The sequence below is a fragment of the Microtus pennsylvanicus genome, chromosome 7, assembly GCF_037038515.1.
Source record: "Microtus pennsylvanicus isolate mMicPen1 chromosome 7, mMicPen1.hap1, whole genome shotgun sequence".
NCBI classification, from domain to species: Eukaryota; Metazoa; Chordata; class Mammalia; order Rodentia; family Cricetidae; genus Microtus; species Microtus pennsylvanicus.
In genome coordinates this window covers 59,845,485-59,989,663 of record NC_134585.1, presented here as the reverse complement: position 1 = coordinate 59,989,663, position 144,179 = coordinate 59,845,485, and the positions used below count along the sequence as shown (strand labels likewise).

The 144,179-nt window shown below is 42.2% G+C and overlaps 1 protein-coding gene across 8 annotated transcripts; it reads left to right on the top strand.

The window, feature by feature from the left end:
- Positions 1-42,341: 42,341 nt before the first annotated feature.
- On the top strand, positions 42,342-136,125 carry Satb1 (SATB homeobox 1). 8 transcript variants are annotated; one of them, XM_075980971.1, is made up of 12 exons: positions 42,342-42,423; positions 65,195-65,439; positions 68,954-69,130; positions 69,874-70,000; positions 70,758-70,881; positions 87,791-87,902; positions 90,468-90,922; positions 98,002-98,214; positions 105,574-105,729; positions 129,697-129,900; positions 130,371-130,466; positions 132,071-136,125. In XM_075980971.1, exons 2-12 carry the CDS (start codon positions 65,229-65,231, stop codon positions 132,569-132,571), a joined length of 2,376 nt encoding a protein of 791 aa, XP_075837086.1. In that variant the 5' UTR covers positions 42,342-42,423; positions 65,195-65,228; the 3' UTR covers positions 132,572-136,125. The 8 variants fall into 8 exon arrangements, with proteins under 8 accessions (XP_075837086.1, XP_075837089.1, XP_075837085.1 ...); XM_075980970.1 differs by lacking the exon at positions 42,342-42,423 and adding an exon at positions 42,935-43,116; XM_075980972.1 differs by lacking the exon at positions 42,342-42,423 and adding an exon at positions 48,961-49,042.
- Positions 136,126-144,179: the final 8,054 nt, after the last annotated feature.

The following is a 144,179-nucleotide window of genomic DNA, read 5'->3' as shown; positions in this document are numbered from 1 at the left end:
ATTGAACTCATAGGACAGCCAGTAAGAACCCTTGATGTGCTGTCCGGCTAAAAGATGCCTCTCTGTTTTGTTTTCAGAATGATACTGGAAAGGACCTACAAAACACTAGGACTTTGCAGGTTTTTACTTTGAACTCACCTATGGGAGGAGGTTGGGTTCTAGACACTGTCTTATCCCTGTAAGAATCACCCAGAAGCCTCTAACACGGGTGTTCTTTCTGCCACAGCACTGAACCATAAGACCATGAAATAGTCCAAAAGCTTACAAACACTGTTCCTTTGATAAGAAGTATGCTGGCTGCTGCTATAGCGATGCTCTCTCTACCTGCGAATGAAATAATCCACTGAGAAACAGATGAGGATGATGGTCACCAACAGTTTTCTTGTGTAAACATAGCCACACTCTTCAAATTCATTATGATGACAGTGTTAACTATTGTTGTTCATATTCATGTAAAAATTTCAAAAATGCTACAATGCTAAAGAAAAAAGTAGCTGTGGAGATCAAAGAAGATCAAACAATGGGAACCTCTGGTGTCTTAACAGGTATCAAAGGGAATCACACAGTTCTCGAGACATTCTATACTTATTATTTCATTAAAAACATGCAGCTGAAAGGAGGGAGGGAGAAAATGACAGAGAGACAAAGAACAATAAAATGCTATTTCTCCCCATATTTAACCCAGGAAATTTTCAAACATGTAACGACCTGCTTATTTTGGGGATGGAGGGGAAGATCACATACCTATTTCCGTACATTCCCAGAATGTACTTTTGTGATAAAATCAGATCTATCAAAACACTACATCGGTAGTTCAGGTGACTTACCACATTAGAGTCTTTTGTGGGACAAAAGAGGTGCTAGGCCGTACGGAAATTTGCAAAAGTCCTTGGTGAAAGTTGATGACAAATTTCCTGGAAGCCCTGGGCCACCTGAAGTATATAGGGGTATCAAGATTGAAGTTAAAAGAGGGCTGTGTGGGGAACTACACTTGCACCCACTTCCCAAGGCTGTTAAGAGATCCTGTCACCGAGTCTACAAGGAGGAGCTAAAGGTCAGGCCTCTGCTGAGTCTATGACCAAGCAGTTGAGCATGTGTGTGGCTGGACTGCCTCACCTCAGGCTGGTCTAGATGATAACCCATTCCCTTTGACAGCAGGGTTTGAGGGGTAGGGAGCAGGATGGAGCATATGGGGAAGAAGAACTGAGTCAGATAGGAGCAGGGAAATATTCTTCCCAAGAGAGCCTGGGTAAGTGTAGGGTAGATAGATCAGCAGTGACTCCGACAGAGGGAGGCTGGGTAGGAGGCAGCTACTCTGGAGATGGCAGATGCTACCACATCAAAAGAGGCTCTTGAGAGACCCAGCAGAGGAAATGCTCAACACCCATCCACAGTGTCAGCAGAGAAAGTGTCAGCTTGACAAGTCTGCTTTGTACACCACCATCTTCCTCCAGAACCTGTCAAGAAAGCGTCAAGCCTCCTTCTGACTCCTTCTCCTTCCTCTGGGGTTCACAAACAGCCATTGGCACGACTGGAGGAAGGAGAGAAAGTTTGAAGGGTCTGGAGCTCTGTGGCCTCCTGCGTGGAGACCTGGGACCTTTCTGCTCCCTAATAGAAGACAGGAAGAGCTCATGAAGTTGCCTGAGTGTTTAACCAGAACCAAGAAAGCTACAGCAGATCTGAGGAGCACGTAGAGAGAAGCATGAATTTAAGACTATGCGTAGAAGGTACATATTAGTTACCCTGGGTAGCTGTAGCCATGTTATTAAAATTTTTCAGTGACCTTTAAAAGGCAGGCAAAGTAATTTAAAAGCCATGGTGAGGTGATGGGCGGATAGCATGAAGTCTGATACTGAACTCTGAGCAGCCTTGACTAAATCCTGAACTTCCAAAGCTTTGCCCCAGTGCATTAAAAGCTTACGATGGATAATATCTCAGGTCTGTTCATGTTCTCTGTGTGGTTGGTCAAGGACAAACCACAGGGCAAAGGTGGTGGCAAATGCCTATAATCCTATATCACTTGGGAGGCAATTGTGTTTCTAGGTTCACTTGGATTTTAAGGTGAACTTGAGCTACACAGTGAGTTCTAGGGCAGCCCTGGATACATGGGAGACCTCGTCTCATCACACAAAACAAAAATACAAACAACAAAATTCAGGCTGAGAAAGGTGTCTTCTCAAGAAAGCTAGCATCCAGAGAGTTGAGGCTAGAAAGGGAAGCTGAGAAGCCAGGATCACCCTGACTGTTCGTCCTGGAGAGAAGTAGGGCCCTGTAGAAAAGAGCTGTCCAATAGGAAGGCTTTGCAAAGCACATTGGTAGCTTTAAACTTTACAGCAGTCATATAAGAAAGAAAGAAGAAAGAAAGAAAGAAAGAAAGAAAGAAAGAAAGAAAGAAAGAAAGAAAGAAAGAAAAAAGAAGGAAGGAAGGAAGGAAGGAAGGAAGGAAGGAAGGAAGGAAGGAAGGAAGGAAGGAAGGAAGGAAGAAGAATAATCCAGGTGTGGTGGATTATACCTTTGGTCCTAGCTCTCTGCGGGCCGAGGAATGCAGATCCAGTGACTTCATGGCCAGGCTTGTCCACATAGTGAGTCCCAGGGCATCGAGGCCATATACTGAAACTACTAAAAATAAAACGTAGCAAAGCAAGTTAAATTAATTAATTTTATGACTGTGTTTCCCTTAGCCCATTAAATCTAGCATACTATATTTCAATGATTATTTGATATATTAATTTTTTGACAGCCTTTGGAGTATGAATTTTATACGTACATATAACTCAATTAGGATACCCCATTCCATCCTGATGTACATTTCCTAAAACTTATTTACTCTAGCCAAGGATTTTATGATCATGCGCAAAAGGTTTTCAGAAGCTGGAATAAGGTGCTTTGTTCTGTTTGCTTCTGAGACAGGGTAGCATTGCCTAATTGAAAACTCAGAGATCCACCTGCCTTGACTCCCAGTGCTTGGATTGAAGGCATGCACCACCATGGCTAGCAGTATTATTTTAAAATGTTAGGGCCGGGCGATGGTGGCGCACGCCTTTAATCCCAGCACTCGCGAGGCAGAGGCAGGCGGATCTCTGTGAGTTCGAGACCAGCCTGGTCTACAGAGTTAGTTCCAGGACAGGCTTCAAAGCCACAGAGAAACCCTGTCTCAAAAAAACCAAGAAAAAAAAAACAAAATAAAATGTTAGATTAATTGAAATCAAGTAGGATTCAAACTGCCATCTCTCAGTCACTCCTGTCTTGTCTTATGTGCCCACTATGCCAGTAACTACTGTCCCAAGGGCATAGCTGTACAATACCCTCTGAGTTATTCGACCTGGGCAGTGGGGAAGCTGGGATAATACCCACCATGTGGACCAACTGTGGACAAGAATAGCTGAGCACACACTGAGTTTGACTACCACTAGAACAAAGCTCATGCGGATGGGCATGTAGGGCAGGGGTGCACGGTGAGAGAAGCATTTTTCCTGTGGACATGAACTCCAGGGAATGTGGGCAGAGGAGGTGGTGCTGGCCGCAGTGTTTGACATCTCTTTTATTATCTGGGTGGCTTTGCCAAGTCTCTTCTACTTAAACAACTAGCACTAACCTTTAGCTTTCATGGCGCTGATGACTTGGGGAGAAGGAGGTGCCCCCAGCTCCTCTCATCAGGCCTTCAATAATCCCTTTGCAATTTATGACCAGTGATTCAGGCACAGCTTGCTTTTGGAGGTCTGTAGCATTGACTATGAACCATCCCCACTGTAATCTCAATCTTTGGTAGAAGGAGCTAGGTAACAATGCGGTCCTGCAGGACATGGCATGCAAGGGTCTCTCTGCTTGCCTGAGCTCAGAGCCCAACACCTAGCTCTGGTACTCACAACAGTTCACCCTTTGCTACTTTCTGAATTCGTCCCTGAGCCCAGATTCACTAAATTCTGTCTCTTAATTGCAGGCAGCTGACTTCTCTGGTCACTATGCGCTAACTGCTTGCCCTGTGGGCTTTCAGGCGCCTGGTTGATCTGCCCACCCCCATTGTGTCCCTAGGGGCTCATTGGACTCGGTTATCTGCTGCTTTCTGGCTATGTGAGGCTGAGTCCTCTGGATTCAATGTTTCACCTGCCAGATTAAATCTCCTATCATCTCCTTTCTGTCTTGAATCCTCTTACCAGACCCTTTTCCAGGTTCCTGGCTTTACCACCCTGCCTCAACTGCACGTAGTCAGGTCTTAAAACAACACATCCCCCATATACTGTAGCATCTTCCTTCGAGCCTAAATTGATGCACATAGGCTGACATTGTACTCGTTTCTAATTCATTCTGCACTATGAAGTCAGCTTCATTTCTTAAAATCCAGTACTTGACATGTCAAAATCTGCTAAAGAAATAATTCATAACTGTCCTACATGAAGTCAGGTGCCAGCGAGACAAAAGAAGCCTATGACAGTGTGCCTGGCTTCAAGTCGATTTCAAGTGAATCTGAGAGGCAGGATTCATATGCATGATAAAATCCGCAGAAAGAGCAGAACAGAGACTCAGATTGGCAAGTTTCAACTGTGCAGGGCCAGATAGTACATATTTTAGTTACTGTGAGCCATATATTCTGTGTGGTAACTATCAACTCTGTTCTAACACCACAGCTACAGGCAGTTCATAAATGCATGGTGTGGTTGGGCTTCAATTAAACTTTATTGGACAATGAGGGAGTCACTAAAATTAGAATTTTATATTATTGAAGCATGCCGTAAATATTACCCTTCTTCTGATTTTTTCCAATCATTTAAAAATGTAAGCATTATTCTTAGCTTGCAGGCCATACAAAAACAGGCAGTGGGCCAGGATTTGTTTGGCTTTCATTGTTTCCAAACTCTTGGCGTAGAATATAATTTAGTATTTAGTAGTGTTATACAGGCTGGTTATACCATGGCATGGGACAGCATGAGATGGCATTAAGGTCCCTTCATAAGAGAATCAGAATGTACACGCAGTATAAAAGATAGAAAAGATTTTGGAGAATGGAAGAAAGAACGTGTCAGGTCAGCAAGAGCACAGTCCAAGAGGTGAGCCCTGTGCCCGTGTTGACCAGGGGTGAGAGGAACATGAGCAGAGAAAAAATAGCCATATTATTTGTGTGTAAGCTACTAGAGAGATGTATGGCCATGAAGGCACACAGACAAAATGCCTCTTTGCTCCTCTCTCCTGCAGAACTGCTTCTAGGAAGGAAATACTGAGTCTTTTTTTTTTTGAGATTTTATAACTATATTGTTTTGTTTTGAATGAAAATCTTACTGAATATCCCAGGCAGGAACTCAAGATTCTCTTGCCTCTGCAACAGTACGCTGAGCTTAAACTCCATGACGTGTGTGTGTGTGTGTGTGTGTGTGTTCATTTATGGACGCCAAGCCAGAGGTCAACTTCTAATGTTATTCCTCAGATGCCATGCACCTTGTTTTTTAAGACAGGGTCTCTCAGCAGCCAAGATCTCACCAAGTAAGTGAAGCTGGTGGGCCAGCAGGACCCTGCGCTCACCTGTCTGCTCCTGCCCAGCCCAGCCCTGGGATTCCAGGCACTGACAGCTTTCTTGTGCGGATCCCGGGGATTCGATACGGGTCTGCATGCTTTCATAGCAGGCACTAGCAGGTCATAGCTTCTTAGCTATGATTCTTAAAATGCTTTTCAAAAATGTTTCTCTGAGTCTCTTGAACCTTCTTCCTCGCTTTCTCCTGAGTGATTTCCTCATATGTTTCCTTGTATTGAATACTTGCTCTCAGTAGTGTCTCATGATTCTGCTGAAGTTTTAATACCAGTGACTACATGCTGTTTTGAACTGATGGCTCAGCAGTAAAGGTGTGTGCTGTTGAAAGAAAATGCCCCCCAAAGGGAGAGGCACAATTAGGAGGTGTGGTCTTGTTGGAGGAATTGTGTCACCTTGGGGGCAGGCTTTGAAGTCTCTTTTCTTAAGATTCACTCAGTGTGACAGTCAGTCAACGTTTTGCTGCTTTCTGGACAAGATGTAGCCAGCACCACATCTGCAAGCCACCATGCTCCCTGCCATCATGACAATGAACCAAACCTTTGAAACTGTAAGCCACCACCTCGATTAAATGTTTTCTTTGTAAGAGTTGCTGTGGTCATGGTGTCTCTTCACAGCAATAAAAAACCCTAAGACAGAAGCTGTTACCAGGAGTGAGGTATTGCTGTGATACGCCTAACTATGCTTTTGTTTGGAGTAATATGGACTTTGGTACTATGGGTTAGGGAAGCAATGAAATGTTTTAACACTGCTTCATGGGCCATGCCAGTAGGGACATGGAAGACGGTGGTGCTGATAAACACCTGACATGTCAGGAACTGGCTCAAGAAGTTTCAGAGAAGAATTTTAGTATATTGCCTAGAAATCATTTTTGTGATATTTTGGTGAAGGAAGTGGCTGCCTTTTGCCTTTTGTCCAAAGAGTCTCCCTGAGGCTAAAGTGAAGAGTTTTGGATTATTTCTGTTGAAAGAATAAATCTCAAAACAGCCTAGTGTAGACTCTGTCATGTGGATATTAGTAGTAACTCTAATGAAGATTTATAATGAAAAGGAGCAAGCTGAGCAGGGTAAATTACAAAAAGTAAATTGAGGAGAAAAAGAGCACCTGGAAGTGAAATAAATCTAAATTCTGTGTTCAAGGAGATAAATGGATTAAAAAATGAAATACAGGGAGTGGTGACCTCAGGGCAAGATTTTGCACAGGTAAGTTTCCATCATGTGTAAAGAAACTAAAGAAATGCTTACAGCCTTTTGTGGTGGGGCACACCTTTAATTGCAACACTGGGAAGACAGATGCCCGCAGATCTGAATTTAAGGCCAGCCTGGTCTACAGAGCAAGTTTCAGGACAGCCACGCTTAGGCAGTGGAAGGCAGAAAGCTAGTGAAGATGTAATTGAATGAGGGGGTCGTGTTCCAGCCCCAGTCAGCAGCAGAACATGGCATTTTCAACAATGTGATTCTGGGTTTAGAGTTCAGGATAGAAGAAAGGAGTTATGTAATAAAGCTGCTGAGGCCAGACATGCGTCAAGAGTGTCCCTAAATGGAAACCTAGTAAGGGCCATTTGTGAAGCTGTGAATTTGAAGCCTGGATTGACAAGATGTTAGAGATGCCAGACTTGTGGGATACCTGCTGAGGAGAGCTGCTAACAGGGAGTGGAACCAGCCCAAGAGAAAGAAGTGTGTTGCAGTCAAACCTGATGGAGTTAGAGATCTGAAGAGTGTTTTGACATCAGACAGGGAGATGCAGAGTTTACCATTATCTAGCTGGTTTTCAGTCTTAATTTTGTCTAATATTTCCTCACTATGCTCCCCTCCCTGTGTTTTGGAATAGTAGTGTATATCCTATGTCACTAGGTGTTAGAAGTATATGATCTGCTTTTTTATTTTGATTTTTATGGAGGGATTACAGTTAAGAGATTGCCATGTGTCTCAGAAGACTTTGGATCTTTTGAAGTTGGACTAAATGCAATGTCTTGAATATGGCGGTTTGAAAGAAAATGGCCTCCAAAGAGAGTGGCATTATTAGGAGGTGTGACTTTATTGGAGTAAGTATGGTCTTGATGGAGGAAGTGTGTCACTATAGGGGTGGGCTTTGGGGTCTCTTTACTCAGTGTGACAGTCAATAACTTCCTGCTGTTTTCTGGTCAAAATGTAGGACTCTTGGCTCCAGCACCACATCTGCCAGCACGCTGACAGGCTCTCTGTCATGATGATAATGGACTGAATTTCTGAAACTGTAAGTCACTTCTCAATTAAATGTTTTCCTTTAAGGGTTTCTGTGGTCCTGGTCTTCACAGCAATAGGAATTTTAACCAAGACAAGGTGCTTGCTGCCCACTGTGATGATCTGACCCATAAGGTGGAAGGAACAGTCAACTACTACCAGTAAGCTGTCCTCTGGCCCTTACATGTGCCATACCCCAGCATGTGTGTGTCTCCACACACAAAGTGCTAAATAAATAAATATTTTAAAAATAAAAAAGTCCAAAGTTTTTTCCTGCTAGTTTCTTGGTTTTTTTTTTGTTTGTTTGTTTGGTTGGTTGGTTTTTTATTTTTCGAGACAAGGTTTCTCTGTGGTTTTGGAGCCTGTCCTGGAACTAGCTCTTGTAGACCAAGCTGGTCTCGAACTCACAGAGATCCGCCTGCCTCTGCCTCCCGAGTGCTGGGATTAAAGGCGTGCGCCACCACTGCCCGGCTTCTCCTGCTTGTTTCTTATTGGCTTATTCTTGAAATGTGTTTGCATTACTCTTTTCAAACAAAGAAAGCGCACTTGCTTTATTGTGTATTTAGATTGTTTCATCATCTCTGGTCTCTAAGATGCTGATTTTTATGGGTTCCTGATGAGTTTATTCTTTTCATTTTTTTTATAGTAAACCAATATTCAAAGGGATTTCCATTCATGAGAGTACGATCAAAGCAGCTCTAGAGTTTTCTCATCTAACTACTCACCCATTTTTTAAATTTTTTTTTACTTTTTTAATTATTATTCTTATTATTACAAATATTCACCTCCTCCCCTCCTCCCATTTCCCTCCCCCTCCTCCCATTCCCCCTTCCCTTCCCTCTCCAGTCCAAAGAGCAGTCAGGGTTCCCTGCCCTGTGGGAAGTCCAAGGTCCTCCCCTCTCCATCCAGGTCTAGGAAGGTGAGCATCCAAACAGACTAGGTTCCCACACAGCCAGTACATGCAGTAGAATCAAAACCCAGTGCCATTGTCCTTGGTTTCTTGGTCAGCCCTCCTTGTCAGCCACGTTCAGAGAGTCCGGTTTGATCACATGCTCCATCAATCCCAGTAAGCTGGCTTTAGTGAGTTCCCATTAGATCAGCCCCACCGTCACAGTGGGTGGGCATACCCCTTGTGGTCCTGACTTATTTGCTCATGTTCTCCTTCCTTCTGCTCCTCATTTGGACCTTGGGAGTTCAGCCCAGTGCTCCAATGTGGGTCTCTGTCTCTATCTCCATCCATCGCCAGATGAAGGTTCTATGTTGATAGGCAAGATATTCAGCAGTGTGGCTATAAGCATAGGGCCAGTTTAGGCGCCCTCTCCTCAGCTGCTCAAGGAACAAGCTAGGGACATCTCCTTGGACACCTGGGAACCTCTCTAGAGTCCAGTCTCTTGCCAACCCTAAAATGGCTCCCTTAATTAAGATATATACTTCCCTGCTCCCATATCCACTCTTCCTCCATCCCAACGGTCCCATTCCCCCAAGCTCTCCCCATCCTCCCCTTCTCACTTCTCTCTATAAAGAAGGTGTGGAATATATACACATTAGAGTACTACTCAGCAGTAAAAAACAATGACATCTTGAATTTTGCATGCAAATGGATGGAAATAGAAAACACTATCCTGAGTGAGGTAACCCAAACCTAAAAAGATGAATATGGTATGTACTCACTCATTAGTGGATTCTAGCCATAAATAAAGGACATTGAGCCTATAATTCATGATCCTAGAGAAGCTAAATAGGAAGGTGAACCCAAAGAAAAACATGTAGTTATCCTCCTGGATATTGGAAGTGGACAAGATTGCCAGGCAAAAATTGAGAGCTTGGGGGTGGGGGTGGATGGGAGTAAGGGGAGATGGGGAGAGAGAACTCACCCAGGTTTTAAAAACCCATTCTAAAGTAATTCTCCGTGGATTTCTGGTCTTATATATATTGTGTGGGTAGCATAAGTTTTGATCCCACAGCCACAAAGACACTTCAGTTTTATAATATAATATAACCACTTATATTATGAGTGGTTATTTTCCCAGCCTCACAGCATAAGGTCCATTCCCTCACAGCACTCTAGGCACTCACCTTGCTGTAGGGATACAGAGTTCTCTAGCCCCTTAGCTCGCTCAGCCATAAGCTGTGTGTCTGTCCTGACAATGCTAGCCCAGGTCCAGGCCTGTGAGTTTTGTCTGTGGCCATTGCTTTCAGCCATGGCACTTAAGAATACCTCTGCTCCTTGCATTTCCAGACACTGTGAACTAAATACAGTGTATCTATACTTAGAAAGAGGGTCTGAGAGTTCTTTGAAAACCTAGTGTGTTTATTTCTTAAATGAGGTGATAAAAGCATGTGGTGATTTGGGGGCTAAGGATTTCCAGTGTAGACAGAAAGAAGAAGAATCTAAAAATGCAGGAAAAGCAGGTTCCTTCATAGATGTGGGACCAAGAGGTTTTTTTGCGTGCTTTGTTTATATAGTTTTTTAAAAAGCTTTTTTATTTTGAAATATTTTTACACTCAGAGAAAATCTGAAGTTAGGACCAAATTCTCTGAACCATTTGTTAGTGTCTTCTAATACAAGCATCGTTCATGACTACAGTGCCATGTTCAAAAGTAGGAAATTAATATTGGTACAGTATAATTAATCAAGTAACAGACTATCCACACCATACCAGTTACCCTAAGTGTCCTTTTTTTTATTTCTGGGACCAACATAGGAATCCACATCATCTGTCTCCTCCTCCTGGGGATAGCCCCTGAGTTGGTTTTTGTCATTGGCAACATTCTTCTTACTTTATCTCCCTCTGCTAAGGTTGTACTCCAGGTCCTCATTCATGCCCGTCTAAACCCAGCCCAGTGGTACACAGTATTCTTGATGAGAATCAGTCAAGCATTTTTTACACAGTGCTCAACTTTACTTGTGTGGAGTGTTTTGTCTTTTTGATTTGTTTTACTTTTGGTGATCAATTATAAACTAATGGGAAGGAACTCTTAGAGGTAGGGTGGCCTCTTCAGCATATCCAATCAGGAACACAACAGAGGGTCTTAGTAGAAGTGATGTTGACTATACCCATTGAATAAAATAATGTCCACTATGCTATTTTGATTACTTCCAAGTTATTCTTTTTTCCCATTGTAAATAAAAAATTATTTAGAAGGAAACACTGTAAGGCCATTGTTTCCATCTCTTTATCAATTTAGTGCCTTAATTATGTGTTTAATTTTTTTAAATTACATTTGTTTGTTTGGGGTGTGTGTATATAATAGTGCACACGTGGAGGATAAAGAACAACTTGTGGTAGTCAGTTCTTTCTTTCTACTGTGTGGGTCCTGGGAATCAGTTGTGGTTCATGAGGCTTGGCAGGGATAAGCAGTTTTACCCGCTAATGCAATGGTTCTCACCCTTTCTAATAGTGCGATCCTTTAGTACAGTTCTTCATGTTGTGGTGACTCCCCCCCAACCTTGAAATTATTTTGGTACTACTATAATTGTAAGTTTGCTATGGTTATGAATCACAATGTAAGTATCTAATATGCAGGATATCTGATATGTGCCCGGGAAGTTATGACCCACAGGTTTAGAACCACTGTGTCAAGGTTTTATATTTAATATTTGTTTCCAATTATTCCTTCTTTGGAAGTAGCATGGTACCTTTAGATAAGGGGCCATCTCTTATAATGACCTGTTAGCAGTACCTGAGTACTAACAGAGGTTTAGTACTTTCCTAAGTGCTTAGGGTGTTGGTGCAGCCCTGCAGATGGCCATCAAGAAAATGCTACACCTTGCAAGGACTCCAGGAGCTCTCTTGTCTATGCAAGAATGTTAAAAACCAACTCCAGATTCAGAGCTGGACTAGTGAGGACAGTAGTTTATTTGTCTGGCGATGTTCCAAGAAATTGTAACCCTGAGTGAGAGCAATTATATCTCACCAGGAAATAGTTAGCCAATATTTATGTCATATCTGATTGATCAATGAAGTTACTTTACTATTATTCCACAGGACTACTTCTTGCTTTGTTTCAGAATCTCTGACCTTTGTTTTTACTGCTTTTTTCTTTATGTTTTGAGTGGCTAACATAATTAGTGAATATACTCCCACGTGTCAGGCTTTTGCAGTAGACCCATGTCTCTACTATGAAAAGTGCATACATTTATTCCTATGTATAAGTTATCTGGTGTGATTTTTTTAAAAAATATTTCATATTTGTTTATTTGTTGTTTATTTGTTTGGTGGGTGTATGGGTACCATGTGTGTACAGGTGTAGTGGAGGCTCAAAGAGCGTGGTGACTTCTTTGGAACAGGGTGCCTGATGTGGGTGCTAGGAATTCTGGTCCAGTTCTACTAACCATCTAGTTCTACTTTTCAGATAAACTTCTATTACATAACTGTCAGTATAGAAAACAACTGAACTTTCTCTCCGCCCCTCCCCAGATGGGGTTTCTCTGTGGAACAGCCCTTCCTGCCTGGCCAATCAGCGTTTATTTAAAACACGATTGACAGAATACAGACAATTCTCCCGCATCATGGCTGTCCTGGAACTAACTCTGTAGACCAGAACTCATAGAGATCTTCCAGACTCTGCCTCTTGAGTGATGGGATTAAAGGCATGCGCCACCACTGCCCGGCTACAATTTGAACTTTCAAAGAATAAATGGTGGTATATTAAAAGGACTGTGTGTGTGTGTGTGTGTGTGTGTGTGTGTGTGTAGCGTTAAAGATCATATCCAAGGTCTCATGCTTGTGAGGCACTCTGAATTTGAGCTAACATTCATTTTTAAAGATAAATTGTTGTTCTCTGTGGAGAGTAGATTGAATGCTGAGTGAATATTTACTGTTGACTCAGATAAAGCAATGTCAAAGACCTCAAAGACTCATTCCCAAGGATGTCTTCCTCTGGCTGAAGGGCAAACGTTGACTATCCACCACAGCTTCCTCCTTCAGGATGGCTACAGCCTAAGACTGCTCCCTACAGTCTCTTCCTAGCCAGAAACCTGAGCCCTCCTCCTTGTTCAGCTGTGTGCCACGAGCCTGCCTCCTTGAATTAGATGGATGAAATAAACAAGCAGATATCCCATCTGCAATCAGTGCCCCTCACTAGGACAAGCACAATCCACCAGCTTTTCTGTCCGTGTGTCCTTGTGTCTGTGGTGTCTTCATTCTTGCATTGCCCCAGGTATGTTAATACCTGAAGCTGTGCAGAGTGAGCAGTTCTCCTTATTAAAGACAGTGCTGGGCTGGCCAGGTGGTGCAGCGAGTAAAAGCCCTGTAGTACCAGCTTGATGACCTGCATCCAGATACATGGCGGAAGAAGAGGAAGGCTCCAACAGAAGTTAGTTCTTTCCTTCCACCGTGGATTCCAGGAATGTGTTTCTTTTCTTCTTTCAGTGGACATCATGCTGAGACAGACACATTATGCTTAATTTTGAGCGTGCTCATAATTGTTTTCTGTAAACGGAAATTGCTCATTCATTTTTCAACTGCTCAGGCCCAAATAATCACACAGAAACTGTTTTAATTACATTAATTACAACACTATTTGGTCTATTGGCTCAGGCTTCTTATTAACTAGCTCTTACATCTTAAATCAACCCATTTCTATTAATTTATAATTTACCATGAGGCTGTGGCCTATTGGTAATGTTCTAGGCCCTCAGTCTCCTTCGGCAGCTACATGACATCTCTCTGACTTTGAATACTCTTTTTATATATCTCTGTTAGAATTTCCCACCTGGCTTTACTCTGCTAAGTCATTGGTCAAGACATCTTCTTTATTAAGCAATGACAATAAAACATTCATAGCGTATTGAAGGGAATCCCACATCAGTTTCCTTTGCATAAAGTCTTAAAATTGAATGTCTCTATGTGAGAGTCCCTCATCCCTTCCTTTAAAGGACTAGTGTCCTTCTCATTGGAAAGGTTGCACCAATCTACTGTCCCATTCATTAGTGGTTGAAGGAATTTTCACACAATATATCATTTTGTAATTTTTAAGCTTTTACTGAACTTTATTTATTTTTTTCACATGTGGGTGTGAATGCACGCATGCGTGCACACACATGTGCCAGAAAACACACTGTGGAGCTCAGAAGACAACTTACAAAGGTCAGTTTTTTACTTCCAAATGGAGGATTGAGATTGAACTCAGGTTAAATCAATGGCAGCAAGCACCTTCACTCACTGGGTTACCGTGGAGGGGACCAAACCTTCCTCTAAAGAATCTCACAAAAGAGGAAAGGACAAAGCCACACTTTCCTTTTCCTGTTGCAGGGGTGCTCTTTTGCCCTATAACTTTTGTTAATCCTTAAGCATTTGCTTCCTGAAACAGATGTCATCCAGTGTGGGCTGTGTGGAGAACACAAGGCAGCATGGCTGTAGCTAAGAGAGGAATGCAGCCCATCAGTCGGGCCGCTGTTTACACAATTAGGCATTTCTTCTTAGGGATGGTATTTGGGAGTCTACGTGAAATAGCCCTGCGTTCAGCACAGAGTAAAAGGGGAAAGGGAGCAAAGAGAAGGAACAATTATTCTCAGTCTCTTGTGCTTTCTCTGGTGTTGACAGTGTACTTGTGTGAAAGACTGGACTGTTTGTTAAGACCCCTCAAACTAAGTTGTTGGGATCAGCCAGCAATCACTTATGCACAGACTCCTGACTAAGGGATCATAGTTACACTGAAATAGGAAATGACTGCAAAATGTCATCATTACTCATTTGTATTTGTATTTATTTATACACCGAACTTTACACAAAGAATTTGAGACAACATATTTACATTTTAAGTGACACAATATCAAATTAAATAATAGGTCAAATATACTATTATAATGAACTAATAATTATAAGAAAAAAGTTAGGATCCACCAATATATTATCTGTGTTTGGTTTTGTGACTCATTTGTTTCTCTTCGAGACTCCAATCTTTATTGCTAATACATACATCAGACTTCTTGGTTGTAAAACATTAAAATCACATTTTAATAATTTATAATTATTGATATTTATTTCAAGAGAAAAATGAACACAAATACTTCAAAGGGACAAACTGCTGGTGTACACACTTTAACATCCCTACAGATAAAGAATAAGATTTAGACCGCTTTCAAACATCTTTTCAACCCTAACCCTAACAAGCAAAGGAGCTGATCAGGCTCTATGAACCAGATCTTAGTGCCTGTCAGTGGACCGAAAGGGAGAGGACTCAACATCCGTTCTTTTTCCTATTCATGCAACTGTGGTCCTAGGAGACTAAGTCTACAGAGTTGATTTAAACTGAACAACCCTTCATGCTAACACTGTCTTGTTAAAGGGAACTGATGCCAGCTGTGGTTGCGTCCCATCTTTGTTTCAGCACTACTTGAGAGAAAAGCAGGGAAACACTTAGGTATCCAAGCAGGGCTTCTGAGCTCAGGTTCACACTTGTGCCTTGGGATCTGGTTCAGAGGCAGATAAGATGAAGTAGGCTTGGAATGGGGCCCAATATTGTTTTCCTACTGCGGGCCCCATAGTGCCAGACAGCAGTCTGGGCCTTCTCTGAAGCTTAGGTAAGTATCTCTGAGTTCAAGGCAAGCCTGGTCTATACAAAAAGTTCTAGGACAGCCAGTGCTACTCAGAGAAACCCTGTCTGCAGGAGGAGAAGGGAGAAGGAAGAAGGAGAGGTGTGGTAAGGAGGCTGCTTGTTCATCCCAGCCACCCAGAACTGAAATAATCACACAGAAACTATATTATTTAAATCACTGTTTGGCAGGGAAAACTAAACTGAATGCTGGGAGAAAAGGAGATGGAGTCAAGGAGAAGTCATGGAGTTCTGCCCTGCTATAGTTCCAAAGCAGTTTCTTTATTCATTAACCAATAAAAGCAACACAAAGACAGAAGGACCTTCCACACCAGGGAGGAGGGAGAAAAAAGCAAGAAAAGAGGAAGAAGGGAGAAGACGAAAGAGAAGGAGGAGGAGAAGCTGACACCCACAAAAGAAGAAATGTTTTACTGATCCCTGAAGAGATGCTGAGAAAGTGAAAGCTCACAGAAGTTGAACAGTGGTGACAACGACTTTAGGAAAATCTGTTATGAACTTGACCCTATCGTCAGGATAAAGGGCTCTGCATACATGATCTTATTTTATTTATCAGAGTATTTCTATATTCTGCAATATCTCCCCATACATAGTCTGGAAGATGAGAACAGGAAACAGGAGGTAGAGGAATGGATACACAATTAGCAAAGTCAGGAGTACTGGGGTCAAGGCTATGACAATATTAATAAATCATGAAAAGGATTTCCAGAATGTCCGTAGGACCTAGAAGTCGTCTTGACATTTTTACCTCGGAAGAGCCTAAGTGAAACTACACACGTGTAACCATGGCACTTAATACTGTTGCAATGTTTAAAATTCTAAAACATGCTTTTTGGTTTGCTAGCATTTTTTAAACGTTGTATTGATTATTCTTCTTTAATTTTATTATGATTCTGTATGTTTGGGTGTTTTGCCTACATGCAAATCTGTGTACCCCTGCCCATGGAGAACAGGAAAGCTTATTCTGGAATTGGAGTTACAGATGATTGTGAGCTGCCGTGTAGTGCTGGGGATGTACACTTGGTCTGCCAAAGCAGCAAGTGCTCTTAACCACTGATCTATCTCTCAGCCCCTTAGAGTTTATTCTATTGGTTAATAGTATGAAGTGGAAAAGTGATATATTACTTTTCAGAAACGATCACATGTGGAAATGTTTGAGGAGGTATGAGATTCATGGAAGTTGGCACTCTGCAACCGATTCTCTTCCCCAGGGACAGGGCAAGTGAGTAGATCCAAGGACCCCTGTAGGGGACTTAAGCTTGGAAAACAAGGGTTGTGACAGGCTCATCGTTGGCTCCATTCCTTTCCCATGTGAGTATTCCACCATGTTTTCATGAGTGTTTCCACTTTAACGTCTCCTGTTGTGCCGACCCTTACAGGTGTGATGAGTGTGCTTCCACGTTAATGTCTCCTGTTGTATTGACCAAGTGTATAGTTTGTTGTCTCCTGAGATTCTGACCAGAAGGTGTTTTCCTTCTTCAGACTCCCTCCGAGAGGCCTAGACTCTGCCATGCATTATAGACTCTGGTATTATGGGGCCTGCAGTAGGAAACCAGATATTGAACCTCACCCCAAGCCTACTGCATCTTCATCTGCCTCTGCACCAGATCCCAAGGGCACAAGGGCAAGTCTGAGCTCAGATGCCCTGCTTGGGAACCTGTGTGTTTTCCTGCTCTTCTCCCCAGTAGAAAGAGATGCCATTACATCAACACTGGCCCATTTCTGAGAGTTGAGGGCTTGCTTCTCCTTGAACCAATCTGCTTTCTACACATGTGACCACATTTGCTTCCTGGAGGTATCCACCCCCAGGATGCAAAGGGAAAAGTAGCATCAGCAAGACTAGAGAAAACCACTGGAAAGAGTTAGCATTTGATCAATGACATTCCAACAGAACACTTTATTCTGTAAAAAGATAAAGACTCAAAAGCCAAACTTTATTGAGAGGGAAAAATGTTTCTACCATTCCTCTCCGCCCCTCTTACCACAAAGTAGGTGGCTGCAGAGCAGTTCTGTGGAATCCTCTTGTGCACTGTAAAGATTTGCTCCTCAAATTGTGAAGCACAGGTAATAAAAACTCAGAGAGAAAAATTAGGGTTCAACCTAAAGGTCTGAAAAGGAAAATAGCCAGGCACTGGCTTTTACCTCTACCTCAATCTGAAATGGCAATCCTGCCTCCAGGAATCTCAGAATGAGACTGTGTTTGTGAGCTGTCTCCTCCCATTTTATAATCTTCTCTAGTTCTGGGATTGAAGGCTTGCACCACTACTGCCTGGTTCCTATGGCAATCTAGTGTGGCTACTGGGATTAAAGGTGTGTGTTATTGTTGCCTGGTCTATAAGGCTGGCCAGAGTGGCTGTTTTACTTTTCTGATCCTCAGGCGATTTTTATTTATTAAAATACAAGTGAAATGGCACTATAGAATTGGTTTAATAAAATGCTGACTAGCCAGTAGCCAGGCAGGAAGTATAGGCAAGGCAACCAAACTAAGGATGATGGGAAGGAAAATGGTGGAGTCAGGAGTCACCAGCCAGATGCAGAGGGAGCAGGAGATGAATATGTCATGCTGATAAAGGTAGTGCCACATGTTGCTGCCACATGGAGCATAAATAAGAAATATGGATTAACTTAAAATGTAAGCGCTAGTTAAAAAATAAGCCTGAGCTATTGGCCAAGCATTTGTAATTAAAATAAGCCTCAGTGTGTTTATTTGGGAGCTGCTGACAAGGCAGAACCTTCTGTTTACAGAACAGTTTTTTAAAGAATAGAAGAAATGTGCCCTTTCTATTACCAAAGCACAGGCTTTGTCATTTACTTTATTTTGAAATTTGTGGTTGTTTGAATGTAATTGGCCCCCCATAATCTCATAGGGAGTGGCACTATTAGGAGGTGTGGCTTTGTTGGAATGGCTTGTGGAAGAACTATGTCACTGTGGAGGTAAGCTTTGAGGTTTTCTATGCTCAGGATACTGTCCAGTGTGTCAGCTGACTTTCTGTTGCCTACAAGCTGTAGGACTCTCACTACTCCAGCACCACATCTGCCTGCATGCTGCCATGCTCTCTGTCATTATGATAATGGACTGAATCTCTGAAACTGTAAGCGGGCCCCCTCAATTAAATGTTTTCTTTAGCCGGGCGGTGGTGGCGCACGCCTTTAATCCCAGCACTCGGGAGGCAGAGGCAGGCGGATCTCTGTGAGTTCGAGACCAGCCTGGTCTACAAGAGCTAGTTCCAGGACAGGCTCCAAAACCACAGAGAAACCCTGTCTCGAAAAACCAAAAAAAAAAAAAATGTTTTCTTTAAAAAGAGTTACCATTGTCATGGTGGCTTTTTACAGCAACAGAAACCCTAAGACAAAACCATTTTATATTTCTAGAAATGTCACAAAGACAGCACAGAGTGTTTCACCTGATGTTTCTATCTTTCATAGTGGAGTACAATGACTGAAACCAAGGGATGAGCATCAGTACGGTGCTAGACGTCTCACTCACTTCCCAAGGTTCTCTAGAATGTTTGTTCCTCTTGGTATGAACTGTGACACCATACTCATCTTGTGAACTGGCCTCCTGATGCGGTCATTTCCTGACATATTCTTATCTTCTATGACTTTGACAGTTTTGAAGAAACCTGGATAGGTATTTTGTATAATGTCCCTTAGCTTGAATCTATTGCTTCTAGATTTCAGTGAAGAAAACCAGGGGTCATGGTAGGCCACGCAAAAGGCTAAGCTCTGACAGAAACCAGAAAGCCCCACGTGTAGTAGTATGGAGCGGCGGGGCTTTGTCCCCGGCACCCGGCGGCCCACATGGCTAGCTCTAGCTTATGCCCCGAAATAATTACACGGAAACTGTATTCTTTTAAATACTGCTTGGTCCATTATATCTAGCCTTTTCTTGGCTAACTCTCGCACCTGGACTAGCCCATTTCTAATAATCTATGTAGCCCAAGAGCTGGCTTACCAGGAATGATCTTAACCTGCGTCTGCCTGGAGTAGGAGAATCATGGCGACTCTCTGACTCAGCTTCTTTCTCCCAGCCTTCTGTTCTGTTTACTCCTCCCACCTATGTTTTAACCTATGAGGGCCAAGCAGTTTTTTTATTGCTTAACCAATTAAATCAACAGATTCATATATGACACTCCCACATCACCCACGTTTGCCCCTTCTGGTAGGGAAGCTGGGAAGACAAACAGTGTAAGTGGCTGAGATGATGCTAGAACTGAGCCCCACTCTCCACATGCCTCCTCCTAAGGACAGTCCTCCCCCCCGGGGCAGGGCACTGCAACATCTACACAGGTCCTGAGAGACCACCAGAGCCAGAGCACTCTTTCTGAGACACAGGCCCTCAGCAGTGAGGTGCTGAAGGTGTGGAACCCTAACCCTAACCCTAGAAGAGTAAGAGAGGGTGAAGTGTTGTGTGATGCGTCCCTCTTTTGAGGGGCCCACCACCCAGCTCCCAGATAAATCACATGGAGAGGCTTATTCTTAGTTATGAATGCCCAGCCTTAGCTTGGCTTGTTTCTTGCCAGCTTTTCTTAACTAATTACTCCTACTACCTTTTGCCTCTAGGCTTTTATCTTTTTCTGTTTCTGTATATCTTTCTTTACTTCTTTCTGTGTGGCTTGCTATGTATAGCTGGGTGCCTGGCTTCTGATGTTCCCCTCTTCTTGTTTTCTCTCTCCTTCTTCCTCATTTCTTCTTTTATTTATTCTGTCTGCCAGCCCTGCCTACCCTTGCTCCTGCCTTGCTATTGGCCGTTCAGCTCTTTATTAGACCATCAGGTGTTGTAGACAGGCAAAGAATCATGGCTTCACAGAGTTAAACAAATGCAGCATAAACAAAAGCAGCACACCTTAAAATAATATCCCCAACAGCGAAGCCCTGACTTATAAGGCTTTGTAGCTCAAGTTTTGGAAGCTATGCCACTGAACAAAGGTGATACAAGCTGCATGATGGAACCTCACCAAGCAGACACAGTAGCAAATGCATAGCAATTACTAGGAAGAAGTGAATTTGTTCAGTGCTTACCATACACTGATGTAATTTAGTGGGCATGTGTATGGTACACATGTATGTTGAGGCCAGGGTCAACATCGGGTGCTGTTCTTCAGGAGCCATCTACCTTGGTTTTTGAGACAGGGTCTTTTCCACATTGCTGATTAGGCTAGCTGGGCTGGCAAATGAGCCCCAGCGATTTCCCTGTCTCCACCTCCCCAGAGCTGGAATCAGATCACAAGCATGTACAGCCATGCCTGGCTTTTAAAATGAGTGATGGGAACTCGATTCAGTGTGCCCCATGCTCCTGTGGCAAACATCTTACCAACAGAGCTCCTGCTGTGCTTCTTAATAACGGCTCCTCAAAAGAGCCTGTTTGCAAAATCCTCTGAGCTGCCTGCTCCCTTTGATTTTCTGCTTTCGGGGCTCAACACTACTTTCTGTGTGTCTGAGCAATGACACAGGGATAGAACACAGGACACATTCCTGTCCCAGAGCTCAAGGGTATCTTCTTCCCTATTGAGGGTGAGGATGCGTCAACGGACTCAGAGCTTCTGGCCAGTAGACCCAATCCCAAAAGGAGAAGAATCCACCCTCTCTAGTAGAAATCACTGCCTATTCAGAGGAATCTATGGGTGTCATAAGGGTACACGGCCCCAACTGTGTACCCAGATGCTGTCCTGGGAATGAGAAGGAAATGGAAGGCTGAGAATGTAAGCAAAACCATGCATTTTCTTGTCTGACCTATAATAAGATTTATAATAAGATTACTTGAGCATTCAAAGGTGGTATTAGTCCACTGTCACTGGTCTGGTCTGAAGATAAATACAAGTAAGAACTAATGTTTAGAAACTTCTGTTTGTGTGTGTGGGAGAGAGAGAGAGAGAGAGAGAGAGAGAGAGAGAGAGAGAGAGAGAGAGAGAGAGAGAGAGAGAGAGAGAGAGAGAGAAACCTCTACTACAGATTGATGTTGCCATGACATCCTTGTATTTTTTTCAGAGGACATGCATTGTTGATCAGGACACAACCCAGCTCAGCTGTGTTGAACTGGCATGGCAAGTTCCTTGTGGCACAAGTGAGTGTCTCTCATATGAAAGAGGATTACGCATGTGGTTCACAACCAACTGGAAATTTGGATCAGTTTGAGAATCATCATTCTAAAGTCTTACTAAGCTATTGCCCTTGGTGCCTGAGAATTCAACTCTGAATGGTTTGCATTAGAGATTCTGGAAATCTGTGGACCAGACATATCAGTACTATCTGGGAACTTATTAGAAATGTAAATTCAAGGTCTCCACCCAAAATATACTGAATCAGAAACCCCAGGAGGAGGCCAACAATCTGTTTTAACAAGCCCTCCGAGTGACTTGGAAGCATGTTTGACTTTAACAACTGGCATGGAGGTTTAAAGGGAACCAGTTATGTTAAGGTGGGGGAAGAATAAAACTCTTAATTAAATATTTATTGTTTCTGCTAGGCTCCAGAGCTGGGGCCTATGGGAGACCAGATCAGGTAAAGAGAAATAGAAAATGAAACTATCTTTATATGTTGGAGCAAGGCCAAGATGGCAAGCTGATAGGTTTTTGTTTTTACTTTTGTTTTTGAAATCTCTTCAAATTTACCCATACTGCTTATGGCTCTATTTTCCCAAACCCAACCCACATCAGTTTAGAATCATTAGAAATAGAGTACGGGTATCTTGCTAGCTTTAGTCTCAGCACAGTTCCTGGCTATCCCTACATGTCCTAACTTGCCTATGTGGGGCAAGAGCCCCTTTTAGCTAACTGGCACCATCTACTCTTCTCTCTGCCTGGGCTATGTGCATAATCTTCCTGCTGCTTCACATGAGGGCCAACCTGGTTTTAGCTTCAGAGCTGACCAACCTGCACAATGCCATTCTAAGCACCTTGTTGTCTTCCGAGGAGATGCTGGTTGGGTAGAGGCCTCCGAGGGCAGTTCCACTGATGAGCACACAGGTCACCCAGGGCCCTCGGCAATAATCAGTTCTGGGTGTGGCCTGAGCATCTTCCTTCAATTCTCACTCTCTTCCTGTGTCTTTTATTGTTTGTTTTGTTTGCATAGGGTATAGGATGTGGTCCAGGCTGACCTAGAACTAATAACCTTTCTGCTTCGGCATCCTGAGGGGTGGGATTACAGACCTCTGAACGGGCTCCCAGGCCTTTGCACAATCAATGTTAACAGCAGTGATCCTTATTCTTGCATCATGCTCCTCCCCAGATTTGGAAGGTAAGTGGAGAGGTGTCATGCAGTGACCACCTACCCTTCTTTGATGGAGACTGTTGGGTGTGCTGGAGTAAGCCTATAATCATCCTAAAACGAAGGCCAGGCCCTCAGTGTAGGCACCTGGGATGCCTATTCCCTTACGCATCTGGATGTCTCAGTCATCACAGCTGTTCTCTGGGTCCCACACATCTGGATGTCTCAGTCATCACAGCTGCTCTCTGGGTCCCACACATCTGGATGTCTCTGTCACCACAGCTGCTCTCTGGGTCCCACACATCTGGATGTCTCAGTCATCACAGCTGCTCTCTGGGTCCCACTCAATCACTCTGGAGTCTTTCCCTCCTGACCCGTTCTTCCAGTAGGATAAACATTTCCCTAGAAGCTCCTGCCTCCTTAGGAAATGTGACCCAGCCCCCACCCCAGTGTGTTTTGCAGGCAGAGGCCTACTGCTGACCTGTTCAGGGATGCTGAGGTCTCTTTTCCATTGAAAGTCATTCTTCCTAGACTCTGCAAACCAAGCACTTGCCTGGCCATGTCTACTCCACTCTGGCCTAAGTTATTATGTGGATATTATTTGAAATGAAAAAATAGAACTGTCAACTTTTCAGTTGGCAATGTAGTGTGCTATCGATTATTTCCATGTGTTTTTGTTTGAATTGGGGTATCCTATGTATTCCAGGTGACATGCAACTTGCAACCAGAAACTTCGATTGTCCTTTTTAAGTTACACATAATACACTGTCTTTTAAATATATTCTCCTGCCTGGAAATCCTAGAAATAAGACCACTCACATTTGAAAACCCATAATTCTTGTTTGTGTTAGCCATGTGGCTTGGTACCTTTTATCAGCAAGACATTCTCATCTTTCTTCCTTTGTGTCTGAGTGATGATTGAAGACCAACAGCTATTCACTAAACTTTTATTTTTTTAATTTTTTCTTTTTCTTTCTTTCTTTTTTTCTTTCTTTCTTTCCTTGCTTGAGACAGTGTCTCATCTTGTTGCCCTGGCTGGCCTGGAACTTATAGGGACCTGGCCGTCTCTGCTCTCAAGTGTTGGGATTAAAGGTGTGCTTCTATACACCCAACTCAGTTTCTAAAGACCAAAATGACTAGTTCCTCCAAATACCCAACTTCAGCCTTATTCCCCATGCTCTCTCTCTCCTCTTGTTTCCCCGAAGCTACTCGGTTTGTGAAACCCACCTGGACACAAGACACAACTTCATCAGGAATCACTTCCTGGTAACTCTCTTTACCAGTCTTTACCCTACCTGCCACCTCCTCTTCTTCCTTTTTATAACCAGAGTCACCAGGGGTCTCCTGTGTCCTTGACAGCAGGGTCAATACCTCAGCCCTTTAAGTCTCTCCCAGCACCCAGCTCCTCTAGAGTTTAGTCATAAACCGGCCAATGAAGGGCAGTTACTGACTAGTATAAGCCTGAAATTCTAGTACTCAGGAATCAGAGGCAGGCCATGCGTTCCAGGCCAACATGGTCCACACAAGACCTGTGTCAAACAAACAAAAGACTATCAATGACAGGTGACATTGGGTCATTGCAAAACAGAGTGGAGGAAAGCCCATCACAGAACCAGCAGGAGAGCTGCTGACAAACCCAGAATGGCTTCCAGGAAGGAGCCTGAAGGAATGAAAGCTTTTGGAAAACACAACGTTCTGACATTAAAGCTACAGGCTATATTTTCCAGAGTACAGAACTTAATTATTAGACAGATTAACTAAAGGGTTTGCCAATCATGCCATCCCTAGAACACTGGTGAAATAATGGACTTGTCTAGAGCTAGAAGTAATTCTACATGGAAACCCTGGAAAGAACAGAGCCCTGAAACATCCCGGGAACCTGAAAGATTCGTTAAAGGTGACTGTTCTCACAAGGAAAAGAAATCACAATGTAAAAACCTTCCTTTGGGATATTGCAACAGATTCTCTGGTTAACATCAGTTTAATTGGCAGGGGTAATTACAAAGTCTTATCATTTCATTAGCCAAAAAGTCAGCTAGCCAATAAACTTTGGCATCAATAGATTTAAAGATGCATATACACATACACATTTTTCAGAAAGTTTCCAAGGCTTTCCATCTTCCACAGTGGGGGTAAAAGTGGCAAAATGTCCTGTTCTTCGGGTGCTCTAAAATATTCAATTCAACTCACAGCAAAGATCTTACTTTTGTTTGCTTTTTTGAGTCAGGATTTCTCCCTGTAGCTCTGACTGTCTTAGAATTCACTCTGTAGACCAGGCTGGCCTCGAACTCATGTAGATCTATCTGCCTGCCTCTGCCTCCCAAGTGCTGGGACTAAAGGAGGTCTAAATTTTTCAACAGCTATTCCTGATGGTCAATCAGCCCTCGGGATCTGGGTGCTGGGGAAGCCATGCCCCCATAGGCTGCTAGCAGCTGGCTGAAGGAGAGTACTCATCTTGTGCTGGTGGTGTGGATACAAAGCTGGTCTCCAGGTTGCTTCAGTCACTTGTGCATGTGCTCAGAGTTGTGATGCAAGCAGATAGCACTGAATGCTTGCAAAACAACCCCCCCCCCAAACACCGGATATTTCATTTTTGTTAGAACAAGTCCACAGTCACTCAACCAATAAAAGGAAGGTTGGTTCCTAGAAACCTTGTTAACTGAGAAACATACAAAAACAAAAAAGTTATTTCTAATTGGTGTGTCTACCTGGGGACCAGTTTGGAAAACAGTCATTTCTGCCTCGTCACCAAGGTACTCTAGAGAAAATGGGGCTTGCTTGTAAAAGGACAGCAAATTAACCTGTTTAAGACGCAGACTAAGAGGAAGTTATTGAACAATCTCCATTTTTTCATGCTAACATCGGAGTCTTAGGAATGGTCACTTGCTGAAGTCATGTACCAAATCAAGGAACTCATAAACTCTGTACATTGTAAGCCTATGCTCTTGCCTAACAGACTTTTGTAATGTGGACAGTATATACATTTCCAGTGTAAGAAACAATAATCACTACTAAATTTTTGAGAAAAAGAAGTTTCTGGGTTACCGTCCTCATATTCCCATGATTAGCCTTTTCCAATATTTGCTTTTGATCCTATTTTTTCCTATGTTGTAGCTAGAACCCAGACACTGTGCCTCTTGGGCAAGTTATCTACTGCAGAGCTACACACTTCCTCAGTCTAGGCAGATGTCATAGTTCTGATTTGTTTTTTTCTACTTTCTTTGTATTAGAAGTATCCCTTATTTAATACATTGTTTATTTTTTGCCTGCCTTCCTTCCTTCCTTCCTTCCTTCCTTCCTTCCTTCCTTCCTTCCTTCCTTCCTTCCTTCCTTCCTTCCTTCCCTCCTTCTTTTCTTCCTTCCAACAGCAACTGGGAACACAAAGGATTGCCATCCCAGGTTAAATGGTGTCTTTGTTAATGTTTCTATGACTGCAATGAAACACTATGACCAAAATTCAAGTTGGGGAGGAAAGGGTTTATTCTGCTTACACTTCCACAGCACTGTTCATCGTAGAAGGAAGTCAACAGGGCAGGAACCTGGAGGCAGGAGCTGATGCAGAGGCCATGGAGGGTGCTGCTTACTCTCTCGCTAACCAAGGTGTCCCTCAAACTTTTTTTTTCTTATAGAACCCGAAGTGCCAGCCCAGGGATGGCAGCATTTACACTGGGCAGAGCCCTCTCCCACTGATCACTAAGAAAATGCCTTACAGCTGGATCTTGTGGCAGCACTTCCTCAGCTGAGGTTTCCTCCTTCCAGATGACTCCAGCTTATCTCAAGCTGTCATAAAACTAGCGAGGACATGTGGTACCTGAGATAGAACTAACTCCCTGCTCTGGACATGCCAACTCAACCCCATCTCTAGCCCTACTCTCCACCTCCAGTCCATTCTTAATACTTACAAAAATCACACAGATCGCACATATGTGGCCTGTGTAGCAACTCTGGAGGTGTGAAGGTGTTTCCAAAAGCCTAGGGCAGATTCAAGTGCCCCCGGAGCCAGACAAGCCCTCGATCCTTGACTATATCCTGTATCGTCTTGACCAGCTTCCTAATCTGTGAGTTTCCATCCTCTCTGTAAGATGGAGTTAGTAAAAGCAAGTCCTCGTGGGGTTGTTGTGGGCATTAAATGTAACCATGGAGACAAGGGATGCTGGCCAGTCTGCAGAGAACCCCTCCCTTCAGGGTTCAGGGTTAGTGGTTAGCTTCATGCATAACAACACATAGTATCTCATAGGCAAATAGCTTAAATTCTCAGAGACAAGTTTACTAAGTCAAAAGAAAAAAACTTTTATTGTTGTTATTGTTTAGTTGATTTATGTTGCCAGTTATTTCCAAAAGGTAAATGCCAGTAATGATGGGAAACTGTTAAAGTATTTTGAGTCTCTGAACGATCGTGTCTTCATCAAAGGATGCTCTTTTGCTCCTGGCAGGCAGGATACATAAGGTCTCCTGGACTCTCTGCATTCTGGACTCTTGGTTTCTTAACCTCTCTCCATCCTATAGCCTTTGATGTTTTTAAATAGTCTTTGCTGGTTTTCATCCACTTTGATCTGAATGCATTAGCTGGGGGTATACGTCTTTGACATTAATTTAAAGGTAATTCATTAAACCTAAAGACAACTTACTTTTGTTCCCGTGAATACTCATTCGATGACTGAGGAAAGATGTTTGTCTGTTTGCAGATATGCCACTTTCCATCTTCTGGGACCGATGCCACTCCTACGTCACTTCAGGTCGCTGTTAGCAGTCTGCAGGAGCTCGTGTGAAATAAGCATATTGACTTCCTATTACGTTCAAATGTTTGTAGGTAGGCTACTTTTGCTAGTTTTGTTTCAAAATGTAATCAATTATATTTTATTGTTCATTTTGTACATATTACAACATTCTAAGACTATCATAAATAACTCCCTTAGACTTCCTGTACTTTGAATTCTGATAATTTATTTTATACATCTATGAGTGTAAACATTGGTTTTTCTTTTTTGCAAATTAATCTGTCTGTATTGTGCAAAATGTTTATCTTGCCATTGACTTGTGCTCTTATCACTATCAAACAATTCATTCTTTGTAAAATTTATTTGGACCATATTTTGACTGATTAATCTATTTTAGTGCCAGTAGCACATGGTTTTAAATTTTATAACTATAGAATACATCTTAATTATTTGGTGATGATGGTCCTTCTTATTCCTTCCTTCTCAAAACCGAGTTTTGCTATTTTTATTTATTTTCTCTTCCAGAATTCTGTTGAAGTTTCCTTCACCAACATCCCAATCGATGAGAGACACAGTTATCACAGTCACTAAGTTAATTCTTTGGAAGATATTAAAAATAGAAAGATATATTTTAGCTGAGTGTGGTTGCTCATACCTTTATTCCCAGCACTTGAGAGGCAGAAGCAGGTGGATCTCTGTGAGTTCGAAGCCAGCCTGGCCAACAGGATGAGTTCTAGGACAGCCAGGACAGTTACAGAAAAACCCTATCCCAAAACCAAACAAATAAAGATATATTTTAGGTGGGATGTGGTGCACATTGATAGTCCCAGCACCTGGAAGGCAGAGGCAGGTGGACCTCTGTGAGTTCAAGGCAGACTGATCTAGGCTTGGTTTCAGGCCAGGCACACAAACAAACAATATCTTTTGAACTTGGAGTCAGTCTTTGGGCTAATTAAAGTTACTAGAATGCTGACAATTTTTGCTTAGGGTCAAGAGTGGTGACCTTTAAGTCCAGCAGTGCAGGGGGCTCTCTGGGAGTTCATGGTCACCCTGGTAATTTATCCAAATCAGCTAGGGCTACCTTGTCTCAAATACAAAACAAAACAAAGCAAAAAAGAAAATCAAACAACAACAAAAACAGAACAAAAGGGCTCTGCAGGCTACAGATTTCAGGGTTAAAATAAGTCAGGAACTTCATATATTTTTTCATCTTGTAAAAATGAGTATACATTTTGCTCCAATTAATAGCTGCCCTCACTTTCAAATACGGTTGACATGTGTTAATGTTTATGTCTTCCAACTTTTACTATTTTATTAAGTGTATTCATGTTTTCATTAAGGTTTGGACTATGACTGTTTTCACTGCATACGAGCCATAGCATGGTTTTCACTCTGGGTAGCTCTTCTTTCCTTTCTTTTATTACATTCATCACGGTATTAAAAATTCTTTTAGGTAACATTGTAGCAAAACTATTATAGTAACTTTGTCTTCTTCAGTCACATACATCTCTAGAACTTTTACATTAATTCTAATATTGATAACTACAAAAATTATTATCATGCTGAAGAGATATTTTATTTTTTTATGTTTTATTTTCTATCAGGAATCAATACTTTTAAGAATGACCCATCGAGGGCCAGCAAGACGGCTCAGTGGGAAAGGCACTTGCTGCCAAGACTGACAGCCCGCATTCAATCTCCAGGACGTACAAAATGGAGGAAAGAGAACTGACTTCTGAAGACCCAAAAAACTAAGCAGAATAAAAGGATTTTAAATATATCAAATTAATGATTTATCACACTTCTTTAATCTATTGCTATTAAATAGCTCAGTATAATTTTGTCAATGCCCGTAGCAGCTTAAATACACACTGTTTGCAGTGATGAGCTCTAGTATATTGAAGACAGGATGATGGGCTGGATACTGGAGCACAGACCTTTCATCCCAGCACTCAGGAGGCAGAGGCAGGTGGAGCTCTGTGAGTTCAAGGCCAGCCTGGTCTATCTGTCAAGAGAACCTATCTCAAAACAGCAGCAACAACAAAAACAACACAAAACAAAACCAGAATAATGGGATAATGCTCAGGCCTGAACAAGATACCCACACTTTCATCTTTTATAAGGCTCAAGGAACATTTTGGAGGAGGTGGTGGAAAGAATGGAAGAGTCAAAGACAAGAGAGGAGCCACAGAGTTCATCTCCTGGGCTAGTCACAGCCATGACAGTCAGGAACTCAGAGGCCAGCAGGTGGGGATGCCTGCACTGGGAAAGCTGGAAACCACTGAGTACCCCACTCTAGGGGACAGTTCTAGTCCACATGGGTCACCCCAGTTAGGCTAATGTGGAACAAAACAAAACAAAAGCTATGCATCTTTCGGGATGGGGGAGGAGAAGAGAGGCTTGAGTGGAAACCAATCAGAATATATTGTATACATGCAGGAAATTGTCAGAAAAATTAATAAAAATTTAAGAACGGATAAATTATGTTTTATTTATAGTTTTTACCATATACTCTTTAGTGCCATTATTCCTTTGTGACTAGAAAACAGGCAGTTTTTTTTCTAGTTTGCTTTAAATCCATGTTTTGAGTGCATGTGTGATGCATGTCCGTGCATGTCACTGTAGAGCTCAGAGGACAACACTTTGCTGTCTGTTGCTGTGTGCACTTCCTGGATTCTCCAGTCTTTGCTGCTCCTGTCACCTCAGAAGTGCTGGATGGCAGACACAGGCTACTGGGCCTGGCTTTCCATGGATCGGGATTGAACAGGTCTTCAGGCCTGTGTGACATGCATTTTACTTAGCACTGAGTCACCTGCCCATGCCACTGTTTACTGTTTTCATTTCCTGGCAAAAAGTGTCTGTTTTACTTGACATGCATAGGGCTTGTATGTACTTGAAAATTTTTAACTTATCTATTTTTACACTTTTTATAGTTTTACATTTTAAAGAATTTCATACATGATCACTCCTGCTCCTCATTCATCTCCATCCAACTGCTCTTGTGTCCCCTCCCTCTAAGTTCTTCTTTAGTTATTATTTTCCACATGTACTTTGGATATAAAAACTGTAAAGCAGAACAAGCTTTAACCATTGAAAATCCATGCTGTTTTCCGTAAGTATGATTGTTCTATATGACATCAAGTCCCCAGCATTTATTCTTACCTTTCCATTTGAACAGGAAAATGTAGATCACATATTTCATAATGTAAAATCTTGATTAGACTTTTCAGTAGTTCCTTATTGTTTCCTAGCCATTCTGTACTTTTTGTGGACTATGTTTTATTTACTTTTTATCTTCTGTAATTATTAAGAAAAACAACAGGTTTTCAGTTCCACTAGCGCTGCGTGGGATTGTCGTCAAGTGCTGTAAAATGCATTGCACACTAAACGACTGAGTTCAGAATTTCCTTTCCCTCCTGTACTGCAGTCAGCTGCAGCCTCCTTTTCAGAACCTCTTCAAACACATGCTCTCCACTCACGGAATCGGATCTGATGTCACTGTACTTGATCCATTTACTATCCTTGGTGCTGAACACTCACCTTTTAAAGTGAAATTTCCCAGTCTTGGATTGTTTTACTATTCCTCCATCTCCAGCCCCTGGAATTATGGATAGCACTTCACTCAATTTTCTGCAGAAACAGCTTCTAGTTGCTATGTTTTCTGATACCTGGGAGATATTTAAAGTTTAGTTAGCTGCTTTCACAAATAAGCTAATGACTGGGTTAAACATGCAGAATCAAACTGATTCTCCTGCAATAACATGAAAAATTTCTTCAAATTTTTAATGAAAAAGGTTTGATCTCTTGTTGACAAGCTGGGCATAGTGGTGCATACTTACCATCCATTAACATGGTGTTGCGGGGCAGCTGCAGCGGGGGATTAAGAGTTTGAGGCCAGTTCGTAGTTATAGTGACTTCAACCCAACCTAAGCCTGTCTCAGAGAACCAAGGGATTACTATGGTCAAGGATGGAGCACTTGCCTGGTGTGCACAGGAACCTGGATTCTACCTCAGCACTGCCAAATAAGACAACCCGCCACATTCAAGGAGCCTTGCAGGTGTGTGCTTTTTTTTTATATGTACATGCAGGTCTTTCTTTGTTCTAGAAATTTAAAAACCTACTACCTATGAAAGCCATGTGTATCTCTTCATTTTGCTATAGAGAACCTTACAATGTCAGCAGTTTTTTTAGATTTATTTTAAGACAAGGAATAGTGGCACACACCTTTAATCACAGCATTCAAGTGACAGAGGCAAACTAATCTCTGTGAGTTTGACACCAGCCTAGTCTATATAGTAAGTTCCAGGACAGTTGGAGCTGTGTAGAGAGGCCCTGTCTCAAAAAAACAAACAGAAGATTTATTTACACTTTTAATTACACACACACATGTGCGCATGGACTTGTGTGTGTGTGTGCGTGTGTGGACCTGTAAGTGCAGATGTTCTGGGAGACCAGGTATTGGATGTCCCAGAGTTGAAGTCAAGGCAGTTGTGAGCTGTCTGACATGGGTGCTGGAAAACTGAACTTGGGTCCTTTGGAAAAGCAGCAAGTGCTCTTAACCACTAAGCCATGTCTCCAGCAACATCACCACAGTTTTTAGCACAAACTGATGTCTTCTGTTGTAATTTTCAGCATTTTTTCAAGTTTGTCTGCTTCATTTTGGGGACAGAACCCTTTATTTTACTCATAAGTTCACACATAAATATAACATTAATAGCATATATGATGCAATACTGTCTTAACCCTGTTAGTGTCAGGGCTGTAGGAAAGCGACATTTGCTGCCCTGAGGGAGTATACATTCTACATGGAAACACACAACCTGTCTACCTAGGGTCCCTTTTGATGCCACAGAAATTTACTTACTCGATTTGTTTCACTTATCAGGATCTAGTCTTATTTTTACCTGTTCTCGTTTGCTTAGAAACAACTGCATCTCCTGCTGTACTGTTCTAATCACATTCCTAAGACACCTCAGATTAACAAAAAGCTATTGCAAAGCCAACTGTTTCACAGGGGGAAACCGCCCAAGGCTAAAGTCTCAATGGTAAGATTTGTCTTTGACTATAGTCCTTATACGACAACTCAAAATATAACTAATACATTTATAAAACAGTGAATTACAGTCTTAAGTATCATTTATTATGTGTGTGTGTGTGTGCGCGCGCATGCGTGCGTGTGTATGCATGTAACAGTAGATCTTAGGCAGAGTTTCTAGGACCCTAAAACAAACTACATCACAGTTTCCAACTGGCTACCATAAAGGAAAGACAAGACCACTGTTGAACAATTAACCATGTGCACTAATCTATTCCTGGCCATGGAGATGCTCAGCTAGGAAAGGTGCTTGCTGCCAGGCTTGATGACCTAAATTCAAACCCTGGTATCTACATGGTGGAAGGAGAAGCAAACTGTCCTCTGGCCTTTACGTGTATCTTGGCATGCCCCCGATCAATAAATAAGAAAATGTAAAAACAATTTAAAAATAAGCCAATCCATCCCAAATTTTTAATGGAACACCTCCATTTCTACTCCAACAGTTCAGTTCTCTTATTACACTAATGTCAAGTATAGTGAATTACTTCTCTAACGAAAGCAGTGGTGTTATCTCTATTTCTGTGTATAAAATCTGGGAAGTCACATGACTGAACTCTCACACAGGAAGCAGGTGTAGTGTGCTGTGGTATGTTTACTGCTCCAGTGTAAGAACTGTCAAGGAATCTCAACCTAGTGTGAAGAGGTGAAAAATCTCCATCCCATGCTGTCATGTGCAGCAAAGAAACATCCCTTTTCAGTTAAATTGACAGTATGTTTAGCCTTTTACAGCTGCAGGGCTGAAAAGAAAAGACCAAAAGGGAAGATGGTAGTGGAGCTAACATATTTCAATTTACTGGTACAACTCATCTAGAAGACCTCATGTACACAGGTTTTTTGTCTGACCAGAAGGTAGAGGAATGCGGTTCTGGCCAGCAGTGGCTTCCTTCTGCAGGCACAGGACATCTCAGGGCAGGTGAAGGACCACAGGAACACACTGGCAGACAAACTAAAGTGGAAGAAGTGTGTGTCTCATCTGCCTAATATCTAGAAATGCTTATTTCTTATATTTTTTATTGCTGATACATAAAATTATTTTTCAGATGATTCTAAAGCTTTTAAAAAAGTAATTCAATGGAAGAGTGTTCATAGACAGCAACTCATTTGGTATCTTTCCAGAAGTTCCCCAAATTGGAATCTTAGAATATGCTTACTAGGATGAAAAACCAGCTTAAAAACAGTTTGTCAAATAAGTCTGGTTTTTTTTTATTCAATGAATGATTTTAAAAATTAGCTTCATTGTTTTTTAATTTACCATCTGTTAACTCAATAAATACGAGTTCTTAAAGTTAACCTAATTGTCTTGGAATTTGCTGTTTTTGAAGTTGATTAAAGTTATTTAAAATAATTTTATTGTATATTCACACTGAAACAAAGCATGTGTGCACGTGGATAGATCTTGACTAATAATTTGCAAATAAATGTGCCCATTTGTAAAATGAACCACTTATGTTTATGGCTCTTAAAATGTATCAGTCAATATGTGAACATACACAAAGAGATGCTGATACAAGAGCATCAAAGAAGCAGTGATAGTACAGCCTTGAAAACTACTCATACCAAACACAAAATTTCCCCACATTGCCTCCTATCTGCTGAAGAAGAAATGCATAGGTATTATCAACTGGGAATGCCATTTTTAATCCCACTTTTCATAAATGAAAGGTGCTGCATGCTTATGTAAATATTATTCTACCTCTGGCCAGTGTTTGAGAATAAGGGTGGACAGTGGACCGAAGTGTGCTAGCCAAGACTCTTCTCTGAGATATGTGAAGTGAGGAAAACGGCCTTTTCTCTCTATAGCTCCACTCCTCCACTCTAGGTGCGGCATGGCTACCGAGCTCGTCTCTCCGGAGTTCCCTGTGAAGGTAGTATGGCTACAAAGCTCTCTTACCAATGAAGCCATTTCACCTGCTCCCAAGCAATTACAGAGAGTCTAGGACAAATGGATTTTGAGTATGGTGCAAGGTGGGGATCAAGGCATCCCCTCTTGCTCCCAGAGACCCAGCTGTTCTGGTACTGTGTGTTGAGGACCTTTTCTCTGTTCATTGTGTGGCTTTTATGAAGTGGGGAGGTTGGTGTGGCTAAGAGTTGAAACTCATCAATTCTAAGAAGACTATACACATTACTTTTCAAAGGATTTTAAGAAAATCACAGTACCTCATTAACAAAAACGGGCTTAAAATTCACCACAATTAACTTTTTCCCTGAACTCATGGGAAACATATGCCTTAGATGTGTCTGACAACAGGGAACCAGTACTCTTTTGTTCCAGACTACTGCCTGCTAAAGGGTCTCCCTTAGGCTCCAAACACTTAAAAGAATCAGGCATGAAGAAATCCAGGCTGGGGCGGACATACATGTAGTAGACTATGTCAGCCAACCATTATCAAATAAACTAAGCAGGGTATAGTGGTAAAGGCCTTTAATCCCCGCACTTGGGAGACTGGGCAGGAGGATCTGTCAGTTCATGGTCACCTTAGTCTTCATAGTGAACTCTAGACCTGCCTGTATCAATCATAACTAGAGCTTCGGTTGACCTTTCAATTGCCTAAACCTACTTCCAGGTTATTTATCCGATTCTTTTATTTTTTTACTTTTGTGTGTTTTAGACAGTGTTTTATTGTGGGTCTTATTCCAGACCCTTATGTCTCTGCCTCCTAGGTCTGGGGTTACATGTGAGTGCCATTCTTTCTAACTACGTATGAAAAGTCACAGTGAGTCTCAAGGCCCACTGATGGGCAAAGAACAGAACACAGACCACCGGGGGCTGTGCCAGCTTCATTGCACACTGTGGTGGTTTGAATAGGAATGGCCCCCATAGACTCATATATTTGAATGCTTGGGCATCAGGGAATGGCAGCACTTGACAGGGATTAGGAGGTGTAGACATGTTGTATAGCAGTATATCTTTGTGTTTTAATAAATAAAATTTGCCTGAAGATCAGAGAACAAAGCAGCCATACTAGTCAGTCATACAGGCCAGGGGGTGGTGGCATACACCTTTAATCCTAGGACTCAGGAGACAGAGGCAGACGGCTGTCTGTGAATTCAAGGTCACCCTGGGCTACACAAGATTGAATCTGTCTGAAAGAGAAACAGAGCTCACAAAAAAGGTGATCCCAGGTCTTTAATCCCAGCGCGAGGGAGGTGGAGACGCAATATAAATAAGCTGAAAGAGGAATATAAAGAGATAATAACTCAGTGGAGTGTGGGGTGTGGAGTCTTCAGGATTTGTGGAGACAGGATATGAGAAAGTGATTCACCAGCATGGTGGAGGTTTCAGAAGCTCAGGCCAGACCCAGTCTCTCTTCCTGCTGCCTGTGGATCCAGACGTAGAACTCTCGGCTCTTCCAGCGCCAAGTCTGCCTTTGAGCCACCATGCTTCTTGCCATGCTGATGAGGCCCCAAACCTCTGAAACTACATCAGCCCCGACTAAACGCTTTCCTTTATAACAGTTGCTACGGTCATGGTGTCTCTTCACAGCACCTGAAGAATGACTAAGAAACAAACACACACAAGATGGTAATGTTTACTCTCCAACAGTTGAGGTCACCACTGCAGACCGGAAGCAGCCCAGGCACTTTTCCTAGCCTGAGTTTAGCATTTCGGACCTTTTTCATCTCAAAATGTGCAGCAGTGGACAGAAGACGGTAGTTCTGGCTAACAGGCATCCACGCTGCCATTTTAAGAAAAGTTTGCTTTACTTGATGCTTTTATGTGGGGTGGCTATTTGAGCCATGGCTGCTGTGTAGGAGAAGGAAAGCAGGTGAGGGCACTGGAGAGGGCAGGTGAAGACCCAGCACAGTAAAATGTTCCCAGTCAGGTAGAGCTGTTACCAAGACACACAGAGGAAGGGGAAGGGAAGCTACAACAGCAGCAATGAATGACAAGAGTCAGCAGATTGTTTTTTTGAAAAAAAAAAATTCATGTAAAATGTTGGATTCTGGTCCATTATATACAAAACTCTTGTTTTATTAATAAAATGTTTCTTCTAAAATATTTACATTGAAAATGTCTAAAAATGATCCAGGTATTAGTGCAAGTGGAGGCAGGAGGATCTCTGTGAGTTTGAGGCCAGCCTGGTCTACAAAGTGAGCTCCAGGACAGCCAGAGCTACACAGAGAAATCCTATCTCAAAAACCAAAACACAAAGCCAACTTTGATTTTTTTTCTTTTTTTCTTTTTTCTTTGACAGGGTTTCTGTAGCTTTTGGAGTCTTGGAACCTATCCTGGAACTAGCTCTTATAGACCAGGCTGGCCTTGAACTCACAGAGATCTCTCTACCTCGGCCTCCTGAATGCTGGAATTAAAGGGGTGCACCACCACCACCTGGCTAACTTTGACTTTTTAAAGTCAAGAAGTCTGAAGAAAATTATGACCCTTGGAGCCATGTTATTAAGAATTTAACCACCCAGAGCTGGAGAGATGGTTCAGTGGTTAAGAAAGGCCTACATTCTTTCCCAGCCACTCCAGTTCCAAGGGATCCCATGAGCTCTTCTGGTCTTCCAGGGCGCGCACACACACACACACACACACACACACACACTGAGACAGATTTTTCCTTATAGTAGCCCTGGCTGTCCTGGGACTAGTTCTTCTAGACTGCCTATCTCTGCATCCCAAATGCTGGGATTAAAGGTGTGGCCAATAAATAAATAAATCTTTAAAAGAAAAAACAGCATGGATACACTAAACTCAGAAGAAACTGCATAGCATATTTGAGGAAAGACAGTGTCTCTAATATTTCAGGGTTCACAGAAAAGTGTGGGGCTTTGCTGTTGCACAATGGCACAAGAGAAACCTTGGCAGACCCAGGAGGGGTCAGTGAGATCCCACAGCTGGCCTGCAGGCAGAGCTTATCTGGGAGTTTTATTGAGATAAAGGGTGTGGGGGAGGGAAGAGAGAAATACCCCGAGAAAGAAGAAGAAGAGGCAAGGACCTGCCTGCACCTTCAGAAGAGCAGGAGGGAAGAGAGATTGGGAATAGAAAGACCTTTTCTCTTAAAGAGACCTTTGCAACTGTGTATAGACTCTGGGATGGCCAGGATACTGCCTGGGTTGGTTCATCTTGCCAGGTGACAGAGTCAGTTGCCATACATTGCTGATGTTTGAGTAGCTGTTAAATATGGCCTCAAAGCAAGAGAGGCAAGAAAAATAAGCAATTAGTAGGATTATTTTTTCCTGATTAATTTTATTATTTGACAATTTCATACATGTATATATTTTGATTATTCTTTCTCCTTATTTCATCTTCCTTCCATGCCTGTCAACCCCCAATCCCATACATATCAGTCCTTTTCCTAGTTTTATGATTTTTGGTTTTACTTTGTGACCCATTTAGTTTAGCTAAGGCAACCTGTGTGAGCACTGGATTGGATCTGGTGAAGCCTGTTGGTGCCATCAGTGAGCCACAACTGAAGGTGATAGCTACCCCTGGACCTATCAGTAGAGAACAGTCCAGTGGTGAGGTTAGAGAGCCCTGAGTTTCCTCCTCCATCCACGCCTAACTGTTGAGGAATCTGCTTTTATTTATTCATTTATTTTTACAATAGAATTTTTAATTACATTTATTTATTTTTGTAATTGGTGTGTATGAGTGTGTGCATGAACAATGGTACATGTATGGAGGTCTCCTTCTAAGGTAGAGGTCACAGACATCCAATTCTGATGGTAAGGCTTGGTGGCAAGCACCTTTATCTGCTAAGCCTTATTGCTAGCCCCTGAATTAATTTTTAAAGTTAAAAAGAAATAGTCCTATTCTCAAAAGTCTAGGGCATACAACAATAAGACAGTCTGAACTAAAATATAATTTGACATTATTACTGGAGAGTCCAGCCTCACTAGAAATGTATATACATAAACTTCACAAAACATGTCTACAGGCCAAAATCAGCTTAACAAGTGTACATTAACATGTAGTTAAGCTGACAATACTTATTATTTCAATTTCTCATATAAACATGGGATTTAGCTTATCTTTAGAAACTGGAAGTTCTGACGTTTTGCTTGGACAGAATACATTCTTCAGACCACTGAAATTCTTCTTCTGATGGATAATCTTATCTGTCAACTTGACTGGATTTATAATCACCATGGAAACTTACCTCTCAGTGTGTCTATAAGACTGTTTCCAGAGTGGTTTAATTGAAAAGTGAGGACCAATATTGAATATGGGCAGCAGCATCTCATGGTCTAGGTCTGGACTAAATAAAAAGAGAAGAAGCTGAACCTAGCATATTTTCTCTCTCTCTCTCTCTCTCTCTCTCTCTCTCTCTCTCTCTCTCTCTCTCTCTCTCTCTCTCTCTCCACACACACACTCTCTCTCCCTCCTTCTGCTTCCTGATTGCAGATGTCATGTGACCAGATGCCTCCAGCCCCTGTCACCTTTCCTTCCCCTTTGTGACCCAGAAGAAATCCTTAAGTTGCTCTCTTATGAGATGTTTCACGACAGCAATGAGACAGAGTAACTAATATGCAGCATTGTTTACGATCTTGGTCAGTTTTGTTGACTTACATTTATGCTTCACCAGATGAAAATTAAAACGTTGTGATCCTAGGAATGTGGAATGATCAAACTCCAAAGAATATATGCAAAGTCCTTTGCAATGTGGACAGTTTAGATTCCGTCTTTACAGTTCCCCAAAAAGGGCTAGTGTCCACCCCGACAGGGGCTAGTGCCCACGCTGACAGGGGCTATGCCCACACGGGTCTCACTGCTTCAAAAATCCCTTTACTCTCCTTTGTCCCTAAAGGAATCCCACTTAGTCTCAAGACTTAGTTTCTGTCAGTTCCTCTAAGGAACTTTTTGAATGCCTCCAGCTAGAATGTTCGCCTCACCCCAGTTGTTCCCACCGCCTTTGTTCCTCTATTAGCATCGCAATGGCTTTTTCCTGCCCAATAAGAAAATGTGGTCTCTGAAGAGAACTTCCAATGTCCTTATTCCCAGCCGCTAACAGGGCTCCTGATTTCTACTAGGCTTAATAAATGTTTACTAATGACGAAAATATTGAACAAATGGTGAAAGAACAAATATTTTGTATTACACGGGTATATAATCCATTTGATAATAATGTGAGATGCAATTGCTCAAGGTCAATATTCAGATTTTGAACTGAACGGTATCTTTAGATAAACGTTCCTTAGATATTTTATCATACCTTTGCTAGAAAAACAAGTCTGAAAAAAAGAAAATGTGTTATATTAGTCAGTGTGAAAGATGGGGTTGCCTTACTCTGGTGGGGGTGGCAGTTGTTCCTCACTGACAGAGAGTCACATTATGTCTCCCTGTGGGTTGGTGCCATTCTGGCAATGCTCACCCAGGAAATGGAAGTCTTGGGCCACAGAGTAGCTGGACTGGACAGTTCAGCTGGCAGTCTATCAGAGCCAGGGTCACAGGGGGGAGATGTCCAAGCTGATGACTGCTCCAGCAGCTTGAGTCCTGGAGTGCAAAAACGCACACCGAGGAAGCACTTGTGGGTGATCACAGGCAGCAGACGTTCACACTGTGACTCAGGCTGAAGCCCTTCCTGTTACCTTTGCTCCAGATGTAAAAAATGGCTCTGACTTTCAAGAACTCCAATTCTGTACAGCTTGAGAGAAATAAGGAAAGTACACAACGATGGAACGAACGACCTCACTCCCATAATAAATATTGGGGAGCTGAACTGAACTCTAATTTGAGTCAAGCTCTGAACCCCAAATTCCTGCCACTGTGGGGGTATCCACTTAGGACATCTGCATAAACGATCTCTAAAGGTTTGACGAGACAACTTAGCAATAAAAATAACTTCTAATCCAGATCCTCAGCCTTGATTTTCTTTTTTTTTAAGAACCAATTTTAAAGTCACATTTGTTTATTGTGTGGGTGGGTGGGTGTGGTTCCTGTGTAGGGATCAGAGGGCAACTTTTCAGAATTGGTTCTATCTTCCCACCTTGTGTAACCTGGGGACCAAAGTCAGGTGGGCAGGTTTGGTGGCAAACACTTCTACCCAGCATGTCAGCACACAGGCCCAGCTTCCTCTGCTTCAGAGACTGGGCATGCTCAGGGTTGCACGGGGTCAGGAGGGAGAAGTCTCTCTCCTTGGCCTCTATCTTCTCACAGGCTTATGTTTTCCCCCACTAAGGCCACTGATGCATTGGCCCGCTCCTTGTATGTCATGTAGAAGGTCAGACTGTACTAACTCTTTCCTGAAATAATCAATGTGGTTATTAACTATTATCATCTATCTTCTGGTATGTTTCAGCTACTCATGTTACATTTGGATTTGTTAGAAATATTTAACAGGGGCTATGGAGATGCTGTTAGGGATGGAAGGAAAGGGAATTTGGAATGTTGGGAACAACGAGCCCTCTTGCTTTAAGTCAGGGGAGATTTGCCAATAATCTGAACTACTAGGTGAACATATGAGTAAATAAAAGACAAAAAAATAGTTTTTAATCTCAAATTTCTGTTAACCTTCACTTCAGACTTCCACAATGACAACCAGCAGAGACTGAGTGTGTTGGGCTCCATTCCTACCCTGCTGTCCTCGGAGGAGACACTGGTAGAAGCTAGGCCATTCAGCACTTTGGCAAATAAAGGCAAGAGAATTTGATGTCCCCCAGGACTTGTAGGGGAAAGAAAGTGAGCCATGAAGGGAAACTCAATGTCCACTTTGTTTTGCTCAAGGCAATCCCTAGGAGCTGTTTCTTTTGCTCTCCAGGGGCTCTTCCGGGGCACAGGGTGTAGTTTCCCAGGTGAACACACCTGTTCATATTTGTTTATATCCTCGTGCCTTTGGAATGGTCTCTTGCACAGAATGATGATCAACTGAAAAAAGACTAGAAAATTCCAGGGACTTCAAGGCTAGGCAAGGGGAGGGGGCGCTCAGGAAGCAGCCGGCACTGTGCACTGTCCAAGTGCTTGTTACTAAGATTCAGTTCGCTAGTCACCGACCTTGTCGTGCTTGATTCGCAGGTAACCGACAGAAGAGGACCTGACGGATCTTTTAGGAAAAACTGAATTCTCAGCCCACAGTCACTTTCCAGGAACTTCCCTGCAAACAGCTCTGCGCTGGAGGGATGGAACGCCTAGCAATCTCAGTCCTGCCACCCTAACTGCCTTCGCTCCATATACAATTATTTATGGGGACTTAATGAGAGAGCAAGCCTTATGTGAAAGAACTCAAGAAAGTGCAGCTGCTAAAAACAGACCTAGGCAGTTCTACAGTCCTTATTTTTATAACGGAGCTTCTGCAATTTCTGCCACGAACCTAACAGCTCCACTCCTTGCCAAACACACAAAGAGAAAAGTAAAAACTGTTTTCGTTTTGCAACCCCCTTAACTTTGAGTAAACAGTAGTAATTTTCTGTCGTCATATTCAATGCAAATTTCCCAAAGGCGACACAACAGGAAACAAAAGACCTGTTAGTTGATAGCTTCTTTAGAACTGGGAGGTGGGAAGGAGTAGCAGGGGAGTGGGTTAAAGTTAATAGAGCCCAATTTCTCTTTAGCACAGGGGGCCTGAGCCTCCCCCTAGTTTGGCCATTCGGAGCTCTGTCGATTTTCCCCACGGAAAGGTCCCTGGGCCCTGCCTCCCCTCCTAGGAAATCCTCATTATTGCCCCCTTTGCCCCATATTTTGGGTGGATGGTGGCAGAGGTGATTTAGACATCAGTAAGCATCTCGTTCTGGTGCGCTGCATGGACCTACAACTGCCGACACGAAAATGATACTAATACAAACGGCTAGGGCGGAGAAAGGGGTCTGCAAGAGGGCCCCTCATCCTCCCTCCGCTACCGGCTCCTCACTAGGGGTGTAGAGCTCTGAGACTGGGATACCCAGAGAGAACATGGGAAGAAGCTCATCAGCTTGAAGGGAAAGAGGCCCCCTCTAGGAAAGCTCTTCTTCAGCACTAAAGAGGAGGGAAAACTTGGCCCGCATGCCCCTACTGGGGAGCGACACACCCCACATAGGCTGGCTTGGGGGGGGGGGTGCTCAGGGCCTCTCACCTGACTTCCTCCTCTGCTGGCACACACACCACTGCCCCACTCCGCACTCCCAAAGCCCAGGCAAACAAGGCAAGAGGAAGCAGCGGGCGGCAAGGGTGCGCGGCGGGGGCAGTGCAGGTGAGGGCCCGGGCGGTGGGGCTCCGGGGCGCGCCCACACTTACCCTGGCGGCGGGCAGGGCCGCTCTCCCGCAGCGACCCCGCGCCCGGGCGGCACGCAGGGATGTGGCGGCCGCGGTGGCTCGGGCTCGGCTCGGCTCGGGCTTCACGGCACGCTCTCGGAGCCACCGGCCGCCCAGGAACCCGCCGCCAGGGGGAGAAGCGGCCGCAGGCGCGGGGGAGGCAGGCCGGGCCCGGTCGCTCCCGCTGCGGGGTCCCCGAACCCCCCAAGCGGGAGAGCGACGACTGCGCGGCGCGTCTGGCACGCGCTCCCCCCGGGCGGCGGTGGGGGGCTGTCGCGGGGGCGCCCCGATCGCCCGTGCCGCGTTGTACACTGCGGGCTCAGAGCGGCTCCCGGGCCCCCTCCCGCGCCCCGCCCCGCCCCCGCCCCTTCCCCTCCCCCTCGGCCCCGCGCGCTCCCCGCTCGCTGCTCGCCGCGCTCTGCCCCCTTTAAACGCCCACTTCGGATGGGGAGAGGAGACAACTTGAAGTCAAGTTGCCATTAACTTCCGCGGCGGCCGCAGCTCGGCGGCGGGGAGGTGGCAGCAGCTGCAGCCACCGCCCGGGAAGTCCGCCGCCCGGCGCGCCCGCGCGGGGAGCCGACCCGGCCTCGGCCCGCACCGCTGGCCCACGCTGCCCCGGTTCCACGCCTGAGTGAGTCCCGCTCCTTTGCTCCCTGCCGGTGCTGCTCACGCTCTGGGTCTCTTGCTCGGCTCGCCTCCTTTTTCTGCGGATGCGGAACCGATCCAAACTTCTCGGCGGTCCCGGCTGGAGCGGCTTTGCGCCCCTCGCGTGCCGGGGTCTGCTGGCCCTTCTCGCGCGCGCGCCGGCACGCGGGAGGACTGGGCTGGTAAAGTAAGGGCCATGGCCGGGAAGCGTACTTTCTTGGTGTCCTTGCTTCTTTCGCTCACCTGCCTGGCAGACTCTGGTTGGATACTTTTGTACAGGTCGTGGGGACGGCCCTCTTTAGAGGAGAAAGGCGGAGTGGGGAAGCCCTGAGAGGGCAAGCGGGGAAAGGGGAGCCACTCTGTAAGCCCTGGTACCTGGAAGGTGGCGAGGTGCTGGGTGGAGTGAAAAGGTCGCGCGCCAGATCTGCAGTTCACTCAGCATCCCATCCCGGCCCATCTCCCCCTATCCTTTCCCGACCAGCACTGCTTGGCTGGTGGCGGGTGGCGGTGAAGAGGGGCCCGGGAAGTTTGTGGCAACTTATCTATCCCGGGAACCACCAGGGCGCTGGGCGCTCAAGTTGGATCCCAGAGTTTGAGAGCCTAAGTAGAGCGCTTATGGAGCCCTCGCCGGCAATCGCGGGTCGGTTCTGGACGGTGATTCGGGCTTGGGCTTGGGAGGGAGGCCGGGGAACATGCGCGCTGTCTTAGCTGGAATTGTGGCCACACAGGTGCAGCCCTGGGGTCAACTCCTTCTTTCCCGGTGAAGGTTCACACTCAAGAGCAGCGGCCTTTCCCAGTGCTCCTCCACTGCAGAAATCCCCGGGCGGCCGAACTGGGGTTGGAGAGCTGGGATGCAAGGGACTGAGGGGGCAGGTGGCAGGTCCGGAGAGCGACACGTGCGTGTGCCTGTGCCGAGCAAAAGGCGCTAAAGAGATCCCTTCGGGGATGAACACAGAACCCTGAGAGCGGAGGGCAGCATAGAGCTCAGGGTAGGTTTTTGGCCCCGGCCTCCACTAGGACCAGATTTTACTTAACAAGATGTCAACCATGGGGTCATCTCTCTCAAAATGCCCATTGACAACTTTGACCTCTGCGTCCTTCCAGGGAGAACTTTCTCTGAGGCGTACTGGATTTCCAGGGTTAAGACTTGGATTTCACTTGGCCATAGGGACAGGGAAGACACCTGGCTCCCTGGAGAGAACCTGTCTGCACGCGATTGATGGGGGGGGTTCCATGTTTGTTTGTAGCCTTGGAGGCCAGAGCACCCGACTTTCCAAAAAAGACAGAAGAGGGAATTGAGCCTGAGTCAGGGTCTCTCTTTGCTAGGAGTCAGGTTTTGTCCTTAAGCAGTATCTGGAATTTACAGTGTTTGGGCTGCTGACAGTAGCTCAGCCTCCCAAACTTTACTTAAATTTACACCTTATCCAAAGTGGATTTTCTGAAAGAGTGAGATTTATTCTGTAGTCAGATTCTCCTGCAATAAAAATAAATAAATAAATAAATAAATAAAGTCAGGCCATACTTTAAGTCCCAGGAAAGCCAGGGTTGAAGTGTTGGTTCTAAAAACCTTTATGAATCTCCCATGTAGAACTTGTGCTCTGACTTAGCAGCGGCTCTTTATTTCTATGGCTTATTATTTTAGAATAGTAGTAGTGCATACACTGGCTGCTCCAGTCTGCTGGCAAACATTAGCATTCAAGCTTACATTTTTGACAAATGTGCAGACAGGAATAGCATGAATAGGCATCTTAAATATTAACAACCCAAGCATCTGTTGTGAAACAAATTTAATATATTTACTCAGTCTTTCTCACATTGTTAGGAAAGGTTATAATAAGTGCTTAATTTCAACTTAACTTAGCAGAAGTAACTGACGGCATCATTCATACCTCGTCACCAGGCAGAAATACTTTAATTAACTTGGTTAAGGGCATTGTTAAATAAATACACTTTAAGCAATGTTCATACTATGTCACATGCAACAGTAGCGACAATGTGCACCCTATTTGTGTGCATTTTAAATGACCCATCTTATAAATATACCAAGAATGTTTATTCTTCATCTCTATTTGACACTTATTAGTTCATTTTTTTCTAATGGAAGCAATATTTTAAATGTAGAGTTGTTCAGTCATATGTAATACACAATATGTAAACAGTAGCAATAAAATACAAAGCATTGTTAAATTTGAATATGGCTACATGTAACAAGGTTATGCAAGAGAAATAAAATCACTGCTCAATTTTGTTTTCCTTTCTGAATAATGAATACAGATGATGGATGAAAAAAGAACAAATAGGGATTTCCTCCCTGAAGTAATAACTTCTTTAAGTGTATGCAAGGCAGGGGAAGGAGAACAATGATAAAGACGTAGAGAACTTCCCAAATCCACATAGTTGGTTCCAGAATCAGTGCATTCCTTGCTTTCCCACAAGCTGAAATATGTAATAAATAATAGTTCTTTGTATGTAAAAGTATTCAAAAGGAATGTCTTTTGTTCACTTGTAAAAAATTAATATATTCTCCTTTGGTTGATAATCTACAAAAGTAGTTCCTTTGTCTCCCGGCATCTTAAACAAGAGCAACAACAAAATGAATATTAGTTTATTCTGCAAAGAAGTCTGTTGCCAGCTATATGAACCTGTGACTGAGTGAGAAGCTGCTGCAGAGTGATGGCTGAGAAACACATTAAACTAGCAAGGTCTGAAAATCTAGGAGGGAATTTCAATTATTTTTTCATGTGACAGGTTGTAGGTTGTAAATTAGGCCTAAAAGGTCAGGTGACAGGCACCTGTTCCTCATTATTGTAGAAATCTTTTGGTTACAAACAGTGCTAAGCTAAACACAACATGGGTATATAGCAGGGGCTCTCTAAAGCACTCTAGCGGCTCCCACCTGCTCTGTGAATTTCCAAACAGGACATACACAGAGAGGCCCTGCTTAGAAACACATCATTTCTTCCATACATGTTATCTTGGATGATTGCAATTAATATATTAGTACTTGGAATTGATGAAGTACATAAATGCACATGACTAAATCAATCTTCTAATTATGTCTAGACATTATAGTTGAATGCAAAAATATTCTTTTTTTTAAAAAAAACCCTCATTTTCTTTTGAAAATTATTGACTGGATATCAGAACTGTGTTCATGTTTTACATGGGAGACCTCACCAAGTGCCCTTTTATACTTTTTAGATAAATTCTCATTTAAAATGAGGCCATAAAATATTTTTCTCGGCACCCATATATAGGAGCGAAAATCAGTTGCTGCATACTACCATAATTTTGTGCCATACGCAGCATAGGAAGAAAAGCACATTGTACACAAATGCTGCTAGAAGGATCTTCAGACCTAGCTGTTCTCCCTGGAATATTCAGAGTTCTTCCTATTGAAATAAGACACTACAGCTTAATTCCTATAAATAGTTTCCCTTCAGACATTCCAGAGAGCAAACTCTGCTTGTATATGGAGAGACCACACTAGCATAAGGTGACAGAATATTAGAGGTGCCAGTTGCCTTTAATTAGCAGAAGAGGAAGATTTTGTGTTAAGTAAATAGCTCAGGTTATTCAGTTCTCTTATTTAAATATATTCTTTATCCTTTTGCCATTAAATAGCTTGTGCTTATTATATGAAGCATTCATTTTTAGTATTTGCTTTTAAAATTGATTTGGTTTTCATATTCCAAAACTCTGTGGTGATTTTTTTTTACAAATTGATTTACATTTTGGCAGAATAGAGTTAAGTTAATTAATAGATCAGGCACGAAAAATAACCCACAGTAGGGTATATTTTCTGGTAAAATGAAAGTTAGGTTTCAGCATGATGAGCACCAGGCTTCAGTAATCTGCTCCTCGTGTGCAAGAGCACTTCCTACTTCGAGCTAGCAGGCACCTACTGTTTATTTACGCTGCATTAAACTGACAGCTCAGCAATCAGAGGAAAAATATTACTTACCTTCCTGAAGTAAATACCAGTTTATAGGTTAGTGCACGTATTTATATTCCTGTCACCACTAAATAACGGCTCTGTCTCTATTTTAATATCTACCTGGGCTGTAACCCAGGGATTCACACTCTTCCTGGCTGGGAGGAAGGGTTCGAGAGGAGTTTTTCTTCCCATTCCCTAGTGGCAAAACTTTAAAGAAGAATCATTTCATCTTCTCATTTCTGTCCTGTGAAATGAGTTGGGAGAAACACTGGGCACTTTTACTTTGCACTTCACCACAGCATCTGGCTCCCCGCACGCTGGCAGGCCACTGAACACAGCCATCCTGAGGATCCTGTGCACACATGTGTGCAAGCACAGTCAAGTATGCGTTTACTAAATTAGCTTTCTACAAAGTTCCAAATCGGTCAAACTATCTGATTCCTTAGATCACGCCCGTGACACTGGCTCTGCTTTGCCAGTTCTTGGACAGATTGCTGCAGGTTTTAATGGAGCTCTGCAAACAAGCCTATCAAGGGGGCTTCCTGGCTGAGTGACTGTTTCTCAGCTCCTCTAAACACACTCTCGCCTTTTTTTTTTCTTGTGGTTAATCTGCCATCCTCAAAGAAGGGTTGTAGCCACTTTTATTTTAAAATACTGAATACACTTGTTTCTTTTCCAATTCAAGATCCCTCTCTTTCAGGCCCCCCCTGAAACCTCAACATCCTTCTAAAGTTGAATGCCCAAACTCATGATTAACTTGAGAAATTGCTTATTGTTGTTTGAATTGTCTAAGAAGCTCTCGAGCTTACTGCCTGTACCCAGTTGTCAATCTCTAACCACATACTCCTCTGACATCAGTGCGGAATATGGCCTTAATACAGCAAGCATGTAAATCAAATCTGTTACACGAGGCTCCTTCCCTCCACTCTCCCAAAGAAAAAGCATCTCCTATGGTAATTTATATATCATTGCTAACTGCTGTTCTCAATGGTGAGTCTATTTAAACTTGATGTCTTCATAGTGTGATCAACACATTAACACACATTATTTTGTACTTTTGATCTTATGCCAACGGTACCTTTTGCTGTTTATTTTTTTAAAGTCTTTTTAAAGATCAGATATTTCATTTTAGAGTAAATAGATACAGATTGTGTGTATATGTATTCCGGGTGAGATTTAGTAGTAGAGTTTCTCTAGCATATTGGCCTATTTTTATTCCTTCAAGTCATTCTGTATCACTTGCACAGTTGTTGCTGTCTGCAGGCTTGTAATAGTAATTCTAACCACCTCCTTCAATGGACTTTCATGGATGTGATTCAGTTAATTCGGGATCCAGTTCAGTTGCGAGGAATGAAAAGCAGTTAAGTGATATCCCAGGATTTATATCACTACTTTCTGCTGAAATTTATTTGGTCCAGTTATATGATATTTGTTGAAGTAGCTTGTAACCAAACATGCAGTGTCTGCTCTGTTTCCAGGGGAGGGAAGACCATGCTGGACAAAACATTTTGGTGTATATTATTTTATTTTACCCAGCGCTCCTTTTAGAGTCACTCATTGTCGAACACATTTTTTGAGTATCTAGAGGTGCAGGTCCCAGTAAGGAGGGTGAAAGGCTTGCGGAAGAAGTAGCTGTCTGCCTCCACCTGGTTGTGACTCTACTAGAATGCTGTGGATCTAAGCCAGCCTCCCTCCCTCCGCTGCTCCTTTCTCTCCCCCCACCCAGGTGTGCCGGAAGTAGAGGGCGTTGTACACAGATGAAGGGGGTGGACTTTACTCAGAGCTGTGACCTGATTTGTGACGCACCCTCAGATCTGCAGACATGGTCCAGCTGCTTCCTAGGCAACTGGTAACCACCTCTTTTGGGATGTGCCTGCCTTACTAGCCTGCCAGAAAGAACTTCTGCACTGTCACCCCATCAAAGACCTTTCTTCTAGGGATAGATTTGGAGATCAGCCTCTGGTATCCGAGGAGGGTAAGTGTCAGAAAAGTTACTACAGGCACTCAGTCCCATGTGGAGAATCAGAGCTGCAGCCACAGTAACTGACAGGCTTTTGGCTCTGGGATGTTGGTAGGCATTTTTCTCTGTCGGATATTGGGGATATCACTTTTTTCTTAGCTACATATAATTGGGGCCAGGAGCCAAGGACATTCATTGTTGAGGGGTAAGATATCCTAGTAGCCCCCATGAGGGAAATTCTTAGACTTTCTTTTCTTGAGGTATTTAAAGAAAAGACAGTGTGTCATCTGTGTGGTGGGGAATTCTTCATATGCAGTTTTCCTGGAAGCCAGAGCTGATAGCTAGAGATTCCTCTGTGATCTCAGTTAGGGTTTATGATTTGCTGGTAAGAGGGTGTACATGACAGCTTGGCCTTTTAATGTTTAGTATAGAAAGACTTTAAGGTAAAACAAGTTTTACATTATAAATATTTCATTGTAATAATTTCATAAATAAAATAACACTTACTGTATATAGACATTTGTTTGAAATGAAGGTATCCTTGAGTAGATTGTTACAATAATTAGCTGTTTAATGTTGAATGCATTTGGGTTTTTCTGTTCCAGTGAGCCAGACAATGGGAAGCATTGGCGATCACAACAGTTAATTCTATGTGATTCTTGATATTTAGCAAGCCGTTCCTTCACTAAGAAAACATTTTACCAAGGAATGAAGGACAAAATACGAATGCTTACCTTTTATCTTTTAAAGATTCTGTAAGTGAAACAGTGGATAGCTTGTTTAATGGTAAAAAGAGTTCCCCAGTCTGTGGGAGGCAGGAACCCTATTTTAATAACTATGCTTCCAAAACTCGGAGAGGCGAGCTACTTTTTTGATGGTTTAAGAGGACTAAGAAACAATTTAGAACATTATCTTAAAAGTTTAAAAATGACAGCCTTAGTGTGTATGGAGTCATTGTATTTTAATGATACTGTATGCTTATTAGTGTTATTAGAGCAGTAGACAGCTAATTACAGCCTTTTTCTGAGACATGTTAACTGTATATTAACAACCATGTTAAGAAGGAATGATGTATACTTTTGCATACAAGCTGCTGCTTGCTAGATTCTTGAAAAATACCTTTTCGAATGTATGGAATCACATTTTTGGTCAAGAACCATCAAAGGTTTTCACTAAAATACATTCATTTTAAAACTTCTACACGTAATGGAATGCTTTTGTCTTTGCACTGGCTCCGTGACTCTTGCTCCTGGCATTAGATACAGTTACTGCGATACAGTGTCAGGTTTTCCATCCTGTATTTTGAGATGCCCACATTTCCTTGTTTCTTGATGACTTTGGCCAACGTGGACCATCAGAAGCTTACTGAGCTGATTTAGCCTGATAAATATTTTTGTGGAATCATTGTAGTCAATGTCCCTTAGCCAATTTACATTATTCTCAATTTCATATAAGCCAATACTTAAAACATATTTGAACAGCTGACCACAGTGATGATTCTATTGTCTAAATCTCAAATCTAGGTTTTCTGTCTCAAATATAGGCTTCTGTATCAGCAAAACAGTAAGTGACAGAGACCACAGGGTTTTAATAACTAAATGCTTCCCATGGATTTGTAGACCTTGTAACCTCCTAATAGAGCATCTAAAAACACAGGAACATTCCTACTTGGACAAGTTTTTAGATACTGTTGTTATCTATTACCATACAAGGTATCAAACTACAAAAGGGACTAAGTAGAAGCTACATTTCTGTAACAGATTAAATAGGAGAGACTGAACAGGTAGCATTCTCTGTCTTGCATATAGTAAGCACTCATTTAAGGAGAGCAGAATTAATAATTGGGTAAATATTGAATGTAGCTCATCCTGATAAAGATTTATTGAAGAAAGAGGCGTTTCTTTCTAGCTTCCTGCTATTGCTGAGGTTGTATGAGCACTAGTCCTCCCATGATCCCAGTTTTGAAGATTGTTGTATGTTTTTCTTCTCTAAGTATGTATGCCATCATGCTTTGCACAGCAGCGTTAGAGTTTCTGTTTTATCCTTACCAGCTTTCCTTTAGGATTAAGTTAAATCTCTGTTTAGGTTTCTCTGATATCAGGCTGTGCTAACAAACTTCACCAGAGTCAACCCAAAGCCTTGCCCTGCATTTGCTGCTGAGCCACCATGTTGGGTCTAGCTGATATTCCAGAGCCCAGCATACTGGGGATGAGTGGTACAAGGATTACTCATCTCAACCTCCTCTTTCCAATACAGTGCTGTTTTCTCAGGACCCCATAAAGCAGATGTCAGCCATGATGGACATATGAAGACAAAGAACTGTGGTTATGTACCTCATTTACCAACAGGGTAGGATTCGGGTGCTTACATGAGACTATCCTTCTATTCTCTAAAACTTAACCCGGAGCCAGTAGCAGGGCTCGTTAGCTTGATGTTAACTCTCGGGAAGGTTACGGGCATGCTTTGAAAGTTATCTATAAAGGACGCTTCTTTTAAACATTTTATTATCCTTTTGAAGCATGTGTGGGACTATTTGCAAGGCATTTCTATTTAGTCACACACACACATCCTTTAGGTGGTGCACTGCTGTGTGACCTGCAGTGTTAGCACACACACTCTGTCTCTTTAAAACACACTCTCCTCTATCTGCCCTATTAATTGTTGATATGTTGCCATCCACGAGACAAAAATTAGAGCTGTAATTAAATAATCATGTGATGCTCCTTAGTGCCAGTGAGAGCAAACTCATTTTTCCAGGCCCTGATGGTCACTGATTATTGTATTACCACTGGCTTGCGGATTTTTTTTTTTAACGATTCTTCCTGTAGCTTCCCTAACCACTGTCCTTTCAAAATTAAGGAAAGTAGCAGACACTAAAGCAGTTAATTGGCTGGAGGTCCTGAGGGATGTCAGGTAGACTCACCTTTTGCGTTTGGTCACCTGGTAGGTTCTTTGAGAAGGCTACATCAGCAGCGTGGTTGCCTGCCATTTAATTTACACTGGTGTTTTGGCTGGGATGGAGGCATATGGGGAATGCCAGGAGAATTACAAAAGGAGCTGGGTATTAAAATTCAGAAATGATTAAAATTGAAATAAAAGGATGCTGCTTCTTTGCCAGTACTCTGGCAGTCATAATGACACATAGAGATTAGCTTCCACCTTCATCCTCTCCTTCTTTCTCATTTCCTCTTGTTTATTATTGACACATTTTCCTTATGTCTGTCTCCCGTCTCTCTGTTTTTTTGTACTATTATGTGTTTCTCTTTCTCTCGCTTTCCTTAAGCATGGAGAAGCCTACTTAACCTTATTATAACAATAACAGAATAGGTTATTAATATTTAATATGCACATGATTAAAATTTCTCTCCCTTAAACATAGGTCAGCTGTATTATTATTAACCAGCATGTAATTTTTCATCTAAAATATTCTTATTCTGCCTTGCTGTTTCTGAAATGTCGTCTACTTTAGTAGTGATTTAATACATAATGTTTAGAAACTGTGGTCGGCTACTGAGAAAAGAACTTACCAGTCATGGATAATCAATTATGCATGAATTCAAATGTAACAGATGGAATCTGGTGAGTTAAAGTTTCTCTTTGCCTTAGTGGGTTTTTTTTTTTTAAATTTGTTTGTTTGACACCTGCCTCTTATATATAGATAAACATTTAATATAGCATGTAAGAAATTTCCTGTGTCTTTATTTCCTTTTTAAAGTGAATTTAGTTTTTACATTGAAGGCAGAGACACTTTGATCTGGCCCTAACCATCTTCTTCTGTCCCTTCATCTTGTAGCTCTGAATCATGCTTAGCTGATGGTCACTCAGCTGGACAGTGGAATGGGAAGGAAGACCCACACCTGGTTTCCCTCCCTTTTCTTAATTCTTGTTTTCTACTGTCATATACCTTTTCTGTGAGAGTTGCTTAATAATAGGATGTTACATTAGCTGTGGGTTTTTAAAAGATTCTGATGAAAACAGTGGTCTCCCACTTTTTAATTGCGTAATCAAGTCTTGCATGTTATGCAAGTGTTAACTGTCCATTTATCATGTTATGCCATATGTACATCAGATACATGCATGTGTACACATACACACATAGATGTTTACACATACTTGGATATTGGCCAGACAATTGGGTTTTTCAAATCTATTAAGAACACCACAAGAGTTGGTTTTATATCCTAAACTGTGTCCCTTGCCAGCCTTAAAGACACATTTACACTTATTTTGAAGCTTTGTCAATTTTTAGTGATAAATTTTCTTTGTTCAAAGTGAACAAGACTTGGTCTCAAGGGCCTTAGTTACCTCCAAGGAGAGAGAAGAAGTTTTATTTTTATTAAATGTACAATGAATGTGGATTGTTGCTTCTACTGTAGAAATAACAGGACAAGAGTTGGTAGTGACCATCTATCCAAGCAGTGCAGCTTCCAGACAGTTCGGAGCTGGTCCCCATCAAAGTTGTTCATAAATATGCTGTTGGCTTGTCCCCAACATGTACATATATATAATGCAAATGAAAAAAACCTTTGCTAAGTAAATAAAAATAAATTATTAAAAATAGCCCCAAGGCTCTCTAGTACTTTTTTAACTTTTTAAATGATTTATTTATATTTTATGTACAATGATGTTTTGCTTGCATGTATGTCTGTGTGACGGTGTCAGACCCCTGGACCTGGAGCTACAAACAGGTATGAGCTGCCATGTGGTTGCTGGGAACTGAACCCAGGTCCTCTGAGAGAGCAGCCAGTGCTCTTAACTGCTGAGCCATCTCTCAAGCCCCCTCTAGTTCTTTCTTTAAAGTTATAGTATGGTGTTATTTATAAGCCTTCTTATCAGCTGTAATTACATACATGCATATTTATAGTCCATGCTAGTTATTTAATAAATTAAGTTTCACAATAAACATATTAACAATGAGGTACCTTCAAGACAGGTAACTAGGCCTTCTATAGCTAAACTGTAATTCTATTTATAATAATTAATGCTTTTATACATAATAAGTATATCTTTAATTTAGATTCACTTCATATTAATATTCCTTAGTCATGCATATCAGAATATATCCATATAAATATGAATAAAATATAATTTATAAATTAATTTCCAGTTCATTAAAAATTCCACTGTTAATGTAAAACTCCTTAACATAAAACCAGCAGAAATAGATAACATAATACTCTGTCCGCGACAGAATAGCATATAAAGAATTTTTGTAATTGTTGGATAAAAAGTTAACTATTTTGATCCTTATCCCTATTAGAGGTAACTGACTGAATCTGAAATTAAATAAATTTATATTTAAGAACTTTTAAAAAATAGTCTAAAGTCTTCACATAGAAACAATTTATAGATTATTATGTAGACTACATTACAGCGTCCTCATAATGGTGCTTTCCTATTTTGGCAACTAAGGGAAGATGTACTGCTTTATGAAGGTAATTGTTATGCTTTTGAAAAAGACACACAATTTGGACTGCCTGTGTTCACTTGTTCCAGGCTCTCTCCCTCCTTTGCTAAGACAGTGTGTTGAGTAAAACATTAAGAGAGAAGCATCCTCTTGGATTGGAGGACCTTCAAAATGAGTGAGATGTTGGTTGGTGATCATTAGTCCAGGTTAGTTATCCTTGCGGTCAGACACACATCCTATGACTGAATAATCTGGCACAGACTGGGCTGTAGCTGTTAGCAGGTATGGACAAAGCCCTGGGACTTGGGCTAGGGGAGACTGTTCAGTGTCATGGAGTTCATTGTTTGTCTGAGGCTGGCATGATGTTTTCTGCTACTCCCAGGAATAGCTGGTTGATTTGTCCTTTTGTCTACAGTTGTTTCCTGTGGTAAACATATAACCTAAAATGTGCCATTTTGATGACATTAAGGATACAGTCCGGTGATGTGGATTATATTCACACATCATGAACAGCTGTCACCACTGTCTCTTCTGAATCCTTCCCATCAGCCATTTGTCATTTTACTTTTGGATTAGCCTCCCCTTTGACTTTATCAAATTTTAAGCATTAAAATGGAGTCTAATCATTTTCCAAGTGAGAAAGGTTTGTCTCTGGTGTGGCTCTCTTTTGCAGAGGACTGTCCCCTGCTAGTGTCCGGTGGCATTTGTTGGCTATGGCAGAACAGATACCACTTTTGGCTGATGTCCTCCACAGGCATAATTTGGACTAGGATTTGGGCCTATTGTGGTGTCAAACTCTTCATTTCTGCAACTAAACTAGAAAACATTCGTAATAATATCCGCATCTCTAAGGAAGTCTGGCTTATGTCCTAACTAAAGGTTGGGAGGGTTATTGTTGGAATTCACTGGAAATCGTTGGAATTCCAGTCTTCCCAAATTCCCAACAATCCTCCCTTCCCAATCAAGGTTGAAGTGTTCCTCAGTTAGCTTCAGGGCATCCAGGGTGGGTACTGCTTGGAATCTTGAGTCCTGCTAAAATGCAGGAATAGTCAGGAAAAGAGAAAGAAATACAAGTTTTCAGTTGTTTGAAAAGCCCACTCAGGGTTAAATAGTGATTTTTAGGAGAGAAAAAAAATCACATTCAACTGTTAAAAAAAAAAAAAGATTTAGAGGAAACTTGGATAGTTCTGGCTCCAGTAAATAACAGACTGGCTGTAGGACTGAGCTTCCATGTGTAATTTTGTGGTTAGTCGCTTATGTCTGTGATGATAAATCACATACCTGCATAGGATTTCTGGCACCCCAGTAAATCTCAAGCAAGTGCCCAAATGCTAATTTATCATGGTTCCTTGGACAGCAGACCCCTTTTTACCAACTCGGTGATCTAATATCCTGTGCCCACCCCTGTGTCTGTCTGTTTCAAACAAATGCTTGCACATCTACTTGAGTTTTGAAGCACTCCCTGATGGTACCTGGCGACAAACCTGTCTTTCTAAGTGTCCCAGAATTAGGTTACAAAACCTCAGTTCAGGGGTGTCCTAGTGGGCCTATTTGAGTCCCTGTCTCAAATTTTGCCTAGGTTATGCCAGACTTGATCATTTAGCAGAGACATCCTGGGAAACTTAAAACACTGCCCAGCTCCCACACGTTCAGCCACTCCGTTCAATTGAAGTGGGCTGTGACCCGACTCCCGCCTTTCCCTCCTAAGATTCTCAAGCACTCCTTTCTGCAGACGGTTCCAGGATTTTTTCCCATGGTGGAAGGCACAGTGAAAGAATCCTGGGCTATTCACACATATAATAAATTGTAAGATGCTTGGAGCCTTGCAGTTCAGACGACTAGTATAGAATATTGAATGCTACAGACCTGGTGGGATGGGTAGATGAACACCAGAGAAAGGAGAAAAATAAGCCAGCCACAGCAGTATACCAGGTTTGGGACAACAAGGCTTAACTGAGCTGTAAATTAAAGGGTCCATTCATCTCAGAAGCCATAATATAAAACCAGGCATCTGAAAACATAGGTACATGGTGACCCTATTCTAGATGCACTCAGCGGCAACTGCCAGAATCTTTCCTGGCCTTTACTCATTTTAGATCTGGGTGTAAATAGAAATACCAATTTTGATAAAATTATTTCCACTATAGCTTGTCAAAGAAGGATTCATATTAACATCTGTGGGGAAAAAAAGGTAGTCTTGAAAATTTTTTGCTTAATAAATCCTTACTAGTAAAACTTCATTTTGGTGGTGTGCAGGCCCAGCTGCCTTGCCAGCATTACAGCTAGTACTGCAGTGATAACCACCAAACATCACAAGTTACCTTTGGGCATTTACATCTAACCTCAGAGGTCGTAGGGGACATAATTTTGATCACTATCAATCTGGCTATAACCGAAACCAACTTACTAGAGGTGAGGTAAAACCCCAAACCTGGATTTGAAGTTCATCATCATGATAGTTTGCTCTCTCCTGCAACCTTTTCCAGCCTTTGACATCTTTGTCTGCAGTGCACCCGGTTTGGTAGCTGAATGATCTCCCAGTTTGAGTAGCGTATCCACAGTTAAAGGTGTGCAAAGATACACAGCTAAGGGGGTTTGTATTAGCATCACGGGGAAGCTGGAGTAAGGGTGGAATGGCTGTGGTTTATAACTTTGTGTATATGACATTGAAGTACTCAGAGCAAGCAGCATTTATAAGTGCATATTGCTGCAGCTGTATTACAGGACCCTCTCAAGTGCAGACATGTCTGGAAAGCTATCTTAAATTTGTATTCAGTGGTATACTAGTCTCATTCCATGTAACATTACAGATATATGGGCTAATTTTAAAATGGAAAATGATCTCCATTCAGACATCAATAGAATGTCTGAAAGCTAGTCAGCACCTGGAAGACTCCTTCGGAGAAGATCCTGAGCTCACAGTTCTTAAGGTAAGTACTGTCCAGTAGGACTTCCTGTAACGGGGAGCAAGTATTCTCCAGTCCACACCGTGCGGTTTTGAGAGCCACTGGCTATGTGAGTCCATGAAACACCTGAAGTGGGCTGGAAGAACTAACTTGTACATTTTATGTAACTTTAATTTATTGAAAATTAAGCAGTGTAACAACCTTCTGCAGTATTGGGCTTTCTCACTTCTGCAATACTTAAGCACTGTCAGTGAAGTTAATGGTGAGGATTGATTGCAGATGACACCGAGGGCTCTTTACTCCGCTATATGCAGTCTGATGTAAACATTGCAAGCATACTGTATTCAGTTCTTAAGCTATGGCAATTAGGGGAGACTTTTGCACTCATAGGGCTTGCAGCCTGATATGGGAGGTGTTTGCCTGACTAATAATCACTCAGACAGTTAATTGATTATGCATGTGATGATTGTTACAAAGGAGAAATACAAATTGCAACAAGAATATATATAAGGCTCATAACTTCTCGTAGGATTAGTCGGGGATTTTCATAAGTGAAAATCACGAGGCAGTGCACTTGAAACTTCCCAAGTTGAAGGCTGGGTCAAGTTGGCTACAGGACCCTACAGACATCGGAGTATGCCCTTCCATGACCTCCAAAATGTGGCCTGTAGCTTATAAAGTACATGCAGACATAGAATGCATGCTTCTTTCTCAAACTGTAAGGCGTTGTCATGATGTTGGTCATAGATAATTTGAGACAGGAGGCTGCAAATGTTTATAGAATGTTGCATTTCCTCTCCAGAATATGCTTCCATCAAGTTCCTTGGGCTGCAACCCCAGCACTTCCTCCCTGCTCTAGCAAGTTGGTGTTTGGTCCACTTAAAAAATGATGTGGAAATCAGTGCTGACATCCGAGACAGACAAAATGAGACACATGATAGCAAAACATATGGCTCGAGTAGGCATCCTTATATGGCCACCCAGACCATAGTCCCAGAAACTCACACATAGAAAACAGCACCTGCAGCTAAAGCCAAAAACAAAGAGAAGACAAGAAAGCAATGTCTTACATAGATCGAGCTGCTTTGAGTGGAGATAGCCAACTGTATTTGAGTTGAAAAAATAAAATCCAAACCAAACCACGTCCACAGAAAGCATCCTGCTGGTGAGTCTCTGTTACCAACAGTTACCAGAGACGCTGCTGCAGTATCTGAAAGCGGTCTGGTTCTGACTGTTTATATACACTATTCAGAACTCTAAATGTGTTTTAAGGCTCTTGGCTAACATCTGAAACACGCAGCAGTCCTTTAAGTTTTCAACAGTCGTGTGTGTTTGTTACAGTATTCCACGCTCACTCCGTGGTGTAGCCAGTTTCCACGCCCTTTTCACATGCGAGAAGACTGATGCACTCTGTTCTGACTGCATCCATGCACTGGTGCTACAGGGCTGAGGCTGCAGAAATTCTCCAGTTTGATAGCAAGATCTATACATTTTATTTTCTTTTAACTTTTTTCAATACTTCGTTGCATCTTAGTGGCTAAAGATGAGATGTCCCTATAGAATCAGGTAACGTTCCCTCTGCCGGCAGCATGAGAGCTTAGGCTCACCTAGATCTTGAGAGGTAATATAATTATCTTTCTTTTTTTTACTATGTTGATTGAGTTTTACTGGTCAGTACTTAGTGGCTCTAGTAAGTCTACTAAAGAGGAAAATCACACGCAGATACACACGCATGAACACATGTAGTAATAAAGCCCGTCACTGCAGCTATCACTAGGTATCAGCTGTGTGCCATTTTACCCATTCTGCCTTTAAAAACATAAAGAATGGGATAAAGAACTGGGATAAATAGGGAAATGTGTGTGACTGATTGATGATTTTACTATATTGTTACTCTTTATAACAAAGTCATTATTTGATGCCATTATGCTCATCCATTCTATCATTTTTCCAAGGACGTATCAATCTTTATTACATACTCTTATATTTTGTGTTTATGAATAGATGGTAATTCCCGAATAAAAGGTGCTGTTCAGATTAAAATTTCCCAGGATACATTAGCATTGATCAGGTCATAATGAAACTGAGGCAATCAGGCATTTTGCCATATTTATTCGTGTAAAATTATCAGAGAAACAGTTTACAGTATTTTCATTCCCGTGTTGTAATACGGCATCTTAGGAAACCCTTTTGTCTTTTGTGCTCAAAGTTCGTTCTGATCAGCAGTTAGCTCATCTGCTCCTTCTGTCTTTTCCTAAGAATTCCTCTGAAGTAGAGTTGCAGGAGCAAGTGACATATTGTTGCCTTTGTAGGCCAATATAATTTCTCTCTTTTCTATTATTGTTTGTTAATTCATCCAGCATGACACTAGAACACACTGTACCTACTAAGAAAGGTCAGGTTTCAGGGAAACACATCAGGCATTACCAATTGAAGGGCTATTCAGATATCCCACATTGGAGACTGAAATCTTAATGCATCCTATTGAAAAACATCATTGTTCTTATCACGATAATCATGTTTGTTCTTTTAAATATCAAATATCTTTCAAAATAAGTTTAGCCTCCAGTCACAATACAGACTCCCACACAAATGCTATATTTGGCTGTATTCGTATTTTCCTTATTGATTATTATACTGTAAATAGCCTCCACATTTCCCACACATTTCAACTTTTAAAAAAAGGTAGTGTGAGCCACTGTGGTGAAGGCTGTTTAAATTTCTCCCCTGCCTTGGCGGTGTGGCTGTCTCACTATCACATGTTCTTTTTTGGCTCAAGGCTTTGGTGCCAAGATTCAGTTGCCTTCCTCGATTTTGACTAACCTTTCCGGTTTGTGGGTGAAACCTAGGCGGGTGTTCCAGGAGCAATCTATTTTCTTTGTGCTTCCCCTATACTCATCCTTCCCCAGGAGGCCACAATCTCCTCTACTTCTGCTTTTTTTTTTAGATTATTAGTGTAAACAGTGTGCCTTAGAGTGTATTGGTCGCTTTAAAGAGCTTCATTTGCATATCTCGTCCTTATCTCTGCGGTTGTCCTAACTTGTTGCTTTTTAAAACTGTCTCGCACAGTGTTTTTCAGTCCTACATCTTTCCCCTACTACTGCATTCTTCAAAATAGGTTCTTAAAAGTGTAACATTGGCTCTTGCTTGATGCACTGCTTTCGGGTGGAAATACCTTAGTGATTAAGTAATGCATTTTGCATGAGATGTTACGGTGTTCATTTTTATGTGGACTGTATTTACTTTCTCCTGATCACAAAAAAGTATTTATTGCTACAACAGCTGCATTCACCAATCCAAACTTTCCTGTATTCGCCCGATGGGAAGTATTTTAAGAATGATGACATCTTTTTCTTTGTAAAAGCAAGTCAGGTGTGTTTCCAGTGACCCAAATTTAGTTTAACTCCAGCACTACGGGCCGCGTGTTTCCAAAGTATCTGACTATCTGTGACTCTTACTCGGTTGTTAGTGAATGTCACTCTTGGCAGTTTAGAGACCACATTCCTCTGAGAACAAGTACTAGGGAGAGCGTCCCCAGGCTCTTCGCCTTCACTGCAGCCACATCCGGCAGCGTTCCCACCTCAAGTGCCACCTGCACGCCCCCGCCCCGTCCCTCCGGGCCGCTTAGGGTCCCCGGGCCGCCCCTCCTCCGCGCTGCCCGCACGCACCTGCCCAGGACGCCCCCGCGTCCTCCCCGCGCCCCCGGCCGCCGGGCATTGTGTGCACTCGGCCGGCCGCCCGCCTCTCTTCGCTCGCGGCTCATTACGGATGCTCGCGCGCCCGGCCGCCAGCGCGCGCCCCACTCAGCTCTTCCCGGGCCGCCGCCGCCGCCCCCGCCCCTCCCCCGATCCCGGCCCTCCAGCCCGGGTTTTGAGCCCGGTCCCTCCCGGCCCTCCCGCACCCTGCCCCCGCCGCCCGCCCTCCCCCCTCCCGCGCCCGGGACGCGGCGGCCCCGCCGGGGTAGCAGGCTGCGGGCGGCCGGGAGGAGGCTGCGCTGCCAGCCGGTGCCTCGCATTAAAATGAGGAGGAGGAAGAAGCGGCAGCCACAGCGGCGGCGGCGGCAGCAGCGGCGGCGGCGAGGGCTGCAGCCCGGGAGGACGCGCGGAGCCCGGCGCGACGCGGCAGCGGCCACCGCGGCCGGGATGAGTCAACTCCTGGTTTAATGGGGGCAGAGCGGCCGCGAGGGGACACGAGCGAGCGAGAGAGCGAGCGACGGGCAGCCGTCCGGGGAGCTGCGCTCACAGGCGCGCGCAGACCCCCGCGCGCCTCTCCCGGGCCGCCGGCGACACCGGCCTCGCCGCTCGCGTGGGGACCCCGCCTGCAGCCGGGCACCCACCGCCCTCCGCGCAACTCCGCATCAGTTTTGGGGGGCCTCCGGGCGGCGGCTGCGTCCCCAAGTCCCACTGCCATTGTCGAGCTTCTTGTTTACCTCCGACTCGGGCTGAGTGAGAGCTTGGCGACTTTTGGGGGGGAGGGGGCGGGGATCGAGTGGCCGCCCAGGCGGCGGCGGGGTTGCCCTCGGATCTCCCCCTCCCCCCTGCTCCTCTCTCCCCGTCGGTGCTCCCGGGCGCTCCGGGTCCCCGCGTCCATGGGCAGGGAGAGGGTCCCCGGGGCTGTTGTCGGCGACGCCGGCCTCCCAAGTGGCCTTCTAGTGCCTTCCCGAGGCTCTTGGCGCGACCCTCTACCCCTCACCCTCTCAGGCCCCTGCTAGATACCCTCGGTGGGGGTGCGAGGCGGTGGGGAAAAAGTTTAAGGTTTGTTAATCGTAGTCGCGATTGTGGAGGAGGGGGAGGGGGCGGCTGGGAAGAAAGCGAGGTGGCCTTTCCCTGGCGCTCCGGGGTCTCGGACGAACCTGGCAGGGTGACACCAAGCCGACTTTACACGCTCTCCCAGGAGCTCAGAAAGAGGAGGGGGCAAGGGTCCCTTCCCCCCCCTCTCCACCCTTTCTGGGGTCCTTGTCCGCAGTGATATTTTTTTCCTCCCCAGTACCACCAGTGTACAGCTCCTAACGGGTTCCGCTTTGTTTTTACGACTCCCCCCACCCCCAACGAATCACTTGTCGGATCAATTTTACCTCTCCCTCCTCCCTACTTCCCACTCTCCCCTCCTCCCCTCCCAAACCCCGTTCTCTGAGGTTAGACATTTTACCAGCTAGCTATACTGTTTTTCGAATTGTGACTTTTTTTACGCCCCCCCCTCATATCTACTCTCCTAGCTGTTTATTTTTGCCCTTCCCCCGCTTAGCGGGGCGGGGGTAAGGGAAGAGAAAAATAATACAATTTCAGGGGAAGTCGCCTTCAGGTCTACTGCCTTTTTTTTTTTTGTAAATAATAATAATAAAAAGGGACATAGGAAACACCAGTCTTGAACTTCACTTCAAGAACCCGGGCTGCAAAGGAAATCTCCTTTGTTTTGTTATTTATATGCTGTCAAGTTTTGAAGTGGTGAGTTTCAGGTCGGTTTTGCTAATTTCACTCAGTAAAACTGCAGCTTTGCTGTTGCTAGATAGTAGTTTGTTTCTTTGTCTCTTTAAAAGGTCACAGCAAAAGCTTGGCCTGGATCGGGCCGGCCATATGGAATGGATAAGGGCACGGGTTCTTAAAATGTGCTTCTGGGGTTCTGCCGGGAAGAAGACGACCCTAAGAGGAACTCTTCGAAAAGAGATCCCACGGTGCAAAAAAAAGGACAATATATATACTTTTTTGTAATCAGAATTTCGTGGCTTTATTTCCTGCTTTTGAAAGGAAATAATTCCAGAGATGGAGTTCATCAGCTTGTTCAGGAAGGATCCTCTGTGGTCTTAGTTTATGGACAGGGAAATGGGACTTGGGGAAAGTAGCCTCTTTCTGTGTGCCATCTGTACATTGCTCTAAAGTGGTTTTTAAAATATGTAACTCAGACTCTTGAGATGGGCTTTGGTTGCGAGCACAGTCCCAGCTGCTGTCAGTCCAGGCAGGCCTGTTGGCAGTGGATGGGTTCACCTCCAGCCTCAGGTTTGACGAACTTTCGCCTTGGCTTAGAGTTTAAAGGAGTATTAAATTGGGTGTTTTATGTGCATGTAATTTTGCTTTATAATGCAAACCTTTTAAAGAATTGATTTAGTGTCTAGTAGATGCTTTAGGTGTCTCTTCGAAAAACAGTTTTATGACCTATGTGATGTTTTGGCTGTCAGGACTTTAAATTGTAGTCTGTTCAGCCGGTGCTGCTCACCTCCTGACTACCCAATATGCTCTGTATTAACTTTGATGCTGTTGTGAATTCCCCTTCCCACTTTTTTCTCACAAATTTCCACAAGGGTTAAATTTTTTCTGTTCAATTTATACTTTTAAGATTCGTCTTCTGCTTTAGGGTAAGGCAGTCAGTTTTAGAGAAATCAGCCTAGCACTGTGGTCCGGATAAACAAAAAGAGTGTTTTGAACAACTTAATAATCATCATTCTAATTCTGGCTTTAGACTGCTGTTTAAGAGAACGGAAGAGTGAGCTTGCTAAAAAGTGGTTCGAAAGGATTCGTTTATTGTTAACGAACCTCATAGCCAAAAGCAGATGGGACCTCGGTCAAGGGTGTGAACCTGTAGCGCTCAGTGTGCCACCCTGGAGGACAAAGATAAATAACTGTTATTGTATCTCAAACTTGGTAGATCTTGGTTTGTCATTCTTAAGTTTGCTTAAAGCTCCCGATCACATGCCTGTCGCCATTTCTTGGTTCTATAGGATGAAGTAGGGTAAACCTAATAAGAGAAAACTGTCAAAAAGTCATGCTAATACAAACTATCAGCTGATCCAGGCCCAAATAGTTTTGAGTATATTAATTATTTTTTAAAGTATATAAGATATTTCAAAATACTAGACAGCTGGAAAAAATGCTGTCAGATTCTCTCTGGCTTTCCTAAATGTCCCCAGTACTTCAAGGCTAATGAAAATTCATAACATAATTCTGCTTACCTGTTCTGTTTAACCACCTCTATTTAAAAATATAATTTAGAAGTAACTTTGGTATATTGTACCAGTTGCTTTATTATAAGCAGTATTCAAAATTGAAGTCTAATTGACATTTTTCTGAAATTATGATGGTACTAACTTCATTGCATCCTGATTTTATTGTTAGGGTTATTTTTTAAAGCGAGCTTCACACATCCACTTTTTGTGTGTATCACAAAATATCTTAAGGGTTTTTGCTATTTAATTTAACAGCACCCTGTTAACAATGGACACCTAAATATTAACTCCAGAAGACAAGTTGTCCTGCTAAAAGACACGGGACATTTGAAGGAGCGCTCCACTCCTTCCTGTGTTCTCAGGGGTGAAATGATCCAGTCATGTGTTTGTCCAGGGCTTGAGAGCTTTAATAGCATGGAACTCCTGAAACTTAGCTAGCAGCAAACTTCTCGCTGCTTTAGCTCACAAAGCAAGTGGCATTGGGTGTTTGCGGTGTTCTGAGGTTCTCGTCTGTAGCATAAATGGCAATGCACGTTAGAGTGTAAGCTCCTAGGAAGCCTGGTGCTGCACACTGTAATCTTTCCATCCTCCATTACAAGTATTATAGTCATAGCCTGTCGTGAATTTTTAATTTTTTAAAAATCGAGAGTACATGAGTATAATTTGTTATTTTCTTTTTACCTTATGGTATTCTTGTTCTGAAAGTCATCCCGTTTTTCTCATAGTTTTAGCTGAGGAATTGCTGTTTTATTCACGTACATTGGTACAGATTCCACAGTATTCTGTTAATTTAGATAGAAGCATAACCTTGTAGATCATTATGTAGTTGTTTATGGAGGGAAATGTCTAGGGATGAGACGTGTATGGGGCAGGCATAACTACAGCCCTCCACCCACTGATAACGTCTTCTTTTCCAGTTCTGCCAGGTGATCTGTAAGACAGTGACTGAGTATGGATCATTTGAACGAGGCAACTCAGGGGAAAGAGCATTCAGAAATGTCTAACAATGTGAGCGATCCGAAGGGTCCACCAGCCAAGATTGCCCGCCTGGAGCAGAACGGGAGCCCACTAGGAAGAGGAAGGCTTGGGAGCACAGGTGCAAAGATGCAGGGAGTGCCTTTGAAACACTCGGGCCATCTGATGAAAGCCAACCTTAGAAAAGGTAAATACTTGCCAGCCGAATCCTGGAAAGCTGTTTGGTGTCCGCCCAAGATCACCCCGTGTGGAAGTGTAGGGCTGGGACACGTCGTGTATATTCTTTTTCTAGGTAGCTTTCTGATGTGAAATTACGTGGCATCCTGGGCTGTCGTGTCAATCATGTTTTGAAAGCGTGAGTGCTGTCTTTGAGTGGTGCTTCTTCCTACCCAGGGCTGGAGGGCTGAGACTTTCTGCAGTCTTCCTTACAGAGGTGGATAGCACTGCAGTCACAGATGTGCAGGTGGCTGCTCCTTGAACTTACCCTGATGGAGAGTAAAACGCTGAGTTTGCTTGAGAATCACCCAGGTTTTTTTCCTGCGATACTAACTGTGAGGGGATTTCAGGACATGGATCTGACATGAGATCAGAGATTTGTGATGTAATTTATTGTGGTTTATTTTCTGAAGAGCAAAGTAATTATTTAACAGTGGAAAAACTTGTGATTCTAGTTAATTTCTGCTATACTTGAGAATTTTTGGTAAAGGAAAGGAAAATTTGGGCAAGTTTATAAAGGGAAAAATAAACAAGTGATTTTCTACCAAGATGAAATTGATGGAGTTTTAACAACTTTGTCTGTGTTGTCACAACAGGGCAGTTCCTCTGTGGGCTATCTTTAGTTTTTCATTGAATAATACGTAGGAGTCAGATTTTGTGCTTTTCTGAGCAAAGAATAAAAATGCCATTTTTACCAACCCCGAATATTAAGTAGAGAAAGTTAGGGGGCTGAGGAATTTCATTGTGTTTGATGCATAACATTTACCATACAATCATTTATTTTTTTCCTTGGTTTGGTGAAAACAAAGAATATATTGATCCTGAAATAAACAGACACAGCAGTCCGTATTGTTAGATCTTTATCTATTAAAAATGGAAAAACAGCACCTCAGCAAATTCTTTGGCCTCTACTCGTGATTACCCTATTTATTGATTGTTTGCCAAGAATGTATGCATCTTTAAGCCAGGGTAAGAGCATTAAAAATATAATTTATTATGGCTTTTCAAACAGAGTGCATTAATATTGTACTGTGTAGCGCTGAGGCTCTATAAAAAAGACTTTCTGACGCCTGCAAACACACAAGTTCCATAAATTCCTAAATAGGAGATTTCAGCTGTCTCTGGTATTATGTGATATTTGCACAGCAAACTTTAATGCCAGGACAGTTTTAGACAAGGATTCTACAGACTCCACTGCTCCTTATGGCAGCCGTGCTGTTTACACAGGCTCATAAACCTCCAGCAAAAGCCTCTAAGACTGCCTTCAGGTTTAAATCATGTGGTATTTTTAACTTTCAGCAGTGACCAGTACTCTCCCTTTCTAATGCTGGAGGGCTAGGAAGTTGCTGTAGTTGGAAGTCTGGCCAAACACCAGCTTGAATAATCAGGCAGCCCAGCGAAGGCTCCTGTTTAATATTACTCCCTTTAACAGTAGGGCAACCGTGACAGTTCTCGAGACGATCTAGCACCGGGTTTGTAATTAGATGATCCCCTTGCTACCGTGTCTGTAGCCACCTTTATTATCTATAAGGCACCTTTAAATTTGATCAATAAAACACAGAGTCAACCCAGGCTGTTTCAGTGGTTTGAAAAGGTTTCAGTTATTTCATAGCGCTGAGCTCTGAGAAGCTACTCCCTGTTCGACACCTCTCTTTGATTCCATGAGAGAGGAACCAGTATGCATGTTTTTGGCTTGCTAACCCAACAGATAGCAGTGACAGAGAGAAGGAACCAGAGCCTGATCATCTCATTCCTGCTCAAATGCTTTAAAAAAATGTATTACATTCAAAATTCCATATCTTAAAAATATAGTTTAATTGTGGAAGGTTCTGTGCTTAATACAAAAAGCAAAGAATTCTAAGCCTTTCAGTAGTTTTTTTTTTTCTTTAAATCTTATTTTTTTTATGTGCATGGTTTCTGTTTGACAGGTGCTAGATAAAAATTGTGGCTAAGCTGAGAAAGCACTAAAAAAGGGCTTGGGTGTTTTTATTTGTTTAAGAGATTTTGCCAAAATACCTTCAAGCCAAGGAAGAAATCACCAGTTTGCATATTGCTATTTTTGCTGCGGTCTCCCCAAGTTCTCTTCTGATCCCTGACGGGTTCTCTCTCTGGTATAAAACAGCTGAATGAATGACAAGAATATTGGCAAGCTCTTACGGCTTGTTTTTCATGCCTAGCCTGCTGGTACTTCCGAATGAGTTTGCGAGCTTTTCTGAGTAAACCTAAAGGGGTTTAATTGTCAGAGCTGGAATCTCTTGTGAACAGTTCACAGAGCTTTGGTGAAGACACACATGTGGGAAGATGTAGCTGTTTTATGGCCGGCTTTTGTTCAGCAGAAACAAGCAAGTAGAGAATTTGTAAAGGGTCTCTCTGGCAGTGGGGAATGCTGGTTCTCAGCAGCGGTCGGTAGGCACTGAAACCTTCCTAAGTTAGGGATCTGAGAGTCCATGAGTCCAGACTATGGAGCCGATATAGGCAGGGATACTGTAGAAATAATTGGGGTCCTGGGTGCCCTGTTAAAGTAACCCTTGTCATCATTTATGCTAAAGATGATGCCCTCCTGGCACTGTGCCACAGTACTGTTCAGATGCATCTGTTTTTAACCCTTTTCTGTAACTGTTGGAAATCTGACAGCACACTGCACTAATACCTTGAGTGCCACTGCAGATGGCTTTCAGCTTGTAGACCAAGCCTCTTTCCCAACAGTGGTATGGCCTGGGCCGCTGAGTTGCTGCAGTGAATGGAAGGAAGGCAGCAGAGATGCATTAGACCATCGGTGTCTGCTGCTCGTGCCTCTCAGGAAGGCCAGCTTTCCTCTTCCTCTCTGCCATCCTTATCATATTTCCTGGGGCAGACATTGTCAGTGTTTAAGACTTAGGCTGCTATCATGTCTTTTTCCTCAGGTAGATGGGATAGGTAGTTACAGAAGTGTAAGTTTTCTACTTTATGTGCCTTGAAACAGTGTCTACGAGGATCGGTTTGGTTAGGGCTTGTGTTCCTTTTATGGAACCAGTTAGAGGAAATTCTGCAAAGGGCAGAGGAATGATTGTATGGTCAGATAATTGGGACACAAGCTAGTGAAAGCTGTTGTTGGCAGAAGCGTGTATACAGTAGGAAGGTGGGCCCTCTGAAGACAGGGGCTGTAAGGCCAGACAGTCAGTTGTTCTCTCGGCAGCATTATTGTTTGGTCAGAGAAGCAATTGTGTGCTCACTGCTCTGGAGATAAACTGTTACAACGAGAGGCGAGCCTGCCTTACCGTAGGACCAAGTTCAAGTGAAGGAAATGGAAGCAATTCCTTTGCAACTTTTAAACAGTGAGCAACAGCGTGTTTGTCTGTGTGCCTGTGTCTCTCCCCAGTCTGCCTGGGGAGCTCTGTTGTTTCTCTCCCTGTGCAAACGATTTATTTTCAGAGCTTAGGTGTCCCCTTTGCAGACTGTTTCTGAAGATTGTCGGGTTTCTGTCTTTTTCACTGTCTTTTCGATAGGAACGATGCTCCCAGTTTTCTGTGTGGTGGAACATTATGAAAACGCCATTGAATATGATTGCAAGGAGGAGCATGCGGAGTTTGTGTTGGTGAGAAAGGATATGCTTTTCAACCAGCTGATAGAGATGGCGTTGCTGTCTCTGGGCTATTCGCACAGCTCTGCTGCCCAGGCCAAAGGTAAAAGGTGCACTCCCGGGGCTGGGAAGTTGCTGGTGCTCCTGTGTGCCTCTCAGACAAAGCAGAGAACATTTTATCCAGAGAGCTGCAGCCTGTGCTTTATGTTGGTTCCTTATAGACTGTGGCTTTAAAAATTAGCTTAATTCAGTTTGGTTTAGTTAACACACATTTTGCTCATGTGGAATGTCGAGGTAAATTTTTTTTTTAAATTACTTCAGCTGAATCATTAGTATGCTTATTGACCTTAATAATCTGCTCCACTGAGGACCCACAAGGAAGTGAGGAGCGTATTTGAGCAGATGGACTGTTGAGAGTCAATTTGCATTTATGACTGAATATCTAGTTCTGTTTCTTTTATTCTGTTTCTGATGGTTTTATGGGCTGTAAAGTATTTTTCAATGTTGATTCCCACTGCAATAGGGAATCTTATCTAAATCATAAAGCCATTTAAAACTGGTTCAGCTATGTCTTATTAGAACTTCCTGTAAGTTAGGACAATGTGGTTTAATTGATGGGTATTTATTTCCAAAATAATAAACAACCCCTATAGTCATTTACATAATTTCACAATTTGGAAAGCTATGCTGCGGATGTCTTCATTGACCTGCCTTTTTGAGGGAAAGGGAATCATTCAAACAGAAATAACAATATTGCTTGTGGGGGTGGCAATGCTGAAGAGCACAGCAACCTTTCTCTGGGTCTGAGAGCCAGCACTAAGCATGTCCTCTCTTTATCTGGACTAGGGCTCATCCAGGTTGGGAAGTGGAACCCAGTTCCACTGTCATATGTGACAGATGCCCCTGACGCTACGGTAGCGGATATGCTTCAAGATGTGTATCATGTGGTCACACTCAAAATCCAGTTACACAGGTGAGTCCAGCAGTGGTTCCAAGGGAAATTCTCCGCCTGCCAGTGTGGACATAAAGCTTCTCTAGCCAGCTCGCAGTTTCTGTTTACTCGGGGGTTTGAGACATGCTAATCCAGATTAATTTGGTAACTTTACCCCTTCTGTTATTTTCTCCAGCTTCAATGTATGACTCTGAAATCATCTCCATCTCTTGAAATTTCTGCATTTTTTGCATGCGTTCAAAAGATAAGACTTTTTACTTTTAGTCAATTAAATGATGCATTACAAGAAGGCATTTTACATAAAGTTTACTTAAGAAAAAAATATTTTTGCATATCATGAACAGTGCCATCTGTGTACATTTTGTGAAAGAATGCCTTATTCGCTTTGCCATGATCTTATTTACTTATATCTGTATTTTTGCCATTTTAATTCGTGTGAACAGAGTAGTGGGAGGAAATCAGTTAATACGTTAATGCTTTTCCTGGTGGCTTGCGAGAAAGCAGTACACCTTAAATTGTCTTCCCAAGCGCATCAGAGCAGGAAGGTAGAAGTAACATGAAAAAATAGCCACCACAGGCAGCTGATGTATAATTCATGCATCGATACAGCAGATGTGTTGTATAAAGTAATTAACTAATCGGAACAATCAGGAGACCGAGAGCAATCTCCAGATGCATCTGTTTGATTCGCAAAATGAAATCTGTCTGTCTTAAAGGAATGTTCTGCAGCGGGATGCAATCCTGTAATAATCCCCTTTCTAATCTATGTCTCAAATAGTTGCCCCAAACTAGAAGACTTGCCTCCAGAACAATGGTCGCACACCACAGTAAGGAATGCTCTGAAGGACTTACTGAAAGATATGAATCAGAGTTCGTTGGCCAAGGAGTGCCCCCTTTCACAGGTACTCAGAAAGCGTGTCATAATAATAAGACATCGTGGGCAGCTACCACTCAAGGGCTATTGGGATCCCTGGTTTCAAGCAACTGGTATCTGAAGCAAGAATTTGCTAACAGTGCTTAGTGATTTGACCACTGGTAACCTTTGCAAACCTGCCTTATTCATTCTGAACAGAGTTTTTGATGCCCTTTGTCCCTTGGGGCTGGGGGTGGAGGTTGTGTCAAAAACAAAACAAAACAAAAACAAAAACCAAAGAAAACAACAAACCAGTCCTGCAGAAGACATGACTCTGCCAGCTCATTCTTAGTTCCACTGCAGAGTACTCCGAACCCTCGCTAAGGCAGATGTGCAGTGGTAAGACCTCCTCAGCTTTGGTTCATGGATGATAGTATCAGTGTTACTGTGCATAACTTCAGCATGCTGGCTACATAAAATCATAGTGTTTGCTTGATTATAAAATGGGAAAGTGTTTGCTGAAATAATTGTAAATTATGTATGTATGTTAATTATAAATATAAGAAATTTCTTGCCTGGAACAAAAGGTTCATAGTTATTGCCCATTGGGAGTTTATAACCAATTTTGAAGAATTAGTTCACTTTTTAAAAATGGACATCCTTTTTTCTTGAGATGCTTGTTTTACCATCAGGGAATTTTGAAATGAGACAGATTTATTATCGTTGCGTTTCATTTTCTGGCCTGGGTTTTGGTAGAAGACAACTAAGACCCTAGGTTTGACAAATTTGAAACCCAACATCTTTTGTGCTCAGACTTGGCTTATGTCACCACAGAGTGGAGTGCAGCACCCTCATGTTGTTAAGGTCACCCTATGCCTTAGTATTAGTTGGGGTGCTTGCTTAAAGTTTCTTTTAATTCTAGTTGAAGGTGTAATTATGAATATTAGTCTTCCAATCATCTGAACTTGTGTTGCTCTCATGAACGTTTCTGGAGTGAAGCTGGTCTCAGCTTGTTTTTTATGACACAGATCAGTAGGTATTTGTAGTGTAGGGTGCCTGAGGATTCCTGGGTACCTTAAGGGGAAGCCCCTGCATGCAGACCTGCTCCATTAGAGGCCTCCAGCTCTACCTTGATGTTAGCAGTTTAGGAATTAAGCTGTAGCCACAGATCACCTGTTCTCTTATTAAATGTTTGTTTTCTTATATTTGAGAGCAAACCTTTAAAAAATCAGTTCATTCATCCCATCAGCAACTATCTGTCTTATTGTTCTCATCCTTGAGATAGAGAGGATGCGGAATTATAACCAGAAACTAAAAGTGTTCTAAGTGAATTTGCAGCAGTTAAGTCAGCCTGGTGGCATAAGGAAGCAGAGCAACTGACTTCTGGGACTGGGCTGTGAAGACAATCCAGAGGACGTACTGCTTGGTTCTTAGTGTTTGAAAATTGTTGTTGTTGTTGTTGTTTTTGCTCAGATTTCTGAATACCCCATGTAGTAGTATCCTGTATCTGCCTGTGATCCAGTGTCCCTCTGATTTGGGAAGTCAGCTCAAGAAAAGACTAAAGGTCTCTGTGAGCTGGGGATGAGAATCTGGTGCAAGTATTTATTGTACAGTCACATTTAGCCAGTGAACTCTGCCTCTTGTACCTTATACATGAATTATGGATTTGCTTAACGCCACTATGAGCATAGGCAGTTATCACAGTAAGCAGAATGATAAAAGGAAATCCGAGGCTTAGTCTTGAAGCTGTATACTGGTGGGTTTCTTTTCTCTCTCTCTCTCTCTCTCTCTCTCTCTCTCTCTCTCTCTCTCTCTCTCTCTCTCTCTCTCTCTCTCTCTCTCTTCTTTCTTATTTATTTATTTTGTTTTTTTGAGACAGGGTGTCTGTATGTAGCCCTGGCCACCCTGCAACTCCTGTAGACCAGGCTACCCTTGAACTCACAGAGATCTGCCTGTCTCTGCCTTCTGAGTTCTGGGATGAAAGGTATGCTCCATACTGGTGAATTTCTCTAGCGAGGTCTTCAGAAGAGGATCCCATCACCATAGTTAAGTGACTGACCTCGGCTGAAATTGCAACCTAAGCTATAGTGGCAATCTTCCCTTTCTAAAAATATCATTGGAAGTAATCGTGCACATGTTAGCAGAAGTAACAAATACTGAAAATTAGTGTTTGAAAAGACTGAACTCCAAATGAAGTTTTTAATACACTGCAACATCGTCTTCGGTTTCTCCAGCATGAGCCCATGATTCTGTACCCAGAATGTTTGCAGGAGTAGCTCCTTCCCTTTTGGTTTCATGGTGAAGGTAGGAAAGATGAGTGATAAAGACTTCCTAACACCTACACCCAGAATATATACTGAGCTTGTCAAAACTTCTCTTCCTTTTGTATTTGAGATGGGTGATAGAAATACTGTGTTGAAAAATGCCTAGCGAATAAATACTGTTCATCTCCACAAAGCAGCCTGATGCCCAGAGGTGCTGTCACCCTGCTCTCCATGCAGTTTCTGACTCATTTTCATGAGAACATTTAGCGCATTATTTAATAGGAATATGTCGCTATTGACTTTAAGGGTTTTCTTAAATATGTTAAAAAGTTTTGTTAAATAGTGAAGGGTTTTGTTTTAATATGTTAAAATATTCCAGTAACAAGAATGGCTACAGGATCCATAAATAACATGTTAGGTTGAAAATCTCTTGCTGGAAGAGAGGGGGTGGGAGGGATCAGGATTAGGTCTTACTAGAACTTGCCTGGGGAGCAAGCCCTGACTCAGGCACTCCCAGGAGGATCGGCTGATACTAGAAGCTAAGCAAATATCCAGTTGATCCTTTGCTTCTCCACTGACAGTGTGGGAGCTGGTGCTTCTATAGATTAAACTCGAGGTGCTGGTTAGTGACCGATCTGAGTCCTCATTTGCTCTATCAATATCCCTGCCCAATGGTACGTTTAAAAATAGGTGATGGTTTTTACAATGGGTGCTTAGGTTTTGAAACAACAGTGTTTACTCTGCTAATATTTCTAAGGGTTTCTCCAGCTGCAGAGGGATTCCGTAAGTGGTATGTGGCTTGATTTACAGCTCATGCCTTTCTGTCTGTTAGTACTTTCCTACCATAAATCTGCCGAAGCAGAGTGACATGTGTTTATTAAGTTCTCTGTATCACGTGCTTGTTTATTTTTGTAAAATGTTCTAGGATGTTAAAAATGCTTAGCTCATTATAGATCTGAGATTGGATGCTTTCTTGTTGCCTTTGCGTTTTTCAGTGGCTGTGGTTAGATAGGTCGGCTGTTGCATTCTGAATGGCAGCTACATAGAAGAAAACAGACTGATTCTGGAACAGAAAAGCCTGTTGTCATGGAACTTTCGAGGGTTATGGATTTAGGATGTAAATTGGGAGTTATAAAAGTAAATATTTTGATTTACAATAAAACATTAAATTGGTTGCTTGTTTTCCCTAGAGTTTTAGATACTGAATCCAATCAAACATTAGATGAATATATACATTGCTACAAGGACAAATTATTTTGTTAAAGGTACCATAAGTAAAAAGTCAATTCTTATTTCTGCCTAATTAATGTTTCTTTCTAGAGATGCTGAGAGGTCAGATGGCCCTGATTTTATCTCCGTCTGCTTCGTGAAGTGTTTAAGCCTCTCCTCCTCTGTCACATCTGCACACATCCCAGTATTTCAGGCCTTGGGATTGCTTTCTGTTTCATTTTTACCTGGAGAAAAGATAACTCCTAGCCATATCCTTGTAAAGTAAATGAGAATTGCCATTTTTGTATTCAGTTCCCAAAGACACAGAAACGGGCTTGAGTACCCCGTCTAGTAAACCACACGACAGAAACGGGCTTGAATACCCTGTTTAGTAAACCACACGACAGAAACAGTTTCCCTGCTCTCCTTCTCCTGACTGCATCTGTCAAGAAATCTTGGATTTTAAAATTATTATTATTATTAGTTGCTTGCAAAATGGATAGTAAAATGCTGTCTTTTCCACATGACACTTAGCCTGTGAGTAGGCTGGTGAAAATCTCCACAGGCCTTTGATAAACAACTCACTTGGTGTTCCATCAGTAGATAACACTGAATCTAGTGTTTAGATCTAATGTCTGAATACAGCGTGTTTTTCTAAAAACAAAATTAAAAACCCTGTACTTTGTTTTTTGTATTTATATGAACTAAAATGACATCTTTCTTAACTTTTAAAATATTAATAGTTATATTTCCTGAGGATATCATCAGTATTCATATATCACATTTCACATAACATTATGAAATGTATTCACATATTAATACATTTGTTCATTCCAAAATATATATTAAACTTTTAAAACATATTGACAGGCTGCCGGTGTATCAGGCATTCTTCTAAGTAGCTGAAAAAGTCATGTATAGTTAACTCTGTGGTGCTTTTGATGTACCTAGTGTTGCTCTTTCAGTAGTAGAGAATTCTAGCCCCATGTTTAAATGAGGAACCTCGGACACAGACTGTTTGGATGGGTGCCCATGGCAACAATAATTTCCAAATCAGAGCCCAGGAGGTAAACCTAGGATCTTTTTGATCACATACACAGACAAAGGTAGTTCCAGGTGTTCACAACATTCTTTCTTTCTTGGAGTTCTGGTACGGACTTGAAGGGATCCGCTGCCTTTATTACAGCTGGGGAGAATCTTCTCCCACATGGGTTTTTGTGTGTTGACTGTTTCAGGGCATGGGGAGTGGTTTAAGTCGTCAGGGGTGGGGGCGGGGGTATCTGCTGGATAAGACTGTGTCTGGGAGGATCCAGAATTCTGAGTATACAATCTTCAGCTCTGACCACGGCCCTTCAGCTCTTCACATCTGCAGGGTCAGTATGTGTTCTTGAGCCCATGATGGCCTTTTGATTAAGCCCACGCTTAAAGGTTAGCGTTTTTTGTTGGGTCTAGTAGGCAGTTGCATTGCTCAGATTTGTTTCAGAGTGCAGGCCTTTTGTCACCAGGTGGGGCCTCCATGATGGACAAGAATGTACGGGCAGTTACCCTGAAGAATAACAGTTTTCTGCTTGATGTCCTTACCCCTCCTGCTGCAGAGGTTGCAGTTACATCTGTGGCTGAGCATCATGCTCCTTTGAGGGCAGCTCCCTGGACGACTTTCTCTTCTTTTTAGAGTTCCAAAGGTTCCCTCAATCCTAGTAACCTTGGAATCTGCCATTTGTTTATTTATTTATTTTTATTTTTTGGAGACAGGGTTTCCCTACATCATCCTGACACTCACTATGAGACCACGCTGGCCTCGAACTCAGAGGGGAATCTAATATTTGCTATTAGTATTTGCTTTGCCAGATGCTGACCTACTTGATAAACTAATAAGCTGTTATTTGATTGTTAATTGGTAACCACCATTGTCAGTGGTGGGCTGCATTATGTAATTGACAAGTTAGCTCTCTGTAGGTAGTTATGTGAATTGGCACAACTTTTCATAATTTAATTTTTTGTCCATTTAAACCAGTCAGGGTATCACTTTTTCCATTTAGCAATATTGCAGTATGTGTAAACTACAAGAAAACATACCCCAAATTGCAAGTTTTTTTTTAAATGAGGCTCATTCTTAGATGATTTAGATAGGTAGAATTTTATAGTAGCTTGGTTAGTTTTCTCCAACCTTCAAATCTTAATCCTAAAAGCTAACCTTAACAAAGCAACGGCCTAACATAAAAGAATTGATCTCAAATATCTCATTGGCTCCATCTTCACAACATTGAAGTATGAAGAATTCAAGCCATGCCAATTTCATGTGTGTAATAATGTGTAGATATTTCATTTCACCTAAGAGATTTTTTTTTTAACCTATGAATAGGTTGCCTTTGACCTCAGAATCGCTAACACAGGAGAAAAACCACATCGTGAGAGCATGGCTCCTTTCCTTCTTAATCTTTGGAAGGCTTAAGAAATGACCCAGTCTGAGGGAATGGCTATTAGACACTACTTTCTAATTGTTAAAAGAAAAGACTGACAACCAGATCGGGCTAATCAAGCTAATTTCCTTGTTAAACAGAACTAGTTTGAGACAGTTCTTGAGCATTTTCTCTCTTGGTACTGAGATTTCAAGTTGGTCTTTATCCGGATTTGCTTGTTAAATGTACTTTAGTTCAGTGCCAGATTTGGACCCCTAACAAACTCCTCCAGTTCAGAATAATCAAACAGATACACAAACTGGTTTCTGCCTCTTTCCTGGGAAACCGCCTGATTATAACATACTCTGAGTATAAAGAAACAAGCAAGCCTTTAACATAACAGGAGCAGCAGCCTGGCTCTGCAGCTTGCTGCCAATTGAGACAAGGAACACGCTGGCTGCTGGGACTTTAAATTTAGACTTAAAAGTTATTTGTTCTCTTTAGCAGTTTTAAAACAGTTCTATTAGGAATTGTATGTGCTTTGGTTTTAATTTTAACTCCTAATGATTGTAAACACCCTGAGATGTGTGCATGAAGGGTGCTACAGAAATGTCAGAGGACTGTGGGCTGGATGGTGGGCACACCTTTAGTCCCAGCACTGGGAAAGCAGAGGCAGGCAGGTCTACTGAGCGAGTTCAGAAAACCCTGTCTCAAAAAAAAAAAAAAAAAGAAAAGAAAAGAAAAAGAAAAAAGAGAGACTGTGATCTAATATGCAGTGTTGTTTTGTGGTGCCCACGCCATCATGGCCTGTGCATGAGGCTGCAGAACTCTCCTTGTAGCGGAGGATTTCTTTCCGCTGTCTTTTCTTTCTCTTCATTCTCACTCTAATACTTTGTTCTCTTTAGTCATCATTTTCATTAGAAAATGTTCTTTCATACTGTAGTAATTTTCATAGAAATGCTAATCTAATTTATTAGCTTACTCCCAGGCGTTAAAGATGCGAACCAGATGATACCTTAGATGGTAAGTAATTGCAGCCTTAATTGCCACTACTGGTTGAGGTCTCATTCTTATTTGTGAAGTACGACATGGCCTCTCACTTTTAGGCACCTGTGGCTGTCCCACGTGTGTCCCATCATCTAGTGTTTGCTCTAAAAATATCAAAGATGTGGGGCCTGACTGACTGTCCCAGCAGGAACTGCCTGTGTATTCATGCCCAGGCTACTGCTGGCTGGTTTCAGAGCAGGGCTTCCTCAGTTGCTCTCTTCTGTCTTTTTACATCTGTGGGCTGGGTGTTGGGCACACTTAGTCCCAGCATTGGGGAAGCAGAGGCAGGCGGGTCTCTGAGTTCAGGGCCAGCCTGGTCTACCGAGCGAGTTTCAGAAAACCCTTTCCTCCATCAGTGTAGTGAATGAGTGCAAGCATCATGACCGCCACAAACAGGAGCAACTGGCTTCCATGCACCGATTTCCTCTGGAGAGGAGGGAGGGGATGGTATCATTGCTGTGAGCATTAGCACCCTAAAACCCCAGTGGTTAATTCTCAGTTCAGAAGTGGACAATAAGTTGAGTTGTTTGTCTGAATGGCATGAGTGGCTTAAAGTCACATTTCTGTGTGCCACATGGTTTAAGAATAGCTTGTAGCCAGGTGATGGTGGCTCACACCTTTCATCCCCGCGCTCTGGCGGCAGATGTGGGCAGATTGCTGTGATGGCCATGGCTACACAAAGAAACTCTGTCAAAAACAAAGCAAAACAAGCTAGGCAGTAGTGGCACATGCTTTTAATGCCAGCAGTCTGGAGGCAGAGACAGAAGGATCTCTGTGAGTTCAAGGCCAGCCTGGTCTACAGAGTGAGTTCCAGGAAAGGGTCCAAAGCTACAGAGAAACTATCTCAATAAAAAAAAAGCGTTTTAGATATATTTTGACTCAGGTTTTTTTCTTTTTTTATTAATGTAAACAACCAAAAACTTTTCTTTTGTGGAAAAGTAAAGGATCATATATATAATTCATTCAAAACGTTAACAAATACTTTTAGCATCACCTTTAAAATCGTTATAAAATTATGACATTTTTAATGAAGGTAAGGGAGGATAGAAACTGTTCTTCAATCTTTAAATCTGTTATTGATTTATGTCCATTTGCAAATTAAATAGACAACAGTATCAAAGAGGATGTTACCCCGTTAATGACTTCACCCTCTTCTCCAGCACTCCAGGCTCTCCTGAGAAGACTTGACTGAAATTGACTGTCAATAGACCAAAGCTGAGTTTTGGGTTTTTGTTTTTTTGAGGCAGGATCATGCCATTGTATTTATGTGGAGGTCAGAAAACAATTCCTTGAAGTTAGTTCTCATTTCCCACCGCATGGATTCTGGGTTGGGCTCAGGTTGTCAGCGAGCCTTCCCTGCTGAGTATCACATAGGCCCCAGGGTCTTTACCCATTCCAGCAAGCACAGATCCTGGCACACTGCAAGAATTCAGGCATTTCTGCTGCACTAAGACATCATCGTCTGATGGCTGTACTTTTATTTATGGGTGATATTAGCAGTTGTATTGGAAGAGCTTTGTAGACATTCTTGTCTGCAGTATCTTACTTCGCAAATTGTTTCCCGATTATACTTAGCTCTGCCTGTGAAGTTTACCTAACCAAGAGCAAATGACTCCTGAGCTTTGCTTAGGAGAGCTTATTGCATTGCGGGTTATCTGGTATTTGTGTTCTGCAGAGGTTGCAGCACGTACCTGATTTTAAGCAGAACGGTAGTCTTGGGAGTCCAAAGGCTCAGCAATATGAAGACTGCTAAAAATGAGCTAACCGTATATCACAGTGAAGCACAAGCTTCGTTGACAGATTTCTAGCATTATTACATGCACGTTACTTTTTTCAGGGTAGTTTCAACTGTGCCCTATTCAGGACCCACATTTTCCTTTTCTTTTAACTGTTACTTCCATTTGTCCATTTTCTTGAAGGAAAGATGAGGGGGTGGGATGGGTTTCAATAACAGCCCAATGATTTACGGACAGATGCTGATGCTGCTAACTCTTAGGCCAGGGCCTGGCATGGCAGACGTCATTTAGAGCTCTACATGTCCGATCTACATTTGGCTGTGTGAAGGTCTGGAGTCACCTGCACTTGGGACTGCAAATGTCTGTCATGCAGTCCATTCCAATGTCGTTGGGTCATTTCACTATGAGGTTATGACCAACGGCACTGATCCTAAACAAAGGGTTTTTCTAGCATTGATAGAGATTAAGCCAGATCAGTGCTATTCTCTTTTTTATGTTTAATCCAGAGGTGACAGTGGTTTACATTTACGTAGTAGTTGTGGGAAATCTTGTCTGAGAGCTAAGAGTGTTAAGCAAAACATGGACATCAAGGGCAAGCTTCCTCTTTTAGTTTCCTGTGAGATAACAGTCATACGAGAATGCAGATAGTAGACCCCATAGTGGAGCTCAAGCAGACTGGAAGTCAGATCTCTGTCAGGGAATGAGAGGGTTTGCTCAAAGGTTTACTGAGGTCCTGCTCCCTTCCCCCCATATACATACACTCAGTGTTTAAGCAATGTGGTTTCAAATCTAACAGTGTTCCTATGAAGAAAGAATGCAGAGAGAGAGTTGAGCTTCTTGTGGACAGTTTCAGAGCCTAGCACAAGTCCTTCTGCTGGGAAAGGGGAGTTATTCAAAAGCCTGGAGTTTCTGTTTTTACTTCGTGTTTTACAGTGTTTTGAAAATGCTCCATGTCAGACCCAAGGAGCTAATAATGAGTCTGATGATTTTTCTAAGTTCAGGTAGTAGAAATTGTTTCTTCTATAAAGACAAGCCACTCATACATTCACACAGGGCATCAGAGAAGGAATAATCAAACATCCCTCCAGTGTTTAAATGAGCAGAATTTCAGGATTATCTAAATCAGATTTACCCAGATGCAGGCATATCTAAAGGAAGTGCTCATGTAAAGTCTACTTAGGTTAATATGATACTTAACCCAATAACATTTTTATTTTTAATAATTATATCACAAGCAAGATGTTAAGTGGCTGTAAGCTTCCCGTAAACACAGCTCTAGGTAGAGATGTGTAGAGTGTGCCTGAGAGTGATGTGTGCATTGCACCATTGGTTCTCTCCTGGTGTCTCTGGAAAGACAATCCCTTCACGGATTCTCAACACTTACCTTTCAGTTTCTATATTATGTACATTCCTGTTGAAATATTATATACTTTTACTACTAATACTAATAATATACCTTTTGGCAAATACTTTGCAATTTAAGCTCTTTGCATATTTATACACGGGGTTTGAGGTTTTATTGTAGAAGAAATGAGGACGGCATGGAGAGTTTGGTCAAATGCTGTATTATCTAGAGTTTGTATAACATTACTTTAATTAGACAGAGTAACTGCACCAGCGTTTTCTTTGAAAGCTACAATTTGTGCTACTCGGTAATTAAGATATCTGCGTTTTTAAAATGATGACGTTTTCACCTTTAGAAAATACATTTCGGGGAAATGAGAGTAGAGATGGGTATGTTTCCTTTCACTTCTTTGGTAGTCCTTCAGAACTTTATAACGGCTTTTCATTTTTGGTGATGTGTCCTGACTTCTTTGTAAGAAAACGCCATTTCCAGGCACCAGAAATGATGAAGAATGGCAAGAGCTCCCCCAAACTTGGACAGCTAGAGCTTAAGAGAAATTTACAAGTGACCCATCTTATCGTGACAAATCGAGGTTTCAGTTGTGCTCTGGTAGTGTCCCCCAAGAGAATAGCTTAGAGGGTGGTAGAGTCTCCAGAGGGAAGAATTGGGGGGCATCAGCTAAAGGCATGCATTCCGTGATCCTGTCACTCGCGGTCATAAATGGGAGCCCATTTCCGTCCTTTCCACCCTCAAACACCAGATGGGTCCTTGCTCCTCACTTCCAGCATGATCAGGCCCTGCTACCATCCCATAGGATGTGCCTTACAAGGAAAGACCCTGTCTGTGGTGTCTTATAGCCTGGGGATTCAAACAAGACTCCATTAAGGCTCTGTCACAGCAGGATTTGTATATGGAGCTGATTCAACTGTGTTGGATGGCAAGTTCAAGTCTGACTTTTGGATTTTTCATAGATATGTAAAGAACTGTTAGGAAAATTCATCCATAGGTAGTCAGGTGTTGCTTTAGAAGGAGGGACACATTCTTGAGAAATTGTGCTTCTCAAAAAAAAAAAGAAAAGGAAAAAAACCAGGAAATAGTAATGAACTAGCAGTTAGTTCAGTGTATTGTTTGGGAAAATGTTCATTTCATTGAAAATTACAAAAAGTGTTTAATTCCTTCTTGCCGTTAATGTAATAGATTAAAAAAAAAGTTGTGTTTAATACCTCCTTGCCCTTAATATAAACAAATTAAAAAGTTCTGTCAAGATTAGTGTTCTAGCACTGGAAATAACGCGTGAGTTTCCCACAGCATTCAGACTGGACAGGAGTTAAAGTTCATATTTTTGTTCTTGTTTTTGTATATTTTCCATGTGTAGGTATTTCTTTCAGATAACAGTTATTTTCAACTTTATGCCAAAGACATTAGCCATGATGTGTTTTCATTTCAAGCATGGGTAGAACAAATAAATACATTCTAAGTGATGGAAAACCATGAGATTGACCTAACAGAATCAAACCTGTGGAGATCTCCACTTCAAAACCTAGATTCCTTCCTACAGGGAAAGATACTCCATTCCTTAGCTGAAATTAATTAGCATTCAGAAACCAGATCGCATGTTTTTGGGTATTCATGAGATCTCTGTTTGAAAAAAAAAATGTTTTTAACTTGTAGAAATGTGTTGCAACACACAGATGGGAAGAAAAAGAAAAAAAAAAACCTCTTTAGCAAGCACTGTGTGTAAAAGGAATATTACATTTTACACGCTCCTGATTGCTCTGTGTAAACAGTTTTTGACATCTGTCTTTATAGTTTCTAGGAGAGGAAGACTTTGTTAAAAGAATCATTTTTATACAGCAGCCACCATTTCAGTCTCGCTTTACCTGTATTATGAAAGCAGATGGTCTGCATGTCTTTTGAATATTTATAACTATCAAAAACAATCTCTTGCTATTCACCCTTAGGCTTATGAGATGTCAGGACTGTTCTGGTTGGAAAAAAAATCATCTTGGGTGTTTACAGAAAGAGGATTACATTAAGCTGAAATGACTATACATTTTCCAGTTTAATATTTGTCCATCAGCTGTTTAATCGTATTTAGATAATTGTGTAAATAAGATGTGCTAGCCCTTGCCCTGTCTGCTGAAGGAACCGGCAAGCTTTCAACATGGGTGAGCCACCATTTTGTAGAAGCTGCATCTGTCTCTTCCCATCTCATTTAGCCTAGACCCAAGTCCCAAGCAAGTTAGGATCCTGACATCAGCAGTCCTGTTTAAAAAGCCAGGAGACCTGCAGAAGCACAAGGCCATCTTGGGGACCTCAGAAGCACCAGGGAGCTGCTAGCTGCCTGGCTCCCAAGAGCTTTGTCACATGCAAAAGCCGAGCAGCCGCCTACCCCTGCAAAACAGGCCTGGCCTCCTCCTTCCTTTCCCCAGCTTGCCCTGTTTCTAGGTATTTTGGAAAACTTTTGGAATAGTGGGGGTTAACTGGTTTTTTTTGACTGGAAGCTGAGCAATCAGAGATAACAGATTTTGCTGTGGTTGGTTGATTTGGCAGAAAAGCATGAACAGTTTTGGTTTAAATGATTGAATAACCTGATTAGCATTGTTTTGGGGTGTTTTTTTTTCTTTGAGGGGGGTTGTTAAAGGCACAACAAAGCAGTTTTAAGGGTAATCAGATTGCAGCCCCTTCCCGGTTGATAATCTTGTCCTTGAGAAGGCTGCCCTTCTCCCAAACAAGTCCCCTAAGATGGGCAAGCGGAACAATCAGGCCACCTTCCCTCATTTTCCAGTGCACTATAGATATACACCGCAGTGTGTGTGACTCCCTAGCAGGGGTTTGGAAGATAACATTTGGGAAAATTATGTAACTTCAACCGGTTCCTTGTGTTTTTCTGTTTTTCACATTGAGAGACCTGCAGATTTTCGAGCAAAGGTTCAGAATGTTCCAACAATATGTAAGTCAGGCTTTAGAAAAATTCCACCCTTACCTTTTCACAATTAGAAAGGTTATAAATAATGTATTTGGCTGAAAAGGAGGCTCAGCCCGTGGCAGATGGTATCCTTCTAGAGGGCTGGGGTTTCTGGGAAGATGGCATCCTTACAGATCGGAACTTTAGCAGACTCGGAAAGAGCCAAGCTCCTCATAGGGAGTAGACATGTGCTCTGTGGATCTTAGGAAAGCTTACAACTTGGCTCCTAGGATGAGAATATCGTGTCACACAGGGGTTAGGAGACCCACAGCCAATTTCTGCCAACTTTTAAATTGTGTCTCCCCACACTGGGGTCCTCGGCCTGTGTTTTGGTTGGTGTGCCCTGCAGCGACATTTGAACTCGGAGTTTCTAGCATCAGAATTTAGTCAGTTGGATTAATTGACTCCCCGAATGTTGATGTTTTTACAGTACTGGCCACTGACTGACTAGAAAACTTGCCACAGATATTGTGTATTTGAAAGTGCTCATATAAGTACATACCAAGCGAGCAGAGCAGCAACCACCCCAGCCTCTTTGGAGACATCTGTGGGTTGCTTTGAAAAACCTGGAGGGGGATCTCTTGCAAATTATTAAAGAAAGGAGCTTGTAGCTGAGAGATTGGGCTTTGGAAGTTCACTTGGCAAAAATGCTGTTGCCTTTGATGATGGAGGGCAAAAGAAGGAGGATGTTCCAGTGACCCAAAGAAGTGGCTTATTTCTTTGGCCTTCTCCCATCCCTACTGTGTTCAGCCTTGTGCTGAGCATCCAGGCTGTTGTGAGATAAGTCTAGAAGATGCTCAGTGAAGGAAGTGCTAGTTGCCGTGGCCCAGCCTGCTTTGATTCAGGAAGGTGGGAAGGCCTGGCAGATTTGGAGCCATAGAGCCTGAGGGAGAATGAAGGAGCCACGGGACTGTGTCCGGGGTGAAGGGTTGAGTCTGTCTTCCTGACACTTGCTATGAAATGCATCTCAGCTTCACTGAGCTGAGAGGTTGAACAAAAACAGAAACTGTTTGCCCTTGTCCCTTGACTTGCTACCACATTTAATTCACTGAGCTGAGCTGAGAGGTTGAACAAAAACAGAAACTGTTTGCCCGTGTCCCTTGACTTGCTACCACATTTAATTCGTGCAGCCTTCACTTTCCTTTGGACCATTTCTGTGGGGATAGGTGTCTCAGGTGGTGATGTGCATGGTGCACATGCGTGAAGACTTGACATGGATTCCCAGCACATACATAAAGAGCCTGGCCTAGCAGCTTGTGATTCCAGTACTAAGAGGAGGAACAGGAGAACCCCTGTGGCTAACTGGCCAGCTAGTCAGCTGAATCCTTGAGCTCTGGATTTAGTGAGAGACTCTGAAAATATGGTGGCGAGATTAGGAAAGAAATCTGGTGTCCACACACCCACATCTGCACAGAGACATCATTTTGAAAGTTGTATCTGTTATTTAAAGCATCCTAATTCTTTGGTGTTTGTATGTGTGTGTGCACACGTGGTTGTGTATCAGGATGTGTGAGGAGTTCAGGACAATGTCTGGGAGTCAGTTCTCTACTGTCTCAGACCCAGCAGGCACTTTGCTGCTCTGTCATCGCAATGGCCCCACTGAAAGCATCTTTGACAGATCTGCATTACCAATAATAAAAGCCCAGTGATGGAGTAAGAAAGTGAAGGGGGAACTGAGGGTCCTCTGCCAAACGGTAGAATCATCTTAGGACTCAGACGCACACTAGAGATTAGGGCTAAGCGGGGGCAGTGGAAGCCTTGATGATGGGCACATATGGGTGCTATTCTCCACATATGGATAGTAATGAACTGCATAGCACTTTTGCATATGAGCTTGAACTTTATTAAAGTATTTCAGAATGTATTTCCTCACACTGTGCATTCTCCCTCTTCCCCCACCATTGCTGCAGACAGTCACATTGTATTGGAACGATCTAGTACATCACCTACTTCCTAATAGGCCACAAACTTAGTAGACAGAGGCTATGTTTCTCCCCTCCTTGTGTCCTTCATAACAGCCAGTACTGCAAAAAACAAATGTAATATATAGAACTAAGGGGACAAAGTGGGCTGGGTACTTATTGAAAACCTCTACAGAATTTAGGAAGCCTGTATATTTATTTCTAAATATGCGACCTTCCATGCTGTGCTCTGTTAACATAGGAAAGTGTCAGATTGTCTAGGTAAAAATTAGTATTTGTTTAGAAGTTGGGCCAGAGTAGAAGACCACGAGCTGACATCCATGTGCAGAATCATTGTTATCTATCAGTGATCTCAGTCATTTTATTAGACTCTAACATTATTGATCCATTATTACAGGAGAGGAAGTGAGATGGAAGCCGGCAGATTGCTAACTGTCAGGTAGTCATCCTCTGGCTCTGGGTTTGGCAACTTACTAAGTGTCTTTTTGCACTGTGGACTGGGGGAGGCTCTTAGTGAAATTGCAAGCTATTGGATTAATGGCAGGGCTTCACGAGCACATTAAGAATGTCTTTTTAGAGAAATAAAATGTAAAAGTGACAATAAAGTAGAAAGTGTGGGGAGAAAAAGCTATCATGGTGCCTCATTGGAGAGACAGCTGTATTTTGCATAAATAATGCAACTCCAGCCTGTGCGTTGCTCCCACTTCTTTAGAGGACCCCAAACTTACACATTACAGAAAGTTAACGTGATGATGGATGTCAGAGTTAATAATAGCCCAAAGAGCTTTACATTAGAAGTAGCTTAGAGAAGATAATGATATGAAACTGTCCCCAAACTGGCTTTTCTGGTTATTCGTTGCCTCCCAACAATGGAGCCTTCTGTAAGCTGTTTCTCTGTAGGCCAACCAGGTCTGAAATTTAAGCTCTTAGGTTTCTCCTCTCAGGACCAGGAGGCTTGGTGCTTCAGTCTCACTCTTAAGACTCAACAGAGAGTTAGTTTAGCTACTAGAAACTGGGTGAACCAGGAATTAAGTGACAGCAATTACGGTAACCAAAATTATCTGGGAAAATAGGCTTTTTTTTCGAAAATGTGGTTGTGTATTTTTTTACTTTAAACCTTAGTGATACGTTAACATCATTGTCTCCATTTTTATTTATTAGAAGGCTGACTCTTGTCCATGCCTTTTTGCTTGAGTCAGTGTCTCACTGTGTGGTGTGAGCTGGACTGAAACTTACAAGTTCAGGTTGGGCAAGGACTCACAGAGATCTGCCTGCCCCACCTCCCAGGTACTGGGTTAAGGGCAGACATCACCATGCCCAGCTCTTCAAGGTCTTTTTTTTTTAAGAGAAAAATGGCAAAGAGACATTTCTTTCTTTTTCTTTCTCTCTTCTTTTTGTGAATAGGGCTCTTAAAATGTTAATTAGCACGAAATGTACATATTTAAACTTTTTTCTGGTCATTTAAAATTCACAACTCAAGCTTTACTAGATAAAGCCAGCAATCAAGTCTGAAGATGCTCGTCTTCTGAGAAAGGCTCTTGAGATAGTTTTCCTCTTACGTGTGACCTCTGAGCACTGTTAGCTCACCAGCAGCTGAGATCCATACAGTGAACATGAAAATAAAAAATGATTTCTCCTGCTTGGTTGTACCTGACTGTGCTGGGGGTGTTGGTGAGAGGCAGGTGTTGCTGAGGCCGTCAGAGCTCAGGCCCTGGCCTATGTTTCAGACGAGCTTCCAGCTTCCAACTGGTGTCCGTGGCTCATAAACATGTCAGGTTCAGTCACCGCGCTACAAAATACCCTACCTTTCTAAATTTCAGTCCTGGCATCATCTGACTGGGGAACGGATGGTGTAAATGAAGGATGGGTAAAGAGTGCTGGTATGTAGGCTACTGCTTACTACTTAAATAAGCGTTTGATGATGTACTTAATGGAACCTAAGAACCTGAAGCTTTGGTCCCAATTGGTTTAGAAAGAATGAAAGCAGGTACAACTTCCCACAGCTGAGGTTGTGGTACCCACCTTGTGGCATGCTGTATATTATACATGTTCTTCCCTTTCCACACAGAGCATGATCTCCTCCATTGTGAACAGCACGTACTATGCAAATGTCTCGGCAGCAAAATGTCAAGAATTTGGAAGGTGGTACAAACATTTCAAGAAGACAAAGGATATGATGGGTAAGCAAAAAAAAAAAAAGAAAGAAAGAAAAAGAAAAGGCAAAAGCCCACCCCCTTGCCGTGGCAGCATACCATTGCATGTCATTTGGGGGTTTATCAAAGTCACATCGAAAGCCAGATCTTTTGATTGCCCAATTAGAGATCAATTTAGGATGTTTCTTTGGGGGTGGGGGAGTGGGTATGAGTATAATGAGATAATTAAATTCAATAAATGTTTGTGTTTAAATCAGCCACACTGACTCGGTTGTCAGACATGCAGGAAATAGAGGCGTGAGGAGGAGAGCTGTCATTTTGTAACATCTCAGTGAAGCCCTAACCAGGCCTTGAATAACTAATATCAGCTGTGATTTCTCACAGAGATAATCATGCTTTAAGGATTTCACTTTTGTTTGCAAAAAGGAGAAAGGGGCTGTTTTCACACCAGCTTTTAAACAGGATTCAACTGTCTTTGACTCACCAAACACTCTTTGGTTTTCACCATTGAGCTGGAGTGGTTTTTATGGCTCCAGACCCCACAGGTAGGCACTTTCAGTTCCAGCATAGCGCCCTCTCTGAGCGTGCATCAAGCTGAGGGGGTGGAAAACAACTGGTCACATTTGCACGCTGTGGCTGAGCGGTGGGAGACTGGCGCTTTCTCTTCGTGAATCAGTTAGTGCTCATGGGAGCAACCACCGTGGTTAAGGTGGATGTACCTTCTTTCACATACTGTACCTTCCAAATACATACTACGTCTTGAAAGGAAACAGGAATGGAGTGTTTCGTACACAAAGCCATATGCCCTGTTGTAAATCTTTGTTTATCACCATTCTGTTCATTTAATAGTAACAACAGTAATAACTTTTCCTAAAGACTCAGAGACAAGAAACCCGAATTTTGAGCATGTTTTAGCTTTTAATATTTGAAGAAAGACCATTCATCTACCAAAACAGATTCTTTGCTTTTATAGCTTAGGGCTGTAATGAAGACAATGCATCAAGTTGGGAATAATTGCTTGAATTACTGTTCCGTGGGAATGGCCCACTTGGGCTGATATCATTGGTAGAAACTGAAGGTTTCTTCCCCTTCTTAGAGTCTGCACATATCATGGGGTATAGGCATATGACCAGTCCCTCTGATTTTAAAATCTGCATATTTAGTGAAAAGAGAAATGGTGACTAAAATCCAAGTCGAGCCTGTCCATGAGAGGTGTGGACGGTTGAAAAGGCTTACCTGTTTCTGTCACACAGTTCCCTCTAGTCCCTCCTGTGCAGCAATGCAGCATTTGACACACTTAGAGCTGACTCTCAGCCAGTCCACACAAGTGTTCTAGCCAAGGGAGAAACATTCATTCTGGGTAGGTGGAAATAAATTGCAGAATTGTGACGGCCTCACCATTGTCCTAGGACGGCTCTCTGCCTCATCCTTAGCAGTTGGTGAGAACCACACTTGTATTAAAAGCATTGGAGCCTTAGCCACACTGGGTATGCTGGCTTGCTCTGCTCTACGTCTTTGCTTTATCCTGAGAAATATTTGCTGAAATCCTTATGCGTCCATGATTGGACCTAAATGAAACAAAGCCCAGTGATGCCAAGAGTGACAGCCAGCTGTTATGCCCACCTTTGTTCTGTAGACTACTTCCTTCTTTTGCCTGGATTGCTAGAGTTAATATAATACGGAATTGTTTGCGATTTTTCTCTAGTTGTTTTTTAGTCATGGTTTAGTTATTTGCTTTTAACTTAGCTCACGGTTTCTTGGTGCCATTAAGTGAGCAATGTTTTTGAGGCCATCTTTTATTTATTTATTTTTTTTTAAAGGGGGTATCAAATATTTATTGAGGAACACTCACAAACAACAAGGTCTCCAGTCACCACCCAAGACAGTGAGCGAGCCCATCCTCTCTCTTAAAAGCCATCATGTGCAGACCACTCCCATATGTCCTGTACCCCCAAAAGTTTTTGGCTGAATGAATTTCTACAACACTTCCCCCTTTTGTCTAAATAAAAGGGTTTTTAATATCTAGTATAAAACTGTATACAATAAGAACAAATACCATTTTAAAAGAAACAGCCATTGGTTTTGAGTACCACTAAGAACCATTAGTAGTTTGATTCCAAAGCAAACATTAAAAATGTGTTTATAGTAGATTTTATGTCTTAAATAGGTGGTTCTCAACCTTCCTAATGCTTCGACCTTTTAATACAGTTCCTCATATTGTGGTGATCCCCAACCATAAATAATTTTTGTTGCTACTTCATAACTGTAATTTTGCTACTGTTATGAATCATAAATAATTTTGACGACAAAGGTTTGCCAAGGAGGTCTTGACCCACAGGTTGAGAACCACTGCATTAACTCTAAGATATATTTCAAAACAGCGGAAGGAGTGTTGTTCTGCATGAAGCATATCAAATTGTCTGCAGAGGAGAACACAATGATGGCCAGAAAGTTGTGTCCTGAAATTATCTCGGTGTCTTACTCCTCAGTGTGCTCTTTGCTGCTGATTTCTTTATCTTTCTTTTATTAGGAAGTGATCAGAAATTTTCTTCATTGCTGTCTGAACTTGATTTTCCTTTTTGTCTACTTTAGTTGAAATGGATAGTCTGTCTGAACTGTCCCAGCAAGGCACCAACCATGTCAACTTTGGCCAGCAGCCGGTCCCAGGGAACACAGCTGAGCAGCCACCATCTCCTGCACAGCTCTCCCACGGCAGCCAGCCCTCTGTCCGGACCCCTCTTCCGAACCTGCACCCTGGGCTTGTGTCAACACCTATCAGTCCTCAGCTGGTCAACCAGCAGCTGGTGATGGCCCAGCTGCTTAACCAGCAGTATGCCGTGAACAGACTCCTAGCCCAGCAGTCCTTAAACCAGCAGTACTTGAACCACCCTCCCCCTGTCAGTAGGTCCATGAATAAGCCTTTGGAGCAGCAGGTTTCAACCAACACGGAGGTCTCTTCAGAAATCTACCAGTGGGTGCGGGACGAGCTGAAACGAGCGGGAATCTCCCAGGCAGTGTTTGCACGCGTGGCTTTCAACAGAACTCAGGTCAGTGTTGTTCTGCCTCCTCCTCCTTCCTTCGCTTCCGTGCTCATGTTCTCCTCCTCCGCGTTCACCTCTGTCCCCACTGTGGTGGTGCCTGTTGCTGTGCCCCTTCCAGCGCACACACTGGCATTGTCTGTGTTCTCGTGGTGGGTGGTAGCTGTTAGTGACAAAAGGTGAAGTGTCTAGCCTAGGTCTTTTTCCGTGTTTCTGTTCGTGCCAAACGTAAATATATTAATTAATGTGTTTTGTTGAAGTTCTTCAACCTTTTTTGATACTGTGCAGCTTAATAGTGGTTTAATTTAATTCTGCAGACATTTCTTAACTTGCCTTCTTCCGTGATTTGCTCCTGTTCTCCACACCTCCTTTGGTTTCCCCCATTTTTGTAGTAGAGTTATATGCTTTTTACAAAGTGTAGTCTGTCTGCTTTTCTTTCTGTCTGTCCTTTCTTTCTTTCTTTTCTTTTTTGTTTTGTTTTGCTTGAGACAAGGTTTCTCTGTGTATCCTAGAACTTGCTCTGTAGACCAGGCTGGCCTTGAATTCACAAAGATTCTCCTGCCTCTGCCTCCCTAGTGCTGAGATTAAAGGCGTGGGCCATCACCTCTGCTGCCCAGCCAAAGTGTGATTTTTTTATGGCTCTTTGTGTATACATTGTGTGGCTTGACCACACTAAGATCGTCTCCTCCTGGTGCCCTTTGCCTATTGTCCAGAGTCTCACGTTAATTTACACAGACTTCACCTCACACCAGAGAAAGCAGGGGTTTTGTGTTTGTTTGTTTGTTGTGAGTCCAGAAAGTAAATATTTGAGTGCCATAAAATCTCTTATCACACTATAGATCACTAGGCATCTATAGTGGGGGGAATGGGTGTAGCCAGGTAGGATTTCACTACTATCTGTATAACAGACCTTGTGCTGGGTTGGTCTGTAAGCATTAGTTAAATATTCAATTTAGACTTCCCTTGAGGTCTACAAATGCCCCAGGTTACACCATTTACCTCCTGGGCAAATTCCTGTGAGGCACAATCTTCTCTGCAAGGATAGTATCTTTAGTATTTGTAAGTTTTTCTTTGTTTTGTTTAGAGACTAATATAATGTATATGGTGCTTATTTTTAGCCAAGGCACTAAAATATGAAGAACATTTAGCTTTGAGGCAATAGTGTCTTTTTAGTTTTCTTGTTTTTATATGCTTGTTTATTCCTCCCCCCCTTTGCCTGACTCAAATTTGTTTATTACATGATCCTAGGAATAAAATTCTGGTACAAAAATAATTTAGTGTTATTCCTTGTTGGCAGAGTTGCTGAGCCTGGGAGGGTGCCAGCTGTGACTTGGGTTTGGCTGCCCTGGCTGGACCGAGGGTCAGACCTGGTGGGTCTCACAGAGCTTGTTCTCCGGCTCTCCATCTGCCTTTCTCTTCGCTCTTGTTCTGGTTTTAAAAGAGTGATTTTTACACTGGATTGTCTCAGGTTAAAACTTGGTATTTTCATGAAGTCCATGTTTTTACAACTTTAAAACTGTTCCTTATTAGCTAGCTAATTTAATATGACCGTTTAGTTCAGTTGGGGCCAATAATAAAAAAAAATCAGTGAATCAAAGGCCACCCTCTAGAAATTCTGACTTGTAAATACAATAATTACTCGTAATGCTTAGTCCTGGGCCAATGTTTGTTGAATTCAATTAAAGCCTTCAGACAAAGACCACACTGACACAGACACAGACTATAGATTTACCGATAAGCCCTTGAAAAAGTGAGCTAAAGCACAAGGCTGTGTGTTCTGTGAGTGTGAAGAATGAGGGAGGGCTCCGCACACTTCCTCACTGCGGCTGGGCGATGCCCACTGTCTGTCCTGGGTTCTCACACAGAGCCTTTTTGGTTATCTCTAGGTTTTATTACAGTAAGTGGTGAATTTCTCTTGTTCCATGAATTAGTGTCTGCAAAAAGGCGGTTCTCTGTGGTTCACATGGGGATCAGTGTGGTCGTTTTCTGAGCATCAAAACATGGCATACTTTCACCCAGGTACCACATTTTAAATGGGAGATTTAGAGAAAGAAAATCACTATCCCGAAATATGTGTTGATAAACAGCTTTAACTTTAACCCTTTATGTAGTAGTAATTGGTATTTCTCAGTGGGAGATACTGGGCCTCGTTTAGAACTGCCTATTTATTCATTTATCTATTTAAATATAGGCTGTTTCGTGTGGATGTTTAAATGTTCATTGAGAGCCAGCTTTTGCACACCAAAGCATGTATGTATTTTTTAGTGGTCATACTTAAAAATCACATACAAGCACCCACACGCAGCTGCATTTAGTTCAGTGATTATACATTCATATGAATGCATGTAGTGTGTTTATTTCAGAGTGTATGCATTTCAATAAAAGCAGGTGCAGAGTGAGAGTAGGGTGTGAGTGTGGAGTACGGAAATACACACGCTGATGCATATGTAGCCGGGAGCTCGGGGTGCACTGATTTCAGTGAGCGCTTCCAGCCCAGGCTCAGGCCTTACCGTCAAAGTTGTGCGTGAAAAGGCACAGTTCTGCTTGGGTAGAGGAGGTGCTGTGCCCTATGCAGACCATGGTAAAGCACTGGTGTGATAGGTGGCATGGTTAGGAACGGAAAATTATTTCAATCATTGACAGCTCTGAGTCGCTTTAAGCCCTGGATTTCCTGTTTTAACTCATGAGAATCCCCTCATCATCTTAAAAGGGCTTCCCAAATTAAATGATAATCCTCTCAAGACTCTCAACATAGACGTTAAAAAAGTCTACCATTTCTGAAAATTTATGGTAAAATTTATAGAATTACTTGTTTTAGGGAATTTTCCCTTTCTGAATGATGGTCATGATTTACTCAGTACTGAAGAGAGTAGCTTTTAGCACATGCCATTCACTCACTGAGATCTGCTGATGTCTTTCTAATGGAGACCTGTGCCCCGAAGTGAATGCCGGTGCATCTGTACTTACACTTTCCAGTTCACCTTTCTGGGATACTGTCATCTAAAGGTTGTGATACAAGAAAATGTATTTCTTAAAAATCTCAGAGTTCAGCTCTGGTCCTCCTCCCTCCTGTCTTTGGCACATTTTATTTTCCAGTAAAATAAAGAATGAAGATGGATTATTCGAAACTGAAAGCAGTAATGGACCATCATATAATGTTTTATTGAATTTGAGTTCTGTGAATTATGTGGTGGAGAGAAATTTGCCTGCTTAAGTATAACAAAAATCACTACTGTGTTCCTATAATTCTTCAGTGTAATTTAAGAAAAGTCCACTGTCCATAGCACTATTGACTAAAAGGTAAAAAGGTACCATTACCTGACGTGACAGCTCTTGATGAGCCTACCAAGGGACAGAGATGAATGTGTCTACTTATAACTTGCTTGGCATGAGTCCATGAGCAGGTGGAGTTTGGAAATAGTCTTTCACCTGGACATGTGATCAGGAACTCCCCAAACAGGCAGGCAGCCTGGAGAATATTCTGTGTTTCTCTTTAGGAGAGAGGCTTCCTCAAATAATTTCTTTTTTCTTTCTGAGGGCTTTGAAGTTCCACGGTGCTGATACAATCTATTTTAATCGGTGATTATGTTCAAAGTGGAGACAAGCTGGAGGCCAGGCAGGCTTTTTGTTCAGATTGGCCGTCTCTTTTACTTATCTGCTGTTTTAGAGAATTCATAATGAGTTTTTGGAAGTGCTGATAATATTTACTGAAGGTTTTTTCTTTCTTTTACAATTACTAATGAATTTTACTTGTAATAACTTGTATAACTCTTGTTGGAATGTGAAAAAGAGAGGCTTAGGAATTTACCAGTAAATGAATTCTTTAATTGAAAAAAATCAGAGCTCTCACTTCACCACTAAGCAGTGACAATGCAGAATAATTGTATGTTTTTCTGTGTATGACACACATCTAATCATTTGTGAGATGTGAAGTCCCAAGGAAGGACATCTTCTAACTTCCAGGAAAATTGATATTCATGACATGTTGGGAACTCCCTTTCATAACATACAAGTTTTTGAATTCTTTTTAGAAACAAGGTTACTGATGACTTTGCCCAGTCAAGATCAGTGAGTTTATTCAGCACCTAGGGCACACAAAATAGCTGCACTTTAATTCAGAACCTCAGCCAATTCTGTGATGTTGCAGGCCTTCGTGTTCTGTTCCTTTACTATGATGAGTTATTGGTAGTGATATCTGTATTAGTCAGTCATGAGGAAATAATACAAGTGGGCTTGACCTTCCCTGGCATGGCTGCATATATTTGACCTTTATAAAACAGGAAAAGGAACTACATCCCTATTGAATTCATCACCGCTCAGCAGTCTGAAGAGGGCAAGAACTGCACTCTAGCGTCCAGGCTCTAGCGGTTCTCATCTGCATCCAGATTATTCTACATTACTCTTAAGTTATTTTAAAATTAACACTAATCATACGGTTTCTGACAATATTTTCAGGCAATTCCACCAGGGGGCACTCCCCTCATTGAAAGCTCTGGGCCAAAAAAAAAAAAAAGTTCTGAACGGGTGGACTGTCCACACTGACTGCTGTGCAGCTCTTTGAGCACTGTCGGTAATCGGCACAGTCCAGGAGGAGACTTGCATCCCCTGCAAGGGATGACTGAGTTTGAAAGGGGTTACTCAGAGGGAGCACTCACTCAGGTTTGCTTGGACTTCACACCAGGTTTTCTCCTTAATGCTGTGCTCGCAGGACTTGAAAGAAGGGGCTTCTGCCTTCTGTTTTTTTTTTTTTTTAATCTCACAGTAGTTCTCTGCTGTGGGGCATCTTTAATAGAGATGGACGATGTTCCTTTGTTTTTGTTTTTTTTTTTTTGAGATATTTAGATATTTTATTTCAAGTACTCTGGTATAGGACAAACCTAAATATATACAGGGTATCTTTTGCCCTGATTGGTTTTTTAATACACTGAATAGTTAGTAGGCTCCTGCAGACTGGTGTTTTACAGAGCACCGGGCAATGACGTCTAAGGCTCAAGTGCCTTGCCTGGAAGGGCCCATGGCCTTGATTATGTAGTAAAGTTAGGCATAGTTCATCGTGACCTCTAGAATATACTCTCATGTCCTTTTCTTTATTATTTCTGTAGTGGATAGCCACGTAATTGTCTTCCTGTTTATCAACAACTTCAGCGTAAGGCAGTGGGCTCCAGTGACAAAAGTCTTGTTGCACCGGAGGAGTCTGTGACGTTTTGCTTGCACTCAATGCTCCCGTCTGCTTATGCACCCCTATCCCATTGCTATATATTGCTTTACCAGCCGCATCTTTTATTTGTTTCCTTTATTTATTCGTGTTCTGAGACAGTGTCACTGTGTGGTCGTGGCTGTCTCAGCCTTCCAGGCATGGGATTGCAGGCATGTCCCCATGCCTGGCTTCCAGGGTTCTGCTGCCGCTGTTTGTTTGTTTTCTAAGTATATAATATTTTGCAGGAGCAATGGCACAGACTTTGTGCCTGATTTGTGTGTTAATTTCTATAAGACACATCAGAAATAGTCTAATTAGTTGGCCCAGTTAACTAAGTTAAGTAAGCTGAATGGTGTAAATGGCTGGTTTGGATCTGAGTTCAGCTGACAGAGCACTGTTCTCAGTAGACACAGTTGCAGGTACTAGTTAGTATCATGGCCAAAAGGACAAGGGCCTCGATTCTTAGCTAACATTTCTTGTGAAAGCTCAGATAGAACGTCCAGATTTGGTTGCAATCGACCTGTTGAGAGATGCTTTATTTATGATTGACTCAATTTCTCAGAGCTTGTTGGAGGTTTCTTTCCCCCTTAAACATCAACTTATAAATCAAGTGATTTATTTGACAGGGACAGTGTTTTTATCCTATCTGTACCCACAGGCTATATCAGGCAACGTGGTACACACTGACTTGAGAAATTTGGAAGAAACCAGGTTTATACTTCCAAGAAACCATAACAATCCCCAATATTAAAACTTTGATGAGTCTGTTTTGCCTTCTCTCAAATGTACATGTTTGACCATTTCCACGGGTTGGGTTGATTCGGGTTGTCAGGTAATGCTAAGGCCTTGATTGCCACTACCGCGAGCTCCTGATGTGTCTAGGTAAAGGAAGCAGGGCATCTTGGTGTCCCACACGTTAACTATGGACTTGAAATCGAAGACACAGCTATTGAGTCTTAGGTGCTCAGAGCAGCCTTTGTTTGTACGTCTTCTTCACACTGTTCAAATGCATTAGGAGGAAATCAACCATTTAATAAACAAATTCTCCCAGAGGAAAAAGAAAGGTATTTTACCACTTCATTGCTGAGGGAAGAGAAACATCTGAAGAGAAGTTTCTAGGAGTTTCTAAGTTTCTGTTGTTACTAATAGTGATCTTCGGTTTCAAGTGATTTGATGATATTCTTTTCAATATGTCAAATTCTGCAACAGAATTTTATAGTGTAGAAGAATGGTTATGTATTTCAGGATTGCTTTGTGTTAATTTTTCAACCTGTTACCTACTGGTATGGAACAGAACGTTCTCAAATCACTTGTGGTTGTCCGTTTCCTCTGAACAGCACATTCACATGGCTAGCTGTGGCACTTCATTATTTCAACATTAAGGAATAACAGAATATTGTCTGTATAAACAAAAGCCTTAGTGGCCTTGAATGATGTTTGCAGCTCCTTTTCTGGTACATTCTTCACACATTCGGCTCGCTCCTCTAGAAAAGGTGTTGTGTCTGCTCTTGTTCGCCCTGTGCCTTTGTCTCAGCTTGAGAACTGCCCAGTTCAATGCTGTTGTGCTATGGAGAGTTCACTTATTCTTAACTCCACCCCCCCCCCATCTCTCTGGGAAAGATTTCACGGCAAGTTAAGCTACTCAAAGGAAGGAGACCAATTAGGCCATTTCAGTTTCTGCTCTATGTAAAGCAGATGCTTAATAAAATCAAGGATACAATTGAGGCTCTCTTCTCCACCACTTCAGCTGCAGCTAATATATTCCTATAGAGACTCGAGGCCTCTGACCGCTCACTTTCTAAAGGGCATGAAGAAGGCAGGGCATAGGACACTCCCCATACCCTGGCTAGAGCAAGGAGCAAGCTCACCCTGTGTCTTTCCTCTCCTGCAGGGACTGCTTTCTGAAATCCTCCGAAAGGAAGAGGACCCCAAGACTGCATCCCAGTCTCTGCTGGTAAACCTTCGGGCTATGCAGAACTTCTTACAGTTGCCAGAAGCCGAAAGAGACCGGATATACCAGGATGAGAGGGAACGGAGCCTGAACGCCGCCTCGGCCATGGGTCCTGCCCCACTGCTGAGCACTCCGCCCAGCCGTCCCCCCCAGGTGCCCCTTCTCTTCCTCGTCGTTCTTTCTCCTGTCCTGAAAAATGTTAATGATTACTCTCAGCAAGAAATTAGATAAATAGATACAGATTTTTAAAAGTTCCATAGACTTTCTTGAGAATTTCATCCCAAATCACTCATTTTGATGGAAAACAGTTCACTCCTAATTAGGGGGGAAAAACTGCCTTGTGTTGTTCCAAGTCTTTGGGTTCTTGAGGGTTGAAGATGTGACGTAGCCATCTCTACTATTGTTGTTACAGATGTATTCTGTTCACTTCAGAACAGAAATAATAAGACCTGGTTACTATCACTAGTTTGAGGACTGCCATTTGAATAGTAAATAAAAAATAAATAATTTCATTTATATTTATGCTTTCCAATATGGACTGCAGCTGGTACCAATTACATATCTCGTTTGTAATCTTTCATAATTAAGTTTGATACAATTCTTGAAGGCAGCTTTAAATGGGACTGATAAAGATTTCTCTCTGAATTCCCAGAAATGGGCACATTTTCATTTTCTTCAAAATGTTCCATATTTTAGGAAGGAAAAAAAGAGTCTACCTTCTAGCTAACTTTACTGTGCATTCCTGTTTGAAATTCAGTCCTAACTCAACTCCCTGGAACTACTGCAAGAAGTCAAGACAGGAACTTTCAGTGTAAACCAATAGATGACAGTTCAAATCCACAAGCAGATGTATTTCCTTCCATGTTTAGTTTGTGGCAGGTACAAACTTCCAAAATTGTTTAAAAAGTTGAGTATGGAACACAAATTCAGTTTTGATGGAATATGATGTCATAATCAGATTTTGATGATTTCTTCTCATCAATAGTCAACAAAAAGTCCATGTATTTCAGAGTACAGAAGTTGAGTGTAGAGTGTAGGAAAAGCCCATCCAGGGGTGAGAAAGTAGTGAAGCTGTCCCGGAATCCTCCAGCTGAGGACTCCAGCTACTTATTGAGGTCCTTAAACTGGTGACAGAATAGTCTAAAGAAATAATTTCTAAAATCCATTTCTAATGGAACTCAGTCTGTCTTGACATCTGTAGGAGCAGACTGTGGTAAGATACGATGTTTTGCGAGAGAAGGGTCACCATGTTCATATGTAAGCTGCCTGCCTACTCATAGCTACTGAGTTTGACTGGTAATACTTCCTAAAATACAGATTTAGAAACTCTGTAAATATGTATATGACTTGTGTAGGTTATGATATAAGGTGGTGGCGCACGCCTTTAATCCCAGCACTCGGGAGGCAGAGGCAGGCGGATCTCTGTGAGTTCGAGACCAGCCTGGTCTACAAGAGCTAGTTCCAGGACAGGCTCCAAAACCACAGAGAAACCCTGTCTCGAAAAACCAAAAAAAAAAAAAAAAAAAAAAAAAGAAGTTTAAAACTCTCAGTGTTCATACCCTTACTTTTTTATAGTAACCATCCAGGTGGTGATTGCCCACCTGGGGGCACTAGCCTGGTTTTACCCTGTATTTTTCTGAGGTGTTTAGAATACTTTTTAAAATAACAGTATGACTTAGCACTGGCCATCTTCTCTTTTCAGTACGCCCAGTTATTTAATTTAGTGCTGAAACAGCTTTCATGTTGTAGAATTTGGGAAATTTTATTTTCTAAATATGATCACACTAATCCTTATTCACTGAGTGTTTTCTGAGCCAAGGTTGTATTAGTTCTTTAGTGGTATTTCTTTTCGTACACCCTTAAAATACTATTCAGTACTTTCCTGTATGTGTATTTATAGAGGCACCATATGCGATGCTGTGTGGGGATAGAAAACACACGTCATTTACTTTATCCTAAGTCTCAGGTTTCCTGGTTGAGACACCCTTCACTGTATTGTTTGTTCTCAAAGGGGGTTAAGACTAACCAAGCTGGTAGTCAGAGTGTTGACCAGTGGTGAACATATGAAGTGGGTAGGCACTGTAACTCCTCGGTGAGATGCTTCCAGTTTCTTCCTAGTGTGCTTTTATTGACTGTCTAATCAAATCCAGAGATGAGTGTCTGTGTGTCTTACTTTTTCCTCAGTGTTAGAACAGTGCTCGCTGTCAGTTGGTTACATTTTACCCTTTAAGCAACACATTAAATTTTAAAAAATGACCCGTTTATCTGACTGCAAAGTGAGTAGATTGAGGAAAGCATGTTGTCAAGCTTGGAAAGTTAGAACTGTTTGGAATCAACAGTTGAAGTTAAAATGGAACCTCCAAGAGAGGTTCATATGTTTACCCCAGGTAACTAGACTGACAAGAAAAGGTGGAAAACACCACAGAGAAGCCTGCAAAACTGTCTTCAGTCTCATATATCACCAGAGAAAACTTTGTGAAACACCATTCATTTTATTTTTTGTAAAATAGAGATTTGAAACTTCTTTTTAGACAAATCTTGGGTTTGGGCTTGAACTCTGATTCTTTCTGAAAACAAAACAAAAACAAACAAACAAAAGAGCAAAAAACTCCCATCAGAGGTAAAAAGAAGAGAGGTCTTTGGTGACTAATGGGACACCCAAGACAATTCTAAACCTGGGAGACTGGAATCTGTTCAGCTCCTATAGTATGTAGCTCACATTTTGGGAAGATTTTATAGGGTTTCTGGGGCATCCTAGACTGAGGAGCTAAACTATTGAATAGGGACTTAGATTTGAAGTCATCTTTTACATGGAACTTCCTTGGATAGTCTCCAGAAAGATGTCCTACACATTCCTTACCGGGAGACAGCCCAGCCACAAGAAGCAACAAAGCTCAAGGCTGACCTAGCCATGGTGCTATGCCCCTAGTGCAGACCTCTCTTGGGTAATCCAGTAGAGGCAACCATGAATGGCCATTGTCCTCTACTGGGTCCGGGCCAAACCTGTCAGAAGCAGATTTTCATAAGTTCCATGCTGTAACTGAAAAAGGAAAAATACCTTTATAGTTGATAATGGTTCACAGTGTTCTGAGCACCTTCATGTGCATTACTTCATTGGATCCTAATATTAACCTTTTGCTAGGAGAAGAACTAAAACACTGAGTGAAAGATCTTAATTAATGTTTCCAAATCTTAATTAAATTCGCTGCATTTTCCTTTATCAAAATACAGTTTTTAGGAAAAGGATGGAAGTCAGAGAAAATGGGAATCTGTGTTATTAGATTAGAAGGAATGTTCAAGATTATTGTCTGGTTAAATGTTTGACAAGTGATCTATTTGGAATGACTTGGCACAATTATACTTATGGTCTTTGGAAGAAAATTCACTTTTAAAACTTCTATAATACCGGGCAGTGGTGGTGCACGCCTTTAATCCCAGCACTTGGGAGGTAGAGGCAGGCGGATCTCTGAGTTTGAGGCCAGCCTGGTCTAGAAGAACTAGTTCCAGGACAGGGACCAAAAGAGCTATGGAGAAACCCTGTCTCGAAAAATCAAAAAAAAAAATTCATAATAAGAAAATACATCATAGTCTATCTTATAGATTTGTTTTCTGGCTGTGTTGTACAAAGTTGCCTAGTGATTTCAATAGAGGGGTTTTTATAAATAGATTTTAATGATTATTTCCTGGAGATGATTTGTCCTGCAGGACAGATAGGCCTAAACTAAGCCCTCTACCTTCGTTGTCGTCTTGTGCTATTTATGTGTTTTTAATGCATGTTGACTTCTAGAGTTACTTTTCCAGTTTTAACTTCTATAAGAACTGTTTGACAAGTTGTGATTTTTGAGTGACTTATACAGAGTTTGTATCTCTTCCTGAGATTCTTTCGCTTCTTTCCAAGTGAGGTGTGATGTTTCTCAGAAATGTATTAGAAAATGTACCAAGTCCATATAAGGATTATATAATTATTCCTGTATTGTTCTGTCTTTTCACAACAAATCTTGGCTTCGGGTCCAGTTTTAGGCATGGACTCAGTACATGAGAAGAACGGTTACTTGTGGATTCCTGAGAAAACATTAACGTTCTTGGGGACACTGCCCCATTTAATGGTCGTCTTGTAAGGGTAAGACGTTTTCAGGTCTAGATCTGGAAAGTAATATTGTTCTTACGAAAAAAAGACAAGTCTAAAATGTTCAAACCATGACACTGAAGGCAGTGTTATATAGGACTGTTGTCCGTCACCCATAAATATGCCCACAAAATTATTTAGAAGAGAAATAGGCATACCTTGGAAAATAAATTTGGATTAGATGTTTTATATTTATCATAAAACCTTTAGCTTCTGAACCTTACAGCTAAGTGACCTAGACTCAGCAAAGGGCTTCTGAACGCAGGCCCAGCATGTCTTGATCTCTGAGAAGTTTTCTGAGTAACAAGACCCCACACAAGAACATGTGCCGCAAAACTCCCTGGTCTTTGAGACTAAGTCCAAATTTCAGCAAACTCAAGTTTAGAGCTTAGCCTGGAGCAGGAGGCAAGTTACTTAACCTCTGTATAACAGTGTTTCCAGTTTTAAGGTAGATCATCACACCTGCTGTGGTTCAGAGGGTATACATACATTCACACATAAACCAGCCAACAAATATCAGTCTCTGTTTTCATAAAACAGCATAACACTTTAACTTTGTGTAGTAAGAGTCCTATCTTACAGGAGCGTCTCCGGCATCAGGGACTGCTCACTCACCCACCCAGACCAAAGGGTGTTAGTCTTATAAACCCAAGAGTATGATGCAATCAGTGAAGAAGCGAATCAGAATTTCCATGTCAAATGTGTGCTCTGCTGCACAACTTTAGTGAAAGGAAGAGCAGCCCCGGTGCAGCTGCCTGTCCCCTACGTGGGAGGGTGGATGAAGCTCCCATTCCTGACTACTCCCTGGCGCCACTGTAATAACGGAGTAGTGCGCCCTACCTTGATAAAAGCTATTCTGATTGCAACTGCATTTATTTCACCTCCTGTGCTATTTGTGGGGAAGAGTGAAGAGTAGTTTGTTTTGCCTGGGATGAACTACTTTATGAATTTTAATGGATGATATAATATTAAAAGCTAAACCAGGATTAAAGAAGATTTTTTTTTTGTACTAAGCAAAAATAGTACTTAGTAGAGTGGAGTAGAAAAGATTTTTGTTTCCATTTTTTACCTGGGGAAAAATTCAGCTTTCATATTTTGAAAAGCTGCCCAAGTCAGTTCCCCTTAAGCAATAACTTGTGTTTAGGAAAAAATGTGGTTCTAGAATTCGAATGGCTTATCTCTGATAAGATGCCTATCTGGGCCAGCACGAAGAGCTTTGTTAAATACCTTTTGACTGAGTAATGCAGCCAGGCACTAACCATGTTTTTAGACATTTTCTCTATTCTCTTCTTTTAGTGCTGATTTTCTCTTCCCACCCCCCCCCCAACGAGGAAATGAGTATATGGTTGTTTTTTGTTATTTAGGATTCTTGCTTCTTGGTTCAAGTTGTAATTGCTTTATAGAAAACCTAACGAAAATTTTAGAAACAGAATCACAGAAAATTAAACTCTCCGATTTAACTTTTACAAAAGAGTGAAAATTGAAAGACCAGATGAAATCCCAAGTTTTTAAACCAGAGCTGTTCCAGTTGCTACTCACTTTGCTACCATAGAACTGTTTCTTCTTCTAGTGTGATGGACTTTGGGGCCTCCATTTCCATAACATTCCATTTTCAAAGCAATTGAAATGGCTTTTTCTTTCATTTAAGCAGCGAAAAAAATAGGTATTAGAAGGGACTCCATGAGGTGATCAGATCTATCACTCTGCCACAGAGCTAGACCACCCCAGACCAAAGTTTCAAATCTCAGCAAAGCAACTTTGTAGGCCATTTATCGTAATCTGTTGACTCTTCTGCCCCTAAAGTGATGTTTAGCAGATTAGGGCTTCACAGCCCTGTGGGTTCCTAGTGACCTCCAATCTTAATGTACCCCTTGCTGGTATAGACACAAAGCTGGAAAAGGAGCCCCAGAGATCTCTTGGAGAACAGGTGATGGTTTTAGCCAGTCTGAGCATTGTACAGCCCCATAGGATGCTTTCCTTCTGCTGCTGGGGCTGGGACGGAGGAGGGGGTCTTACTGTGTATCTGTCTCCAGGTGGTAATTCAGGTGAAAACAACTGTGTCCAACTAGAAGTTCCAAGGACTGGAAAAGTACATTTCACGGGGCCTGTATTTTCTTTAATCTCCTTCTGGAGTGGCCTCTGCTTACTTTCATGCCCTGTGTTTTTGGGAAGAGAGTTTAGTTAATATGGAACACCACAGTTTGACGTGTATTATCTGTGCATTTATCCTAACATGCTTTATTTTTCTGTTATTCAAAGTTTATTTGCAAGACGATAACTCTCTAGAGAAACCGTGGTCTCCATGGAGGGCCCTAGTAGTGAACGCCTGATTTTCCTTGGCTGAGAAGTGTGGCCCTGCCTCCAAACTAAGTTTTCAATCACATTTTTGCCAATTTCCTTGGAAAAATAATTCCCCTTGTTGTTCATAAGAAGATGTCCAAGTCTGTTTCATATAACTGCATGATAAAAATTGAAATTGGAATTAAAAATGATAGTATCAGCTTTTAAGGCAGATGTTTGGTTTCCAAACCCCAGTCTTTGTTGGTAGAGAACATTTTTCGAGTTATTCCTGCTTACCTCCATTATCAAAGGCTTGGTACAAATTTTTGAGTAATTATATATTTTGAATAGACTTGTAATGATATATTTTGTATAACTTACAGAAATGTAACTACATTTTAAGAAACATTTTCTTCTTGTCTAGTTCTGTAAGTCCAAAGGAATTTGTTCCGCAGCACAATGCCAGGAAAAGGTGAAATAACCAGACAGGGCAGCTTGGACATCACGTGCGGAATTCAAGCAGCCTTTATAATAATTGAGCCAAAGGCTTCCTACCTGTTCATGGACGGGCAGAAGATTTAAATATGCAGCTCTGGAAATGGCTTTATTATGGAAGATTTTAAAATGAAACATAAGAGAGAAAGGCATTTTTAAAAAGTCTGAAATGAGAAAGGCCATGGTATCTAACAGCTATCAGGGAGGTAACTGTCCATTAGCCCTGGGCACCCAGCGAGGACAACAGTGTGCATTATGGTTCTGATTGTGGATTGCCATTGTTAGGGGCTAAAATGGGAGGCAATTGGGAGAGAGTTCAGCGTTTTCAAGTCCTTGAAGCTCCTCTCTTTTCCAGAAAACTTACTTTATGGCATTATTTTTCCTGTCAGCTGGCAGTTGCCATCACATTACAGATGCAATCACCTGTGACAGTGTGACGTCCTTAACTTAAGCAATCTGATCTCAGGGCAATAACTAATGTTGAATGACCGCACTGTTGATCACCTTGATCATAAAAGGAGTCACGGTGCCCAGCTTGGATGCCCAGTCTGAATAGCTTTGAATCAATTTGGCTAATGAAAAATGACAGCCATGTTCAAAATGTTTTGTAGGTGAAAACAGCGACTCTTGCCACTGAGAGGAATGGGAAACCAGAGAACAATACTATGAACATCAATGCCTCCATTTATGACGAGATTCAGCAGGAAATGAAGCGTGCTAAAGTGTCCCAAGCACTCTTTGCAAAGGTTGCTGCCACAAAAAGCCAGGTCAGTACCACTATCAGGCATGAGTGTTGATCTGCCATGCCTGTGGCACAGTCTACGAAAGACGTGTCTGTATTCAGTGTGGATTGACAGGACCAGGAGGTTACGACCTCCAGGACTGTGTAGAGAACTCTGTTGAGCAGCAGTGTTGGAATGGCGGTGGTTGGCCCCCAGCAGCTGCTCCTAGACCAAGGGTTTCTCAGGGGGGCTCTGAGGTGGTTAATAGTTGTTCAGCAGTGGACTCTCGGGGGTACAGCTTACTAGGCTGCTTCATAGGAGAACATGTACATTATTGTTGTCTCATTACTCCTCAGACGCCCTTCAGTTTTAGTTTAAAAGAATCATACAGCTTCCTTTGCCGCTAGTCTACCTACCGTGGTGCAGGAGCTTTTAAAACAACCACATACGTTCGAGCATATTAGTGATTTCCGTTTTTCTGTAGTTGTACAGAAGACAGATTGAACTACGCTACACTCAGGAAACTTGGCCAACTCTGATGACTTCATAGAGTTAAACTGGAAGTTCCAGACCTCTTCAAAGCAAATTTAAAAGCAATAGCTAGATCATAGAGCCCATTACCAGATCTCTTGTTTAAATCAGACTCTGCTATGTTGGTAACTGTTTACTAGAGTCCCCTTTAGAATAGACTCAGTTGTCCGTTAGCCGTTTACCAGAGCCATGAATAGGTTTAGAAGCTTAGAATACAAGATTCTCTTCCCTTTCACAAATGGACTTGGTAACACTGTGGTAGGACACAGGGCTTGGGCAAGATTTTAGTAACTTGAAATATTACACAGTTCTCTTTTCATAATCGTTAGGTGACCTTTTATTTAACATCCTGATGATGTTGGTTTGTGATAGAATACACAATTCTGGGAGTACTCACAACATGAAATTTATAGCATAATACTTTTTGGCTTTTCCTAAACTTTTACTCGGTCTGCATTAATAATGGTTCTTAATTGGGGGTTTACTTCACAAACATGTTGCTCCTGTTTAAGTTGTAGGACGGATGAATTCTTAAGGGATATCTTGGAAATGTTATATAAAAATGATTAAACTCAAGCTGTGGACTGTAAAAAATTATAGCTTTATAGGCCGCATGCCTGCCTTACCCTTCAATCACTGTCAAAGTGATAATTTCTACAATAATATGTTTCTTTTATTGTGAGATTCTAAACATCAAGTACTGTTTAAACATTAACGGAGTTGTTTATGTTAGCGCTGTACCCAGCGTGTCACGCATCAGGCCACCGTCATCTCTCGTGGAATGTAAAATTCTGTCATGAATCATGGCTTGCATATCGGAAATTACTGTAATTTTGATTGGAAATTACAGGGCTCTTGAAATGTTTCTAATTATGATAGAATGTTAGAACTGCTTCAAACCTGTGTGTTCCTTCAGATGTCTTCATTTACATGCCAAGACTACACTTTACAGAGAAATGTCCTGTCTCACTCCACCCCACCCACCCGGCACATTCTTGTTTTGACTACTTAGTCTAATTATGATGAGGATCTCTTATTTAAATACATATTATTTTGCCTTTCTTTCTGATCCTGCATCCCCCACCCCACCCTGGCCTGTCCAATTACATAATAAACTGTCTTCCTACAAAGGCCAAGCACTTTCTCCAAATCTCCAAAATGGAGGAGCTAGATGCACATTATTATAGTCAGGTCAGCCATGAAACAAAACAAACAAAAATTAATATTAAAGCTTTTCCGTGCGTCTCATGTTGCTTGTCACCTGTCATTTACCTGCATCCACCCTTCCCAGTTGCCTTCTGCTAAGTGCCTGCCACCTGTGGCTTGACTCTTGCTTAGGTGACAGTAGAGATTCCCCACGTTTGGGCTGAGTTACTGATTTAGGAACCACTTGGGCTCCTTGAGTCTGTTTGGTGTGCTGTGGTGTTTGTAAGCGTCTTAATCATCGTTGCCTCAAGTGTACACTTCCGCAATGGCGGTGAACAGCTTCTCAGTGTCTCCCGTCTCGCAGTGTCTCAAGAATACCCCAGACTTCCACTCTTCCTATTAGTGGCTGAAGAAACTTCAGGGAGCCAGGTAGAGGCTGCAGCCAAGTGACCATGTGACTCTCTTCTCTTGAACAGCTATTCTGGTCACTAATGTCTTCTACTTCCGACAACATTTTGTAATTTTTCTTGGTTACTCAGTTTAGATGTTACACTGCCCTCTTTGTGAAGACACATGCAGAATGTAAGGGCTCCTTAGGAATGAAGGTCCGGAGACTGTGTCATAACAGGACATCTGGCCAATAAGGGCGGCTGCTGAGTTTATTTAGGCTTTGTTCTTTTGCTCTCAAAGGAAACAGAAAAGCTAATGCAAAGTCTTCAACACTGACCTTTACATGGTGAATTTTGTAACTTCTGAGATAATTGTTTACTTCTCAGACTAGTGATCAGGGCTCTTCAGAAGGAAATACTGTTCCTCCGGGTGGGGTGTGTATAAAATGCAATGTGTGCATATAAGCCTTTACGTTACAGATGCACAAAGGGATGGTATTTCTAATGTGTTCAGTAAGACATTCAGCCCTTCCCATGCAGAAGAGTGACTTATCTATCCTATATTTATGTATTTGGAGTACCTTCCATTGTGAAAGGAGAGCATGCTCTCCAGTGCCGAGTGCACAGAGCGATTTGTCTACGAGGAGCCTCCCTGTGTTGATTCTGCCTTTTGACCAGAACTAAATCAGCTCATTTCTTTGATGAGTAATAGAAATGCAATTATTTTAACCCGAAATGAAATGTCTAAATGAAATACGCAGGTGAGCACTGAAGGTTAGAAAAGCTGCTACTGCCTACTCAAAAGATGATGTTCCTGAACCTGATGCAAATGGCTACAGGAACGCACTTTTTCTTTTCAGGATGTTTAGATAAGCAGCAGTTTTTCCAGGTGAGTCAAATTGGAATTTTATCAAACATTTACTCTGATAACCCTCAAATTATTATGGAAGCAGGATTTGCTAATTTTACTGTTTAAAAAAAATAGCTGATTTGGATAATAACCATTACCATGTCAAGGCTCGGATGCTGCTCGTTGGCTTCGGTGTTTACATGTGGGAGATGGAAGTGGAGTTTCTCCTTAATAGTGGCAGATGTTAGACTCTAATTTTATTCCACAGAAACCCCAGGAGAGCTCTGAGACTTCAGGTGTGTGTCCAGCGAGGGGACATAACAGCGCCAAAGGCCTTGCCTTGTCCATGTAATTTTTACATTGATTTTGTGTTTGTGGAGTGGAGCCTGCAGACCCAGCTGCATGGGCAGAGTCAGGGGCTTCTGCTGTCTCCATCCTCGCCAGGAAATGGTTCCTCCTGCTTGCTTCACAGCTCAGGGTATTCCTAGGTGCGGCAGGGAGCTATGCAGTTACATCAGACTGGACACGCTTGCAGCGTGATCTTCTTCAAACTCCACAGGGAGAGGACTGGTTACCGTGGTTTGAGCTGTATTAATAAGTTGAATTTATTTTTATTTTTTAAATACATAAAAAGAGGATTATAACTTAAAAATAGTATGACCTGTAGAATGGACCAGATAATTTAAAGACATTTTTGTTTCTTCTTCTAACAATTTCAGACACTTTTGTCTGTGAAATGTAGGCCTGTAGTATGAATGAGAGGGACTTGGGTCTTCCGTAGTCCTTGGGTTTAAAAAGCATCACTCTGACTTGTAGTTGGGATGTCTAATACAATCAAACTGCCACAAATCAGGAGGGCTAGAACTAGGGCTAAAAATGTGTGTAAAAGAATTTATAGTAGCAGAGCTAGAAATAAACCAGGGAAGCTGTTACACTGTATCCTATCATATTAGGGAAGGCACCTTCAGTGTTGTTCAGGCGGAGCTGCTCTTGGTGGAGGCTGGGTGTTAATTCATTCTTTGAGAATGTTCCCGTCACAGACTTTGCCGTGGCACGATTTTACCTGTGCAGATTCTTATTTAAGGCACTCGGGGCCCCACAAGCATGCGAGCCACAGTTTCTCTTATTTCTGGGGCCACATCTCTCAGGAGCAGTCAGTGAGATCCCTGTGCTGTGTCATCCGAGCCCATCTCTTAGATGTGCAGAGGGTCCTTGGTGGGAGCCATTTCTTTCCAGCTGGGTAGAGCCACACCCTGGTCATGGGCAGCTCAGGTTTCTTGGGGTCTCCTTGTCTGAAGGAGGAAGGGCAAGAGAAGGATTAATGAGAACCAAGGAGGAAGAGGCACAGGGCATACCTAACGCTGCAGCTCCCATCTCACTCCTATCAGGTCAAGTTTAGCATGTGCTTGACAAAGCCCCTGTACTAGATTCTTGACTGGAAAGGAGGGGTTGGTTCCTTGGTCTCCTCTTGAGAGTGTTGTTGACAACAACTGCTGGAAATGTCATGGGTGTTAGTACTGAGATTACATTTGCTATACTTTTCCAGAACACTGCCGGTTCTAGTTGAATACTAAACCAGCCTATTGGAATCAATGCTTTACGTACCTACCACCCTGGTCAGCATGGCAGTCCATCACATATGCCAGGCAATGTAAAAACAGGACTAGTTAAATTTGTAGATCTGAATAAAGTTAGCTTTCTGTGCTCTGAAACAAGCACATGCTTTGCTAAGCATAAGGCTTGTTCTTCCAGGTCCAGCATTATTAAGAAAAGTGTTTGCTTGCCCATTTTCTGGCTAAAACATTATATAAAGGGATATCTGACCACTTAAGTACTGTTCCTGCAGAAGTCAAGCAAAAGACCTTTGGCTCTCTTGTTAGTATTTTCAAATTTAAAAATCTCATTTTTTATCTTCTGAAGTTGATTGACTGAAAGTCATAAATACGTTAATTTTTTTTGCAACCAGCATAGTAGGTTTAATGGTTACAAATACAGTCACAAGTCATTAAGCACAGTTGGCCCACTTTTAGAAACTTTGGGTATAATTCAGAGAAAAGGACTTCTGTGAGTACTGGGCCAGCTCTGTAAAGAGGGTCTTGGAGAGGAAGTGAGAACGGCCACTGTGTGTGGCCGTGCAACAGTGGTTTATTCCATTACAAAGCTTGAATATTTTTAGAATCTTCTCTAACCACAGGCCACCTTTTATCCTAAAATGGTAGCAGACGCCACAAAGTGTGGTCGGAGAACCTGGGGGGGTGGTCCTGACTCAGAAGCTCTTTGGTATTCGGGCATCAGTCAGGTCAGCTCCTCAAGATGGACACCATCACAAAAGCGAGGGAAAGTTAGCTCAGGGCGAGCGTTCGTCTGCAAACCTGATGTCGTCCAGTTAAACTGCACACAGAATGTAATACGGGTGTGATGTTTTCACTGAGCGACCCGAAGGAAAGGTGAGCTTTTTCTCGGGGGTCTCAGTCATCTTTTATGTTTTACATAATGAATGTCGGTTTTATTTTAGCGTTAGCTTTTTCTCCTCACATGAGGACTGGAAATAAAGGCCTCATGAAATGAATGTGCAGTAAAAGTGAGTTTATGCAGAATGACAATAGGGAAAATACGCTTCTGATTTTCCCACCAGCAAAAGTGGGTGGGCAGAGGCCTGGCCAGAGAAGACAGCCCCACCCACTCTCCTGCCTCCGGGGCTTAACAGTTTGTAAAGAACTTGTTCCAAGTATCTTATAGAAGTCAATTCTTTTGCGTGGTAAAATAACACAAAATCAGAGATTACCTACTAAGAAGTACTGTCTGTGTTTTAAAGATTGGTAGGAATAGACCTTTCTATAATTGGCTGCTGAATAACTTATAAAATATGAACTCCAAACCATTCATGGAGTTGATTTCTGATTGTCAAATTGATGAAGTTGTTTTTCTCCCTAAGTCTTAATCTGCTTCTATTATAGGTTAATAAAAAAATAATCTATTCTCTTGATTTTTTTTTTGATTTAAGAATTCCAGCTGCTTTTGTGTTGTTTTCAAACAGTTCCCTTCTCAAGCAGTACACTTCAGAAATTGGGTTTAAACACACTGTTTCATAAACTGCCAGCCTCCTCGGCCGCCCCAGTGCCTCTGATTCCGTAAATCAGATCATAGGCAGCATGCTGTCCTATAATAAGGTGTCTGATCCTTATTACCAGTTTGTTGATGCACAGACTCCTTCAAATTGACCATCGCAACACATGGTTTCCCTGGAACTGGCTGTGATAATTAGCATGGTTCTAATGAGACAGAATGTCACTGATCTTGTGCTGAACTGTCGCGCATCGACACTACGGATGGGAACTGTCAGAGCCCGCCATCTGTGACAGCGCTTGGCGTGCTCCAGGAGCAAGGTAGAGCGTGCTCAGTAGAGTATTTTCAAACAAATGGCCCTTTTCTTGACGAGGCTTCGCGATCTGTCCAAATGGAAGAGAACGGACGACCCAACTTTGTCCTACATGAAGCCCGTTTTGACATTCACATAGGAATATTGGCTACGTTCAGTGTTACATAAGAGAGGAATCTTTTGTTTAGCAGGTGACTTTAAGTGACAGTTTTCCCTGTTGCATGTGCTTCTTTATGCTTGTGTATGTATGTGTGTGTGGCCTTTCCCAGTGGCCCCATATTGTCAGCTAATAGTAAAACGCTCACTTCAGACACTTTCCCCTGCTTTTAAAATTGCCTTGTTTAGGAGAGATTTGTTGGGGAACTGAGGATGGGTTTTAGTGATGGAGTGGTCTGAGGATATGGAGAGAATCCGAATGTGGGCAAGAACACATGAGAGGAAACAGAGTGGACAAGACATTGGGTCTGCAGACTCCAGAGAGAAGGAAGGACGTTTTCCTGGCGTGAAAGTCCAGCACTGCTTATCATTCCCAAATATGCTTTGTTGTTCTTTATTTCCTCCTCTCTGGCAGACCACACAGGGCTTGTTCTGAAGAACATTTTCACTAATCTGATCAGGCAGCCAAATACGCCGGGAAAACTGCTTTAATGATCCCACTAATTACCTCAAGTCAATATGAACTGTATTATTAGACTGAGGGAAAATATTCCATTAGGTCTCCCCCTCGGGAGTTCCTCCGCTTTGTGATGTCACCGAAGCCTTCACCCTCTCGCTTGTAATTAATTTTATTTACACACGCAGGCACGCACAAGGTCACACCTGCAGAACCAGCGCTGGCCAGGGAGCTTGTGGTACTCGGGCTTAATCAGATCTGTCATAATTACCATTCTGCATGTTTCTGACACACGCTGTGAAATATTTCAATTTAACTGCCGCTACCAGCACAACCAGATGTAGTGCGAGTGTGGCTGCATTGGAAATATTATTCCGCAGGATAAACTCTCTCCTCCTCCTCTTCTCCCCCTCCCAGCTAATGTGGCACGGAAGCTGATGTACCCTGTAAATCTTGAATGCAGCGCTAGATTGATAACAGGCGATTAGACAGTTTAACCACAAACAGCTTGTTCATTTTTCACAGATGAAAACCACATGTGGTGTAACTAAAATTTCAGCCTTCTTGTTTTCTAAGGGTTGGGGTATGTATATGTGCGTAAAATGTCCTTAAATAAAAATAAAATGCAATACAAAGAAGTTAAGTGTTTAGGAAGATGGAGAAGTTACCTAGTTCATTTTTTTCTCCAGATTATTTATCAAAGGCTTATCAGATTCCAGTTTTCCACTTTGACCAAAACTTAAATGGGAAAAATATGTGGTCTCTAGTGGATCTGGGCACTGTGTTTTCAAATATTTCTTCTTTTGCTCTGTGGGCATGGAATAGTCCTTTGACGTTATGCCTTTTTAAAGAGTTAACCCTTTTTAAATGAAAATTTTGAATGAGTTTCTAAGATTGAGTAAATGTAATTTTCCAAAAATAGCTTTCATTGTTGTTTTTGTAGTTAGTAAGTTGTCACTCTAGCCTTTGTGGTCAGATATCAGACAATTCCCAAACATTACGGGCTCAGCCAGGAAATGTCTTTCCTCGATATTTGTTAACATACAGTCATTTTGAATGATAGAGTTAGAAAATGGTAGTGTCTGCATTAAAACACCAGAGAGCCCTGCAGGAAGGTGCAGGCAAGCCAGAATTACCACCAGGTCAGGAGAATCCCTGTAAGTGCAGAAGCTCCATAGAAGTCAGAGCTCAAGGGAGAGGAGCACTCAGAGAGTAGAAAGAAACCCAAGTATCACAGACACAACTGTCGTTCCCTTCTGAATGGACATCACACGCCAGATCGGATGCACTCTTCATTCTCCTGCTTGCTGCGGTTAGCAAGCAGGGTTTCCTCTGGCTTTGGCCCCGTCTGCGAACACTCTTTCCCCATCTCTACATTGCTCCTTCCCTCTGTGAAGTTGTCTTAGATCACTGGAACGACCTTCCATCCTAACCCGGCTGTTGGGTGTTTTCTGTTTGCTCTGATATGTCTCCAGCTCTGAAACCTAACATTTCTTGCTGATTCCCATGTTCTTTTGGCCTGAGTGTCATGCTAAAGGGGAGGTTAGTCACTCATGTAGGGTCTGCCTATGAGGCTCTAGTTCAGCTGCTAAGATGTTCATTCACAGTTAGTTTGGGCTTTTTCCCTCCTTTGTGTACCCTTCATCTATGTTTGTAGATTCATGAGTTTTTCTTGTCTTTGGTTCCGCAGTCTGCGCTGTCGTTTCAAAGGTGTTATTATGGAAGATTGCATTCAGCCTCCATCTTCCATGCACCTACCATCACAACACTGTCCTCCTAAGTCTAGATGTCACTCAGAATCCTTCTTGGCGCAAAGTTCCTCTTCCAGTCGGTGAATGAACTCAGCCCTACTGCAGTCTACCTGTAATTTCAGGTCCCGAGAAGGCCTTGTTACTGAATCAAAGTTGGGGAGAATGAAACTCGGAACCTCATCAATACCGTCTGTGATAGCCCAGAAGTCTTCACACAGCTGCCACACATTTCACAATCCCCAGCAGGGTCTCCACTCAGTGGAATCCTACAGTAGCTCTTTGCAAATAAAAGATCTTACTCCACTGTGAAATCTCCTCCCCTAGTTTTTCACATTTGCAGACTTAACCAGTGTGTTGGAACCCTTTGTGCTTAAAACACTTGTTGATACAAAACGGAACCGGAAGGACAGACTCAGTGCTGACAGATGCAGTTAGAACCAGTAGTATGCAAGTTTGGGAATATTCAGAATTCTGATTATAAGGGAAGAATAGCTTTTCCCATCGTATTAGGCTTCCAGATCCCACTCTTTAAGGAAAATCTATTAGTTTTTTTCGTGATCTTACTGGGTTCTGTTTGATATAAGAGTAGTTTCCATGTGTGTGTGTTAACAGGGCACAGATAGCTAGCTAGGCAGTGGTAGCGTGCACGGGAGCAGAGGCAGGCAGATCTGTGAGCTCAAGGCCAGCCTCGGCTGCTCTACAGAGCAAGTTCCAGAACAGCCAGAACTACACAGAGAAATCCTGTCTCAAAACAAACACTAACGAAAACCAAGCTACAGATAAAGATTTTGTGGCTGTGACAGTCTTCATGCTGCTCTGACTCAGTCTACCATCCTAAGCCCTGCTGAGGTGCCCTGCTTTAGGGCTTCAGACCCACATGAGAAAATAGGTTCCCCTAGTGCTCTCTTACCTTCTTTTGGACTTAACTCCCTCGTTTGGTATCATGGCAGTGTAGCTCACACTTGGCTTTTGAGCTGAAGGAATTAGAGCACTGTCTCCTGATTAATTCTTCTGATGGGGAAAGGGTACAGTAGCTGCTGGCAGATGCACAGCTCATTGATGAAACACCTGAAACATGAACTTCATCTTTCAGAGGAAACCTTGAGTCTTGAAGAGCTGTGGCCCAGTTACCCTATAAATAAATGTGCTGTGTGTTTCCAAACAAGTCGTTTCGCATCTGAGGCTCTGAATTTCTTCAGGAAGTTAAACAGCTTAAGGAACATTACATTTAATGCCCAGTGTAGAACCAGTTCTGTGTATCTGAGACTGAGACAGGCGTTCAGTGTGAACGAGACACTATTTTAATGGATAGTACTGCCCAAAGAGGGTTTTACAAGAATAAATCACAGAAGTGCTAAGGGGTCAAGTAATGGGAAGGCTTTGTTTTATAGGCAAGTGCTGTTTTGGTGGCATCTTCATCTGAGACTTGTTAGGGATGAGAGAAAGCCCCCCCCCCCTTTATGCAGTAGCTCGTCAGGGTCCATCCTGGCAGAGAAGAAAGGGCTTGGCTTCATGGGTGCAGGAACAGTGATTGCCAGAATCAGAGCAGCACAGAAATTCCCAGGTTTGGGAGAGGCTAGGAAAAGAGAAAACACAAATTAAAAATGAACATGGGAGGCAGCTCCCTTAAGAGGAGACTGTGCACCACATTTGGAGGCGTGGAGCATGGGTGCATGCTAAGAAGTGTCCAGCACCAGCAAGAGTGCTCCTTGTCATGGGTGTAGCTTGGCTTCACTGGTGTTTGGTGCTCTAAATGAAATGCAGATTAGGTAAAAATCAATTACTTCAGGAAAGTCAGGGAACTAAAGGCTGTATGTAAACTCTAGACCCACAAACAAATGCTCTTAGGAAATCCAGTGTAGTCCACGCCAAGCTGTTACTGCCTAAATTGCCTTCGTTCTTCCTGGCTGGCAATTAATTTTTTGTTTCTTGTGTTTGGAGATTGGGGGAAGGGTAATAGCCTATGCAGAATAATTTTATTTTAGTAATTTTGATTAAAGAAACTAAGTAACTTGGACCCTGGTTAATCATAAAGACCAAAGCCTTATCCATCAAGGTGACTTTCCAGCCAGAGTTTATGTTTCTGTTGCTGGGTAGATTTTACACTGGTCATTATGGATGACTAGTGTAGACCAATGACTGTGTGCTCTGTTATTCCTACCCTCTGCCCCAGTTTTCATCTTTAGTCTTCACTTCCTCTCCCTTTTCTACTGGACTCGTCTTCTGCCCCAGCAGTAATCTCCCTTAATGCTGACCGAGCAAATCAAGTGTCTGCTTTGATAGGCAGCTTCTCCTCCCTAACTACCCTGTCCACCCTGGAGTCCATGCCTTTGTTGCAGCCCTATGCTGCCTAGCCTGTGTCTCTCCTGTTCCCTTCCCCCAGCAGGTCGGCAGTTCTCAAAGGATACTCCCCCAGCCTTGTGTACCCGTAGAGAGTTGCTCAGATTAAGGTATGAAGCTAACCAGATTAGGATGCGATTTTACATTTGGAGTTTGTAAACTCATTCTCCAGTTTGGTGACACGACCAGGAAAATAGTGTGCTCTGGGTACATTAGTGCAGTTTTCCATTGACGGTTCTTAAGGCATAGACATGTTTTAGTCGTGACCTTCAGGAGAACTGAATATGTGAATCTGGTAAACATTCTCTCCCATTGGACTGACCTGAGAACTGTTTAGGGAGAACCATATTATCCCTCCCGCCCCCGCCCCCGCCCCCCCCCACAGACTTGTACATATTCAGTGGTACAGCACTGAAGCCGAGCATCTCAGGGTGTAGTTACTCGGAGTAACTGTTTAACTCTGCTTACCTCTTCAGAAACATGTTCCTCGGGAGTGGGAGGAAGTGAATTTATTTTACAAATTCATAGATAACAAGTTTTTCTAATTTGCTGAATCTGTCTACAGTCACTCCACCCTGAACGTGTCCGATCTCATCTAATTGGCTGAATCCTATCTAGATTAGTTATAAAAATATTTTGAAGTATGTGAGTATATATTTGGTATATGTATGTGTACCAATGTACACTTAAGGTCAGGGACCCTTCCCATTCAGGGGTTCTTAACTTGTATTCAGCTTTTCCTAAGAGGACAGCTAACTTGGATGAGAAGAAGTGGTTTATTTTGTGTGACCTCTAACTAGAAGTTGATGTTTCATTCAGTTATCAGCACCAGCAACAAATCCTGGCAATATTTGTAATACAAATTTACCACCAGCAAAAACCCATCTTCATAGCACATCCTGTCTTGACAGAACTCTGGAAATGTTGTTTTTCTGGCTCATTGCTAGGAATCTGTTGCTCTAGATCGGAGTTTAGTGTGCTAGTTTAAACACACACACATACACAAACACACACACACACACACACCTTTTACTAAATCAGAAATTTTTGATAGATTGGCTTAGTCCAGTCCATTCCCACCTCCCTGTCTAAGTTATTCATAAACCAATTATGTATATCAGTATAATTGGTTTTCTTTGTAATCTATGTATTTTATTTCAAACATGTGAAAACCTTCCTGTGAAAAGGCTTCCATGAGCTTTACCCAGACTGACTGCCAGAAGGGTCTATGGCACCAAAGAGATGAGATCAGTGATAAATGGAGCAGAGGGAACAATTACATGTTTAACATATTAGCCTAGGAATTTTTGAATTTACCTGGGAAACATTTTCTTCCAATTTGTTTATTGCTTTCTGGTGTGCTTATTTTTCAAGTGCCCATCACTCTAAAGCATAATAAGAGAGGATTGCAATAATTGCAATAACATCTAAAACAAAACCCGATACGGTACCAGCAACCTTGTTTCCAGCGTAGATACCTAGCAGCAAGAGCTGTCCTTGATGAGAGAATGCCCGCTCTGCAGATGGAAAAGCATTTACAAGTTGGGTGTTGTATTTTTTTCTTTCCCTTCCTCCCTTCCTCCCTTCCTCCCTTCCTCCCTTCCTCCCTTCCTCCCTTCCTCCCTCCCTCCCTCCCTCCCTCCCTCCCTCCCTCCCTCCCTCCCTCCCTCTTTCTTTCTTTCTTTCTTTCTTTCTTTCTTTCTTTCTTTCTTTCTTTCTTTCTTTCTTTCTTTCTTTCTTTCTTTCTTTCATGCTTGACAGGGTTGAGACAGGATTTCTCCATGAAGCTCTTGCTGACCTGGAACTCACTCTGTAGTCTATGCTGTCCTTGACCTCCGAGATCTGCCTGCCTCTCCTGGGATTAAAGTCTTGTGCCACCACTGCCTGCAAGCTAGACTTTTAATAACAACCCTGAATTGTGGATGGCTCTTACCTTACTGGGTAAGAAGTGTTAGGGAAAATGCATCCCCACAGTATGTGTGCTCAGGTCTCCCCTTCCTCTGCACGGGGCTGTCTAGAGAGAGGGTCCTTGTAATGACCTGCAGAAGGGAGGGCAGAGTAGATTTAACAAGCCTTGTTTCTCTAAAGAGCACAGAACAGCGGGAGGATGCTCCGAGCACAGCAGGGCCACATTCCATTCCTGCCTGCCCGCCTCTTCTTCAGCCAATTCTGCACTGGCTGTCCCCAGCTGTGCTGTGCTTAGGGGTTGTGAGGAACAAGGGAGGCAGCCTGTTCCAAGACTTAGCCTCCCTGGTGTGGCCATTATCACCCTGACCCGTAGAATGCTTCCAGAAATAACTATGCTTTCTGGCTCACAAAATTTGCTTCTCTTAAATTAGACAAACTTCTGATGGACAGGTTAGCATCATGGAGAAAATTGCGTGGCTTGAGCCACACAAGAAGGGCAGTCCAGCAAAATCATTAGCAAGTCGCTTGTCCCTCTTGGGGGCTGACACCCACGGCTCATACTTCCCATATCGCCTTCTCGGCTTAAAACTTCTTTGTTCTTTCTCCTAGAACATTGTAGAGGGAAGGTTTAAATTTTTAATTCCCTGATTCTTACTAAGCGTAATGGAGAGTATTGCTCATTCCTAAGATGTCTGTGATACTGAAAATTTACATGTAAATCTGTTAAAAAATGTAATCCAGAAATATTTGTTAAAACAACGTAGTGCTTCCACTACATTTGCCACTATTATTTGTGTAAACCAGCACGCTACCCTATCAGGTAAATTACCTAAAAGATTACTTACTTTATGAGTTCTCATTTTTATAATTTTTTTCTTTTCACACATGGCTCACCCATTCAGCTTCGTGCTTACTGTTCTTTAGAATTTTCAATAGGAAAGAAACACTGAAATTTAACAATGGGTAGTAAGCAGCACAACACAAATTTTACTTTGTAGTGTGTGCATGTGTTAGAGTTGGCTTCAGGAAAGTCCGTTTCCTAAGTTTCCTTTTCTGAGAGAGTCCTTTGGTGGCCCTCTGCTTCCTTGAACCTAGGAAGCTTTGTCAGTTCAAGCCTTATTTCTTTAGGTAACATGCCATCCTTGTAGACTTCCATTGCTGGACTTTGCAGCCGCGCACGAGACTCTGGGAATTGCTGAGGAATTGCAGTCTGTTAGTACAGCCCAAATTGGGCCATTTTCATAACTTTGCCTCACAACTTAATTGGCCGTCCAGTTTGTGGTGGTGAGTCTTCTGCCAAGTTTTTACAGACACTGAGTGTGAGCCTTGGGATATTTCCAGTTTCCTCGGGAAGAGTGCAGGGAAGTTTGCTAGTGCAAGGCCATGTGTATTCGTGTCTTTTGGTAGGATTGGGGTGGTCTAGAAAGGAGCCCCAGAGTAGAAGATAAGGGACCAGAGCCACAGGTGTGCAGAAATCCAGGAGGCTTTACCTAGGGCTAGAGTTGACAGGAACTACATTGGTTATAGAGGAGACAGACAAGAAAAATCAGATTTTTAATTAAAGCCATTTGCTATGCATATTTTTATTACAAAGTCACTACAGAAAAATCAGAAACACAAGCATAAGGAAGAACATAAAAATATCCATAATCTCAATCACCTAGAGATACTCTGATTTAATATCCTGATTTAGGCTCTTTATGTACACAGACATGTACTTGCGTACATATGTGTGTAGCGCTGTATATGTGTATGTTGTGTTTATTGCATATTGTAGTAGCCATCAATTTCCTATCAGTGGATTTAGGTTACATTCAGCATTTGCGGTCACAGATAGTGTGAATGTGAACATTTTTGTGACGTATTGATGTGCTGTTCCTTTGGAATAAGCATTGAAAAGTGAGTTACTGGCTTAGGAAAGGAATTTGTCTTTTAAGGGTCATCACCAGACATGGTTACCATCTGCATTTCACATTTCAGAAAGAGTGTCTGTTTATAGCCCAATATCAGATAGATCCAGTATCCTAGCCTGGGTGTGGAGTTGGTGCTGGAGCTCTAACTGAGCTTTCCTGTTTAGGCCGCAGCCCATGTGGGAGGAATAGGGTGACAGCTATTCTCCTCAGCCTTCTTAATATGTTCCAGTCTCTATGGGCTGCTCAAAGTTTGATAGTGTCAGCAGTAATACAGTTGAAATTATTATTGAGTACCAACAATATACTGTGAATTAGGTGATATAATTAGATGTCCTTTAACAAAGGAAATATTTGAGGTCTGAATAAGTTGACAAATCTGCTCCTGGTTTCTATCAAGCCTCTTAGATAGACCTTAGAAGCATAGTGTGTAGAAGAAGGCAAGAGGTTATGGAAACTTACATCATTTTCTCAAGCCAGTGTGGTAGAAGCATCATCTATTAGGAAGCTGCTAGACTGTTTTCTGCCAGGCACTCACCCTTCGGTGTGGCCCGTTCTCTGAAGACAGGCCAGCAGTGCCGTAACAGGGGCATCCTTCTTCCTTCCTCCTCACCCACTGCTTCTCCCGCTCCACTCTGGTATTTGCCCTTCAGGGGCCTTTGCTATGCCTGCTTTAAACTAATGGTTTTGGATGTCACATCCTTCCCAATGGACTATGAGTTGTTTAAGTATTTTTATTTCACTTCGTTGCAGCATTCTGTGGTTATCTCAGACTAAGCATCAGATTGAATGTGCTCTGTCTCATTTGTAGCGATCACTTTGAGATTAATGCCTTTGTTGTCCATATTTTTTAGAGGGGAAGTCTTCCCAGAGGCTCTTATTGGTATAGATACTTTCCTGCCCACTGTTTGCCTCTTTATCGGTTTACTGAGGGGCCTGACTATGGCTTGAGGGAGAAATAACATTTAGAGAGAAGGAAAAAAGCCTTCCTCCTAAAGAAATAGAAAGCAGGACATGAGGCTGACTGTAGTCCAGATGAGTATGAGGGAGTGGCAGGCAGAGGACTAAAGGTAACCTGTGAAGCCATGAGCTTTGCTCTTATGTTGGTAACCTCTCGAGGTCACATTGAACAGCAGAAAAGTACGGGCAGTTGGAAGGTGGATTCACCCTCCAGTTCTTTCCTAACAGCCACTCAAAGATGGTCAAGGGACTCAAGAAAGCTAAACTGCCATCTGTTTGCCTGTCTGAAAGCTTTCAGAGCTCCAAGGCATGCTCAATCTGTAGCCCACAGGCCCCAAGTATCCAAGGATAGCTGTGCATGGAGCCCAGCACAGAAATCACACGCTCACTTATCGATTGATCCTTCCTTCCTTCCTTCCTTCCTTCCTTCCTTCCTTCCTTCCTTCCTTCCTTCCTTCCTTCCTTCATTTTGTAGCTCAACTAGGGGTTTCCAGGTGTGATCTTTGTAGATGACATCATTGTGTTGCAGTGTTTAACAGGAGGACACACCTGCAAGTCTCCAGACTGAATTATGGATCACATTAATTTGCTCTTTATAGTACTTCATTAGCTGTAGGTAGTGATTCCTTGTTCATAAAAGCTGAAGTCATCACTGGTCTGCTTCTCCTGAAAGTCAAGAAGAAAAATTTTCCACTGCAAGCAAATGAAAGAATTTGGTGCCTCTAAGAATCAGTTAAGGAAGAGGTGCTTCAGTTTGAGGAAGCCAGTGGCAGGCAGTTCTTAATGCTGGAAACAAGCTAAACTTGAGAAGTTATGGCATGAATCTCTGGGTGCTCTCCATTTTTGATACACCCTTTATGAAGAATGAGAATAAAGAGTTGGAGGTCAGGAGTCAGAATAGTAGAGAGAGGCCAACCATTCTATTAAAAATTATGTCAAAAATGGCAGTGGTGGGTCGTATTGGAGCAAGTAGGTTGTTATTCAGAGCTCATGTTCACATATAAGGCATATGAGCCAGGTTCTTCTCTTAGATTTGGAGTATATATAAAAGTCAAACACACATGAAAGGCTCTTTCCAAATCTAATGTTCTCAAAATAAAAGTCCAGATCTCCTATGGAATCCTCTACTTCTGTCTAGTGAGATTGTCTTTTTCAGATAAGTGTTTCTCAACCTTCCCAATGCTGGGACCCTTGCATACAGTTCTCATCCTCATGCTGTGACCACAAACATAAAATTATTCCATTGTTACTTCTTGATTGTAATTTTGCTACTGTTACGAATTGTAATAGAAATACCTGTGTTTTACAGTGGTCTCAAACTGAAGGGGTCACAGCCCATAGGTTGAGAACCACTGTTCTGGATATTTTATAGATTGTTTAGAATCCCACACATCGTCATTCCTCCTTTTTTACCTTCTCAACTTGTCTTCTGGAAAGACCTTTAATTTTAAAGACTCCACACCTGGCAACCTTTTAAAGTCAGCCATTTGTATCTCCTCTGGCCACGTCATTATTTGAATCTTTTGCTATGAACCCAACAGTCTTTGTGGAGCCAAAGAAGAACCGTTATGTTTTTGTCCCCATGTCAACGACCTAGCGAGGGTAAGGAAGGAGAGAAAATAAAAACAGTAGAAATCAGACATTGCTAGTGTTTTTTTTTTATCTGATTCCATTGTAAGCAAAATTGAAAACTAAAGATGGTTTGCTAGTGACTCTGAGTGCCCCTCTAACGTCACTAAATTTCAAGAGATTTCTTCCTAGGCCTGTGTAAATGTTATTTTTTATGCTAATAATAAATCTCCTGAGGCTCTGCTAGAGTTGCTTAACCTCTTAATAACAAAGGGGCAAAATGAGAAACTTCTAGACAGTCATTTTATGGCCTATTATTACCCCAATATAGAAACCCGCAGATTTTTGGCTAAGATATTATGTCCCTTAAATAAACTGGAGAGTCTGCAGGAGCTCAGGAGTCGAAAAACAGTAATCTCAAGAGCTTAACATAGCAGTATTTGAAGATGTTTTCATTATTACTTTTTCTTCTTTTTAGTGAATGCATCAGAAACCACACCTTGAAAATGAATGTGTCAGAGGGCAAACATGGATATTTAAGCTGTATTTCCTTTAAAAACCCAGCTTGGACAAATGTGCACATATCACACCCCTTTCAGTAGAGAAATACTTTTTCTGGTTCATTCCTGTTCAGACTTACTCGCCGTGTTTCCTTTAACAAGACCAACATTAACTTAGTAGGGAAGAAACTCCAGTCTCTGCTTAGACTGCTTGTGCTGCTGCTGGTGTTGTTAGATGGAAGAGGAAGATGGTGTACTTCCTGCTGGTCTATGGAGGAGAACCTGGCCCTTGTTAAAGCTGGGGCACAGTCGCTTGTTAGGCCATCGAATAATTGGCTTCAGCAGAGGTTTCCCTTCTAAGGAATTTTTGTGACATTTAAGGCTGATATGTTAGGTAAAGAACATTATCCTAGGACAAATGTTTTTATTTCAGGACATGATGGAATTCTTTTTATTAAATTATATCATGATTTGGATTGGGAAAAAAGAAAAAGCGCCTCGCCTGATGCCTCAACTTTAATGCCTTTAATCAAATAGTGACCTTCTGCAAACTCGCTAATTCTAAGCATTGGAAGATCAATACCACTTTGCCACCAAAAAATGTCCTAGATGATGAAATCTGATGTATTTAAAGTATCATTTCACCCTTTTAACCTAGTAAATAATTTAAAATGCTTTCAGTGTTGCTCTGCCATGGATTTTACTTCTCAGTGTTCGGTGTCCAGAGGGTTTGGATTGGAAGATGGCAAGCTGGCTTGAGAGGCATCCAGGTCACCCTCTTAGATCTTGAGTGTCTGAAGTGAGACTGCCCACCCCCCAAAATAATATATTTTGGCTACAGTGCATATAAGAAATAAAAGCTGTTAAAGTAGGCCTTTCTGTATGTGGAAGGGGTGGTTTTAAAACACAGCAGTCACATGACATCTTTTGTTACATCTTAAGCCTTTATGCTAAAGGTGACAGATTCAGTAGTTCTGACAATTAGAGCCCATTTCTTCCCCAGTTTATAGAAGAACACTGATGTGAAATTACCCTTGAGTGCCGGCAGCTTTGTAAATAAAAAAAATTGCCCTCTATTAGCATGTTTGCGGGCAGATTAAAAACTGTCTTCATTTGCATAAGGAACACTTACAGATTCTTTTAAAAGTAGGACATTATTTCCTGAATGATAAATTGCAAGCTTTGTAGTTAGTTGTTGTTGAAAATGTACTCATTCAAAATGCCTAGTGTAGTTTAGTCTACAATGGTGAATCTTTTGTTACAAGTGCTGTTTAATGGATTATGTACTCTGCTCTTGTTCCCACTACTTGCAAAACTGTAATTCATGCTTTGCACTAAAATGTTTGTATCAAATACTTTCCTATTTAGATTGATTTCTTTTAATATCATATATTAGACGATATGCCCCAGAGATTGGAAGAAAATACTCCCACAAATAGCACATAAAGATGAGGGTGAGGTGCGTGGATACAGACTTTAAAATGTTTTGCCGTTTAGAACTCAAATTACCATTCGATTTTAATGTATTTTTTTTCTTAGATGCAGCAGGAAATCATGTCATTTTTCTTTCTCTCTTTATAGCTCTTAGTTTTAAAATGTATATGTATATAATGGCATTATATACATATGCATATTGCATTAAGTGCCCCCCCACACAATATTATATCCCCTTGGAAACTAGTTGTCTTTGGAACTCCCAGCTTCATCCCAAAGCAGGCATTGTATGCATCTTTGTGCATGTGAGGATTCGCAGGTACAGCACGTATTTCTCACAGGACATTGGTTTCCTGCCGCAGAATCACTGGGTACCCTTCTGTGTTAAATGTCAGCATTGAATTGACTTGAACTCGCTGCTCTAAAGAATGGCATGGAAATCAGAGATTGAGTTTGGTTGGAAGTTAGCAGCTGAGAGATGGAGGTGCCAGGATTTTTATTTAAATGTGGCACAACAAGATTCTGTCAGCAAGCACATCATTAGAATATTGAGTTTGGAACTGCTAATTTTTCCTTTAAAATGAGCATACAGTCGTGTGTTTCGTGGACCATAATAAACTGCCATTGTGTTGTCACGGAGTTTGTTTTGATTTTTGTAACACGGGTTTGGCAGTCACTCTGCTTTTTCTCTTTCCCGTTTCTCCCCCATTCTTACACTTCCTTATTAGATCCCGAACCAAAACCAGTCAGAAAGATGTTCCTCCTTCCCGCCGGCACGCTATCCCCCCCATCCCCGCTTTCTTGCTTACAGTAGCAAGACATTTGCAGATGGCTGTTGGTTACTATAAAGTACATAACAGTATTTCCTTTGTGGCAGATGGATTTAAGACTTTTAGTTCTCAATAAATGTAGGTTTACAATACATAACTTTACAGGATTTGTGTTGTATATAACAGGTTTGAACATATTATCTCAGAATTTATCTGCATGGCATTTTCAGCTTATTCGGGGTCCATGCCAGTTTTTTTTTCTTTCTTTCTTTCTTCCTTTTTTTTTTTTTAAGTAATAGAGAGTGCTGTGATTGATAGCAACAGCTCAAGGCGTGATTTTGAATAGAAACAAAGGATTTGGAACAGAAGGTGTCAAATTAAACTTTGTCAGTTTGAAAAGTAGTAGCATCCTGAAAGTCGCACTGATTTATTTCCGTGTGGCTACTGTTTATATTTGCCACCATTAGATGCAGTGTGACGGCCTTTGGCAAATTCACTACAGTTAACTTCAGGTTGTTCTTGTGCCATTTGAGTTTCTCTTGGTCCCATTGATAAAGACTTCTTAGGCCCCCGTCTTTTTCACTGTTCAGAGAGCTGTGATCTCATTTAATTGTAAGAGTGGTTCCCTGATCCTCCTGCCTCTGGTTGTACAGCAAGTCCCAGAGACTCACCCTGAAAGGATAAAGTTCACATTTTACAACAAAGCCTTGCATCTCGTTCTTATCTCCCTCCCCCTACACAGTGTGGACCGTCTTGGGGGTTCTTGGTTTTATCTGTGTGATGTCAGCAGCCTTCAGGCCTGCTCATCTCCCTACCAGACACATTCATTCTGACGGTTAGGGGACTGACCTAAGAAATGGGATGGGAATTAGAGGCATTTGTGTCCTCCTTAGTTCCTTTCTTCAAATCATAGATTCCTGTCGTGACTGACGGAGTGAAAAACAACAGAACTTGAGCTAGCCACAGTACTCCAAGGTATTTAGTGTAAAAACAGATTATTGCCAATCCTAACTGGGAGTTTATCAGTCTATTTCTGTTGTGATAAAAGAAAAAACAAGGTATCAAAAATGTGTGTTTCCCATCATTTAAGAGATCAGACAAGCACGACCCACTTTCTTTCTTCCTCGTTTTCTGAACACCCTGTAGAGGTCTGGCAGTCCCAGACGCGCACCGCCAGATATTCGTGTGTGAAGCATCTGATTCTAGTCGCTGCAGCCTGTCCTGTCTCCGAGAGGCGGAAACATGCTTCAGCTACTGATTCCTCACATTGTTTTAGATAAGGAATTAGAAGTATTATTTAAGGGCAGGGGTTAATCGCAAAGTACTGGAAGTGCTATGTTAGTCATGGGCAATTAATAAAAGTGAGGATCTGCCTGGGAAGCGTGGACACACAGAAGTGACAGCAGAGACAGGTGTCAGTGAGTCAGTTTCCTTTCTGAAATGTTTGCTAGCCCCACGTGAGTGTGATTATTTAGGAATTAGCTGTCGTTATTAGCTGTTTTAACAGAACTAATGATTTTCTCTTCCAAAGAACATCTGTGATCCACATGTTTTTCACTTGCATCCGATCACCAAGTGATCTCAGCCTTGCTTACAGAAGTTTCCGAAGGATCCGGTGAGGTTTTCAGCTCTCCAAGCTCTTCTGGCATGAATCATTCTTAATTTAACTCTTGGAAATTTTCAGCTACTTGCATTTGTATCTAAGAAATTTATTTCTGAAATAATTAACATGATAGCAGCTCAGTGTTGAGTACTCACAGGGACCAGCTAAGTTAGAGGGTCTCTCCTCTGTCTTCTCGAGCCTTCTCACTTCTCGGGGAAGGAAATAAGACCATGTTTCCAGGCATCCAGGTTGTGTCAGAGGTCACAGACGAAGGATGTGGACAAGTAGTCAGGAAAGGTAGCTATCAGTTCATACTCACGTGTCTGGGGCGAGTGCACAGCTAAAGTCTATCCTGTAACAACGTTTGGAGACATGGGAAGGAAATACCTTGGACCTAGGAAAGTAGATGACATTTTTATGACTTGCTCCAGATAGCAAGAGTTTATGCATCCAAACTAAATAATATTTCCAGAGCAGGCGTGTCTCCAACACTGGAAACACGCAAGGTCAGCTTTGTCATTTATGTTCTCTTCTCTCAAGTAGAGTCCAGTTCTGGCATTTCACAGCAGTCTGAACATATGTGCAAGGGTCCGGTCAGGTGAGAAACAGTGCCAGGGCTCGGTCATCAAAGCAGAGATTGTTTTTTTTTTCCTTTTTAGTTGCTATTCTTTCAGATTAACTCTTTAGTGTACTGCTCCTTCTCATCTTTAATTGTGTGTGACATTGAATGAGAGCATTATCACATGACCATTCATATATGTGTGTGTATACATATGAACATATGTGTGTGTGTATTTGCTTAATTAAACACAACTGTTAAAGGTTCAAACTTTCTTAGAGGTACTTGCTTGTGTATGTACAACCCTGGTGTAAAAGAAAACAAAGCAGCAGTAAAGCCTGAATAACACCCAGGGTCGTGAGTGTACTGACCCACTCCTTCCGCGGTCTCACAGACAGTCTCTCAGACCAGTTCCGGAGAAGAAGGCCTTGTTCTCATTCACCATTATCACATATAGAAGTCTCTTTTGATTGGCTCATTCATTTTGAAAAGAGAAAGAAAGACATGCAATTGTCAGTAACATAAAAAGCAGAACCCTCTCTAGATAGATCTAAAATTCGCATAATCAAGGTATTGTCCTATCCAGCTACCTTCCTGGAAATTTCCAAGAAAGCCCTTTATTTTAGTTTCCCCAAAGCAGAGTCCCACATGGGGAATAGTGTGTGTGCCTTGGGGTTTCCTCCCCAAAAGGAGTAAGGGAGAACAGGGAGGGAAAGGACATGGGATGGCCTCAGGTAGAAGTTTGTGTGGAGGATGAGGAGATCGTCCCTGGAGTGTGCACAGATGGGGAGTGCTGTCTGTGGTACAGTCTGCATGCCAGTCACAGGGGAGACTGGGGGATGGGGCCAGGGACTTGTAGTGTGTGCAGGCCAGATGTCTCTGGACAGTCCAGTGAGCTGTCAGCAAGCTGTGGAGTAGTTTGAGAGGGTGGCAGTATAGGCTGGTGGGCTCCAGCTAGACACCGTCCCTCCCTCTTTCCTTCCAGTAGGGGCAGAAGGGATGAAAGTTCGAGGGGATGGTAAGTGTCCACTATTGAGCCATTCAGCCAGTGAAAATGTCATGACCACACAGGATCAGATTGGGGCCTTGACTGAGTTTGCCCTTCACTCTTTACCATGAAAACTTACTGAAGTTCTTGCCTAACAAGTCCTCTACCTCTGCCACCACTGACAGAAAAGCAGAAAGCTGCGGTTCCCTGGAGAGATGGCTCTGACTGCCATTCTAGAGGTCCTGAGTTCAGTTTCCCAGCAACCACATGGTGGCTCACAACCATGAACAGTGGGATCTGATGTCCTCTGTTGTGCAGGCAGACATGCAGACAGAGCATGCATGCATTAAAAAAGTACATCAGTGCATAAAAATTAAAATAATCAGCAGTATCATATTGTAAAAAATGAGTTCCTTGTTGACAAAAATCTCCTAATGTCAGTGATAATAAAACCAACTATATTCATGCCCAAGCTTGCCTGCGGCACTGGTGTGTGTGTGTCACCGGGGTGGCAGGTAACAGGCTTTTTTAATGGGTTCTGGTGACCCAAGCGCAGATCTTTGTTGCTACAGAATACACTCATACCCACTAAGCCATCTCCCCATGAAGATATAAATCTGAACATCCTCAGAAATGGAGCCTGTTTCCCCATAGCTACATCTATCCTCCCTTAGTGGATTAAAAGAAGAAATGTTAAAGCAAATTGGAGTGTGATGAGTGGGTGGAAAGTTATTGACTATCGGAGCTTCTGTTTTTGCATCTGTGAAAGAGTCCAGCCCAGCACTAACCGACCTGCCACCTTTCCTCCTAAGGGATGGTTGTGTGAGCTCTTACGCTGGAAAGAAGATCCTTCTCCAGAAAACAGGACCCTGTGGGAGAACCTGTCCATGATCCGACGGTTCCTTAGTCTTCCTCAGTCTGAGCGCGATGCCATCTATGAGCAAGAGAGCAATGCTGTGCATCACCATGGCGACAGGCCGCCCCACATCATCCATGTTCCAGCAGAACAGATTCAGGTTCGTTTACCTTGGCCAGTTCCATGCACCACTAAATAAACAAAGCCTTCAACTTCGCAGGGAAATTAGTGATTCTCCTCTTCCCACAGTCTACCTGTAGGCTTTCTGCTGGGGCCAGCAGCACACTGCCATCTCGCTCCAGATAGAAGGAGGATAAACACTGTCCTGACCCCCTTTTTGGACTGCAATAAGGGGGTCTTGGTTAGTCCTGGGTTTTGATTATGAAAGTCTAGAATCTATCTTTTGTGTGTTTTCTAAAAATTCAAATTTAAAACATTACCTCCTAATTAAAACCATCCTTCCTTGGAGGTTAGAGGACAGGCACACATTTTATCCCGTGGATTCTGTCCGCAGCGAAGGGGAGGGAAACCCATCTTGCTTTATACTCCTCATCCTGCCTTAACCTCATACACCTTCCCATCCACCCCAGGGCAGGCCAGGGCAAGTCATGTCTGTTTGTCTTTCTTTAGAGCCCCTCTCCCAGCACCCTTGGCAAAGGAGAGAGTAGATGCGCTTCCCTACCAGGCCTGCTGACCCCCGCACCATGGCCCAGTGCTGCTCCTCAGGTGAGCCGGCACCAGTTTCCTATGCCAGGAGAAAGGGGGAAAAGAGATGTTGTGAAGACCAGCTCCCTCAGCCAGAGTTTTCAGCTGTGCAAAGGACAATGCTAGAACAGCCATGGCTCTGGCCAGAGCCCACAGTGCTAGCACATAGCCTGTGCTTGATGTAGCCAGTGTCGGGCAAGGCCTCTGTGAGAGCCTCCTCCTGCTCCTGAAGAACTCGATTAAAGGGTTGTGGACCAGACCACATAGCGGGGCTCTAGTGGCTTCAGAATTAAACAGCATGCTCTGGTTGAATTTAAGCTGTGTAACTTATTTCTGATAAATTTGAAGGTTGTTTAAAGCTTTCTTTTTTAAGGGAAATGCCATTACCTCTAGGGCCCCAGAAACCTGCTTGGCATCTTTGTTGAATCACCCACATTCCTTCCTGGTATTGCTGTCTGTGAAAAATACGGATATCTGTAGCTAAAATAATAGAGTTATCAATCCACCAGGAAAAAAAATCCTTGAGTATTTATTAAAGATAAAACAAATTGAGAAAGAGAATCCCTTAGGATATTAAGCACTAAAATAATTGTGAAAGCCTGAAAAACCAACCGTTTCAGCTAAAACAAAGACAAGAAAGATACATGTTAAGTAATAAAAATAGTACTTGTTTGAAAATGTAAATTGTTTTTAATAAAATTGCTTTTTAGGGGGATAAGAGGAAATGCTTAAGCACAGGACAAATGTTCTAATACATTGCGGTCTGAGCACCAGGGTTGATTGGCTTGGCTGATAAGAATTATGGGTTTTGAGTGTGCAGTAGACACATGCCACACGTTGGTTATGTGTGATTGTGTACAGGAATTACAGCACATACGTAGATACTAATTATGAAAAAGTGTCTGTATACATTAAATGTAAAGCCTAACCGCATCGTAGTTTACTGTAGACAAAACAGTTTGCCAGCTGGCGTGGAATGCAGTGAACCTTCATTGGTGGGGGTAAGGGAAAAAACGTAGTGTTAGCTTAGTGCAGTTTAGTAAAGTGTGTGTGTGTGTGTGTGTGTGTGAGAGAGAGAGAGAGAGAGAGAGAGAGAGAGAGAGAGAGAGAGAGAGAGAGAGAGAGAGAGGGAGGATGAGACTGACTTGAAACTGGCAAATCCTTTCATCTCCAAGAAGTGTGCAGGATGAGGGGGAAGCCACAGCTGTGGTGGCCTCCTGGGTACAGCCATAGGACGCAGCATGGCCAGGCACACCGCTTTCCCCCTTGGCTGGGTAGCTCGGCCTTCTGACGTCCTCTCTGGAATCCAAGAAGGATCTTTTTATAAAGTCTTTGTTAATTAATGCCATGATGTGCTTTGCTGGCCGCCTTTGGTGAGAGTCGTTCTGAGAGAGAGCTGGGTTCACATTTTCCCCAGCTGTTTGTCTCCACAGATAGCTGATAGGTGAACACAGTAGCCCTCCTAGCCCAGCGCCCAGCTCAGATGTGTATTTGTTTATTTAATAAAGGCTGTGGGCTGTTTAGCTGGCTTACTCTTTCTCAGACACCGCAGGCTTGGCAAGCACCCCCTGCCACTGCAACGGGCTCCGAGCAGCTCTGACTGTTTGCCTATTTGTTTTTTGCAGCAGCAGCAACAGCAGCAGCAGCAACAGCAGCCGCCACCTCCTCCTCAGCCGCAGCCCCAGCCCCAGGCAGGCCCCAGGCTGCCTCCACGGCAGCCCACGGTGGCTTCGTCTGCAGAGTCCGATGAGGAAAACCGGCAGAAGACCAGGCCACGAACCAAAATTTCTGTGGAAGCCCTGGGGATTCTTCAGAGCTTCATCCAGGACGTGGGCCTGTACCCGGATGAAGAGGCCATCCAGACTCTGTCTGCGCAGCTCGACCTGCCCAAGTACACCATCATCAAGTTCTTTCAGAACCAGCGGTACTATCTCAAGCACCATGGCAAGCTGAAGGACAACTCCGGCTTGGAGGTGGATGTGGCGGAATACAAAGAAGAGGAGCTGCTGAAGGATTTGGAAGAGAGCGTCCAGGATAAAAACGCCAACACCCTCTTCTCCGTGAAGCTGGAGGGAGAGCTGTCCGTGGAAGGGAGCACAGACCTTAACGCCGACTTGAAAGACTGAGAATTTTTGTTTCAGCTGTACCACTGGTATTTACTAACAAAATGAAAAGTCCATCTTGTGTTCACTCAGAAAGCGTTCATTGTTTATTGTTTGGCTGATGAATCTTCAGAAACTTGCACAAACAGGAAGTTGGAAGAACATGACAGCACGAAAGGTTTTACTGTTTTCCCGGACTGCACGGCAGCCCCAGTGAAGCGTCAAGGGTTGTCTGATGGCAGAATTTGTGTTCAAGGGTTGCACTGCGTGTGTGCGCGCCCTGTCAGCATGATACCAGAGATTGGGTTTCCTTTTAATTAATATTATTCTGGAGCCTCAAATAAGCATTATAACTTCTGTGATTATGATTGCCTTTCCTTTAATTATTTCTGTGACACTCCACACTGGTCTTTGGAAACTGGCCCCTTATTTTAAAGAGAAAAGGAAAAAAAAGTTTGTTACTCGATTGTATGTTAAAAAAGAACTATAGACTGTGGACTGCAGTTTAAAGATGACATATGCCAACAAATGCCTTGTAGTATATGGCACTGCCGTAATTAAAATCTGTTTTTTTATTTTGGAAATAAAAGTTCACTGTAATTTTTTTTTCATTCTCATTGTTACATAATTCATTGTTACATGATTTTTTTTTAAGGAAAAGAAAATGTGAAACACAATTTAGTCCTCGTTATTTATTTGTAGATCCTGCAGCATCATGTTGTAATTAAGTTTCTGGAAGTTTCTGTTAAATGTAATGTTGCTTCTCTTGTTACCATACTGTTTTCCTTTCTATTTATAACTGTATTTTGATGGGCAGTAAAACAAAGTGTCTTAAAAGTTTAAATAGAGAAATGTGCTTTACACAGTTGCCTATAAAAGTCTGTTATCCGAGCAATTCACTCTAGAAGCTTCACTCTGTGTCGTATGCAATTTTTACTATCATGCAAATAAGCTTAGGTAAATAAAACTAATAGATCACCTTAGAAAATTATGCAATTAATGTGAAAATAATTGATGTTTGCAATGTGTCTTCCTTTGGTTTACAATCAATTTTAAAGCGACATCTGTATAAAATTTCTGTATAAAGGTGTATTTCTTTTTTATGAGTTTATGACTATGAAAACACCAGCTATTTTGTTACAGCTGCTGTTTTTATAAGTGTATCACAATTTTCTTTATGCAGAAATGTGCTTATTAGGAGTGGTTATTGACTGTAACTACACGATTAAAATTGTTTGTATGGTATGCCATGGCAGGGTTCGTCTGCTTATGTGACCAAGCTCAAGGGCGGTGTGTCGTGTAGGTGCATGCATGCTCTTGATAACCTGTAAAAGAACTACTGCACACTCAACCCGGATCACCAAGTTCAAGTCACACATGCTCAGTTTTAAGCAGGTATGAAATTTCACAATGCAGATGATAATTAGTTTTGCTCACTATACAGGACAAAGACTCCCAACAGAAACATGAATTACTCTAGCAATTAAGTACTTGGAATGGCTATATCTGCTTTTTTCTCACGATCCTCCAATTATGGCAGTAGTTTTCTTTAAGATGGGGTGTGTTTTTCAATACCATTAATAATATAAATAAGGGAACAACCGGACCTGTGAGAACCCTTCATATTAAGCATTCTGGGGGAGGGGGTGTTTTGTTTAGATTTATTTGACACATGATAAGTAGGGAAGGTACAATACCTTGAGTTCATTTGGCCTCCTTTGTCAAAATGTATCTACATGAAGAAAGTAAGAGTAACCCTGCTAGAATATAAACACCATCTTCTAAACTGCTGCACCACACCCCAGTGGCAGGCCGGGTGCAAGCAAGGAGTATTGTGCTCTGAAAAAATCTTTTTTTTTTTGTTAATTTTCTTATTTGTTTGTCTCTTGTAGCCCTTTGTTAGGTCCCCTAAGTGTTAATTGGGGTATTTGGGTTCATGGAGCCAGGACTCTGAGCTACCCTTTTCCTGAAGAGCATTTCCTCATGGGGGGGGGGGGGGGGACTGCATGAAAACTCCTCTACCGCTCCAGTGGGAAACACAGCTGAGCCATGCAGAAGGCTGCTGCCTGTTGAAAGCTAATTTCAATTCTTTCTGTTAGGTGAGAAAACAATGCAAACTACCTTGTTTGCTGGAGTTCAGAAAAGTAATCATGTGAGCCAAAGGCATTTGAATCAAGATACTGTAAGCTAAATTTCAAATGTTTAAAAAAAATAGCATTTCACTAACTAAAAATTGTTGCCCACGTCCTCCTCTTCCCCAAGTTAAAAGAGTCAGCAGAGGATCAGAGAAATTGATGTCTTTTTTTTATTTCATTTTAAACAGCCCCATACTTAGGACATCAAATAGGTATAGAATTTGGTAGTATTTGGGAAGATCTCTCCTAGGAAATGACTGTGTTGGAAAGCAACACCATTGTGCCAGCAAAATTATCAGATCTTTTACATTTATGGTCTGCAAGGTTTTGTTATTTTACGATAAAGCACATGTTAGCAAATGGGGCCATGATGGAGTGTGCAGAATTGTTGAAGACCGCACATTTTGGAAGATGTCTCCTAGTAACCCATGTTGCTCCCCCAATGTCATTGTAACCCACGTCTCTCTTCTTCCTGCTGCTTACGGCTATTGATAATTTCTTTAACAAGCTTCATTTTGTCCCGGTATTCCGGAGATGTTTACACCCTGGGCATGCGGTTAAATCTTAGCAGAGTCAGGTAGTTTACGAGTAATACTCAGCTGTGTGCATCCGAGTCTGTCATGGATCCCTTCACTCAGCACTTTGCCACTAATTTGTATGACACTCTGTGGCCATATAGTACTTGCATATTATGCAGAAAATGATGTTGATCGTATCTTCCTGCCACACAACGTGCAGGGCTGACACGTCACCTGTGAAAATGCGTGTGCCCTACTGTGTTGCACTTCGTAACAAAGTCTGTACATATGTACAAAATGTGTATTGACTGGTGTTTAGTACGAAGACCTTCTGAGCTGGCGTCCACCCCTAGTAGTATCTATAGTTGACTATGCTTATCTGATCTACATAGCTTGAGTAGAAAAAATTCCAGCGGTTCAGGAGTGTCCTGACAAAGTGTCCCACACATACTATATTTAATTCTTCCGTAGTCCCAATTGTTCACATGTGGCTGATGACAAGATCCTTTATTGTCACAATATTTTCAATAAATGAGATACTATGAACTGCCTGGTGATATTTTCAACAAGAGCAATTAAAATGTGTATGGCCTGTATTATAGCAACGGGGATGAGTCTACTGTGCTAACGCCAGCCAGAATGTGGATGGCAGAGTGGGAACAGCAGCTCCAAAGCAGGAGCCATCCAAAACGTTAGTGGAAGGAATTCTCAGTGCTCCTTCTGAAAAATCCTCTAAATGTAAATAGTGGATACTTGCATGTCTTTAGACGAAAGTTGAGCTACAATCTACTAATATGCACAATTTTTGATATAAAGTGCCCTCAAACGAAATGTGGTGAAAGGTGTTTGTCAAGAATACGATACCTGTTTAACAATACCATATTAATCCATGTTAATAAAAATAGTTTGGAATTAATGTTTAAAATGCGAGCAGCATTGTTAAGCCTTTCTTCTGTTCCTCTATGTGGCTGTGTATTTACACACATGCACACAGCACATTTAACTTTATGAAAAGAATACTACTAACATTCACACCTAATCCTCGTGTCAAAGATGAGGATAAAGTCATCTTTTCCTGAGGGCCACTTCCAGCTGCTAATACACCTAACTGTAGCCGAAGCACGTGGCTTGGACTTGTCTTTAATGGTGGCTAGTGGAAGATGCGGTGGGGTGTGTGCAAGGAAAGAGCAGAGAAACTGCAAAACGATCTCTTTTGCACCAAGTTAAATGCTGAACATTATTTCTTTACTGAGAGCTCAGTAAGAAACGCATTTAGATAAGTCTTCATTCTAGTGACAGTCTTTAATCAAGCCCTACCATCTTCGAAGAAAGAAGTGATGTCTATTGCTATCTGGTTTTCCTCTCCTGAGAGATCTGACACTGCCTGCTAGGTGATGTTCAAGTGTGCGTACTTAAAGGTGTGTGTCAATGCATTCCTCTGGAGCATTCTGTTCAGGGCAGACTGTTGATCAGCATCTCCATGCGGGGCAAGTGCCCCCCCCCCCCCTACTTGTTTGCACTTTTAACTACCTGCTGAGGCCTCTGCTGGCATTGTCCCTCAGTGTGCTTAAACAGACAGCAACATTTAAAGAGTTCTTCATTTTGTAAGACACCACAGTGTCTCATTTAAAGCTCTCCGTCCCACTAGGAGGCACTTAGAGCAGACACTAGCATCCCCACTTCAAAGACAAGCAAACAAGGAAAGCTCAAATAGGTTAACTGACTTGCCTAGCTACAAAGTGGTCACATTAATCTCAAATCCAGTTCTTCCATTTTCTCAATAAATTTTTCAAACACACTGCAATTCAGTTCTTACATGGATACAAAGCAACATGTGTTTTGCTAAAAAAAAGTTGAACACTGATGTAAATCAAGTATGTTTCACCCTGGAATAATAACCTCAAGTTCTGCTGCCTTCATATGCATGAGAGCTAAACACATCATTTTTTTCATTAACTATTAGGAAAATTGCAGGGGAAAAAAAAGTAGCTGGGTGGTGGTGGTGGTGGCGCATGCCTTTAATCCCAGAACTCAGGAGGCAGGGGCAGGTGGATCTCTGTGAGTTCATGGCCAGCCTGATCTACTGGAGCTAGTTCCAGGACAGGTTCCAAAGCTACAGAGAAATCCTGTCTTGAAAAAACAAACAAATCAGGAGCAGAAGGAGAGAGAGCATGAGCAAGGAACTCAGGACCGCGAGGGGTGCACCCACACACTGAGACAATGGGGATGTTCTATCGGGAACTCACCAAGGTCAGCTGGACTGGGTCTGAAAAATCATGGGATAAAACCGGACTCGCTGAACATAGTGGACAATGAGGACTACTGAGAACTCAAGAACAATGGCAATGGGTTTTGATCCTACTGCACGTACTGCCTTTGTGGGAGCCTAGGCTGTTTGGATGCTCACCTTACTAGACCTGGAAGGAGGTGGAAGGCCCTTGGACTTCCCACAGGGCAAGGAACCCTGACTGCTCTTGGGCTGATGAGGGAGGGGGAGTAGATTGGGGGAGGGGGAGGGAAATGGGAGGCAGTGGCAGGGCGGAGGCAGAAATCTTTAATAAATAAATTTTAAAAAATGGAAACAAAAAAGAAGAATGAAAAAAAAGAAGAAAACAAACAAAACCCACAAAGAAAGCATGGGAAAGAAAAGCAAATGAACTCTAGAGCCATCCTTAACAAATTTAACATTTTTCTATTAATAGTTTATGAAATTCACTGAAATTAAAACAAAGTATCAACAAAAGGAGCTTAGCTGACCCATGTATTTGCCCACAATAAGGCAACAGCATGTTACATTTTTGCCAAGTAATGAATCTTATTTCTAGAGGAAACTTAATTTTTTTTTTCTCCAGAGCTTTCTGAGAATTTTCAAAAAGTCAAGTAGTAATAGGAAACCCCAGGAGAACCCCACAAATATGTGTAAGAGAAAAACCAGAGCAAACCAACTTCTCTTTAAAACAGCCTGTGCTTTCAGATCATTTTGGAAACTAAAGTACATCAGTCTCAGCTCTGCATAATAAAATATGTAATTAAGCAACATTCCACGATGGATTAAAGAATTAAAAGCTTCAGGTGCAGAAAAGAATGTGTTGGCATTTTCGTTTTTTTTCAGATGGCATTGTGAGGTGTTGCCTTTGGCTTTCCTTTGACATCCTATACACAAATAAGTAGGCAGAAGCAGGTGAGAGGAAGAGAGAATGAAGAATTGGCTCTGCTACAATAGATCCAAAGAAACCAGGGAGGATATTTGTAACATTCCCAAGAAAAGGAAATTAAAAAGGACAGGAATCTTTCTTGCCGGAGGAGAAAAAAGTAAATAAATCTTCAACTAGAGCTTTGTATATGAAGAAATAGAAATCCCGGAATAAGAGATGGCTGGGCTGGGCTGGGCAGTGGCCTCCATTCCCGCTGCACTCAGGAATTCACACACCAAATAATACAACTCAGAAAATTTAGTTCTCAAAACAAGAACTCAATTTCATTAATATTTCTGTGCTCCAGATACAGAAGTTCGTGGAGGCATTTGGCACTTTTTAAAAGGATAATATGTCAAATAAAATCAAACCACCCGGATGTCAGAATTCTGCATTTAACTTTAGTAGGGATTCATGTAATACATAAACCACAGCTACACACAGTTGCTCAAATAAATTTACTATTTAAGCCTTGTATTTTAAAATCCTGTCACAGATACACATTTGGTGGAGGAATAAATGAATGAATGAGTGAATGGATGATATTAGACAATGTAGCAGAAATTCTGACCACAGTGGAGTAGAAATCACATTCTAGGGACTGCCTCTTCATGGTGAACTTTAGTTTTCTTTTGAAATTGTCTACTATTTATGTATTTAGTGTGTGTGTGTGTACATGTACGTACATCCGCACACAAGTACCACAGCACATGTGGAGGTCAAGGAACAACTTGCAGTCCATTCTCTCCCAGTGCCCTTCGGGTCCTTGGGTCGTGGGGTGGAAGCAAGTACTTTTGCTGGCCGAAACAGCTCACCAGCTCTTCACAGGGGTGTTAACTGGACAAAGAGGAAGAGGCTTCCGCAGTCTTTAAACATCACATCTCAGGACGCCTAAAAGATAGCAGTGTTCTGCTTCTGCATCTTATAAAAGGAATTTTCTAAGACTGTCATACATATCAGCACAGAATAGGGTATTTTAAAATTAATACAGAATTTGGAGAGAAAATACAAAAAGGTAAAGGACAAACACACATAAAAAGGGAAACCAGAAAGGTAACTTGATACAGAGAAACACATGAGCTCCTTTACAATTTATTAATGGGAGCTATCAAGGTATGACTGACAGAAAATAGACCTATTTGATGTACAATTTGGTCCATTGTTGTATGTATCAAAACTCTACATAATATGTGTATGTACAAAATACAACTAGTGGTGTGAGGGGCCTGTCACTATCAGGCAGCCCCTGCTCCCCTTTGCACTAATTCCGCCTGCCTACCTCTCCATTCACAACTGCCACCATCCTCATCAAATTGGCCTGTGTCCCCATCGCACTATTAGGTTGTTTTTTATTATTGGTGTTTGACGATCCTTTTATATATTATGTGGTTTGTTAGTATTTCCCATCGGGCTATGGCATATCATTTCATCCTTCTAGCTACACTTTGAAAGATGCATGTCCTTCATTGTGGGGAAATCCTATATATATATATATGTGTGTGTGTGTGTGTGTGTGTGTGTGTGTGTATGTATGTATATATGTGTGTATATATGTATATATATGTAATATCTTTATATAATATATTTATATGTGTATGTATTATATGTATATATTAGTTTTTCGAGACAGGGTTTCTCTATGTAACAGCTCTAGCTGTCCTGGAACTCACTTTGTAGACCAGGTTGGCCTCGAACTCATAGAGATCTGCCTGCCTCTGCCTGCCAAGTGCTAGAATTAAAGGCGAGCACCACCAATGCCCGGCCCAATTTAATATTTTTAAAAGATGTTGCTTTTGCTGTCACATGAGTTGATTAGTTTAAGGCCACAAGGATTTCTTTTCTACCTTCTCTTTTAAATGTTTTATAGCTTTAAGGTTTACGTCTAGGCCTCTGGTCTATTTTGAGCTAGTTGCTGTACATGCTATGACATCCATGTCACAGCTCTCTGAAGTCTCTCCGATTTTCCTTCTACACACGCACTCACATACATATGCATGCACACACAAGCACACATACTACACACACATACACATACATTCACACACACATACATGCACCAGACATACACTCACACACATACACATGCACACGCAGGTGTACACACCATACATACACGCATGCATGTACACCCACATACACATACATGCACACGCAAGCACTCACACCAATGTGCACACCACACACACACACACTTACACACACCATAAACATACGCACACACACACATTCCAATGGTTCCTATACATTTTGTTTAAAAGATCATTCTTTATAGAATAAATAGGTTTTTTCATCTTTGTCAAAACTCAATCAATTGTGTACATGTGTGTCTTCTGAAGTCTCCAACTTGTTTTCTTGACCTCTGCTTTTCTCTCTGGACCTGCCTTGACTGCGCACTTCTGACCCAGTATGGAAGCTGGTATGTCTGATCCTTCAAAATTTCTTCAGCATCATTTCTGGAATCCAGGATTTTTAGTTTCTGTCACTTTAGGTTTTGCTTGTCAGTTTCTATCCAAGGTGGAGTGAGATCTGCCAGATTTTAATGAACTTCAGAGATCATTTAAAAGGCAGGATTGTTAACAATATGATTCTCCGAAACTATAAAATCAGTTCATCTCTTATTTATTCAAATCTTCGGTTTCTTCCAGAATGTTTTACATTTTCAGTAGGCATTCCTACATCTCTTGTTCAGGTTCAACCTTGATTTATTTCATATTTTTATTCCAGTACAAGTGGTACTTAAAATTATTTTAAGCACTTTGATCTAAATACAGAGAAACACAATGTTCATGTGCGTATGTGTTGAACTTTTATTTATTCTAGTATGTACTCTAAGATCATCATTCATATCAGCTTACAAATAAAAACAATTTAATGAATTTTTAGTTTTTGAAGACAGGATTTCTCTGTGTAGCCCTGTCTGTCCTGGAACTCTGTCTGTAGGCTAGCCTCGAACTCAGAAATCTGACTGCTTCTTCCTCCTGAGAGCTGGGTCTAAAGGCATGTGCCACCACCACCTGATTGACAATTTTACTTTTCTAAAATTTGCAATCTAAACACCTTCTTTATTTCCTTTATTTTCTAGAATATCTAATACAATGTAAAATAGAAACATTAAAAGCATTGCTTTGCTCTCTTCATGAAGTTATAATATGGTGCATTTATCATATTTGCCGTGTGATTTGCTCAATCTGTATGCTGTAGATATATCATCAGCACTATGTTCTTTTGGTTTTCTCCTTTGATTTTTTGAGATACCATCTCATTATGCAATCTTGGCATGGGTTATGCTATGTAGACCATGCTAGGCTCAAACTTACAGATATCCTCCTGCCTCTGATTCCCAAATGCAGGGATTAAACACGTGTGCCACCATATCTGGCATTATTATGCTCTTTTCTTTTGTTTCTTTTTTCTCTTCTCTTCTTCTTCTTCTTCTTCCTCTCTCTCTCTCTCTCTCTCTCTCTCTCTCTCTCTCTCTCTCTCTCTCTGTCTCTCTCTCTCTGTCTCTCTCTCTCTCTGTCTCTCTCTCTTTCTTTCTCTCTCCTTTTTCTTTGAGACATGATTTCTCATTGTAGTCCTGGTTGCCCTGGTATTTGCTCTATTGACCAGGGTGGCCTCCAACACAGAGATCTGTCTGCCTCTGCCTCCCAAGTGCCTCCATGCCTGGCAAGTACTGTGTTCTTGATTGTAGAACTGAGGATTCTGTCTGCTCTTCTCTTCCTTATAATAAGGGACATCCCTTTACCCTCTGCTTCTAACAAGGATGACAGGCTCACCTACAAATCCTACCTGACCAATCGAAAGAAAAGGAAGAGGTTTGTGATGAATTGATTGATCACTTAATGTGAAAGGGAGGAGAAAAAGAGCTAGAAAGACAAGCAGAGAATCCTGAGGATGCTTGGACGTAAGTGACAGCACCCAAAGGAGAGGCATACCTTCTGTGAAGATCATTATTGTGCAAGAAACTTCTGCAAACAACATACCAAGACAATCTCTCTGAAAGCCTTCAGAGGTGTGGTACACCCAGGAAATGCCCTAACTGCGGGAGAAAGATGATTTCTGTTAGCAGAGGAGCTGAAATGGTTAGATCAAGACTCTAGCTTGGGCTTCGCCTCTCCCTGCTGTCCATGTTACAAGGTCTTGTTAGCACGCCTCCTCACCACCACCTTCTCTGTACCCACCTTTGTGCTATGGAGGGGTTGTCTCTTGTGAAAGAGTGACATTTTCTCTCTTGTCTTCTACAGAAATGTCTTCTAACCTTTATGTCAGTCATCAAGCTAAGCTGTTCTAGATAACATGAGAAAAAAAAGGAAAAAGGAAAAAAAAAACAATCACTTCAGTATTTTTTTCTGAAGAGTAGGAGCCCATATTAACCAGAAAATCCTTCTGCTCTCAATTCTACATCTCACTTGATGTGCATAAAAATAGCTTATCCATTTGTATTAATTACTTTGGTGTCCACATGAGGATAAGACCAGAGCCCCTATACCCTGTTGCTCACCAGTAAATATTCTACAAATTTAGAAAGTTATTGAGTTGAAATTTCACCCCTTCTTGATAAAAGTCTAGAAGTGTTAATATTCTTGGCAAAATTATTTTTGCACTAATTGCTGTATCCATCTGCTCTGTGAGATTGATGAGACTGTGAGAGCATTCGCTCACTCCTGCAATCATGCTTCTTGGCCCCACGGAAATGGGAGCCATTTCCTTTCCATCCCCAGATGCCAGCACCATGGACAACTGCAAGCTTTTCCTTGGAGGATCTCAGAAGAGATTGACAGTTGGCATGGTAGCCCTCTAGGAAACAAACCAGTCTAGAAAGTTCTGTTGAAGTAGAGACTGTGGGGATTTGAGATTCTTCTATGTACAGAACACTCTTCTGTTTCACAAAGGCCATGCCCCTTGGTGGGGTGCCACATACTGGAGAATGTTCTCCAGACTGCTAGAGTCAGGAGGCAGGGCTGAGGGCTCTGTCTTTGTCTATCTCAGCTCTGGCTTCACATTGTCAGTATGTCTGACAGAAAGCAGTTGCACAGCCTAATATTATTGGGATTGCTCTCAATATTTACCTAATTTTAATTGCTTACATATTATTTGCTTAAAAATACACCTAGCACAATAAACCCTAGGTTTAAAAGTGTGAGGGGGTGTAAGAACAAGAAAGAAAGATAAAATAGAATTTTACACAAAAATAGCAACAAATGGGCTGGAGAGAGGGTTTGGCAGTTAAGACCACGAACTGTTCCAGGGAATCTGATACTTATAGACATAAAAAAATAAGAATTAAAAACAAATTTCTGTCATTATAGCCTTCTTCATGGGTGTTATGAGGTCCAACCTACTGGACAATTACTGGGTGTGTGTAGGTTAGAGTCCTACACAGATAAATAACTTGTGTTTTGGAGACCAAGTATTAGAAAGATCTCTGAGGCAAGCCCCACAGGATGAATGAGGGAACATCTCATTCAAAATTTTAGACTCCCCTTTCTATGAACAGTTCTGAATCCTCTGTAGGCAGGTTGTAAGAACTGGATCTCCTGTCTGTTGTCTCCATCATTGCCTGGCTGGCCACTGAGTACCACAAAGGTGAGAAAAGTAGCATTCTTTGATCATGCCACATTTGTACATATGAAAGAACAGCACTTTCCTTTGAGATTTTTGACCTTTGAGCGTGTGTGCATGTGTGTGGCAACATGCTCTTTGGTGAAAAGATGCCGATGGATTAAGAAATGGCCATTTGATTTCTGTTGTGTTTAAGCCGCTCCACTGATGAAAGCAACTTTAT

Coding starts and splice junctions, on each gene's coding strand:
- Satb1 (XM_075980971.1), top strand. CDS start 65,229: ATGGATCATTTGAACGAGGCAACTCAGGGGAAAGAGCATTCAGAAATG. Junction 87,903..90,467: donor GAAGACAAAGGATATGATGG/GTAAGCAAAAAA, acceptor TGTCTACTTTAG/TTGAAATGGATAGTCTGTCT. Junction 98,215..105,573: donor CGCCCAGCCGTCCCCCCCAG/GTGCCCCTTCTC, acceptor AATGTTTTGTAG/GTGAAAACAGCGACTCTTGC.